This window comes from Pyxicephalus adspersus, chromosome 9 (assembly GCF_032062135.1).
Source record: "Pyxicephalus adspersus chromosome 9, UCB_Pads_2.0, whole genome shotgun sequence".
NCBI lineage: Eukaryota > Metazoa > Chordata > Amphibia > Anura > Pyxicephalidae > Pyxicephalus > Pyxicephalus adspersus.
In genome coordinates, this window is record NC_092866.1 from 11,455,117 (window position 1) to 11,584,490 (window position 129,374).

The 129,374-nt window shown below is 39.7% G+C and overlaps 5 protein-coding genes across 5 annotated transcripts; 3 read left to right on the forward strand and 2 right to left on the reverse strand.

Moving 5' to 3' along the window:
- Positions 1-12,432: 12,432 nt before the first annotated feature.
- CYB5B (cytochrome b5 type B) lies at positions 12,433-36,015 on the reverse strand. The gene is made up of 5 exons (XM_072422576.1): positions 35,812-36,015; positions 18,623-18,751; positions 17,704-17,730; positions 14,630-14,664; positions 12,433-14,163 (listed from the first exon to the last, which is right to left on the reverse strand). The coding sequence occupies exons 1-5, from the start codon at positions 35,947-35,949 to the stop codon at positions 14,073-14,075; spliced, it is 420 nt and encodes a 139-aa protein (XP_072278677.1). The 5' UTR covers positions 35,950-36,015; the 3' UTR covers positions 12,433-14,072.
- Positions 36,016-40,899: 4,884 nt separating this feature from the next.
- TERF2 (telomeric repeat binding factor 2) lies at positions 40,900-55,439 on the forward strand. The gene is made up of 10 exons (XM_072422577.1): positions 40,900-41,137; positions 43,081-43,176; positions 46,628-46,758; positions 47,716-47,802; positions 49,116-49,262; positions 49,890-50,164; positions 51,418-51,816; positions 52,574-52,650; positions 53,180-53,235; positions 54,480-55,439. Exons 1-10 carry the CDS (start codon positions 40,915-40,917, stop codon positions 54,636-54,638), a joined length of 1,650 nt encoding a protein of 549 aa, XP_072278678.1. The 5' UTR covers positions 40,900-40,914; the 3' UTR covers positions 54,639-55,439.
- A 1,652-nt stretch (positions 55,440-57,091) lies between these two features.
- TMED6 (transmembrane p24 trafficking protein 6) lies at positions 57,092-63,127 on the forward strand. Its single transcript, XM_072422404.1, has 4 exons — positions 57,092-57,767; positions 60,139-60,265; positions 61,321-61,472; positions 62,619-63,127. Exons 1-4 carry the CDS (start codon positions 57,486-57,488, stop codon positions 62,850-62,852), a joined length of 795 nt encoding a protein of 264 aa, XP_072278505.1. The 5' UTR covers positions 57,092-57,485; the 3' UTR covers positions 62,853-63,127.
- Positions 63,128-65,235: 2,108 nt separating this feature from the next.
- Positions 65,236-69,434, reverse strand: NIP7 (nucleolar pre-rRNA processing protein NIP7). The gene is made up of 5 exons (XM_072421895.1): positions 69,328-69,434; positions 68,261-68,347; positions 67,236-67,374; positions 66,393-66,533; positions 65,236-65,578 (listed from the first exon to the last, which is right to left on the reverse strand). Exons 1-5 carry the CDS (start codon positions 69,381-69,383, stop codon positions 65,459-65,461), a joined length of 543 nt encoding a protein of 180 aa, XP_072277996.1. The 5' UTR covers positions 69,384-69,434; the 3' UTR covers positions 65,236-65,458.
- An 11,108-nt stretch (positions 69,435-80,542) lies between these two features.
- On the forward strand, positions 80,543-114,421 carry LOC140338376 (EP-cadherin-like). The gene is made up of 16 exons (XM_072422579.1): positions 80,543-80,704; positions 81,398-81,512; positions 103,512-103,720; positions 103,921-104,064; positions 104,416-104,565; positions 104,657-104,801; positions 105,274-105,446; positions 105,650-105,778; positions 107,233-107,415; positions 108,244-108,488; positions 109,672-109,814; positions 110,504-110,728; positions 111,113-111,328; positions 111,559-111,689; positions 111,805-111,948; positions 112,897-114,421. The coding sequence occupies exons 1-16, from the start codon at positions 80,639-80,641 to the stop codon at positions 113,098-113,100; spliced, it is 2,622 nt and encodes an 873-aa protein (XP_072278680.1). The 5' UTR covers positions 80,543-80,638; the 3' UTR covers positions 113,101-114,421.
- Positions 114,422-129,374: the final 14,953 nt, after the last annotated feature.

Below are 129,374 nucleotides of genomic sequence, written 5' to 3' on the forward strand. Positions count from 1 at the left end.
AGTACCCGTTAAATTTCTCAAACATTTACCTTCCCATGCTGCCTAATTTACCCAGTAAATCAATGCTCTTAGATTGTAAGCTCTTCAGGGCAGAGTCCTCCTGTGTCACTGTCTGTATCTGTCATTTGCAACCCCTATTTAATGTACAGCGCTGCATAATATGTTGGCGCTATATAAATCCTGTTTATTATTAATAATAATAATAATAATAATAATGTGACAGCGATCAGTCCTGATAGCCGCTCAGATAGCACAATATCATATGAATATTTGATGTTTTGGAAATGTACGGATGTGTTCAGAATAATAGCAAAAAAAGCTCAAAATCCTTATTATAGCTTTTATTACAGCAAATGCATAGGGAGCATTCCACATTCTTTTACATTAAAACATAAAGAAACATTTAGCAATTTAGTGTTTTCCCTTACAGAAAATGAAGAGAAGGAGGTAATAGGCATCTGCATTTTTCTTTTAAGCTGCGTACACACTTCCAATTTTTATCGTTCAAAATGAACGACGAACGAACGACGAACGATCGATTGGGCAAAAATCGTTCGTAAAAAAAGTAACCAACGACGCCGACGAACGAGGAAAGTCGTTGGAAATGAACGACCGGACCGGCGGATCGGATTGGACGACGATCGTTGACCATCGTTCGTGTGTACGATCGTTCATTGATCGTCCATGGTCTGAGCATGTTCGTTCACTTCCTGTCGTGCGCGTCACTTCCTGTATCGCTCAAACGATCGCATCTATTGTGTGTACAATATCTACGAACGATCGTGTCGTTATCTGTATGTACAGGATCGGTGCTATACGATCGTTCGCAGATATCGTGCAGGATCGTTCGTCGTTCGTTTACCAACGATAATAATTGGAAGTGTGTACGTAGCTTTAGACTTAAACACTGTATAAAGTTTCAAAATGTTTCAAGAATTTGCTTTCCTTTGAATCACCGAACTAATATTTAGTTGTATAACCACTGTTTCTGAGAACTGCTACACATCTGTCTTGCATGGAGTTCAATACCTTCTGGCACCTGTGAACAGGTATTCCAGCCCAGGATGATTGGAGTACATTCCATAATTCTTCTACATTTCTTTGTTTTGCCTCAAAACAGCATTTTTATGTCACCCCACAAGTTTTCTATTGGATTAATGTTCAAGGATTCGGCTGGCCACACCAAGTGTTGGTCGGGAACCAAGACCTTGCTCATTTACTGGTGTGTTTGGGGTCGTTGTCTTGTTGAAACATCAATTTCAAGGGAATTTTCTCGTCGGCATCATGACCTCCTCATGTATTTTGATGTATTCAAATCGACAGTTTTGGGATAAGCATACTGGGCAGTTACCCCACATTCTATAGGGGCCCAAGAGGTTCTCCCATTTTCCCGGGCCAGAACATAAGTAAATTCTGGCTCTGACACTTTGGAAATATTTTATAGGGTGCTGGGTTTAATTGTAAAATGGCATTTGCAATGCTATGCCAACAATACAATATCTTATTCTCCAACGTAACCGGCTTTTTCATTTACTTTGCTCCTTTACATCTCTCAGAGAACCCTTGCAAAAAGTCCATTTGGGTCCTGATGGGCATAAATCAAAATAGAGGAGAACATTAGAGAGTTCTGGGGGGCTTCAGTTTAATACTTGGTTAGACCCCAATTTATTCAAAGCTAGCGCTGTGAATGTATGTTGGACAGATATTTGTGCTGATTTTGCCCATTTCCATGTGTTCACCACATTCTTCAAGGCTTTCGAGGGGCATTGCAACAGACTCATAATCAACAGGTTAAAAAAAACATCAATTTTTAACGTTTTTGGATAATGTTGGGAAGGGTTAGGCTAGGTTTAAATGGGCAGAAGGAACAGGTGTTCCTAGGTGGCTTCACCTTTCCAGGCTGTCCTAACTCCTACACTAGTTTTTGATTAACACAAGTTTCAAGATTTAACAGTAGACAGCACCGGGCAGCATTGAACCACTCACAGTCTTCGCCTTTTAATTTTATTACACACTATTTATATAGCGCCATCATATTACACAGCGCTGTACAAAAATAGTCATGACACTTACTGTCTCTCAAAAGGGCTCACAATCTAATGTCCCTACTATCTTCACATGTCTTTATTACAGTTTAAGGTCAAAATTTTGGAGGAAGCTAATTAACCTAACTGCTGTTTTTGGAATGTGGGGGAAACCCACAAAATCAATTGTCAAAATCCATGCAGATAGTGTCCTGGATGGGATTCGAACCTGGAACCTATAGCTGCAAAGGCTGGAGTGCTAACCTCTGAGCCACCATACTCCCCTTCATTCTAGAACAGTGGTTGAGGGTGGGACAACCATGCAACATGTGGTGTGGTTCAACTGTAGAATGCAAAAAAAAAAAGCTGTAACCGCACTGCAACCTCACCATCCATCTGAACCAGTCCTTAGATCCTGTGTCAAGTTTTCACTGCTGTTTGTAGATTTAATTAAACTGTATAGTATATGCTCTGGAGGTTCAGATGTAAACTGTATCCTCCACTCAATAAAACTAATTGTCACCCCACCACTCTAGTGCTCACTGGAGTCTTTGCGAAATACCATGCCCTCCCTGGTATGAGGAACATGTGACCACCTACCCTAACTATTGGATTTCTGTGATTGGGCCCGAGAAGTCAATCACAAGGTCTAAACATTGTCACACAAGGGAGGAGAACAGGTCAGTCAAGCATGCAAATAACTTGTCACAGGACCAGTGGGATGGGCAAGAATATTTTCAGCTAGAACTGTACTTGAGAACATTTATGAGGGTGGAGGTAGGCTGGTGCTCAACTTTTTTGCATATCAGATTGCATGAGAACGGGAGCTTCAGAAGGCACTCCGGGTGCCGTTTAAAGAGACATGATTGAATTGCATGATTACAAAACCTATTAACAACACAAGTTTATATATAATTATTATATATAATAATATATAATAGTTAACTAAATAAAGTCCTATTGGTCCCATCACCGCATCCCCCATGAAAAGCCAGATTGGGCTTATTTGCTTAACTTCATCAAATGTTGTGCTTTGTTCAGTAACATTTCCTGAATGGGATCATATCACTGACTCCCACCACATTCCTGCAGCATTCCAACTCTCACTCAGGGTAGAAACATGAACAAGGGGTGCAGTGACCAACTCAGTGGGCTGTTAGTTCGTGCTTTGGCCATATCCAAGAAAATAATAGGACCTCATTCATAAAGCAAAACACACACACCACTGAGATCACACTTTTATGCCAGCTGATATGGATTATTTTGTTTGGAGAAGAGTTTGGGTTTATGATGCAAATATTAGAGTTGCTGCTCAGTTGGTAAAAATAGTTTGCAAATGGTAACATAACCATTCAGTTCAAATATATTCATACATATCAGCCAATCGGAGGATTTTATATCCATTATTAAAATCAAGGCATTTAGAAGAGTGCTTTGGCTACAGCTCCATATAATTTGTATTTGTATGGGACTTCTACCCTCTAGATGGTTTATTCCCAATAAGGGTTCTGTAGAACCTCTTGGCACCTCTTGAGCTTGCTAGGGATTCCTGACTGATATCATATTTGTTGATGCCTACAAAGTTCTGGGGCCAAAGCCATGAGAAAAGGGCCAGCTGCATGGCACTAATGATCTTTTATGTTGTTTTTAAGGTTGGCATTCTAGCCACTGCACAAGACTGGCAACAAACGTATGAAGCTTTTCCAATGATCTCCAATAGACTGGTTTTAGTAGGGGTTTACCAAGACCTGAACATAATGTCAATGAGAAAGACTGCTTGCCATCATGTTCCACCAATTTTTTTTGCCCATTCTAGTAGGAATTGCTTTTATTTCTTTGTGACATCAGTAGGCATGTATTTTTTATTAGTTGATGAGAGGAGGGATTAGTGAAGTTCCTTACCGGTAGGTGAATTCTTACTAACATAGGTGCACCCTCATAACCTCATCAGTCAAGATCAATTTCCATATTCAATGCAAAGTTGTAGGGCTTGTAAAGTAGTAGGGTTCAGTAGGTTCCCCTAAGTTAGTTCCCTACTGCCGAAAGCACTCACCGAGACATCTTGAAAGAGCCCTTTCCTTGCACACACAACATTGGCTTACTGGAAAGGAAATCAATGTAGTTATGCAGAAAAGGGAAGAAGAGGAGATAGATGGAAACATGTAGTCCAGCAGAGAACTCTAGATCTTTCTGCCATGCTTAGTAACACATGTCACCATGCATTTAGTTTTTCTTACTCTTTAATCGTTGTATGTATGTAAACCATCTCATGGAAAGCCTTGCTAGAGCTCAGGCCAATGCAGAGGCCCCAGCCTAGCTGGGGCCAAGGGTTGAACATTTAACATTGTGCCCTGAAGGCACACCACTGTGGCCCCCGTTGTCACCATCTGGTTTTGAAGAGGACAGTCCAGATTTTATAGGTTCTTTAATTTCTATGCAGAAGCTAAGATATAATTAACAAATATTTTCTAAAGCAGAAAGAAGTGGAAGGGCCAGTGTTCATATAGTATATATTTCATCAAGATAAGCAAAGATATCGTATAAATCATTACATTTGTATACCCATCACCTATTAAAAAACATGGGATAAGGACTGCCGAGCTATACAAAAAATAACCACTCTGATAAATAACTGTAAACATCTTAGTTATGTAAACTGAAAAAAATGGTTTGATGGTTTGTTTTGTAGTAATGAGTAGATATGCAGCAGTAGATTCAAAGGTTACCAGTATTTACAGAGAATATATTCATCCACAGAGATAATATAAATTATTGGAAGGAGTTCCAGGTAATAGTTATGAAGCCAGGTCATATATTGTAGGGTGTTTAAAATTTGGCCTAGAGAGATGGGATAGGGATATGGGCAGCGCTTTGCCACTACAACAGCCCAAATTAAAGTAATTTAATTAACAAATATCTAACAATATGCCCTGCAACAGTACCACTGTAAACTCATTACATCGGTTCAATAGGTATTAACATAATAAATGCCTTCTCTCTATACTCTACTAAGGGTGTGGAATAAGGTCACTATAGAGAGCAATGACTTAGGGAGTCTGTAGAAGTACAACAGTCTATCTTTGTGATTATATTAAGCCACTGGTGTTTTAAGGATCCTAAGAGGTCCATACCCCTGGTCAGAGAATAGGAAGTGTTCATGTTACTCAGGTAGTCATGTGGATCCCTTTCCTCTGCAGGGAAAAAAAAAGACAACATGGGCCCCAGTCCATCATCCCATCACATATTAGTGTTTTTGCCTTTTAGAATTTTATTTTTACTGCCATTAGCTGGGGAGGAATGTCCACAGTTCAGGTTCTGGTTAAAAACTAGTGCTTGTCAGATATTGTAAAAAGCTTCTTTACAGTGCTCAATAGCTCTAGCTAAAAACTACAATACAACCAAATTGGATCAGCAAGTCATCACTCTAACTCCTCATTTCTTTTAGTTTATATAGTAGTATATAACTTTTTAAAAAAAGTCAGGATGCTATAATATGTCATTTTTACTCCACAATAACCACGTATTATTATTTTTTAAGCTGCACTGGAAAACTAAAGTGGAAAAGTTCCCTTAGACTAGACTTCCATATGAAGTTTGTGTAGCTTCCGTAAATGCAACACATAAACCAATACATGCCAAACATGATAAATTAAATAAGCAAAATTCTCCCTCTCCTAATTAAACACATCAAAATGCACCACAAAACGGAAAAGAAGCTTCTCCAAGGTAAACAGGCTTACTGGTGCGGTTGGAAGACTTGTGACATCAGAAAGGCCACGATTCTACCTTGCGAGACTAGGAAATGTTAAGTCAGAGTCTCCAAAGCCTCCACTAACCACACAACTAGAAATACTGACTCTGAAGCCAGTCTGTCCAGCCTCCGGGTCTTTCAGCCTGTTTACATTAAACAGCAGCTTATAAATACCTAGAATATTCAGGTACGGCACTGCATGGTCATAAGTTACATGTGACAAAAAAAATAGATAACAGACCTCAATTGCTAAAACAGAGCCTATAACATATCAAGTGGACCTATCATTCACAGAAGCACTTCCAATTGGGGATTCTATCTGCATGGAGTTTGTAGGTTCTCCCTGTGTTTGTGTGGGTTTCTTCCAGGTACTCTGGTTCCTCCCACATACCAAGAAGATCCAGTTAGGTTAATCGACTTTCCCTCAAAAATTGTCCTTAGACTTTGTTACTGACATATGGCTATGGTAGGGGCATTAGATAATGAGCCCATTTGAGGGACAGTTAGTGATACAACAATGGACTTTGTACAGCGCTGCATAATATGTCAGCACTATATAAATACTAGTTAATAATAATATTGGCATGTCAGCATCACTAATGAATAAGTATTTTGGACAAAAAAACCTGCATTGTTTAGAGCCTCAGAAGCTTACTCCCAACTGCCCCATTTCCTGGGCCAGAACATAGGTATAATTCTCGCTCTGGAAATTGGGCAATATTTTCTAGTGCAAGGTTTATTTGCAAGATGGCATTTCGTTTTTTTTTTAAAAGACTTTTTACATTTGCCTGCTTCTAATTTCCCACAAAAAACCTAAAGCCTAATAAAACATGGCTACATTGTACACAATACAGTCGTCATTAGGAGACTGTCTATTTCCAAATAAAATGGATTGAAGCCTTTTCGGCCAAAGAATCTTGTGTCAATGGGTTCGTTGAGGTATGGGAATCTTATATTACTATACTACCATTAGACACTAGAAAGAGAATTGTAACCACAGAACAGACTCCATGCTATGTATATTTTTTACTGGATAATGACCCCCTGCTCTAATGCCAATAATAAATGTGTTACAAATTTTTTCCTGCATATGCTATAATTAATATTGTATTAATCCTACTAAGGCTACGCACACACGTAGGACTTTTATTGTTGGAAAGGATCTTTGACGATCCTTTCCAACGACAAAAAAACTGAAAGATGCATGAACGAGTGATGTATGTACAGCGCCAATCCACTCTATGGAGAGAGGAGGGGGGAGAACGAGCAAGTGGCGCCCCGCTGTGCTCTCCCCCCTTCACTTGCATTGCGGTTGTTCTTTGCTCGTGGATCCTCCAGGATGGATTGATGAACAGCGTTGGACAAGCGCTGTATACACATCAGATTCTCGTCCAATACTAGCCCTGAATCGATAATCGGACGAGAATCATCTGACGTGTGCACGCAGCCCTGGTGTCATTGTATTACCAACACACATCAGCTTCCTAATGTGAATGCCCAACATGGCTGCATATTGAACCTCTTTACATCACATATCAGCACTATAGTAGAAACTAAGTGACAAGGTCCAATAATAAATAACTACTTTCAGTGATGTTTTTTTTTTCTATGTTTCTATTCCCTTTTTTTGTATTATGTAATATGTTCCTTTTCCTTCAAAAATAAATAAAAAACATTCATAAAAAAGAGATTGTCTATGATTTTTAGTAAGAAAGCCCTGGTTATCTTTCAATAATATGAGGATCAGCGAAGCAAATTACCATGAGGTTTTGTCTAAACTGAGCAGTGAGGAAAGGAGGAAAAATAAAATTGATTGCTAAGGCAGCAGGTTCAGTTGATTGTTGCTGAAAAAACAGGACAGGCCACATTAAGAATTTACTATTTTTAGCTAGTCCAGGGTTGCATTGCAAGGAAAGTCCCACTACGATTGCATAATTGCTGTCACTCTCAAGAAAGCATGGGTGCTGAGCTTGCAACATTAAACACAGCTTAATAATTATAATAATTATATTTGCACAAGTCACATTTTTATTTTATTGATTTTGAAGAATTAAAGATACCCCTGAACAAAATATAGGCCATTGCTTGGCTATTGTGCTTCATATACATCCTCGCTAAGCCATAGCAAGTATTCAGATAAGGAGATCTTATTTTCTGACTGCTTGTTAGAAAATAAATCACAAGTAAATTGGTCAAGTGCAAGGATAAGTATGACAGTCTACAAGATCAGAAATGGCATCCTACATGTTTCTTTGGTATCAGATCTCCTTTAAGATTTCTGTATTAAAGAGAACCCTAATTCCCTGCAGATTTCATCCTCATCAAGGATTTAATCCTTTCCTGAGTAGCCGGACACACTCTCTGCATCCTGCCTTCTGTCATTAACTTACCTTATAGTGAAGCTTGTTTTTTCTCCTATTAATGTTTACTGAAAACAGTGTTGAAACCTTAACACAATTCTTTTTTCTGTGTCAGAGCCCAGCTACCCCTACATCCAGCCTGGCACATTACGGGGAATTGGTATTTTATTTAAAGCCACAAGCTGCACATGGTAATGCAGTAATTACTGAATCTGGAGGGTTGGTATGAACAACGATCTTAGCAATGGCTGCTGCAGTGTCTTTGTGTGCTCCAAATCCGAGGTTCCGACACAACAAACAGTGTTGGTTGCTGTTGTGAATATCCAGGTTCTGAAGGTCGGATATGGTACTGCTAGCAGCTGTTGATAGGATTAACTTTTGCTTGAATGCCTTGACCCGGCACGTGTCATGTGACATGTCCTACTTCCTCAGAACACCAAGCTAAAATGAAATTGTGCTTAATGTTTGGGCATAGGCACTAGAAGGGACTAGGTGCCTTGCTCAATGACTGACCTCCTGGAAGCCGCAGCTATACCCATCAGTTCCAGAACGGCCTGCATCTCTTTCCCCCTCTTATTAAACCCTTGGAGAAAACACAGAAACCACAGGAAGAGTTTCTTCTTACACTCATTCTCTAGAGGAGGGGTGTCAAACTCAAATACACAGAGAGTAGAAATTAAAAACTTAGACCAAGTCGGGGAAAATTTATTGAAACAATTGAGGAAGTTTACTACTTCATCCATAACTAACAAAAACAAACCCCTCTAGACACACTTTAGGGTTGAAAAGACTAATTTCTATCTATCTATGCAGGCTGTATGTTGTTCATCCTCTCACATCACAAGTTTGTCTGACACTAAATATTACACTATGCAGTCTCTAATGGATTGAAACAAACAATGCCTCTGGTAGTCAGGCACAATGAGATCATTGCCTATGCATTGTATCCCATGATGGGTGTACAGTAATAATGTCTATGTATTCCATGTATTGAAAATGATTATGTGAGATGGTAACGGGCGCGGGACAGTTGTAGTTCATTTTCGAAATTCTTTGGGGGGGGGGGCAAAAAAAGGACCTTGGGGGCCAGTAATTGACAACCCTGCTCTTAGAGGGTGCTGCCATGAGAAACATCTGCCTCAGGGCAGGAACAGCCCTGGGTGAAATCTAATAATTTATACAAGTTCAGGAGAAAGTATGCAGCACATTCCCTGGCCATTGTCACTTTGATGGCATAGGGACAATTGTATTGACAAATGACTTGCTTGACAGAGGCCCATTGTTTGCATGGCGCAGCAAGCAAACAAACATCTACTGTGTGAGATGCCACAACACACAAGAAAGCTCTATGTCACAAGAAAGTGTAAGGAGAAGAGAAAAAAAGTGCACAAAAATGGTAAACAAACATTTCAGATGGGTTAGTGGGGGAGAGATGGATCAAATGTTAGATTTGTGAAGTCTTACTATGTATTCACAGGATATATCAACTTCTTAATGTGAATGCCCAACACGGTCGCAAATTTACATCATATATCAACACTATAGTAGAAACTAAGTGATGGGGTCCATTATTAAAGAGTTGACAAAGAAGAAAGGTTTGATTCAACAGAATTAGAATAGCACAAATGAACATGGACAAAAATAATGGGACCTTTACCCTAATAATTACACGACCTTTGGAGGCAATGCTGGCAAACAAGCAATTTCTGTATCTTTCATAGGGACTTCTGCATGTTCTGCACATGTTTGTCCCACTCTTAGTGAACAAACATCTTTAGCTATGTGTGGTCTAAATCAGCAGTTGCCAATCTTTCGGACCTCACAGGGCACTGAGTTCATAATTTTAAATGTGGGACCATATGAATTTATATAAAAGATAAATACATTTGTAAAATAATGATCTTCCTAATGGTGCTGACAAGGACTGTGGATGCTCTGATTCAATGATCAGCTCACGGGTAAGTGAAGTATTATTATTGTTACTATTATCATTAGTTGCATTATCTTTGGTATTACTAAAGAAATGCAAAATATTTTTTTTAGTCTTTATAGGTTTATTTTATTCCAATCTAAGACAAAACAAGAAATTATAGTAATCAAAGTCAAACTATTTGATGACATTAACTATAACATAAGCACACAGGTAAGGTCATACTTACCAAAAAGATCACCTGAGAAATAAACAAATAAAATAAAACAATCGGATGAGAATCAGTATTGGTGGAGCGGGGTGACTGTTGTAATGGTGGAAACAATACTGAAGTGTACGGCTCGGCAATGGTCGCCTCATACAACTTAACACTACACTGACGTCACGCTGCGCCTCCCTTGTTTTTCCGTCTCTAGTACAGTTCGTGAATTTAGTGCAATATAAAGGCGAAAATTGTCAGAGTAAGAATTTATTAGAATATTATTTTTTATTATTATTATTATTATTAAAACATAAAAATCTCAAATAATGTCCACATTTTTCCTGTGGACCACTGGTTGGTAACCAGTCGGGTTAGTGGAATACCAGACAGGAGGAGGTTACAGTAGTCCAGACGAGAGATAAGAGCATGTACAAGGAGTTTGGTGGTCTCTGGTGACAGTTCTGGGGTTTGGAGATGTTGCGCAGGTGAAACAGGACCTGGAAATATTCTGAATATGAGGAGTAAATGAGAGGGCTACAAGTCTAAACATCTAATAATATTTGCAACTGTTGTCTTTGAACATTGAGCTGCTTGTAGATGCAGTAAGATTTTTATATGCTTGTCTATAACTGTCTTTCTGACATCCCTAGAGAACTATCTTCTTTTATTTCCCAGCTTCATGTTAAGTGTGGAACTCATGATGATACCAAACAGCAGGTTGACTATTTCTCTCCAATTAAATAGGATGAATGAGTGATTGCACAACTGGAGAAGTGTGAAACTAATTAAAGAAAACAGCTAGTTTAAAAAAAATCACTCTAACCCAATTAAGAATATTCTTTACAGATACCAACAAATGTGTCAAGGCAGTTTTAGAATCGGTCATCTCTTTTCACACTTGTTTTGCTCAATGACAAATTAAAGGTTGCTTTTTTATTAAATCATTGTGAGGGTTTTAACAAATGTGTCCATGGGTATTTGTGTGTACCTTTACTTCTGTTCATATAATTTTCAGCACAGTCAGGTTCATTTTAAAGATAGACAGCTGGTAAAAATAGCAGCTGCTATAATCCAACCTGGTGATGTGGCCACCTGGAACAAGTGGGGTGATCGCTGTAGATCAGAAAGAAGAGTTCTCTATAGGCTTGCACACCCCTTTTAAGAAAAGTTATTTATTCATGTATTGTAGAAAACATTGCCATATCAAATGCAGCCACCAAAATCAAGGGGCACATTGACTGCAGTGTTCTCTCTAGCCCTTTAGCGGATTGCAGCACCCGGCACCTTACGGTAACCACCCGGCTGTTTTTGAATGGGTTGGGTCACAATACAGGGGCTGCCACCCACCTACAATTTCTTCCCACCCAGCTCAAAAAAAATTCTGGGTTGAAAACTGATTGTTTGGCCGGTAATGCTCATTATATAGCACCAAACAATTGTGTATATCATTGGGATATTGTAATAGATTCTGATAATCCAACGCGTTTCACAAAATTATTCTGCTTCATCAGGGGTTATACAAGACCTCAATAGATAGAGTGCACAAGGGTGTAAAAACCATAGTATAAAGTATCGAGTGTGACTAAGCCTGGGATGTGATGCAGTCATGGGGAACAGGAGGACACAGAAAAACAAAATGTATGTTTAAAGTATCCATTGGTTCGGATCTGAGCGTCTCTCTCTCTCTCTTGCTGCTGGAGGGAGTCCTCCTGTTCCCCATAACTGCATCCCATGCCAGGCTTAGTCACACTTGATACTATATACTATAGTTTTACACCCTTGTGCATTCTATCTATTGAGGTCTTGTATATTCCCTGATGAAGCAGATTAATTCTGCGAAACGCATTGGATTATCAGAATCTTTTACATCTCAATGATATACACAATTGTTTGGTGCTATGTACTGAGCATTTTTATGGAATTTCCATCCACTGTTTTTATGGCTTGTTATTATTAAAATATTGTTTTTTTATATTTGAGCCCATTTTGCGACATGTACTGAACTGCCTTTAAAGTCCCACAAATATACCTAACTTTCTATGTACTCAAGAATTTTGGGATGTTAGCAGTATAGATCTTTTGGTTTAAGTTCAGACAACCCATTAGCTATATTCAATATAGAAAACAATATGAACATTGACACAACAAACAAATAAATCATTAACTAAGACATAAGAAGAGGTTTATTAAAACTGATGATTTCTGAATTTTCTTGGTTATGGCTTTAAGTGTATACATGACATTGATGACAATCCTTGTCGTTAATTAAAAAGCACATAATCACTCACAACCATGTACGTTAAAGGAATTCTCCTCCAGCCACAGGCTTTGCGTTCCATGTCAGTAAGACTATGTGCAAGTTATTCAATGATCATTGGTCCCATGTCATACCTGGCTATTCACAGTCAGGGTAAATGTATGAAACTCACTGGAGTAAAATTTTTCACATTACCAATGTGATTTATAACACTTCTCTATCACACCAGGAGCTGATGCAGTGGTGGGGTGCAGATAAAGTGCTATAAACCAGCTGTCAGACTACACTTCATATATATCTACATGCTGGACCTTGCCTGGTGCAGTAAAAGTTTAGGTTATTAAGACCTGACACTTCCATACATTTACCTATTAAATATTGCGTAAACTAAACCATGGAAACCGTAATTAATAGAACAACTTTTACACATAATAGGGGCAGCTGGACTCAAGACATTTTTGTTTTTTTTTGTGGGGTAAGATTTAATAGCTCACGTTGAAACCCAGGTAGGAGATCTACCCTAAATCTTTTTTTAAATCCCAGCTGAAAGTTGAGCTAACGTTGTGAAAAATGCACGGAATGTTTCCTCAATTCAGTAAAAGGAATATGCACAGAACTGGCATACTGTATATTCAAATTCTTGCTTAAAGCCGAGCTAAACTTAACATTTCTACTTTACATAAAAGGGTAGACAACCATTATTTTTTTTTTTTTAGACAACCATTTTTTTTTTTTTAAGTGCAACTCCTGCACATGCCCAATCCCGGGGCTTTTTTTTCCCACTAAGGGGAAAGAGATGCCTCAAGCATGTGCAGTCTTTTTTCCTCCTTGCAGCAGGCTACTTCACCTGATCTCGTACCTGCTCAGTGTGAGAATGGGTGACATAAGATGACCGAAAAGGGAAGAGAGAACATGGTGGCGCCCAGCGCATCTTTCGCGCAGGCACAGAGAGGAATTCCAGGATGACATGGGACCCGATCAAGGGAAGATCCAGAGCACCATCAAGGGATCTAAGGGACTAAAGGTTTTTTTTTAAGTTTTTTATTCAGTTTAGTTCCGCTTTAAGACAGAAATGGTCTTAAAGACCAGAAATGCCTAGCTCCCCTTAGGACACAACCAAGATGGAACCAACAAAAAGCTGTAGCTGGATGGAGAAGGTCAATGGACAACACACACTCACAGCTTCACCACACAAAAGAAGGCGTTACTGTAACACAGTAATAATACAGGCAGACGGTGGATGACTCAGAAAATGGGAAGGCTCCTTACACGGAGATAGTAAGAGTACTATAGGCATGCTCTGTGACACAATCCAACAGCGAAATTCTGTTACCAAGTCCCATAAAAACATCCAGGGTTTAGACAGGGATAAAAGGACAACGCAGGCTCACAGCATGGAATAGAGGTCTTGTCAGCAAGTTACAATGAGGAGGCTCCGAAAAACGTCAATTGGACCTGTGGCAGAGGTATGGCCGATGGATAGCACTTGTGTTTTGGATCCTGCCCATTTACTTGTGCGCAAGGACGCCGGCCTTGAGTAGCTGTCACTCAGGAAGAACGGCCGTCGGCAGTGTAAAAACGGTACATTAGGCCCAGAATCAGGACGGCTACTGCTGGGATCAGCCAGTTGGACCAAGAACTACAGAGAGAAGGAAAAAGAAGAAAGATTACTTCTGGTTTAGTAAAGGATTTACAGTGGCCAAGCCTTTTTAATAGGACTGGGTAATTTTAAGCAAACCTTTTACCCCTAAGCTTCATAGGACGGTACAGTTTATACTGCCAACATTTTTCCCAAATATGTAAACAAGAATGTTCACAGAAACCCAAAAACTGTTACCAACAGGGTGCAAATGATTGTAATATTTGCCCAGGCCTGTATATCACATGCTGCTTTGAAACTATCATGGACAGAGGCAGCTAGCTTATTTACAACAAAATGTTCAGAAGATCAATCTATATGTTTCTATAGCAGATACAAACTGCATGTAAAAAGGCTATAAGGAGTATATTTCATAGTGTCAAATTTTCCAACTGCTGATCATTTGTCATTTTTTCTGACAAGGCTTTTAAGCAGTACATTCATCTATGTGTGCATCGCCCATTACCTGGAAGAACTGTTAGACGTTGTAATCAAAACATCCTAAAAAAGGAACAAAAAAAAAAAAAAAAGTTAAACTTAAGTACATTTCTGACAGGTTAAAGATTTCAAGTGAACCTTGAAAAACTAAGATGCAGTACCCTCTCTTTATTCATCTATGTTAATTTTAATGTATAAAACAAAAGTTTAGCAACAATTTAGTATAATAAAATATATACAATTACACAAAACCCAAGTGAATTTGAAAACATGTAACCTTCTGGAAAGATACCCAGTCATAAACTAGTACATAGCAAACCAATGGCTGGAAATCAGTATTAGAAGCAACTACAGAAATGCCGCCTGGTGCATCAATGAAAATATGAAAAACAACACCTACTGACCTCTGCATCAGTGTTTTAAAAATCATAATAAAATCATTCGCGTGGCATGAAAGGTGCTGAATAATATTATTGAAGGGAAAAAAAAGACAGTACACTTATGATAGAGCATCTTTATTGCCGATTTTTTGCATTCTCCACCATATAACGCAGTGACATGGTCAGGGAAGACATCACTATAACCCACCCTTTAAGCCTGTACAGACGTCAAATTGGACGATTATTGCCAGAATAAACAGATAAATGAACTAGCGCTGTATACACGGCTTTGTTCTGTTCTATGGAGAGGGGAAGGGGAGGATAAGCAAGATACAACCTGTTCTGCTCTTTTCTATTGAAATAATGGTAGTTCCTGGCCTTGTTAATCCGCTGCGGCACATGTCAGATTTTCGCCCAAGATGAGCACGACCATTCGTGGGCAACACAGTGTTTCAGAGGTTAGCGTTCTGGCCTTTGCAGTGCTGGGTCCCAGGTTTAAATTTCAGCCAGGACACTATCTGCATGGAGTTTGTATTTGGGTTTCTGCCGGGTACACCGGTTTCCTCCCACATTCCCAAACATGCAGTTAGATAAATTGACCTTAGACTGTATTACTGACATATGACTGTGGCAGAGACATTAGATTGTGAGCCCCTTTGAGAGACAACTAGTGATATGACTATGGACTTTGTACAGTGCTGCGTAATATGTTTGCGCTATATAAATACTGTTTAATAATGGCTGGCGAGAATCCTCTAATGTGTGTATATGTTTTACAGATTTGGCCTGGGGATTGACAACTCAGGTTTAGTAATGGTCACATGGGGAAGGTCAAGCTCCTCTCCAATAATACAAAAGTAGAAAGGTGTGTGGATCGGTTAACATACCTTGTTGGGTTGGTGGTCTCAGTTTTATTTAACTTTCTCAGCCCTCAAATACAAATAGTGCACATTTGCATTAGAATAAAGTGGCAGATACTCGCCAGAATTTATGAACCCCGATACAGCCCAAGGCGTATACCGAGTTAGGGTGGAAATAACCAGCCCAGGGCAGATACGTGATATAGGAGAAAAAGGAAAGGGCACAAGATACCATTAAAAAAGAAAACAAACAGTAATTACAAGGAGCTCTCATTAGAAGAGTCGGAAATCATATTTAATCTGGGCAGGGCAGGCTGCCAATGACATGACCTGTATGGTAGCCAAGTTGCTTCACCTATTTACAATAATTATTGGCAGCTGGAGACAGTTCATGGATATCCTAACCCCGGGAGTCTATTAAAGGGGAATTTCGTGTGACACCACGCTAATGTCAAATAGGGAAAAGTCACACTCTTGTATGCCGAAGCTTAAAAAAGGAACTTTCTATGCAGATTTCTTTGCATACATATCAATAAAATGTTTAATGCTGCAAGCACTTTCTGTTGGTACATTTTCACTTATTATTCTTACGGTAATGAGACCTCTTGTTTCCAGTCTGTCAATGCCATAATATTTATTTATATCAAGGACAGTAAAGGATTTAAATCCTTATCCCTGGACAGGACCCCCAACCAGCTCCAGTAAAAGAATTCTTTTCCTAATTTTATTACATACTAAACTTTCCAGAAATGCTTAGGCTAGTCACATGACAGAATGGGTCCTCTTCTGTCCAATTCTCCCCAGCGGTAGCTGGTCTTTATTAACCTCCCTAGCATTCTAAATGTCCAAATTTCAATGCAAAAAGCGTAACATTTTTTTTTGCATGGAAATTTATTTTACATTTTTGTAGGCTATAAAATTCTAAGACATAACTTAATGAAAAATGTCCAATATTTAGTACATTTATTCAATGTAATAATAAACGTAAAAAAAATAGGTAAACATGTAATGTGAGTGTACACCCACACCAACGTTACCGGGAAACCCCGGAGATCGTCTCTGCATTGGGCAGCTGAAGATCGAAGAAGACGGACATGTCCCTAGGACCTGCAGGGACCAGCAGGACGACGGGGGACGACAAAGGAGCAAGGTAAGTAGGTTTTTTTTTTTTAGGTTAAAGCTAGCCTGAGTGCGACTTGGGATTACCACTATTTGCAGGTAAAATCCACCGCTAGGGGTGTTAATGCACAGGATGGCACCGATTTTATGATGTCACTGCCTCTCTGCATCATTACATTGTAATATGGTACACAGCAAAACACTGTGGTGATACCCAACCCTCAGTATCTCCTGAATCTTTCAAGCTGAGTGATGTCCAGCTAAATTAAACCTGAAAGACTGAGGGCACCAAGTGGTAGAAAAGAGGAACTGTATGTGACAGCACCAGATAAGAGGTGAGAAGTACATACAGAGCTGCCTTTTTGTTTTTAATTCTTACCAAGAAATCCATACAGAAGCAGAGCTCACCCAAAGCTTATCTCTTATATCCATTTATTGATATGGTACACAAGCTACCCCATACCTTTTTGTTTATTTAAGAACACCTGGCTGCAATGGCAAAGAATATATCCCAAGCATTCCCAGCGCAGATCTTTGAGGTCTCTAAGATACATAATAATATCTGTGGTAACAAAATTCTTGCCACCAATCAGAATCTTCCCTATCTTGGAAAGCTGTTCTGGTGAAAGATATTCTGCACTCAATGGTCTATTGATCCCACTAACAAAAAAACAGCCTGAACCCATAGAATAGACAGATAACAGTATAAGCAGAAAGTATGGATTTAGAATATATGTGCTTACCTTTTTACCGCTGTTTTTGCAGTCATCCTTTAAGAAAAGAAAAAAAAAACAATTAATAACTGCTTACATTAAAAAAAGTCTCAATATGAAGCCTAAACACAAACACAGCAATACATAAACACTTACACATTGTGGACGTTTGGAGTCCACTCACACTACAAGCACTGGAATGTCTTCTTTCTGTGGCACAGCATTGCTCATTAATGTGCACAGTACAGAATTGGACTGTGTTTTAGAGCAGAAATTGTGCAGGCTGCATTTTTCATGGTGTAGCAGTTTGTGCAATGCTACAGCTTCATGTAAAAACACAACAGTGGTGCAATGTGGTATAACAATGCTGTGCAGCACTTGTACAACTTTTTTTTAGAACAATAATGTAAATGCAATGCTCCTGGTTTGAATATGCAACCAAATAAGTGTTAACTTTAATGAAAGATACATTTCATTAAAGAGGTTAAACAATCACCAATATCAGGAATTTAAAGATTCCTCTTCCAGCGCCATATGCTGGGGGACATTTATTAAGGAAATCCGACACAAAGGCCAAATATGCCCATTTCAATGCCTACAGCAATTTTAGGCATATTTGTGACCCCTGTGCATTGAAACAGCAAACAGAGATTTGTACTGGCCTGTGACCAAGGTAAAATTAGGTGGTAAGAGACAGTCAGGGGTTATTTTGCCCCAGTGATAGAGAGAAATCTGTCAATGCAGCTGAACTCTGATCTGTCTTGCTGGTCCTGTTTAGCACTTCTTTGGTGGTACACAAACATACTAAAAGCCTTGAGGTATGTCTGAAAAAACAAATTTTTTTTATGGCCTTAAAGTCTTTGAAGTGTAGTTACTCCATCCAAAATTATTTGTTAAACTACTTACCCACTGCCACATATTGGCTAGACCATATTTCCCTTCATCTTACCGGGTGTAGGTCTCCGATGTAATATTGATTCAGCATTTCTCTGGCATCAACAGAGTGGCCAACATCCTCAAAGCTCTCTGTGGCATCTGCTCCAGCTTGCTCAAACAGGACCTCTTCTCCACCTGGGTGCTGCAAAAACAATGAAAGATTACATTATTCTCTAAAAAAGAAGCCGTGTATAAAAACATAAACAGGACACACATAATAAAGATGGAGCCCAGTTAAATTACAAATTACAGTTTCTTTCTGAATATATGTTGGCGGTGTGGAGAAGAGAGGGTGGAGTATGCTTCACATTTTCTGGTCGTGCTCCAAGTTATGTCCCTTCTGGAATGAAGTGCAGTGTTCTCCTTGGTCCCTTTTAGTCGGGCACACCGCCCGGCTTTTTTCAACAACCACCTGGCTTTTTTTGGGTGGTCACAGATGAGTTAAGTCACAACACAGGGGCTTCCACCTGCCTACCTGAGCTGAGCACTGAAGTGATTACCCTTGTTCAAAAAGTGACTACGCATCACATACCCACAGAACCAAAGTTCTTTCTGCTGCTCCATATTACCATTTCAGAAAAGGCTTACAGGGGCTCAGTCATTAGGCATCCTATTGTGGCGACAAACTCTAGTTTCCCCCTTTGCTGGAAATCCATATCACCACCGACCAGAAGTCTTTGGATGCGTAAAATAAATTATATGTTGATTGAGGACCTTACGGCTAGTGCCAGGGGTAATACAGAAAAGTTTAATGCTATTTGGGGGAGAATGCGCAATTGAAGTAGGGAGAGAGAGAGAGAGAGGGGAGTTTTTGGCAATTTTACATATATTTTTTGATAAAGCGTGTATAATAGTATAATCTCTAGACAGAGCTCAACTGGATGTATACAATACAGAGTATGGTTCAATTTAAAAATGCAAATAATGAAACAAGGTTGTCTCTTTTTCGACGCGTTTCATTATAAGGCTTCCAAAGGGACTTTAGGTTTGCTGAATAATGAGGTTGAATGGATAGATTAGTGATTCCTCAAAGGGGAGTGAATGTTAATGGTTTATAAGAGTTCCCAGATGAGGCTAAGGTCCAAGGAGCTCAGTTTGGTTAGTTCTGTCTGAAGATTAGGAAAGTCTTAACAGTGACAAACAGAGTGGCAGCAGTTCAAGCTGTGTTGACAGCTCCCTGGACCTTACCCTTATCTGGTGAAAAGTGCCGGGTGGTGCACCCAGCTAAAAGGGGCTAGGGAGATCACTGTAGCTCACATGGCCATCTGACATTCACTATCATAAACAGTTATGTACAGATCACACAGGCCAGTGGTCTTTCAAGGTATTTGCAAGATCCATATGTGAGCAGCTGCAAAGCATTGCCTTTCGCTGTTTTCTATGTATTGTTGTTTGTAGAGACGCTTAAATTACTGGGCTGCCTAAACCCTTTTGCATGGGTGGCGTTTTCAAAAACAGATCTGTAGTTAAAGTGGGAACCCAACCTAAGTTGGGTTTCTGTTGGGGCTAGTTTACACAGAAGGTGGGATTTTTAGTTCCTGGTCAGAGACTGTTAATCCAGGGAACATTCGATTGCCTCATGGAATCAGAAAGTTTTTTTTTCCTTGTTGGAGCAAATTGTACCAGGGTTTTTATTACCTTCCTCTGGATCAACAATGTCCATAGGGTTTTATATTTGTGATATGTTTATTTCCCTAGTGGTTGAACTTGATGGACTTATGTCTTTTTTCAACCTGACTTACTATGTAACTATGCATGTCAGCTAGCAGCTTCCCCAAGCTCCCAGCATTTCCAATTAAATATTTTTTGAACATTTGGGAGCAACATTCCCTCCTAGCCTTATTTGGGTTTATTTACTTATTTCTATTAATTTCTTTGGTGAACACAAATTCATGAACTACAAATCTGATCATTGCTAATTGCAGATTTCAATGACCGAACGGTCATGGAGCATTCTGAACCAGAAGCGCACACACCTGCACTTTTCTACTTGACAGCTGCAACATAGATTAACACTCTCATGGCAAAGGGGGGAATGTAGATAATATTTATCTACAGACTGCAGATTCTAAAGGTAGCCTGGTATCGATCACGTATTGTATGACCTTCCTAGGGGGTAATAACAAAAATATTTTATTATCTCAATGCATGTGGTGAAGACAAGATACTTTTGTCTGGTCAATGATCATGGTTAGTTCCACCATTCCAGCAACTTGCTGTAGGGCAGGTTGATCCCATTAATATTGCCGTTGATAATTGGCCAATGGTTGCAGTGTTTAACCCAGGCATTTTTTTAAGCCGGGTGGGAAAAATTGTAGGTGGGTGGCAGCCCCTTTTTTTTGACCCAACTCTTCTGTAACCACCCAAAAACAGCCAAATGGTTACTGAATAGTTCTGGGTGGTGCGCCCAGCTAAAAGGGTCTGGGGAGAACACGGTGTTGGATGTTCCTAATGATACAGAAGATCATTTTTTGCATTCAGGATTCAGGATTCACATATAAAAAGAAGAGCCTATGATCCACTGGTAGGAGTTTCGATGCCTGAAGGTAAAAGAAGATGTTGTAAGAGAAGATACTGTGAGAGTTGGACGGCATATAGTAATCCTAGGCGTGACATCACTCCTCCTGCGGCACGTCTACCCAATACTACCACACAGGCACCATGCCACACGTTGTGCAGTCCTTCCTGTTTTAAGTTATACACTGGCTTTTAGAAGGAAATAATTACATATAATGGATTTATTGTTAGTGGGTTTGTGTGCCCTTACTCTACCTTTAAAGAAAATTAAGGATGGATTGTCTGATCCTTTGTGATGATAAAAAAAAAAACACAAAGGGAAAATAACAAAAAAACCAAAACAATCAGCTGCTGTGTTGTAGTACTATAGCATGGTATCCGGTATACATCATGCTGAATGTTTGTGTATTGGATAAGCTTACAATGAAAACACAACGGTCCCGATTTATTAAAGCTCTCCAAGAGGAGCTTGGAGAGGATACACTTTTATCAAGGAAGATTGGTGATCCAGCAAACTTGGAAAGGATCTGCTCCAGGATCCAAAACATTTTCTAGCAAATGACTTTAAGGAAATCCATTCCAGGTTTGCTGGATCACCCAGCTTCACTGATAAAAGTGTATCCTCTCCAGCCTTGGAGAGCTTTAATAAATCAGGCCCATTATCTAGGCTACAAAGCAACAATAAACTTGTGCTTCTTGCTTTTTTTGCCCTATACTTTGACTGCTATCACCCTAGGTGTAATGTAAACACTGCTCCAAAAATATCTGACAGGTCTGCAATTGCAGACAAGGACTGAGAACAAAGAAAACCCCTTTCCCCTATATGTCCGATTCCATGCCAGAGGCCATCAAATATTTTTTTCCTGTAGTACATTTATGTAGCAAGTCTTCTGCAAAAGTAACTAAAGTCACACATATCTCCAGGAAGGTATTGGGGATCCCTTTGGATGGAAATATGCTTTTCACAACTGGCTTTCTGGGATCACATGTAATGAGTGGGGATATATTGATAGAAACTGCAGCATTTCACCACCTGGCTTTTTTGATTAGTTCCCAAGCACCAGCTGTGGCCATTCTAAGGGGTTCCCATAATCTTTACTTTATAATATTATATAGAATGTAAAAGGAGAAGCAGGAACACACCAGATTGGTTATTACGAAAAGTCTTGGATTTGGTCATGTGACCTCTACTAAAGGGGAATACTAATCCTCCCCTTAAACTGAAATCATGAGACCAAATGCCAAGGCGAAGACTAATATTCTTTATTCCGCTAGCAGGACCTGCAGCATCATCTGGATACCACATTCCAGTATGTTCTTTTTATTTAAAGCTTACCTAAACACAACAATTTTACTTTACATAGAAGGGTAGATAAGCCTTCTATGTAAGGTAAAAATGTTTCTTGTAAGTGCATGCACAGTGAGATCGGCTCTCTTCTCTCCCCCCCTCCCCCTTTTACAGCGTCTACATCAGCTGATCTCGCCCCTGCGCAGTGCGAGATTAGATGACCAAGAAAGTAGACCGAGGAAGAAGACGGAAGTGAAGACTGAAGATGGCAGCGCCCAGCACTTCCTCTGCGCCCGGACAAAGAGAAATTCTAGGATGACGCGGGACCGGATCGTGGGAAGAACCAGCGCCATCGGGAGACCTGCAAGATAATTTTTTTGTTTTGAGTTTAGTTCCGCTTTAAACAGGCTGCCTAATTTAGACCTCTTTTGGATTTAAGGATACCCAGCATTAGTGCACAATGTCACAATACAATACTGCTAGGTGCAGTACTAAAGTCTTGCTTGCAATCAAATATTCAATTTGTATCTTTAGCCTTAGACATTCAGATCAGGGGTGAATGGTCCATATTGACCAAGAAGGTAGTATCATAGAGACACCAATATCCATTTATTGCCAGGTGCTTGTGATCTATAATTCTGTAATTCTTCTCATTTGGGATCAATTTCCTGCTCCTCACCCCCGACCAGATGTACCAGAACTGCCCCTACCCCACATTAGTAGCATCTGTTTGGACCGAAATAAGCTCTAAATCAGTAGCAACCAAAATAAGTTGGTGGTGGAGCTGCGGATATCCCCCTCAACTTCCCAACTCCACTTTACCATCACTGAGCCTTTTCCCTTCATGAAGGTATGAGGAAGACCCTGCAGTTACCACAACTGGCTAAAAGACATTTGAAAAAAAAATATTATTAAAGTGATTTTATCAGGACAGAAAAATTCCCAATTCTAAAAAGAATAGTCTTCTTCATCCATTTTCAAGTAACTGACCTGAGACAAGAAAAAAAGTCTGGACAGAATAAACTACTTTCATACTTTAAGTTTTCATACATTTCAGGTAGCATGCAGGCTCTATGTGAGAAGACGGAAGTCAGACCACAGAGAGATAACCACAAGCTCAGATAAGATGGCCTTCTGCTCTAGGAAACTGACCGCATCATTGATATGTTGCACACAAAAATAAATAAATAAATAAAAAGCTTTTCTAATTATACACCATAGCTTCCTTGGCCATTAGTAGGTCTTGCAAACATAAAAAAACATCCGTGCCTTTAATTGACGTAGTCACTGTATGACTACTGTTGTATCATTAATATGATTTGTGCACAGCAATACACAAAAGGCCACACCTATTAATAAACTGGGAATCTGAGAGGTCAAAACAAGAAGAGATTACAGTACACACAGATGGGGTTTGGTCCAACAGTGTCATTTCTATAATTGATGCCGTGCACTTTGCGTACGCTTTACAGCTAAGTGAACGTTACACTTGGGGCATGGCATGACAAACTTTTGACCCTGGTAGAAGTAGTAAGCCTCCCTCCCCTTGGGCAGGTAGTTTTCTCATGGGAATAAGATCAACCACTGCAAAAAAAGTAAATATCTGATGTGTGTTTAGACAGCGCCCTCTTGTGGAAGTTTTACTTTGTTGCATGTATTCATTACAGTGGCGCCAATACATTTTTGGGTGCTAAAAGCGAATGAAAAAAATATATATACTTTGTATAGGCAGATCTGTAGGTTTAATTTATTAAAGTGGATCTATATATATGAATCAATAAAATACTGGTCCTCATAAGGCAAAGTACTTCTTTCTTACAATGGACAATAAACCATGCAGAAGGAATAAAAAGGCTGTGGGAACAAAGTGACGGTGTCCTGCTTAAGCTTCAAGTCATGATCTGGAACCAAAACAGGGATGAGGACATTTGCCAAGATCGCTCTCCATTCATCAAGGGCCAATGCCCTTGCATGGGAGGATGGGGAGAATCTCAAATGCTTTTCATGGCTGGAAGTACCAGTAATTTTTTTTAAACCAATTGGCCTATTGGACGGAAGGTATGTGCTGCTACGGTGTCTCCATTAAAGTGAACCTTTTAATCTAGCAAAGCACAGGTACAATGTAAAGAACATCGGGTATAGGAAAACATAGGGCTGTCACTAATGAGCACCAAAATGTTACCTGCCTTGCTGGGTCTCTCCTCAGTAGCTCAAGATATAGAATTAATGAATATATATATATATATATATATATATATATATATATATATATATATATATATATATATATATATATATACACACACATTCAGTCTAAAGCTGCGTACACACGTGCAATTTTTGTCGTTGGAAAGGATCTTTCATGATCCTTTCCAACGACAAGGAACTGCACGATGGGACTGCACGATGCATGAACGGTGCTGTACATACAGCACCGTTCATGCTCTATGGAGAGGGGAGGGGGAGAGCGACGGAGCGACACCCTGCTGCGCGCTCTCCCCCTTCCCTTTCATTAGGATCGGTTGTCGTCCATCGTCCGTGGATCCGGCAGGACGGTCGTTCGGACGATGGACGACACCGACTGTACACACGGCAGATTTTCGCCCGATATCTGGCCGATGATCAGGCGATAAAAATCTGACGTGTGTACGTAGCTTAAGTAATGCATTGTGTAAAGCTCTTAGTGATTCCGACCACTGATTCTGGCACATGGAGTAACTTACCATATCACCAACATAAGATGTTTGCTTTAATATGACTTCCATGTGACATAAAATAGACAAACAGAACACATCATTCACATCACATTCTGTACACAGACAACAGCAAAGATATACCCTGGGAGGATGCCTGGTGAATATTTCCCCTGCAATTGTGTAATACTTCCCCAACCTCCTAGATTGTAAGCTCTTCTGGGCAGGGTCCTCTCCTCCTCCTGTGTCACTGTCTGCATCTGTCTGTCGTTTGCAACCCCTAATTATTCTACAGCGCTACATAATATGTTGCCGCTATATAAATCCTGTCTACTAATAATACAAATAATAATACAATGATTAGCTGATTATTTACATTTCTTGCTTAACTTATTAAGCTGTATTGTTTTAACCTTTTTTTTGTATTATAACTGTTTCATCATTATCCTGTCTAATGGAAGGGTAAAATGATTTTATGCTGTTACATTACTGTTCTTTAAAATTCTACCACTGTGGTGCCTCCTAGTGGTCAAACTCTACAAGATCAGGGGGGGAGGGATTAACTTTTAAGTATTCAGATAAAATGGTTACTGTAGTGAGACTTGAGAAGAGAATTATTACCAAGTTGTCAGCAAAGCCATACAAGGAAGTAACCAGGGGTGTCAGAAGCAATTATTGTGTACCTGGTAACATAGGGGTCTCGTGTACAAGGCAGGGTATTAAGCAGGGTTTCCTACTACAGCTGTGTGATTTATATTTGAAAGTGCATTGCCGTTTGCATTGGCATGCAGTATTTCCTCAAGAATTTTTTTTAAGCTGGGTGGTGGTCCCAGTAAGTGTGTTACTGAGAAGTGCTGGGCGGTGCGCCCGGCTAATAAGTGCTGGGGGGAACACTGGGCATGTGCTGATTTGGAGTAGCCAAAAATCTTTGAATTATTTTTTAAGAAATATTGGGGTATACTAGCTTTGTCTCGCCTTTAAAACTCCTATACCTTACCATTGACCCATCATTTTGACAAGCTCAATAGGCAAAGACGCGGCACAGAAGAAGAAAGGTTAAGCCTTCAGCTAAAACATAGCCTTTATGTGCTAGAAGAATATGAAACTATCATGCCTGAGCCAATCTGTGTCTGTGTTCTACAATTACTGATAGTTTCCAAAACCTAAAACTGACCACCTAGGGTGCTCTGTATGGCAACCAGCAGCCTTGGAGTTCAAACTTTGTTGAAAATCCCCCTTCCTGTGCCTTTCTTACCAATATTATGGAGGTTTCCTAAACTAACTTTTTACCTCGAAAGTCAACAATGGCATGTACTACAACCTAAGTATGGGGATTCTTGGATGTTCTGATAGACAATTCTAGGTGTCCGCTTTTAGATATTCCTTCCATGTGACAGGTATACGTTAAAAGCATACAGAGCCTGAATGTATGCAGCAATTAAAGCAACACAAGGGGTTGGAGTCCCATGTTCAGACCCCTCCATGGACACAGTCCGCATACAATTGGTCTGCATTGGTTTCTTTTAGATCAGTGTTTCGTGAACTTTTTAACATGAGGAACCCCTTGAAATAACCTTCAGGGAACCCCATCATCAGTAGGAAGAATGTCTCAGCTTGGTGGCTCAGGGGTTAGCACTCCGGCCTATGCAGCGCTAGGTCCTAGGTTCGAATCCCAGCCAGGCCACTATCTGCATGGGGTTTGCAGTTTCTCCCTGTGTCTGTGTGGGTTTCCTCCCAAAAAACATGCAGTTAGGTCAATTGGCTTCCCCCTAAATTGACCTTAGACAACATTATTGACATATGACTATAGTTTGGACATTAGATTGTGAGCTCCTTTGAGGGACAGTTAGTGACATGACTATGGACTTTGTACAGCGCTGCGTAATATGATGGCGCTATATAAATACTGTGTAATAATAATAAAAAATTTTCTTACAATACTGCCCATTGGGAAGAATGTCAACCCACAGACGCTCAATGCTTAAGGAACCCCTAGAAATCTATGAAGGAACCCCCGTGGAGAAACACTGGGCCTGATTTAATAAAGCTCTTTAAGGCTGGAGAGGATACACTTTCCTCAGTGAAGCTGGGTGATCCAGCAAACCTGAAATAGATTTCTTTAAAGGTAATTTGCTTTGAATCCTAGACCAGATCCATTCCAGGTTTGCTGGATCACCCAGCAACACTCAAAGTATCTTCTCCAGCCTTGGAGATTTTTAATAGATCAGAATGGATTTCTTCAAAGCCCATTTGCTAGAAAATGTTTTGAATCCTGGACCAGATCAGTTTCAGGTTTGCTGGATCACCCAGCTTCACTGATGAAAGTGTATCCTCTCCAGCCTTGGAGAGCTTTATTAAATCAAGCCTAATGTTCTAGATTATGGGATCTTATCTAGGGGTATCTAAGCATTATATACCTGTAAACTTATAGTTGCCTATGATTTTTTATATTGTTTTAAGTTCAGTGCTCTGTAAACAAGAGAATTGGATAAATACAGTGAAAAACCTTAATGTACAAGTCCCAAGGAATGTTATTTAATTATAACAAATCGTAAGCAGCTTCAGAGCTACGGCCACATTCCAGAAGGATTGGACGATGAAAGACCTGATTATCAGACGTTTTAGTCAATTTGTCCTTCCATAACTACAAGGCCAGAGAAGATCATTTTTTAGTGATTAGAAAAATATGTGGATCATTCATTCTTAAATGACAGCTACCAAAATGTTGTTTGTTTTTTTAACCCAGGGGCTCATAATACTTTATTGCAAAATAAAGTAGTCTGTGGATGTAGAGAACAACGCTGGAGCGAAGCACACTCTGCTAATATACATATACTCAGAACAGATTCACTTCAAGGTTCTGTGCCATTCATTTTAACTTGGAGTTGTGGTGCGCCATGTTGGAATAAAATGTTTGTGCCTATTTGTCATGTGATGAGGTCAGTATTCTCCCCGGCTCCTTTTAACTGGGTGCACTACTCGGCGCTTTTCAGTAACCACCCGGCTGTTTTTTGGGTGGTTGCTTATGAGTTGGGTCACAATAAAGGGGCTGCCACCCGCCTCCAATTTCTTCCCACCCAGCAAAAAAACAATTATGGTTTGAACACTGAAGGTGTCAAACCCGTGCTTAGCCTTAGAGGCTACCACTTGTTTTGGGCTGCATTATCAAATAATACGACTTTGGGAAGGCCAAGTCCGCCATGTTGGGGGCTGCTATCGCCCTAAAACCATTCACAGACACCTCTTAATAGTTTCACACCCTCCTGGACTTTTATCTAAGTTCTTTTCAACTTTCCCTTACGGTGCTCATCTGCTATCAGATTCCCATGTTTAGCCTTAGATGAAGTTTACCAACCTACCAGGGAGGCCGGGTCCTGCCACCCCAGGGTGCGTTGCAGAAAATTGACAGCCCACAAATTTGAAATGTTTGTTAGTTTTACCGTAGGCACAAATCAGGTCATGGCTGTAAATACTGCAGGGATCATGAGAATGTTTTGGGAGTCATTCTAAGTACCCCCGGATCAGATAAATCATACAGCTATAGGGCTGTAGATACACAAGATGTTTGTAGCCGCTTGTTTGCGTTATGTCAGCTTACAAATCCCCCACATTGACCTGAATCCAAAGAAGCAATCATCTGTAAACCTGCTATCCAAAGTCCTTTTGGCAACTTTTGAAGGATCTGGACCAAACAAGAGGCTCCTATTGGCTGCCGAGGTGAGTGCTGATTTATCATAGGCAACAACGAAAAAAAAAAAAAAGCAAAGGTCAAGTAATAGATGAGTTGCATTAACTAATAACAGCAGCAAAGCAAAAAAAAAAAATACAGCCCACAAAAGTATGTAAACCCATGTTCAAATAAAGATAGATGGACCCTGGTCCAACCTAACGCTACAAAATATTTATTTATTAGATAAAAACTCCACTAAGACAAGAGGAATGTTAAGGTATATTTGGGTTTTGGAAGGCTGTTCTTTACATACTGAGGTGTAATTATAGCAGGTCCAAGCTGAAAAAAGTTTACAGGTTTGTTATACTTCCCTACAATGGCTGAGCACTTCTTTGCCATTCTACAGATCCAATAATAGACAGAGGGTCTCACTAACCTTTATTGTGGAAGGGAAGGGTCCAAACAAGACTTGAACCAAAGGTGCTGCTTGCATATTTATGCTTTAACAGAGTCCTATAAACCATTTGTCCATAGCTATAAGCACATTTAGGTTAATGCTTTAGCAGTCTACCTGCACTTTAAAGACTTAAGGTATGCACAGGTGCACTTTAAAGAAGGTTATTATTATTATTATTATTAAACAGGATTTTTATAGCGCCAACATATTACGCAGCGCTGTACATTAAATAGGGATTGCAAATGACAACTAATACAGACAGTGATACAGGAGGAGAGAACCCTGCCCCGAAGAGCTTACAATCTAGTAGGTGGGAGAATTTCACACACAATAGGATGGGAGATATGTAGTGGTGGGAAGTAGTGATGGTTTCAAATGACAGAAGAAGACGGGTAGGCAAGTTTGAAAAAATGGGTTTTGAGCGCTCTTTCGAATGAGCAGAAAGCAGGAGCAAGCCTAATAGGACGAGGAAGACCATTCCAGAGAGTTGGGGCACCCCCAGAGAAGTCTTGTATCCGTGCGTGTGATGAGGTTATGAGTGAGGAAGTCATTAGTAGGTCATTGGAGGAGCGGAGAGAGCGGCAGGGGGAGTATTTTTTAACCATGTCAGAAATGTAAGTGGGACAATAACTGTGTAGGGATTTGAAGGCAAAGCACAGGAGCTTAAATTTGATTCTAAGGTGAAATGGAAGCCGATAGAGAGAACTACAAAGAGATGCAGCGGAAGAGGAGCGGAGGGAAGGATGGATGAGTCTGGCTGCAGCATTCATAATAGATTGTAGAGGAGAGAGTCGGGTTAGTGGAATACCAGAGACGAGGATGTTACAGTAGTCCAGACGGGAGATGATAGGAGCATGTACAAGGAGTTTGGTGGTCTCAGGGGACAGGTAGGGGCGGATTTTGGCGATGTTGCATAGGTGAAAGTGACAGGACCTGGAAATGCTCTGAATATGGGGGGTAAATGAGAGGGCCGAGTCAAAGGTGACACAAAGACAACGTGCCTAAGGGGAGGGCCGAATAAGTGTTGTTAACAGTTAGATATATGTCAGGGAAGATTTGGAATTTGAGGGGGGGATGATGATGAGTTCTGTTTTATCCAGGTTGAGTTTCAGGAATCGGTCAGACATCCATGATGAGATGGCTGACAGGCAGCGTGAGACCTTATCTAGGACTGAGGGAGACAGGTCAGGGGTGGACAGATAGATTTGAGTGTCATCAGCATACAGATGGTACTGTATGCCAAAGGAGGATATGAGACTACCATGGTTGCCATGTTCCTCTCAAGTCAATAAAGCCAAGGCTGAACATTGGGCACAGAACAGAATGTTAGTCTATGTTGTGCCAGCCAGGTGATGCTGTGAAAATCTACATAGATCTGTATTTCAGCGCAAAATATTTCAAAAATGTAATGAGAGAAAAAAAGGGTGCGCTTTAAACACTTTTCTGTATAGCTTTCAAAAAGAAAATCATTTCTTGCAATCTTCTAATCAAGAGAAGTAAATTGCCAGGAGGAGTTTCTGTTGGATGGCAGCACTCCATGAATAATGGCGGTCCTCTAAAGCTGGCAGAAGCAGGACATTGGCACAGACAGGCTATACCTTTTGTGCATGATTTTATAACACTGAAAACAAAACTAAAAAGCAAAAGTGAGTAAATAGCTGCTACTTCAACACATTTCTTACGGGAATTTGTATATGGGCAGCATATGGCTCAGTGGTTAGCACTCTGGTCTTTGCAGAGTTAGGTCCCAGGTTCAAATCTCAGCCAGGGCCTGGCATGCATGGAGTTTGCAGGTTTCCTCCCAGTACTCTGATTTCCTCTCACATTCAAAGTCATGCAATTAGGTCAATTAATGTTTTAGTAATGTGTAAATAGTGTAATGACATATAACTATGGTAGGGACATTAGATTGTGAGCCCATTTGACAGACAGCTAGTGACATGACTATAGACTTTGTAATGCGCTACGTACAGTGGCTCCCAAGGAATTGGTCAAAAAAGGGCACACATATGGTATTTGTATGGATGATTTGCAAACACTTTCTTTCTAAGCTGTCCATATGAAAGTGAGGGCCCTATGCTGAATGCAGAAGAAAACCCTGGGTCCAGGTTTTATAGACAACCGTATTATTTTTATTATTATTATTAATACAGCTTAATAGGTTAAGCAAGAAATGTAAATAATCAGCTAATCATTGTAATAATATTTTTAATATTAATAAACAGGATTTATATAGCGCTAACAAATGACGCAGCGCTGTATATTAAAAAGGGGTTGCAAATGACAGACAGGTACAGACAGTGACACAGGAGGAGGAGACCCTGCCCCGAAGAGCTTACAATCTAGGAGTCTGTAAAGTTCCTTCAGTGTGTGCTCGTCTCCCTTCCTTGTTTGCATGCATGGGCCATTTGAGGATGGGGCGACGCACATTGCATTACTCACTGGCGATTTACCCTGACTTCTTTTTCAGTTGACATCAGAACAAGAAACAAGTGGCAGGATCGGTCACCAAAATTGAGCGCAAGAAAAATCTTCTAATCCTTCAATAAATGAGTTGTCGCGGTCGTCACTGTCAGACAAATCCACAATTACTCTTACCGGTAATCTTGTTTCCACAACTCCTCTAGGATAGCCAATAGAGAGAATGTTCCTGCTACCTGACTGGGACAGGAAACACACAGAAAAGAATAAAAGCCCCACCTGCACCCCTATTTTAGTAAAACATTTCTATGAAATTGTATGGTATATTGGCTGTCATGGAGGAGTCATAAAAAGAAGATTACTAGTAGGAGTAATCCTTGATTTCCCAAACCTCCATTCAATGGCTCTGATTTATAATAGAGCTCTCCAAAGCTGGAGAGGATACACATTCATCAGTGAAGCTGGGTGATTCATAAACATGGAATGGATCTAGTCTAGGATTCAAAACAAATGCTAACAAATAGCAAATGACGGAAGAAATTCTTTCCAGGTTTGCTGAATCACCCACCCAGCTTTACTGATGAAAGTGTATCCTCTCCAGCCTTGGAGAGCTTTAATAAATCAGGCCTATCATTCGAGAAAAGGTATTTTAAAGTCTAATTTAAACTAAACGACTTAGGATATACCTTTATAAAACCTCAAAACCTCTCCTGCCTTTTATTTTCCAATAAGTTCTTATAACTGCTGACCACCAACTTCCTGTGGCTGCCCTCTCATGCAAGGGAATGGTTTGTACTGTAATGCAGGCATGCTGGGAAATGTAGCCTGCCATGTTTTGTTCTTTATACCTTGAATGATCACACATGATTCACCCTTCATGAATTCAGAGAACAGCAGAAATGGCATGTAGTGAACATAATCCACAGGATTGCAATTCTTTCCACCACTTTGCTATTATACATTACTTTTTTCACAACAACTTGATTTGTATTAGAATTTGCCTTGTTAATTTTTGGGTTTTAGGAAAATATCAGAATTTACATTTTGTTTTGACCTTTAAAACCTCAAAACATGGAATTATAATTGAAGCTGTAAAGATTACTAAATCAAAACAAAAAGTAGAAACATTTGGTTTGGGTTGTGTGAATAAATGACACCCTGATAGTCTATTATAGAAATTGTGAAGGGCATGGCAGCTGTACTGGGAGTTCTGGACTACAGCCACGTCACGTATAGAAAATCCATCTCCAAAAGTCACAGGACCAGGAAATCTGCCTCTCACCTATGAATGTCACGGGATGAAAAAAAAAAAAAGGGTGGATTTAAAGCGTACCCAAACTCAGAATTTTCACTTGACATAAAAGGGTAGACAACTCTTTTATGTACGGTAAAAAATCTGTTTGTTTGTGGTTTTTTATTTTAAAAGAGTGCAGCACCGCCTGCTTAATTGTTGATCGCCTAGGAGAACGATTAGGTGCCTAGCACGCTGGCCCGAAGACGGATGACATGGGACCGATCAACTCCTCGGCGGGATTGAAGTTTTGCGTTTTGGGGTTTACTTCCTCTTTAAGTAAAAATGATCCATGGATATTAAGGAAAAAAAAAAAAGAACATGTTGAATAGAGTTAGAGGTTGGTAAGTAGGAGGAAGTTTTAGCAAAAGATAACTTTTAAAATGGACATTCTTAACAAAATATAAAAAGATGGATAACCACTTTATATATAGAATGACAAAGACCGCATGGGAACAAGTCGTAGGTATCCCAGGTTGCTCTGGTTTGCCTTTTCAGTTTTCAGACTGCTCCTTTTGCGCATGCCTAATATGAGGTGAAAGTGAGAGAGGGTGACATAAGAAGAACCTGAAGATGCCGGCACCTGCTGGTTCCTTAATGACAGAAAGAAGGAGGAATCAGGGACAGCACGGGACTGAATTGAATCTGATTACAGAAGGAATGAGGGCTCTGCGAAAGTAAAGTGTCTTTTTTTATAAAATGAAGGTTCCACAAACTCCAGCAAAAAAAAAAAAAATAAAAAAAAATAACAACATTAATTAGGCCTCCTGTCCTGCCAGACAAATCTGTGCAATGTGTAAATCTCATAACTGGAAAAGAACAAATCTTTGGTGTGGTCGGACAGCATCCATTCATTACACCTGTGCAGTTAACCATTTGCCTGGAGTTATTATTATTATTATAATACAGGATTTGAATAGCGCCAACATATTACACAACGCTGTACATGACATAGGAGTTGCATATGACAGACGAATACAGACAGTGACACGGGGGGGACCCTGCCCCTAGGAGCATACATTCTAGGAGGCGGGGAAAGTATCACACAATTGGAGTTTATCATTAAGCCACACATATCTCTGGATATCCTTGCGCTGTAATTTTTTATACATTTGGAGTATTTTATCTGACTCTTATAAGACCTGACATACACCAAAAATATTTCAAATTTCCTTTTTTGCAGTCAGCACATCTCTAGTACTCCAGGGTTCCATTTATCTGATTTACTGATTGAAGACAAATACACACAGCTAAAGTTAATGAGTTATGTGAATGAGTCAGAAGGGCAATGGGTTCTTCTCTGAACATTTCTGGCAGTGACCTCAACATCACACAGGTCACACAGTGCTAATATCAGTGAAGCAACCTGCAGGAGTAATCTATACAGCAGGCACTGGGGAAAGGTGATAAAAAGAGAATTTATCCTTGACAACCCCTTCACATCTAGCTGATAGGTTAGATTAGCTTATCTCAAACTTTTTTTTTACATGGGGGACCCTTGAAATATCTTTCAGGTCTCAGGGAACCCCCCCTGCTATAATTACTACAGGTAGTCCCCGGGTTACATACAAGATAGGGACTGTAGGTTTGTTCTTAAGTGGAATTTGTATTTAAGTCGGAACAGTTACATTATATTAATAAATGCATTTTATATTATTGTAAGCCTGGTTCGTATCTAGGAGGCGTCCTTATGTCGGTTTTCCTTAATCGGGGGACTACCTGTATATCCGCAGCTTATAGTATATTAGTGTGGTGGTCAGTAGGAAAAATGTCCCTTGCATTGCTGGCCAGCTTTACAGATTGGTGTCACCTAAATGGACCTGAGAGGCACAAATTGCTCAAGGAACCTTTTTGGTGACAGTGATGGTCCCTGGCCAAAAGAAAATTACAACCTAAGTCTATGGATAAGGAGGCAGGAGGTGATAGAGAAGTTGGCATACTCACCACTACAGGATCCCTGTCTCCTGTCTTTATTCCAGTCTTGCCCTCCTCCTGTGCCCGGCATTTCCAACCCTTCATTTAATGTATAGCACTGCGCAATATGTTGGCACTATATAAATACTGATTATTATTATTAATATTATAGTTATTTTAATATTAATGGAGCATCTGTAAACCCCTTTGGCGTTTGACACTTCCTTAAGCATCATAACTTTGTATCCCCCCACATATTGTGCTCAATGGTTCCTTCCTCCACTTTCCCTAATGGGGAACTGAGGTTGGAAGAAATCAAAGTGCATAGTAGGAAGCACGGGAATTCAATTTACCAGTCACATGACACCAAATGGGCATTTCTTATTATTCTTCCAGTGACTGCTTTCTAAAGTTTTGTTTTTGTAGTGCAGCATTAAGGAAATCCCACCATTCACCTGCGATTATCACCAAGCTTTGTACCAGAAGCCTCGTTACACAAGCAGACATTTACCTATGTGGCTATAATCTAAGTTTGGTAATGGAAGATTCACCTGGCAAGGGGCATTTATGTCTTTGATGGTGTCACTGGGGGCAGCACGCACATGCTTTCAACCAGCTTTATTAAAAATCGTAAGCGAACGATTCAACAGAACCTACCAACAAATGGCAAAACCATGACGGTAGGTTGCCTTGATTCACTCTTTTGGGTGAAAGTGATATATTTCTGTTTGTAAAGACAATAGGCCTATTATTATTATTAATATTATAATGCAGTATTTATATAGCGCTATCATATTATGCAGAGCTGTACAAAGTCCATAGTCATGTCACTTATTCTCTCTCATAACTCCCCTCCAGTTACATCTTACAGCCCCCAAGTCCAGTCCCGTCTGCCTTGTATTGCTGCAATAGGATGACAGCCCCATAGCTGCCATGTGTCCCCAGTCTTACCTCCTCCACAAAGCTGGTGATATCATAGACCCGGCCATGGATGACCAGCCATAGTTCCTTTGCAGAATTCCGCTTCTGCACTTCTTCCAGAGTGTAATAAGTCACCTCAGGATCCTGGCCGCCTTCCTCGTTCGCCATTGCCGGTGTCTCAGTGAACTCGTTACGTAACCTGACTCAATATGACTACTCCCGGCTTCCGTACGGGGACGCCTTACACTCGGCTCATAGACACAGGTGAAATCTCCAAGGTGACAGCCAATCCTGTCCACGAAGAAGGAGCGCGTCAGAGAATATTAGCCAATAAGAGGCGCCCGTGCATTCAGACCATGGACGGATTACAATGGACGTAAGACATCTTGCAAAAAAAAAGCGGCCATGTTGGATGTGGGCAACTGTGGGCTTGACTTTGCAAGAATAATGTCAAAGTTGAATATTAATCTGGCATTATCAGATTCTTTAGTAATAAAATACAAGTTTATTATCTAAAATGTATTTTTTTAAAATGTGGGTTTTTACTCCCTTAAAAATAAAAAAACTATCAAATATGAATGGTGTGTGTTATTTGCCACTCAAGTCTAATATGAAATATGTGCAATGTTGTTGCATGACTATGTTTTGTATATGTCCAAATATGTCCAAACAAGGATAGACATCCTGAGCATAATAAAGTTTGAAACACAAAATCATGTCAAAATAATAAATTAAATTTAATATTAAACTTTAAATAAAAAACACAAAAATCTGTTAAAACAAGGGTGCCTAAATAAATCAAAAATACTGAAACTTGTAAATATATATATATATTTATATATATATATATATATATATATATATATATTGCCAGCGCAATCAAGAGGGGAACGATTGGAGAGAGAAGACGTGGCCAGAGGATGGGATGAGAGAGGCAGGACACAAGAGGATGCCGGCGGGACCAGGGAAATCTTTATTCATTATTTTTTTAGCTACCCTGAGTGTGGCTTACCGCTATCAGCTGTTTAAAGAATTAAAGAATGCCTGACCTTAAAGTGGATCTTTTAGAAAAAAAAAAAAAAAAAACAACAAAAGAAAAGCAGATTCCAGTAGATCACACACTTTCCTGGCTTTCTTCTTCTTTCATTAAATGAGACAGCAGGCACAGCCATCTTCTATCTTCTTTTTCTGGCTTCTGCTCACATCACACGATCTTGCACTGCGCAGGCATGAAATCAGATAATGTTTCTTCCTAAAAATGTTAGGAAAAAAATTTGTGTAATCCCGTCTTTTGCCATGATGTGGTCTCTTTATTTTTTTTTCTATGGTGCCAACATAGTATGCAGCGCTGTACAAAGTCCATAGTCATGTCACTAGCTGTCCCTCAAAGGAGCTCACAATCTAATGTCCCTACCATAGTCATATGTCATTAACACAGCATCAGTGCAGTTTTAAGGGGAAGCCAATTAACCTTACTTTATGTTTTTGGGATGTGAGAGGAAACCAGAGCATGGCGACAACCTGCAAACTCAATGCAGATATGTCCTGGCTGGGACCCAGCGCCGCAAAGACAGGGGTGCTACCCACTGAACCAACTGTGCTGCTCCCAATTTAATTATTGTTTACACAAAATCTACTGTATAATTCTTGGGTAACAGTTGTGTAAATGCTATAAGAATGATATAAATAGGCCCCAAAATAACATTTGCTAACTAATGGCAGATCATAACAACTTACATACAAAGTCCAGATAGATCAGCCTTCCTGAATCTTATGCATTGCACACGTTCCAATCCAAACTATCAGCAACCATGGCCACTAAAATGGTGCAAGTTCTAGCCAAAAGGGTGATAAGTGGAGAACTAAGCTGGGGGGAAGGTGTACATTGTCCCTTTTTGGGCTCTAACAAGATATGTTGGGTTGGTGGACCCAAGTGGGAATTGTTCACTATTCTGAGATTGATTGGTCTGTAAGCCATGATTGCCAAATTGTAGTAACTTTCCCATCAATGATCATGGTGTCTTGGGTAGGGAAGTTTTCCTACACCACCCTCCTGCGATGTGGCTGGATGCAGAGAGTTGCAAAAAGAGCTGATTCTGAAAGATGTTTCATATTTAACTACATCCTTCAAGAACACTAACCTGTCCTTACCATGAAACACCTTGTTGGATGTTTTTGCCCCATGGGCCTTCCCTGCCGGTGATGCATTTCACCAAATAAATCAGTACGATATACTACTGCAGTGTGCCTCCACCTTACTAACTTGCGAGAACCCTAAAAAACTTTCCACCCCTGCTATAATTACTTTATCCACAGTAAATTAGTATAGTGATCAGTAGAAAGAATGTCTCTTACAATGTTGGTCAATGGGAAGAATGTTACCCTTTCAGATAGCCAAAAAGATCAATGGTGTCACTTTACCTGTCCTGAGAGGCATAAATTGCTTATTGCTCCAGGAACCTCTGGAGGAACCCTGGTTAAGAAACACTGTAATACTGTGAAAGTTCAGAGCTCTAATCCAACTATGATAAAAAATAAGTCTCGTGTGACTTAAATCGTGACATTTATTGAACATTCAATTACTGCCAATCTAGGTCACTCAGGAAAATTTATTCTAAATGATGCCCATCTATTATAGGTTCAACGTGATGAAGGTAGCGATATTCAGTAATCACAACCAAGATTTTATCTTATGGCTCCTTGTGTATTGCACCTTGCTCTCAGTGCCTTCATTGGCTCTCACTCCCAAAAGAATATAATACAAAATCATCCCTGATCAAACAATTTTATTGTAGTGATCCTTGTTATGGTAATGCCTGTTGGTGCACTGCGGTGCTATTTATCATGGATGTACTTCTACATTGCAGTGCCTGTGAGGTTCTGCTAAAAACGTGCATGCAGCGAGTTAGGGATCTCATTCAAATGAATAGGTTGCTTTACCACAACTTAATTGGCAGCACAATACATCCAACTTACCAGATAGGTAGATGGAAGCAACTGTACAATAGACTAGTAAAGGGGTCAGCAACCTTTACTATCAAAAGAGCCATTTTGCCTCCTCTTCCACTAAAGAAAAATAGTCTGGAGCCGCAAAACATAACACAGTTTATATCACTGGTAGATTTTTTTCATTAGAACACCGGATAGGGAATCCCCCTCCTCGGCAGTGTCTTGGGAGGAAGGGGATCCCCCATCAGAGATCTCCCAGCGGTAGCCGAAGGGAGCCACAACAAGGAGGCTGAAGAGCCGCAGGTTGCAGACCCCTGGACTAGTAAGTATTAGTAAAGTTTTTTGCAGGATTCATGTATTTATGTATGTTGAATTTCAACTACAACATTACAACAATTAAGGCAAAAAAATTCTCTCTCTTGGATATATTTATGTATGTGACTTTGTTCTTTAGCATCAAGGAAGCCATAAAGTGTTATGTATCTGTATTGGCTTCTCCTTTATCCAGGTTTTCAAGAAACCTGGATAAAGGCTATCCAAGAATGAGCACCGCCTGCTATCTCCTCCTTAGTATGCCATTAAAAATCTAACCCAAGCTGAAAATAATCAATACTTTCTTTCTTGTTTTCAGGACTTCTCTCTGGAATTTCCATACTTGTTTCCTATGATAGTCCCTAACACTCAAAATAAAAACGTCTTCAGAACCCACTTTTTCTGTCCCACAGCACCTGTCTGTTACTCACTCTCCTTTACATTAGGTGGCTATGCCTGTTTAAAATAGAACCATGGTAAGGCTATAAACATTGACACGTTTTAATATACCTAATATACCTCATAACCTTATCACACGCACGGCTCCAAGACTTTTCTAGAGCTGCTCTGACTCTCTGGAATAGTCTTTCTCGTCCCACTCAAAACCTACTTTTTCAAACTTGCCTACCCATCTTCTTCTGTCTTTTGAAATCCTCACTAATTCCCACCTATTGTGTAATACTTCCCTCACCTTCTAGATAGTAAGCTCTTTGGGGCAGGGTCCTCTCCTCCCCCTGTGTCACTGTCTGTATCTGTTTGTCATTTGCAACACCTTTTTAATGTACAGCGCAATAACTTTAATGTACAGAGTAATATGTTGGCACTATATAAATCCTGTTTATTAATAATATTAATAAAAATCATAATCATAATTAGGATAGGGATTCTGTTCCAACGCAAATTACAGGGTCAATGGTCTTTTCTCCCTGCACTACCAAACCCCCCTTCTGTTTAAAGAAATCATCTGTGCAGAAACTTACACTTCTAGGAGTGTCAATCTTCTGTGCCCCCCTGTACAACACAATAGACTCTCCCACTGCTAGACACTATACTGTTGAGTACAGGGGTGGTGGGAGAAACCACAGGTTCAGCAGGGGACACCCTTTATCTTCCAGAAAGGTTAGTTTCATAGAAGACGAGTGGAAAATTTGATTTCGAAGACAAGAAAGACGTTTACTGTAGTCTTTCACAGGAACATCTTTTTGGTCAGTTTAAATTATTATTAATTGGGCAGCACATTGGCAATGGTTGGCACCAAAGCCTTTGCAGTGCTGGGTCCAAGGTTTGAATCTTGGCCAGGACATTATCTGCATGGAGTTTTCAGGTTTTCCCAATGTTTGGGTGGGTTTCCTCCCACATTCCAAAAACAAGCAGTTAGGTTAATTGTCTTCCCCCCAAAATTGACCTTAGACTGTATTAAAGACATATGATAATGGTGGGGACATTATATTATGAACGACTTTGAGGGACAGCTAGTGACATGACTTTGTACAGTGCTTTGTAATATGTTGGTGCTATATAAATACTGATCACTACTGATAAATATTATTCACCTAGGGCAATATGGGTTTTACTTACGGGACCACAGGCACACTTTCAAATTACACTAATATATATATATATATATATATATATATATATATATATATATACACAGTTTATATATTTTAATTGCACATAATTGCAATGGGAAACTGTAAAAATCAGTACAGAAATAGGATAGAAAACATGGACACCAGGCTACTATGGCTAATAAACATAACTTTATTCATTAAATTTTGCAAAAAGAAACCTATTATCTATAATCAAAGCCATTCCATAACACAATCTATCAATATCACAGCCTTGATATCTCCATCCGCCCTTCCAATCATGGCGCCACTGTGGCGACGTCATGTGACCGGAAGTGTAGCAGGCAACACTCCAGCTTACTATACACAGCGGAGTAGAATGGCGGCATTTGAGGAGAGCGATGTGTGGGCTTTGGAGCCCGTGGTGAACCAGTGGGTCCTGGACTATTTTTTCCACCTCTCTGTGCTAGCCTTTAGAAGCGGTCGCCATGACGACTTCGCGGAGCTCCGGGATATCGTATCAGGTGACTGCAGGAGGGTAACAGAGGAACTTCAGTGGAGGGGGCGGGGCCTTACTTTGCAGGATTCCCTCTCAGGAACTGCTGGGTGTGCTGGTACTTGTAGTGCCTCGGAAGGCTTTTTCCTGCAGGAAATGAATTTATAACAACCTGCTAAATAGTTCTCTGAACTTTAAATAGCACCTGTCAAACAACTTCAATATAAGGATATAAATGAAGTGAATGGTACTGTCACCACTCTAATTCATCATAAGCCTTGTGCCATGGCAGCCTTGTGTCTGGTAAAAGGCTGTAAATGCCCAGTTCTGCATTGTAATCACATGCTCATGTGCCATGGGTCACTACATGGGAAATGCACATGTGCAGCAGCACACAGTATTACATTACCATTAAAGTGATGCATTTATTTATCAAATTGGTACCAAGGCAGGAGTCGAATATTTTCAGTCTATTGCAGGGCCCTTTATGTTCTTATGTCACACATTATGATGTATTTCCCTAAAGCAGCCTCCATTGCCTACTAATGTATCTGCCTGTCAGGGTGCAATACAGGGAACATGTCTGTCCTACTGCTCTCACTGGTTCCTTCTGACCTCCACACCACTACAGATAGTTACATACGAGATAGGGGCTGTAGGTTTGTTCTTAAGTTGAATTTGTATGTAAGTCGGAACAGGTACATTGTTTTAATAAATACAATTAGGACCGATGTTTGTCTCAACATATTATTAGGCAGCGTGGTGTCAGTTATTATATAAAATCCTCACTGTGAGCTAATCACAAACAAAGCAAAAAAAAAAAACTTCATGGAGCCTAGACGTTCATTAACTTCTGGAGCAAGCTGTGATTTGATATGCACAAAGAAACAACTGCAGAGTTTGTCTTGGTCATTAAAGAGTTATAAGATGTAGCAGAGAGCTCGGTCCCCTAAGATCACCCACAATCTCAGCTGTGTTTAGCAAAATATTTCTTCTGTAAGTCATGCAAACAACCCTCCTCCCCCCATCAAGCCTCCATCCTGCACACAGCGAGCAGGGAAGTCCGTTCGTATCTAGGAGTCATCTGTATGTCAGATGTCTTTAACTTGGTACCTTACCTGTCCTTGTATTCTTTGGAAGTTGGCAGAAGGAATCAATGAGCTTTGTGGGGGAGACAGGCTGAGCCACTGACCTTTTCAGAGGACACAAGATTGACATGCTTGTGTCAGTTTCCTGGAAGAGTTCATAGGGCATGCTTTAAAGGAATGCTGGCAGAATAACACCTGTGCGGTGTGAGATTGGGTGACGTGCCAAGAAGATCGAGGAAGAAGAAGGAAGTGAAGAATGGAAATGGCAGCGCCCGATGCTTCTGTAGTGGTGTAAGGAAGAGGAGTTCAAGGATGACTCGGAACCGGATCGCGGGAGGAACCAGCGCCATCGAGGGATCAGCAGGAATAAAGGTAAGTGTAATTTTTTTGTTTTCAGTTTAGTTCCCTTTTAAATTGACCTGAGAGTTGCTTATTGATCAAGGAACCTCTGGGGGATTCCTGGTTAAGCAACTCTGACAGCTTACGTTTACAGTGACCCTGGGCTTTGCACATGCAAACAATATCTCTTACCTTTCTCACTGATTTATTTGGAAGCAAAGTAAGAAAATCATCCCAGCTGCTTTTTCATAGGTTACACATCATTTATAGGAACAGGGTGGGAGATGTGTAACCTTTGAAAAATCTCCCACCCCTATGGTATAGCACAGTCATGTGAGTGGAAGGGGGAATGAGTTACATTCTTTTTTTTTTTTTTTCTCCCAGTATTTGTCTTCGCTATTGGGGCTGGATTGCGTGAGGAAGATCAAAGGAATAATTACATTGATTTCTTTGTTCTGCATTTTTTTCTTAGTATTGTGTTTTATGAAAAATATTATATTACCTTACTTTTAAAACATTTCATATTTTTATGCTTTATTCAAAGTTTTGATCCAACGTCCCTTCAAGTTAATGGAAAAGAACACACAGGTCCTGCGCATTTTGCAGTGTCTTTCCCGCATTGAAGAAGGGGATGATCCAGGTAAGTAATAGGGCAGATTCTCATCTGTAAGCATTCTATTTGCCTGTTGCAGCCAGGTATTTCCTCTTCTGCATCTGCTGCAGCAAAATACCAGGTATAGCCTTGTGACCGAGTTTTCAAGGAGGGATAACTTTACTACAGGTGCAGCCTACTTGCATAAAATTTGACCTGTCACTTTACATATATAGGAGCAGTTAGGTACTAGGTGCCTTTGTTCTAATGTAGACAGCAGTTGGTGCCTACTCCTTATTTATACAGTGTAAAAACATGGGAGCCAGAATACAAAGAAGAAGAGATCAGTTTTTTTAGGCTAATCACTATGTATATTATAATAATTCACAGAAAATGAAAAATATTTGTATTGTATCACCCTAGACCCTAAGCTCTTATTACTTCCCACCACTACATATCTCCCATCCTATTGTGTGTAAATTCCCCCACCTACTAGAGTATAAGCTCTTCGGAGCAGGGTCCTCTCCTCCTGTACCACTGTCTGTATTGGTCTATCATTTGCAACCCCTATTAAATGTACAGCGCTGCGTAATATGTTGGCACTATAAAAAACCTTTTTAATAATATTAATAATATTGGGGCTTGAAAAGTCATATTTCTAAATAAAGTTTTCCTATCCATACTAAATACAGATATCCATCATTATGTAAAATCATGGTTTGCAGAATATGGAAATGCATTTTGCAGACAGGACAGTAATCTCAAAGCCCGACACTTTTTACTCTTAGGCTCCCTTAGGGGTGGAGACCGTGACAAGATTGTTAGCCATGTTGGATGGTCAAAAGGAAGAGTGAAAGTTTGTTTAATGCGGTGACTATGCAGGGAATCTATATGGTATTTGAGAATTACCTGATTGGTATAATCAAAAGTTTTCTAATACAATAAATAGGGGGGGAAGGTTATGATAATGAAATCCTTGATAGTATTGGAGTATACAGATGGCTTATTCCACTGACCCTGTCACTTTGCTTATTCAGGTCACAGATAGAGTTCCTCCTATTCCTGTACCACCTAATTCTCTTCCAAAAATTCCTCCCCTAACATCCCCTTCCTAATTCGCAGGCCACACAAAATACTTGAAGGTATGGGGAAGGATTAAAACTCCTTCTTTATCATACCTAGTGGCCGATCGCTAAGCCCTGGCACTGTTACTGGTTGGAGGAGAGGAGTGATGTCACAACTTAATTTAAACTATGAGAGAATATATTAATATATAACTTAATGTATAACTGAATAACTCAATATAACTGTCATTCTTTTATTATGGCTGTTCCCCAGAGTGTGGGATGTTTATTCAAACCTTCACCTATGTTGTGGTTCCATCTTTTGACTCCTTGTATCACTATTGGATGCAGCATTGATGTAGCTGTTGGGGGATGAAACCATATTCTGTGGTGGGGTACATAGACATCAGGCATTCCTGAAAGTAACAAATGCTGATGGAGGCTGGGACAAGGCAAAAAAAATTAGGTTAGTGGAGAGGTGAGAAGCTTCTCTTTTGCTGGGAGCAGCCATTTTTCATTATTTTAAAGCAACAGATGGGTTCCATTTAAAGTGACCCAGTCACTTTGGCCTCAGTGGGAAAGTCCACTGGGTCTCTTTAAATCTGGGTGTAAATGAAATGTGTGGTCTGTATAGACAGGTTTAGACCAGCCTTGGGCTTAGGCAACCCCCCTTGGGCTCAGGCAACCCCCCTTGGGCTCAGGCAACCCCCCTTGGGCTCCTGGCCACTAGTGCTTTGGCAGCTGTTTAGACACTTAAGCTATAGTACTGGTTGTGAAAAAAACAGTGTCTGCACATTTGACAGCTAGAGATAGTTAGTGTTACTGTACCACTTACTGCCACCCCCATTTATACTCTATGCAGCTGCCATGGGGTGAAGCTAGAGTAGCTTCTCCCCCAAGGCAGCAGTTGACTGGCGTGGGGAAGCAGTAACCGCACATGCAACCACAGCATAGCCTATGACTTCGGTGTTTAACAAAGAATTTTTTTTTAACCGAGTGGGAAGAAATTGTAGGTGGGTGGCACCCCCTGTATAGTAACCCAACTCTTTAGTAACCACCCAAAAATAGCCGGAGGGTTACTAAAAGGTGCCGGGTGGTGCGCCCAGGTAAACGGGACTGGGTAGAACACCTGAGTATATAAGTATTGAAGAGAGAGCAAGGACAGGCTTTGATAGGCAGGGTTGTGTGATAACATATAAAAGGATTTAAAAGAACCAAGCTAGACTAATTGCCAACATAGACATTCTGGATTCTAAACAATATTACCACATACAGATTTATATCCACGCAGTGAACGCTACATATTCGTGTTCACAAATACACACGAGTGCTCATGAAAACAAAGGCTTGTCTCAAATCCTGACGCGTTTTGCCCAAAGGCTTCCTCAGGGGCTTATAGAGAGACACAATACTGAGTAAAGTATAGTAGTGGTTCACCAGTAGAAAGAGCATAGGAGTAGATTGGAGTGGTGTATTGGGTATTCAGATGTCGGGTGGTAAAAGGTTCTTAGGGGTTGGCTTCAGGATCCCTCCAAGTGTAATAAAGAATTTGTATTAATATTTCAGTAGGTATTCCATGGGGTCACTTATGGAGGTGAAAAAGATGTAATTATCCTTCAGGTGAAGTTCCCCAATTCAGTTGTTTAGGGTCATAGAAAAGAGATTTTCTGGGAGGTTGGTGTATAGTGGGAATGGTGGGACGCCAGCAGCCAGCCTCAAGAGGCCTCTTAATTACAACGTTTTTCATCTTATAAATGACCCCATGGAATACCTACTGAAATATTGATACAAATATGCTCTTTCTGCTACTATACTTTACTCAAGAGAATCTCTTCTCCATGACCTTCAGTAACTGAATTACCACCCAACATTTGAATACCCAATACACCACTCCAATCTAATCCTATGCTCTTTCTACTGGTGAACCACTACTATACTTTACTCAATATTGTGTCTCCCTGTAATCCCCTGAGGAAGCCTTCAGGCGAAACGCATCGGGAAATTAGACAAGCCTTTGTTTTGATGAGCACGTGCACGTGTTTGATGAACACGTATATGTAGCGTTCACTGAGTAGATATAAATCTGTTTGTGGTATTATTGTTTAGAATCCAGAAGGTCTATGTTGGCAATAGGTCTACCTTGGTTCTAATAAAACCTTTTATATGTTATCACATAACCCTGCCTATCAAAGCCTGTCCTTGCTCTCTCCTTATTACTTATAATATAGGCTAGGCAATACTATTCCCCATTGGAAAACAGCAAACTTTCTCTTGCAAATCCTCATCCCTAACTTGTACTTTAAGTATACAAAATCTTTTTTCTTTTTTTTTTTCTCTTTTAGCTGTTTATCGAATACCAGTGAGTTTTGTGTTAGGATTGTAAAGTTCCCTCACACTTAGAAAAGCTTTTGTGATTTTTTTTCTTATTCCTCAAGATTGCACCTTTGATCAGGAGAGCAGTGAGACTCCTCTTGAATCAGCTGTTGAGGTTCTGAAAATAGTGAACAGCGAGATGACAGTGGATGAAGATGTCATGAAAACCAATATGCAAATGTTAAAAGAGGCGGTGAGTTTTGTATAATTGCACTTTTTTTTTTTTTTTCACAACATACGTGCCATAAGGAGGTGGGGTTGCAAATGACACTAGCAAGGTTTACAAAATGTATTTCATAAAGTACAAGAAAATTTAAGCTGCACTCCAGGCAGATGTAAGGACAAAGAACAAATTTATGCAGCTCTCTATTCATTTATAGAACATTAGATTTATTTTTATATGAAAGACATGTAAGTATTCCAATTTAACCCAGAAGAAAGTGTCTATGACTGAGACAGTCAGACAGCTAGCATTTCCAGAAAGTCAGAAAAGGCAGCCTCTATTGTTAATTTTAAGCTTTAGGCACCAAGGCTATTATCCTCATCCTAACTCTACTGCCTAATGCATTACTGACCCATGCATTATTATTATTTATTTTAATATTATTATTATTAATAATAATATTGACACTGGAGGAGGAGAGGACCCAAAGAGAAGAGAGCAGCTAGAGGGGTATTTTTCTATCAGGTCAAAAAGGTAAGTGGGACAAGAACTGTGGAGGGATTTGAAGGCAAAGCACAGAAGCTTGAATTTGGTTCTCGGAAGAGAACTTCGAGAAGAGAGGCGGCAGAAGAGGAGTGGTGGGAGGAGTGGATAAGTCTGGCTGCAGCATTCATAATAGATTGTAGAGGAGAGAGTCGGGATGATGGAATACCTGAGAGGAGGATGTTACAGTGGCACGGTACAGACGAGATGAATGATGCGAAATAAAGAGTAAACCCAAAAACATCATTATCCATATCCATAGAGAAGCATTGTTGTTATCCAATGACTTGCCCACTGACAGAGAGCATAGGCAGTTGAATGGCTATAACAGCTCCTTCAGTGGTAACAGACCAAATAGGAGAAGTTTTATGTTGTGGTTTACATGTGTTTTAAAGTGGGTCTAAATGCAACCGTTTTTGAGGTGAATATTTCTGTTGTCCGCAGGCTGTGGTAGCGTGTATAAAAAAGAAACAGTTTGGTAAAGCCAGTAATATTATGAAGAAATATATTTCAAGTAGCAATGAAACCAAGGTAAGTAGTTTGACTCTAACTCTTTCTAAAAGGATTGTCACACTAGCAGCCTTGTAGAAGTGATTTGTACAAGCTACAAATATTTTTTCTTTTCTCTGTTGATTTGTATTGATATAGGGAGTTGCTTCTGAATTGGTTTCAGTTCTCATCCATGCAGTGACTAATCTTCAATATAAAATGATTATCAACAGCCGCAGTGGATATCCAGTGATTTTACAGCTAGATTCACATTATGCAAAAAGTCACCAATTCTTGACCTTTCCGTGACACAGACGCCCAGTGATTGCTGCAAAAAGTGATTCTGGAGCTGCCACACTTTCCTTGTGGTACACGCTTCTAAGGAAGTAGTTCAAGTTCCAATATACATTTCCAGTTTTCCGAACTTTCAGTGCCTTTAATTTTTTTTTTTTTTGCCATTTCTGGTTGAAAACAAATACCGAACTTACAGTTCCAATATCTAGAGCTCAGACGAGTTGATAAACATACAGAAACCTCATCCAGACCTGTCTATAAATACAGAACCCCCTATCCAAAATCTGACTGGTCCACATACATACAAAGCCTACATTCAAACCCCCAGACCAATACATTTACATAGAAAATCCATTCTAGATCTCATATAGGACCATGTACTTACCGATCCCCTCTCCATACCTCAAAGCAGTGTTGACAAGTCTTGCAACAGTTACATACTTTGAGGCAGTTTGGATTGAAGGGTTCCTCACCATCTGCCGAACACAAAAGTTGTTTTAAGTATAATTGTGGCAGTAAATACTGGCTAGATGATAACCCTCCGTGCTAAGTAATAAATATGTATCCATATACAAAATACAGTAAAGTTCCTCTAATGCCATTGTGCACTTGCACTACAGATGACCATATGTCTAAATCACAAATCTGGAAAATGTATGCATGAATTAAAAGTCCAAACTTTAGCAAGCAACAGCATCACAGCCATGAAATAGTGACAATTATTTGTAGCCTTCATATTGCTCATGACAGGTTTCCTCTAACAATAAAATGTTTCTTCTGCCAGCATAGGTAAACAGTGCCAGTGTTCTGCCTTATTACAAGGTTGCAGCAGAGTAGCTGGTAGTGGAATTTAAGAAATCTTGTAATCATACACCAATTAATGACATTTTGTTTTAGTCCTATACCCCATTAAATGGTTTCTATACACCCAAGGGATATGAATATCCCTAATTATGAAATTTTGCACTGGGCATACTTTGATTCTATTAGTAGAAGGGTTTTTTTTTCTTTTAATCTTTGCTCTAAATATGCTTTAGGATATAAATTACTAATTTTTACAGAAACTTCGGGGAGAGCTCCAATATATAATCTCAAAGAAGAACTGCAACCATCCCTTGATCGCAAACTTTTCTTTGACAAGTATTAAGGAGAAGATGTACCAAATGTTTGAGGAGCCGATTAAGCAGATTCCATGCTTCCTGATGACTGTAAGTACATGCTGAAATAAAGAGAAACTGTCAGTATAATATTATTTTTAGTTACTTAAAACCGGCTCTCTGATGTGTACGTTGTAAAAGAACTGTACAGTGTACAGAAGACCGGCGTCTCTGCTTCAGTCTTTAGAGCTTCATCCTTGTCTTGTGTAGCAATCCTTTTGCTCCTTCCTCGATCTATGTCTTGCAAGCTGTTAGTCATCCTTTCACTGACACGCACTGCACACTCACAGTGCTGCAGATTGGCTCTTTACAATGCTCCTCACTTAATAACCAGGTCATTGGAACGGAACCTGGTCATTAAGAGAGGATTATCTGTATATATATTTTTTTATTTTTTTTTTATTTTAGGGAAACTATCTTACCTAGAAGCTATTTTTCCATTTAGAGCCTCCATTTTATACAATACCTTAAACACAAACAGTTAAAAAGACATCACATCTAGAATATGTATTTTTGCAAAAGAACAGGTTGGATTGCTTATAATCAGTGTAGCTAGTTGTGCTGTCTGGCATGGAAACCTGTATAACAAACTTGTTACTGAAAAGGTTAGCTTTTACTAGCAGTTCTTACTAATTCTGTTCATAAAAAGTTTAATACATATTTATGTGTGTTTTTAAGCTTGCTCAGAAAAACAACCCAGAGATGCAGAAAAGCAACCCAGAAATTCAGAAAAACAACCCAGAGATCCAGAAAAGCAACCAAGAGTTTCCGAAAAACAACCCAGAGATCCAGAAAAGCAACCCAGAGTTAAACAAAATTCCCAGTGAAGCCCATGTTTCAGACACAGAAGCTCAGCAGAGGGTGGAAGAACCCCCCACTAAGGATACCCCACGTGCATCAAAGTATTTCAAAAATTCCCAGCAAAAGAAAGCCAAGACACCGACTAAAGTAAGGTGGGTATGATATGCAATCTAGTGCTTAAAGTTATTCTATTACAACCCTTGACATGATTTTTATTTTATTTTTTTAAACATAGCATTTAATCCACAATAATTATTTTCCTACTGCCTGTTCCAGTCCTCATTCTGCTGCAGTTTCAGCACTGCCTGAATATTCTTCTACATCTGACTCAAATACATTTTTGTGTGTAGCAATAGGATAAAGATCGGTGGCACATGTAAGGGAAAGAATAGGTGTTGATTGTCTTTTACAGGCTCAACTTTATTTATTTTCTCATTAACATAGTAAATGTAGGATGAAAACATTCTAATTAAATATCGATTTTAGAAATAAATATAATAATTTAAATATTACCACAGTTTGTCATTATTCTAACCCCAGTTTAGACTGGGGTTTGCTTCCTTAGCTAGCCACTTGTTCATAGTTTTGAAAAGAATGACCTATGACATATCCAAAAACTGTGAAAAAAAAACTATTTTTATTATATTTGTATTAAAATGAACTAATAGTGTGTGAGAAAGCCTTGTTATATTAAAATTGAAGTAAAGTTCTAAATTGTGATCAGGCAGGGCTTTATTGCAGAAAGGTACCTTCTGCCATACTTCTTCTTACCTACCTGAACTAAATGAACCAGTTGCCAGAACTAAATTAATTCCTGCACTAGAGTTGCTTCAGCCTGTCAAATCAAGAAGGCCAAAGATCACAACAAGGAAAAGAAGAAAGAAGATGCCCCGCAATGGAATGAAGACAGGTAAGTATAAGAGGGTTTACACTTTAAAGCAGAATTTTTTCCCCACTTTATTTTGGAGCTGCATGTGCACAAATCAGGACTCTGAACCCAGAAAAAAGCAATAGAATACCAAGTTCTATAAAAAAAAAAAAACTGGAATAATACCTTGCCATGAGACCTGGCAATGTATCCACTCTTTGGTATACATTAGCCCTTATTTATTTTACTATCAATATGTCCACCATTTTTGGGGCTGTGGGTCTTTGTAACAAAAAGGTTCAACTGGCTTATTTCCAGTTCCAATGCAGCTAGTTTTTTCTGATCATTCACAGAGATCCATGGCAAGCAAATAAAAGGTAAAATGTGGGACTTGGCCACACCACCAGAAGAAGTATTTTGGTGATTCAGGTGGGGAATTGGAACAGGCCAGCCTAAAGTACCTTCTTAGGTCTGCTAAAAGAAGGCACTGGTTTCTTCTAGGTACTAACCCTGTGTAAACAATAATTCATTTCTCAGGTCAGAAACAGACCATGGGACAGCATATAGCCTTTCTGCCATTAAATCCCAATGGGCATCACTTTGTGAAGATCAGGACATAGAGGCAAAATTTAAGGAACTTTGCGAGTCATCATTCTGTGAACAACCTACCTCTTCTCAAACTCACTCTGTGGAAACATTGAAGACTATGGGGCCTCCTGATTGCACCCCTAGAAAGGATTTGCCATCTTCCAAGGAGCCTGCACAGTCCAGTCCTTCAATATCTCTTCACCAACTGGTCATGGAGCCTGACAGTCAGCTGGACAACGAGATTGAAGAGGAGAGACCAAGCAAAGCTCCTACCCTACAAGAGCAGAGCACAAACACAACTGTGCGAAGATTGTTCAATTCACCTACTGTAAACTTGAAGCGAAAACAGTAAGTCCCTTCATAATCTTTGTAGAAAATAACATGATGCCATTTTTTTGCCTAATGATAAGTTCAGTGGCTGACACTTTTGTGCCCACTTGGGAACTATGGCACTTTTCGGTATCTACTTTAGCCAGTTGGAATAAAAAACTTGAAACTAAACTCAATGGAAGCGGTGACTTACACAAATATATTATGAGCTCTTTACCTTCTAAAATGATTTACCTTTTTGTCCATATAGCCTTTCTCTGCTGCAGTTTCCATGCCTTCTCCCCACTCTGATAATGGACAGTGAATGGGGAAGAGAATGAGATGAGAATAGGGAAAGGTGATCAGTTTTCTAGTTAGTTTCTATCTTCCCAAACAGGAAGTTAGAACTGCAATGGATTATTGGCGGGTCAACATCTATTCTAAGTGACATAAAACAAAAGAAATCACTTGTTTTGTAGTATTTATTTAAAGATTGTTTTATAACTCTTTGTAAACCATTTTCACTTGTGTGAATTGCCCTTAAATTCATCATTGTGGAGATTAAAGAGTAAGTTTGGACATTTTAAATACATTTCTCACATCAAATCTTTTAGAAATGATTAATGAAAGAACAGTCCCGAATTGCACATTTTTAAAGTATACTGAAGTGTGCTATGTAATTGTGCAGCAGCCATACTGTTGCAGACCCCCTACGACTTCTCATTTTACTGTATTTGTTTTCTGGTTATGCCTTGTTCTTGGTAACTGCTAACTGTATAACCTGATGTCTTTGCAGTGATTCTCCTAGCAAATCCAGCACAGTGGAAGAACAGGACACCTGGAGCGAGGAGGATGAACTATTTAAATCAAAAAGTAAGTTAGGCATCATTTACAAAAAAAAATTAAAATACAGGAATAAAACCTAATATATTTTTAGGATTTCTTGAATTAACAAACAGCAGTAGGATACAGTTTTAGGTTATTCTCACTTAGAAAGAGCTATTAAGTAATAAATAGAGAGAAATGGGTCATCTGTTTTATGGAGAAATGCTTCAGTTTCTCTCTAGAGCTGGACGTGATCAAAACCATATTTGAATACATGAATTGTGTTTAGGAGGAGCCAACAGTTCTTTGATAGAAAGAGAATATAAGTGAATAACAGCACATATATCTATTTCTTACAGATGAAGATGCATCAGCATTGGTGGTTAAAGTCTTATAAATTGCTATTCTTACCTGGTTTTCTTTAAAAGTGTATATATATAGTTTTGGTATTTGGGGTATAGTTTTTACTATACGAAAAGGGGTATGGGGCAGAAATTGGACACATTTTTGTCCAGCATAGTGTCTTTTGTCAGGATGACACAACTGTACTTAATGGAAATGTTCTCATTTTTCATAGATCAGAGAGGTTCAAGAGTCGGCAACAACACAACCACGAATGGAAATAAAAAACAGGTAAGCCGAACTGTAAGCATTTGCTGTGCTACAGACACTTATAGAAAGAATGCAGTCTGCAAACACTTCTCACACCTTCTCTAATCCCTCTTTATTGGCATGACCAGGAATGTTACCATTTTGCTGACCGGTGCCAGTCTGTGGGCATACTAAGGGACCTGTTTGTAGCTGGGAGTGTATATCGTATTCTGTTGTAAACAGCAGTAAGTCTTGTATCTTGAGTTCTGACCGTGTAGTTATCTCTGCATCAGCTGAGGACCGTTACATGTTCCTCCCACTAATGTGTGTTCTTCAACACATCACTGACTGCACCACTGGCCAGTAATGACTTTGGGACATAGAAAAGGTTTAATTTCCTGATTATCATTGTGGTATTTGGGATAACATTAATTCCTGATCTCCCATTAAATGTAAAGGGCTTTGTTTGAAAATATAACAGATCAGGGTCATAAATTTCCCCTTTTCAGATATTTGTTGATCTGAAAGCCAGCATCCTTCCTGACCCTCTAGTTTACAACACCCATTGTCAAAGTTGGAGTTTTGTGTCCACAGATGTCATACAACTCAGATAATGCTAGTAGAGTGGCCCCAGATTGAACTCTGAACTGTATTCTGCAACCCATTTAATATTAATCTTTATATTTCCAAAATATCATTGTCTAATGTGTTGGGCAAGGAGTAACAGAGTGGTTAACCTTGCCCCGTGACGGCCGTTCTTAGCCTGCTGGTGCGTGGACTGTTGCTGAGCGTGCTGGAAAGTCGCAGGGTGTGGGCCGGGAGGGCAATCGCCACAGTCATGACCAATTCACGCGTCTTGCATAGATGAATGAAGGTTACAATAGGGCAGTCTTTGACCGAACCTTCAATGTGCCTTTAATTTAATAAAAAACACACTTGTATGGGTTTTAGCTAGTTACATCTGTGTTGTGGTGCTCTAAAATGAACCTGTGATTTTTATTTAAAACACGTGTCCGTGCACCTTATCAAAACATATCAACCATTGTTGGGCTGTTACTGAAATTCACAGGTCATGTGCACTCATACTATAATGTGTCAGAATTCCTTATCTGCATTCTTGTTCTGGATTGTATTAAAGCCATAATAGAGCAATGGGCATTTTCAAAAGGAGATTCCAGCAATGGAAAATTCCCAATAAAGAAGGTGCAATTATACCTAATACATTGTGTTGTTTGCATAGATACTAAAGTATTATAACCTTGACATCTACTTTTGTTGTCTTCCAGAAATGGACTGTAGAGGAAACAGAGTGGATTAAACTCGGAGTAAAGGAACTGGGTGAAGGCAACTGGGCAAAAATTCTCAAGAGATTCCCTTTCCATAACCGGACTAGTGTAATGATAAAGGACAGATGGCGGACAATGAAAAAACTCTCTCTTGTGTAATACATATCAGCCAATTCCTACTTTAACTTTATGGTGTCATTTTGTAAAGGAGAAAGACATATCAGAGGTATTACATGCTGAAGCCAACGAGATCTTCACTTGCCTTTTCCCATTGTTATTGGATTTTAGGAACAACAGCTTCAGTTTGAACATTATATATTTCAGTTGTGTTGGGACTTGATGTCCTTTAACACTAGGCGCCTGTGTGCTGGATACACATCCTGGTGCGTCATACTTCAGTCCATTCTTTGTCTGCGGGTCATAGCTGATGTGCATATCGGGACAACATTTGCAATCCATCAGAAATACATTTCGGACTCCTGTATTTTGTCTTTCAGGGCATGATGACAGCATACCATGCAGTAAAACTAACCCTACAAAAAAAGAACATTTTTTGTCCCTAAACTCCACATTTTGTGCCAAAATTGGACCCAGTGAAGCCATATTGTTAGGAATATGGAAGCTGCTGTTGCAAACTTCCTTTTCATGTTGCTTGTTCCTGGACTTTCATCATTATACCTACTGTTTGAGTTACTGACTTGAAAAAAGAATTTATATATTGAATATACCAAACCCTGATATGGATGTGTTTGTTCAGGTCAGCTGTCCCCCCCCCCCCCCCCAATAGTGCAGGATACATTAAGATGATGGCTCCATGCACTGTCCATAATAAGTCAACACGGTCACCCGTATTTTTATCCTGACTACCTTGATACACTGCCCACTATGTAATTTTGTAAAGAAAACATTTTTATTAACATTATTTTTCTGTTTTTTTAAAAACTAAATGTCCATTTATTACTGTCTTGTCCTTTTTTAATGCATCAGTTGTTTGATATTCAGTAAACTGTAGGAGTTTATTGTACAGATATAGATTGGCTTGCATGGTTTCTATGGCTGTTTACATGGTTTGCTCTACACCTCTGAGTATTTTGTGGTTTTGAATTAGGTCTAGCAGAAGTGTGTTTTTCCTATTACAGATCCATGACTTCCAGATGTATCAGGTGTTTCCTAGAGCTACCGAGTGGGACTAAAGCCTGAAACATTTTATGATTTCATACTATACAAATGGCCTCTCTCTTGTATTTTAAACACATAGCAACCTTGTTTGGCATTTTCTCAAGTCCAGTGGGTTGTTAGTTGAAAATTTCTCTCCAAATGGAGGATGCTAGTACTAAGAATGGTTGAGGGAGACAAGTGGGGGATGTCAGTTCCTGAAATTATAGTGAGGGGGCCACAGGTGTGGTATATAAGTACAATAAAGAACCCTGGTTAAGCTCAATAGAGCAAGATGTAGCAGACAACAGCCCAGCTCCAGGAGATATTAAGAAAGAATACTCTATAATTTAGACCAGCAATCCCCAGTCTTGTTTGCACCAAAGACCAAGAGGTAAGGCATCTGTCCTCATCTGCAGCCTTCACTGTGTCAGGAAGGATCTCTTATGCCTGTCGTTTTGTTCAATCGTGCAAGCTAGCTTATGTGATTGGCTGAATGAAATGACAAGAGAGGGGACACAAATCCTTCCTATCATAGTGAAGACTGCAGCCCTGTTTGGCACAGCCAGGTATTGGTCCATAGCCTGGAGATTGGTAAGCCTCAATTATTATACATTATTTTTGTAGCACAAACCTATTACAAAGCACTTTACAAAGTCCATAGTCATGTCACTAGCTGTCCCTCAAAGGGGCTCACAATCTAATGTCCCTACCATAGACATGTCATTAACACATTCTAAGGTCAGTTTGGTGTGAAGTCAATTACACTAAGTGCATGTTTTTGGAATGTGGAAGGAAACCACAGTACCCAGAAAAAAAACCCACTGGGGGAACCTGCAAACTCCATGCAGATAGTGTCCTGGCCAAGATTTGAATCTGCTACCCAGTGCTGCAAAGACCAGAATTCTAACCTCTGAGTCACCGTACTTCATATATGAATTGGATAATATTTGCTTATTTCAGAGGTCAGCTTTAAACTTTCACAAGTAAAAAATAAAATCCAATTGTTTAAAAAAAAAAATTACAGTAATAAAGGTTTGTATCTTGCTGTTCCCTTAGAACCCCACCCCACCTTTAACTAATCAGCAAGATATCACTGCCTGAAGTGGGCTTTCAACTGCACTCATAATTCATTTCTAAGGAGAGTTTGTACTCTGCCTGATTATGAAGCATTCATTCTTCAAAAGAATTAATGTAGAATGCAGAAAAAATGGGGTGCCACTCCAGGGGCTATGCCATGCCATGATATCCTGAGCTTATAGAAAGGAAGCTAAATAAAATGACTTATAAGTGAATACGTCATTTAGCAAAGCAGGGACAAGGTAGGTACTAGAGATGGATGTTTTTTTTTCTCATATCTGCTTGTTTATTTAATTTTTCAGTTCTGCTATAAAAAATAGTTGGAAAGTACTACCTGGCATCTGTACCTGTCGTTGAAATTCATGGGATGCTCCAAGACCACTTGCAAGCTGCCCAGAAGCTGCATTAAAAATACATGTGTGTCTGGGCCATTTCTGGGATTTTAGTATATAGCTTTGAACTTTTTTTGGCAGCGGTTTGGCCCCTTAGTTAGCTAAGCCTGGTGTATCATAATCTTGTGCCATTTTTGCATGCCATTTCTCAGGGTTGGGTTCGTGCCTGTGCCGTGTCCTGAAATGGCCTGCTTTATCCTTCATCAACAAAGATCTTTCATGGCACCAGATATTTTAATGAACGAAAATTAAAACATTTTGAAGATGGCCATTACCATAACAAAGCTTCCATGAGTTTGTAGTAAATGCATTTGCATATACTTTATAATGCCCATGTCCTGCAGCTACATATACAGCCTTTATTCTGAATGTTGGCTCTATGAGGGGTTTGGCCAGGTTAATCATTGCTGAGGTGGCTTTGGGATCCAGCAGTCAGTCTCTCCCAGTACCTGCACACATCATGCTCCTTGCAGCATTCCTCCTGCTGTCCCTTTTTGTCCAAGGCTCGCCACAGAAAACCGAGCCTTTGAGCAGTGCCAACTCCCAGCCCTTATTCCGGGGAGCTGACCGCTATGACTTTGCCATCTTGGTAGGACCCGCTGGTACAGAATGCTTCTATCACTTTGCACACCAAGATGGCTATTTCTACTTTGGATATGAGGTAGGTTAATGTCTCTAGTACTTTATATTTAACACTATCCTGAAACATCTAATTTTTCTTCTAAAATAGGTAAGTAGACTATCACTGAATACCAATTTTTATTGCTGCAAGAAATACAGTGCAACATCTGCTACTGTCCATATTTTTTTTTATAGTACTATTATTATTAAAGAGGATTTATATAGCTCCAACATATTACGCAGCACTGTGCAATAAATTGGGATTGCAAATGACAGACTTACAGACAGTGACACAGGAGGAGAGGACCCTGCCCCAAAGAGCTTACAATTTAGGATACCATTTACTATAGTTTTTTTTATCATTCCACCCTATGAACTTATGATGGTGTGACCTACAAACAGGTGTGCTTACCCATGTGCTCCAGTCCATGCTCCCAGGTACTTTGTCCAGTTCGAGGCACTGCCAATTTACCACTAGAGTTACACTTTTTGGCAAGGCACTTGCACCCGGTCGTTGCCTAAGCGGGAATGTGTTTCAAGCAAGATCATGAACATAGAGCCCCGGGGGCACCGGACCAACATACACATGGTTTCCTTGGGGTGGCCCATAGACTCTCCCTGTTGTTTAAAGGAGCTAGCTCAGAATTGACCTCTTGTTCATATACCCAATTGGAGGGATTAATATTAATAAACAGGATTTATATAGCGCCAACAAATTACGCAGCGCTGTACATTAAATAGAGGTTACAAATGACAGACAGATACAGACAGTGACACAGGAGGAGGAGAGGACCCTGCCCTGAAGAGCTTACAATCCAGGAGGGGATGGAAAATACAGCTCTGTAAAGCTATGTATGTTTATACCTTTTTAATTTTGTAGGACATCTCCAGTGAACCCCTATTTTATACTTTAGGATTACCATACAAAAGATTAAGTGCAGAGACCTGCATTTGACATATATTTGTCACATTGCATCAATTTTATTTTCTTGCAGCATTTATAGATCTGGTTAAAAAACCTTGGATCTCTATTAATAATCTCCCCCCTCCCTTCCAATAGTGAAGGAGCAATGAGAAATAAGACGCTTCCCTGTGTCTTGTCATTTCTTAACCACCATGTTGCCCCATTCATGTGAATGCTCTCAGCTTTGTCACAATGCGGCTTTGTAAAAAGTACAGCAATCCAAATCAACAAAGTGGATCTACTTTTTCAGAGTATGCCATAATATGCTGGTTGCTATCAATTATTTTACCCTACATTGTTTGCATGTTTGATTGTAATATTCCAAGCTTGTAGCATTTATCAGTGTCTAAATTAATGGTCTTGTCCTCTATCGCAAGGCAAAACCCTTTTCATTGTGCTGACGATGAAATAACTGGAAACACAACATCTGCTGCCAACCCAAAGTTTTCTCAACAGCTCTTTATCACCTGCACCAAGGTGACCTCCTCCTCCTGCATCCAAAGAGAGCCGTGTCCTGCAACAAAGAACTAATACAGGCTTGTTAGAAATACAGGCATGGGACTCAGCTTTCATTAAAGAGGTTTCTTTATCACCAGGGCTAAAAAAAATGTTTACAACTATTTCAAATGTTATCTCTTTTCTTATGAAGCAGATGAGCCTCCTGACTACATATTGGATGTAAAAGAAAAGCAAACTGAGTGCACTGGACTGTGAAGATAAATTCATTTTAATGAGGAAAAATGCTAGTTAAAAATATGTTTAAAGTACTGACTTGATTAGAGCAGACAAACAACAGAAGCTTTCAGATACCTTGTAAGGGAGATGTCTGGGCTTTTCTACCTTTAGGGAGTACTTCATCCCAGCTGAGCTTGTTTTTAGATTGTGATTAGATTATTACTAGGTACAGAGGGCCTGATTAAAGCTCTTCAAGGCTGGAGAGGATGTACTTTCATTGGTAAACCTGGGCGATCCAGCAAACCTGGAACGGATGTGGTCCAGAACTGAATATATATATATATCATGCAATGTCAAACAATCCTTTAACCAACTGCTTCACAAAAAATGTATGTGTTCCTCAAATTCTTTGTAAAACAATTGGTAAAGGATTGTTTGACATTGGATGATTCATATATATGTATGTATATGTGTGTATACGGTATATATAATACAGTGTGTTTTTTATCTTGTCTAGTGTGTTTGTCCTAATAAAGTGATTGATTTTACTTTAATATTGTACCTTAAATCTCCCACTGATATATATAGTGTTATAATAGAGGGATGTGGTACTGTACATAGATCCAGTATCTCTGTGGTTGCACTGTTAATCAAATATACAAGGATATAAAATAGGATGGTGCTACTTTCATATAGGATGATGATCATGAAGCATACTTGTGTATGATGCTAGTTAGAATCATTTTCCTCATTGTGTTCTTGTTTTCTGCAGGTACAATGGTCATCTGGAATCATGCAGGATAGGAAGGTGTCTGCTTCGGTCCATAACCCACAGGGATTTATGATTGAGACATCTAAGGATGAACGTGGACAAATCAACTTTCAGACCAAGGACACTGGTAAAAAAACTTTCCTTTTACATAGACATGAAATTAATCTGAACATGCATAACTTGTGCCTGATGAAACTCAAAGCAACTTTATTATTGTGTGTGTGGTATACAGCTGCAGAATGGGTTTGCTTTTTTTTTTTTTATCATATCTATGCACCTTGTAGATGCAGACAAAACAACAAGACAACAAAGCGTTCAGGGCCATGCAGGACTCTTTTATATATATATATATATATATATATATATATATATATATATATATACACATACACACAAATATTATACGTACCTTGTACGTATAGTATACGTTACCTGGTAATAAATATGAGCATATAATAATGCTAGCTGTAGACCTTAAGCTGTACTGCACCCAAAACAAATTTTTTGTGTATACATTAGATAAAACAGCTTAACACATATCAAATCCCCCCCCCCCCTCCATCCTGTTCTGTGACAACAGGATAAGTCATTGGGGTAATAGAAGATACCAGGACAAAAAGTCACTGGCAGATTTGGGGTTTAATGTATAATTGTGGGATTGCACAGGAAAAAAAAATCATCCATGGTTTATTCCGGGGTTCTGGAGTCTTTTCCTCTGCAGTAATGACAACCGATTGCCTTTTTTTTATTTATCACAGACATTAATATTACAAAACTCCTGCTGTGATCTGGGGCTGTCTACTCTGTGCTTCATCATGTATGTTTGGGTGATCCACAAACACTCTCAGCCTTTAGTGAAGTTAGTCCAGTGTCTGATATTTACTATGTATGACTTATACTACTTACACTGGATAATTGTCATCCGAGACAAAAGATTACATTCATGCAAACTCTGGTGTGTGTATAGTGGTCCTCAGTTGTTGGCAGATATTGCCATCTGGGGATGACCGTCTCTTTCTATGGTGGAGGATGCAGCACAGTGCCTTTTTCTTGTCCCCTCTCTCTCCATGTTCATTCAACTGTCATGGGAAACGAGCACAGAAATCTAGTGTACATACCTTTATAAACCTAATATATTACCCCGGACACACTTTCTCTCTAGTAAATTGTCTATTTTCTTAGGATTCTATCAGCTGTGTGTTAATAACTGGCAGAACCACTTTGGCTCAGTCCAGGTGTACCTAAACTTTGGGGTATTTTATGACGGTCAAGGATCAGAGCATGGACATGAAAATGAAAATCGGAAGCTAAATGACACAGTAGCTGCCATTGAGGTGAGTGATTCCTATCCTGGTCTACAGGAGTGTTTAAGGCTATTCATTCTTACCATAAGATATGTGCATAGAATACATTTTGTGCAAGACACATTATTATTAATAATATTAATAATAATAAACAATATTTATATAGTGCCAACATGTTATGCAGTGCTGTACAATAAAAGTCTTCCTTGTGTAATCTTCCATCTTGGATGTGATGCCAATGCACTCAGAACTGTCACTTTCTGAAGGTTGGGGAATTGACTCTTCTGGAGTAGTCTGATTTTTTACATTGTATATAGATAAAACTGCCAACTTTTTTTTATTGGTCACAGACTCTTTAAAGGAAATCTAGTCATTTGTGGTGTTTGGCATTTTTTAATACTGGCTACCATTATGCTGACCTTGATTTAGTATTAGCTAACCCAAGACAAGTAAGTGGATAAGGACTTTTCATTTAATGCTGGAGGCTCATTTACAGTGTAATGCTGTGTGCAGCAATGCACAATATTGTGGTAATTAAGCTGTAGAGTGTTGGAGCTAAATAAAAAAACAAGCAGTTGCACCCATTATTATAAGGTAGCTGAATGCCTGAAAACAATCAACCGCCTCATATATATATGGTTATAATTAATGAGAGGGGCCAATCTCAGCATATTTTGAAAGCATACATGAGGCCGGTGATCCAGCTTTCTTATAACCATGGGCCTAATGGTTTAAGTGATTTATCACTTGGCCGGCTTATTCAATATGAATGGGCTACAAAGTATGAAAATAAAGTGTGGCCCACAATGTGTAGCTTGTAGTGGTACTTTTAACAAGCGTAATAGTTATTACTGTAATGGCTTTGTGTGTTCAGGCCCTTACTTTCCTGATACTCAGATTTGTTCTGGGTAAGTACTAAAGTATATATATAATTAAATGTAACTAGCATTTTCAGGAGGTCAGCATGAATTTATTTCTCGATCTCAGATTTACTTGAAATGGAAGGTTTAGATTTTATTTAACTTATTGAAATGAGAAAAGTTTATAAATACCTTTTATTCCTTTATACCTGGTGGATATTAAATACTGCATTTAAATATTTCAGTTTATAATCTGAAAGCATGGTCAAAACAAAGATGGATTCTAAGGCACATGATGTACAATTTTCTTTTCCAGGCAAGCTCTCATGTTGTGTTAGGCCGCGTCCTGCACATGTGGCGGTATTATAACTTTGCACGCATGAGAAGAGGCTCCGACTACTACAGATTGATGTCCAACTACCACTATGTCAACTGGTGGTCGGCCGGTACCAGCATCCTTATTGTGGTCTCGGGTGTCCTGCAGCTTTACTTCCTGAAGCGTCTGTTCAATGTCAAGACCACCACAGAGACACAGAAGCCACGGTGCTGACCGGATACAATGATGCACTGATTTACTACCAAACTTGGTAACACAGATCTTACCCAAAGAAACTTTCAGAGCCAAATGTATATTGAAGGTTATTTTTTACCTTTCTGTCATTTAAAATGTCTTTTCTCATTTAGATTCTATTTGCTGCACAATATTTTGCAACCCCTCATCCCTCTACACAGTCTAATTGTCATCAGCCATGTTCACGTTCACTGGACCTGTATATCTGTCTCATCAATCACAATAAAAAAAGTGATGCCATAATTAACCTTTAATCTGCTGTTAACGTTTACTTTTTCTATGAAACCTGGCAAACATGAAAATACCTATTAACATTCAAGGAATGTCAATTTTTTAGAAGCTCAAGCATTCCACTGGGGAACGCATTTTGTTGTGGAGTTAGATCACTTACACTAGTTTTTTTACTAATTTTTGGGTGGTTTGCTATCACATCCAGTTTTTACGATACAGGGTACCCTTCATTTTTGTCAAAAAACACAAATTTTACATACAATGAAAAATTAATGAGATAATAAATTGAATGTATTGTTTTTTTAAATTTCTTGTTACTCTATGACTGTAATTTTCAAATGTTTTACTGTAAAAAAAAAAAAAAAAATCAGGTAAGTGGTTAAAGTAAAAATTTACCCTTATTGCTTTTCTCACGAACGCTGTTGTCCCACATGCACAGATAACAGGGATACTTGGTGTACCTGCGTTGCTGACCAAGAAGGAAGCATAACATTTTAAGGTCAACACAAATGACCCAATTGTGTTGGTGATATTGCAACAACTCAATAACTCTCTTTCTGTCTGTATATCCTTCACAAAGGGAAACTGAATGGCCAATTGGGACTGACCCAAAAATAATGCCATTGTGAAGGAGGACACACTTTAAGGTCCGCTTTAAGCTATCGTTGAATAGTCTCCATTCGGTTGAGTTATAGATTGGAATTCCCAATTCCACCATTAAACCAGGTATGTTATGGCAATACACAAAGCCACTATCAGTTCTAAAGTACTGCAGAAATGCAATTTCTCTGGTTCAAAAGGACGATACCTTTGTTCCTTTTTCAAGTAAGTTTTTCTCACGCAGTCTTGATGCTAGGAGTTCTGAAGCCTTCTTCGATAATCCTAAATCACTCTACTCATGCTGATCAAACCCCTTACAGAGTCCTCTTCAATTTCAAACTCTTCATCATTGTTGTCACCTAGTTCATCACCATACTCATGTTCTTCAAGAGAGGGTAGTGTAACGAAAACTGGCACTGGGATTTCATCTGAATGAGCCACTGGGCGTATAGCTGATGGTAGACTAGGATACTCTGTTACATTTATTTTTCTTGTTATATCCTGAAGTTTTCATTATACAAAAGTAACCGTCACTGAAATGATCTCCTGGCTCTCACCAAACCATAGGTATACCAAATGGCATCTTATCACGTGTTCCCTTTGTTCACATCCCTAAATCCACGACACCCTGCACACCTTATGAGGGGCCCAAGACTTATCTTGATCACCAAGTTTACTTTGAAATATGCCAAATAGGCTTGCTCTACAAATGTGCTGATGTTTGCCCTTAGACTGGGAATGGTGAAACTGCCACAGATATAACAAAATGAATCAGGGTTGTTTAGGCACTTACGACTAGAAACAGCAGAGCCAGACATGATCTGAAAAAAAGGAAATATGTGTGCAAGTAGAAAAATAAATTTTGCTTATTCACTACGTAGAGCAGCACACAACCTCTGACTACACTTGTATGTCTTGTATGTAAATGAATAGCCTGGACAAATCTGCGCTACAGTAATTACATTAATATAAGCGGTAGAGAAAAAAACCTGACGTGATAGAAGAAAGCTAACTGCACTTTCAGAATCAGCATACCTATTTTGGTATAAATAAACTTAAAAATTGAAGTCAACAAAAAAATTGTTCCCCAGTGTTATTGATGCCTTTGCTGGTAATGAGGCGTCTCAGTCTTCATAGCAGGATTTCAGTACCCCTCGAGGCATCTGTGTGTTTCCTATAAAATACATTTATTTGGGGCTCTATTTATAAAACAGGGAATCTGACAGACTTCCAGGTCCATGTGCTTTAATGGCAGTAATTTATTTCCATGAAGGAATGTCAGATTCTGTTTTTTAAATAGAGCCCTTGATATTCAGAGGATTTCTTGCACAGCCACGCTGACAGAGGGACCAGACAATGCAGCAAAGCACAGAACACTTGTTCCCGTATTTTGCTGCTGCTCTATGAAAACTCAAGCACAGCCACAAGTAGGACATCTGGAGAGGTAGGAAGAATTGACCAGTAACCAGTAAAGGCAACATAAAAGAATACAAAGAAAATAAACTTCCAGGCACAAATATACATAGAAACATTTTTTTCTCCGGTCTGTTTTAATGCAACAGAACTGTTAGAAAATGTGTACAAAATAGAATTACTTATAGTCCATAAAGAACATTGAAGATTCATCCTCAGTATAAGCTCTCTCTACATCCTTGTCTGTGTTGTCACCACATCTGTCCCTGCAGTGTGATCACAGAAGGGTCGCTGACTAGGTTATCTGATCTAGAAAGTCTTTGGCAATCCAAAACAGCAATTTATGTAAGTGTGTCTTCATGTCTGATGTACTCGCCAACATCCGCCTGGTGGAAGACCACAATGGTCATTGGGTCAAGTCTGCGGCACTCCTGAGTGGACTTTGCTGCTACTCCAAAGCCCTGAGGGAAGCAAAAAGTAGAGTAAGTATAACCTGTAAAAATAAAACAATATCCAAACCAAAAGTTTGTTTCAGGTTTAAACTGCGATAGTTAAGGGGCTGCTGAGCGCTAACAAATCTGATCATTTAAAGACACTTTTAGTAAAGGAAATATGGGGCTCCCACTTCTTTTTTTCTAAAAATGCTGCTTATCTAGACTAGACTGGTGGTCTCCATTACTTTGAATTACAGAGTAATGATGCATTTGAATTTAAATTAGGACCTGGTAAATAGAATTTCAAACAGGGATCAGTAATGGTTGCCTACATTTTTTACTACTATAAACTGCTTTGGTGGTAATTTGCAAGTGTAAATGCACAAAGTAAACTTTTTGGCCCTTTGTTATAGTTGATTGCTGATAACTTCCTGGGTTCTCTGTCTCAGTTTAGAAAAATATAGCTGATAAGTGAGAAGCAGAACTCACTGCAGACTACAGAACACCACCTCTCTATTATGATCAATAGCAGAAGAAAAAGAGCCCTTAAGTGGCATTCTGCTTATTGCTGTAATACAAAACCATGAGTGGGTTTTCTCATTCTAATGCTGAAAGTGTTTTACTTTCAATATGCTTGAAAATTTAAATAAAACTAATGCAGACACATCTACATACCTACAATTATATTACATTTGTTTCAGCAGCATCCATCTCTGTTGGAAGTAGTGGGGGGAATAGAGATCTGCTATACTAGAGTGATGATCAGAGTTCATCACACATGAGCCTTCCCATAAGCAGGACCCATAAAACAACTTGAGGTTAAAATACAATAAAGACTCACCAGAGGCACATCAGCCATGGAATACACAATCACTCCCTGGTACTGTGCTGTGTTCTCAGTTATCCTTCCCAGACCGGACTTCAGAACGTGGTTTCCATACAAGAAAGACTGCTCAGCGCCTGGCTTCACCCAGACCTTGTACTGTCAAAGAAAGAGATGGATGAGACATTGATCAGCATATACATCATGGCTACCTGGGTGCTGTTCAGCTCTATAGATGATTATCAATATTATTCAAAATATTCAGTTTCTGAAATGTAATGTACGTTAACTTAAGCCAAACTTTTCATGAATAGAGGGAAATATTGAAATCATTTGGCTGAATTTATTTGCTGTGTGAACAGTGGGGAAATTTCTCATCATTTCCTGGTGATAGGAAAAATCCCCAACACAGAAGAAGCAACAAAGGAACAAATAGTTAAAGACCTAGAAAGTATTTTATTGCTTTCAAAACCTTATTGTCCTGGTTACCCCCATTCAATCTTACTGGTACTGGTGACCTAAATATGCCTTAATTCTGGTACAGGGATACCGAGGGATAAAAAGAGAAATAATCAACCCAACAGACTGACAAAAAGTAATACAAACCTGACAAAAGTTCTAACCCTTCTACACCAAATAGTTATTTTATTTGGGCTTTAAAATAATTGCTGCTCAGGTTAATGCTGTCTAATGATGATGAAGAACAACTAAGAAATAAATTGATTTTGTTATTTCTCTGGCCCCTGGCAGCTTTACGATGGTCAGTATTTAACATATACAAAAAAATCTGTTGATAAATAAAATCCCAGGCAATACACAACTGCACAATGTTCACCCGCTTCGTAATCCACAAGTCCTTACCTTTGCATATGGAGCAAGGTAATCTAAAGCTGTGATGTGAAGTCGGAATTTCTGCGTCTTGGTAAACTTCCCAAAACACGTCCCCAAAGACACCAACTTCTCCCGTGCGATGTTTGTTGCCAACTTTAAAATCTTTTCACTGCAAGATAAGACGTTTAGGCAAGTTCAAATTAAAGTAACAGTGCAGCAAATGTGTACACAAGATGTATTAGATATAATCTAATTATAAAATTGAAAAAAAAAAAAAAACAAGTCTTAGGCCATGTACAAATGTCTGATTCCTGTCGGTGAAAATAATCTTTTATGATCGTTTCTAGTGACAGATGGACAAATGAGCGCTGTACACACAGCACTGTTCTATGGAGAGGGGAGGACAAATGAACAGCACCATGCTGTACAGGTAGTCCCCGAGTTAAGGACATCCGACATACAGGGGGGGGGGGGGGGGGGGGGGGGTTGCATTACTTGCAGAAGAAATCTTCTGCTAAACACAGCTAGGGTTGTGGGTGATCTTCAGACTGGAGCTGATCTGTAACATCTTGTAACTCTTTAATGACCAAGATAAACTCTGCAGTTGTTTCTTTTTTGCATATCAAAGCACAGCTTGCTCCAAAAGTAATGAATGTCTAGGCTCCATAAAGTTTTTTTTTGCTTTGTTTGTGATTAACTCCTAGTGAGGATTTTATATAGTAACTGACACCTCACTGCCTAATAATATGTTGAGACAAGCATCTGTCCTAAATGCATTTATTAAAATAATGTACCTGTTCTGACTTACATACAAAATTAACAACCCTACAGTCCCTATCTCGTATGTAACCTGGGAACTACCTGTACTTTGTTCCATTGACATACATAGCAGCCGTTCAGGTAAGACCACTGTACACTTAAGAATTACAGCTTTACCTGACCGTTTCTCTCAGACAACGAATATCTGGCATGTGTATGCAGCTGTAGATAACAGAAAGTTTTTATTTCTGATCAAACACAAGCAATAAAAGATATTCAATTGTAGTTTTTCCTACCTGACATAATACACACGATCATTGTGTAACCGGAAACAGTAGGTACCATCAGGCCGATCCACAAGCAGTTTTATATTCTCCCCAATGCTGACAAAAAGAAAGGAAAAAGTTTATAAATCAAGGTCACAGGATGGAAAAGCATGCAGCCAGTGATAATGAACAGAGAACAGGCATTCTGGCTTAAATTTTCAATGATTTGAATGGCACAGGTGACAAATACCACAGTGACACTTCTAGGGGCCCCATACAGTCATCCCTACAGACGTCTGGGAATGATACTCATCCTTATAGAGCCCAGTGTTCCACCAATGGAGAGGCAACACACAGCCATCCCAATGAACCCCAATGTGACAACCCCAGGGACCCTGCATAGCAACTAGTATGAACCTTATGGTAATAGTTTAAGATCCCTTGATTTCCCTATAGGGGCACCATAATGACAACTCTGGAGACCCTGCAGCGTCACCTTGTGGATGCTACAGTGACACCTCCGGGGACCCCATATACTGCCATCCCAATGAACTGCAGGGTGACTATTCCAATGACCCCAAATCAGCATCTTTATCGAGCACACAGGGACATCTCCAGAGATCCTCCATGCAGACATCTCCATAGACAAAATTACACCTCCTGAGACCCCACACAGTCACTTTTAAGGACCCCACAGTGACACCTCCAGGGACCCCACCATGACAACTATGGAAATCTTGCACTGTCCACCTAAGGACCCTAAAACACCTGCAGAGACTTAACATGCAGTCAATAAAGCACACAGTGACATTTCTAGGCACCCCACACACAGTCATGCCTAAGTGACACCTCTAGGACCCCACAGTGATCCCAATGTACCCCACAGTGACCCCTCTAGTGACCCCAATGTACCTCAGTGTCACCCCTAGTGACACCTCTACTGACCCTATAGTGATCCCTATGTAGCCCTCACACTCTTCTCCATAGCCCCCATACTCACACATCTTGTCCCTGCAGTTCTCTGCGGTCCCCCATACATTTCCGGTGTCCCCTCTTCCCCTGGTGATAATACCTATCAATCTTTAAGTCCCACTTACTATTTAGAGAGTTTCTCGAACATAGTCCTCGTCTCTTCATCTGTGAGAGGCCTCATTTCTGCTCCACGTGAAACACACACGGCTAGGACCTTGTCTGATGACGTCAACAGTATGAGACCGTGCTAGTTTAAGGGAGGAGCCATTCATGCTCTATAGCTGTACGGATTACAGCCGGTCATACCTCGAAGTGTCCAGCAGAGGGCAGCAAAGTAATGTCACTCACATTCACATAAATTCCTCCAACTTTCCTTCAACTTCAGAGATTTGTGTCACACAATTCACATGCTAGCATTAACAAACCTTTGTATTATAAATATTATTTTATTGTTGTATAGAACACCAGCCCTAAAATATATATATATATATATATATATATATATATATATATATATATATATATATATATATATATATATATATATATATTAAAAATATAATTTTATATGCAGTATAATTTATGATTTCTAAATACCTTTATTATTAATAATAATATTAAAAATAATAATAAACAGTATTTATATAGCGCCAACATATTACGCAGCGCTGTAAATTCAATAGGGGATGCAAATGACAGACAGATACGGCGACACAAGAGGAGAGAGGGCCCTGGCCCGAGGAGCTTACAATCTAGGAGGTGGGGGAAGTATCACACAATAGGATGGGAGATATGTAGTGGTGAGAAGTAGTGAGGGTTTCAAAAGACAGAAGAAGACGGGTAGGCAAGTTTAAAAAAATGGAATTTGAGTGATCTTTTAGATGAGCAGAAAGTTGGAGCAAGCCAATTAGGATGAGGAGACCATTCCAGAGAGTTGGGGCAGCTGTAGCCGTGCGTGTGATGAGGTTCCAGAATGCTGGGGTATAATGACAGAATAAAATGTCTGTAGTATTGTATACTATATGAATTAATAATTGTAGGAAAAAATATACAGCTACATTTTATCTGCGCCGCTAATTCTAGAACGTGGCCTTTAAACCCAAGGTTCTGGTTGGGCACTTCTCAAAACCAATTGGTGATGGTTAAAGTAGCAACAGGTCACTTTCCAAGTCCAGAACCATTGGCATTGCCTTTGACCTTGCCCTTTCTCTGAAGATTTTCTTTAGAGAAGACTGGTGGGACCAATGCGCCAGGAGATCCCCATTTTAGACCCGTTTTCTGTGTGTTTTATCAATGAAGGAGTTCTGCTGTGGGACTGAGCACAAATATCATCTGCTAAGTGGAGTGTTGCATGCTTGCTCAATCCTTCAGCCACACATTGTTGATGAGGCACTCTTCTTTCTCTCAAGTTCTTCATCAGAGCCATCTGGACCTTCAATACCTGGGTTGTTTCTGTTGACCACCTTAAGGAATCTGGTTGCCTTTGGCCACCTGACCAATCTGTTTTCAGAGTTCTCCATGGAATCCTGCATGATGGCTGGATCCTTGTGTTACGGGTCACCCCCTGGCAGGTAACACGGGATTACCGGAAGTGTACAGCGCTGCATAATATGTTGGCGCTATATAAATACTGTTTATTAATAATAATAATAATAATAATAATAATAATAATAATAAGTAACCCCTGGTCTTCACAAGAAGTGATGTGCTGGTGACCCTAGTGAACATCAGACTATTTTGCTAGAAGGTCGCAGCCCCCAGCTTTGGATCTATGAGTATCTCAAGCTTTGTCTTGTACCCTGAGCCAGATGTCTATCCAGTTTGTGGTTGGGTTATATCTGCTGTAGCAAGTTCCTCCAGCACACTCCGCTAACACCTCCATGACTGCCTATAGCATTCCATTTTCTGGCGCTGACATGGTCATCTCATACTCATGTTGTCCTCTTCTCCTGACGCTCCTTCAATCCCTGGAGTTTGACGTGCCATCAAAGGGTTTTACTCATTTACAGTGAGAACTTCATGGTCCATATCATCATATTAATCGAGGAAATTATAAGGGGTGGGAAATGTGCTTTGGTGCCTTCTCCTGCAAATTCACAAGTTGCCTGAAGCCTTGCAGCTTCTGAGCCAGCAGCCATAGATGCCAAGGATGGCACCATAGGATCGGCATTCCCCAATCTGTGTCTCCTCTCCTCTGAGGCTCATTTTCTGCCTCCTCTGCAGAATCAAGCTGGAGGGCATTCTGGTAATTCAGATTATTAATATTATTAAACAGGATTTATATAGCGCCAACATATTACACAGCGCTGTACATTAAATAGGGGTTGCAAGTGACAGATGAATACACAGGAGAAGAGGACCCTGCCCCGAAGAGCTTACAATCTAGTATGTAGGGTGGGAAGGACACCCGTTCTGAACTGCAGCAGAGATCTCAGGTTTTCTGCTCTACCAGAGCTGTGCTGTGTGGAAAAGCTGAACTAATCTCAAAACTGAATGGACCAAACTACAAATGCTGTGGTAGGTAAACAGTTGCCTCATACATATTTCATTTGGGTATTTACCAGTTTGTCTGGAGTTTAGCTTGTTTGTTTTTAGTGCAGGGGGTCATGAAATAATGACCATCACACAGCTAAAAGAAAAGCCGTCATTAATGTAACTCCATCCAACCACTTCATGTGTGGGAGTGGGGGAAGAAGAGAAAAGTAAAAAGATTTAAACTGTCTGGACCCTTGGGGATTTATTACAGAAATAAAAGAAATCCACTGGTTGCATTTAGTTTAAATTGTAAGCTCTTCGGGGCAGGGTCCTCTCCTCCTCCTGTGTCACTGTCTGTATCTGTCTGTCATCTGCAACCCCTATTTAATGTACAGTGCTGCGTAATATGTTGGCGCTATATAAATTCTGTTTAATAATAATAATAATATTAATATTAATAGGGGAATTAACACACATTAGGAGGGGAGATATGGAATGGTGGGGAGTAGTGATGGTTTCAAAATACAAAAGAAGTTGGGCAAGCAAGTTTGAAAAAAATGGGTTTTGATTACTCTTTTAAACGAGCAGAAAGTAGGAACAAGCCGAATAAGACTCTGTAGGCTCTATTGGATTTGGGAACATTTCAATGACTGAATTTTCTGCTTCATGGTCACTGACTTTACCGGCTTGGCTTTTGAAGCCCAGGATTTAAGGAGAAGGGGTCGCCTGAGTCAGTGATCCCTTTTATTTAGAAAGACTCTTTATGGATGGTCTGGTATTGACCTGGAAGACATAATTAACTTGGTGTGAATCACAGACCTAGAAAATCCTCTATGGGGCAGCCCCTGGCTACATAAAGCAGTTAGCTCAGTGGCTCCCACCTTTGTAGCACAAGGTCACAGGATTGAATCTGGGCCAGGACACATCTGCAAGGAATTTGCATGATCTCCGTGGGTTTCCTCTCACATCCCAAAAACATGCAGTTAGGTTATTTGGCTTTACCTCAAAATTGTCTTTAGATTGTGATAATGACATATGACTATGATAGGGACTTTAGATTGTGAGCTCCTTCGAGCGACAGCTAGTGACATGACTATGGACTTTGTACAGCGCTGTGTAATATGTCAGCGCTATATAAATGCAAGAAAATATAAGTACAAGAATTAGAAATAGTTTGAACCAGGACCTGAATACTATCAAAGGTCCAGGGTCAGCTTTGTCTTTTCTCTTTTGGACACCCTTGGCCTCCATTCCCTTGTCATCTACCTTACACCATGGTACACTGTAGGCCAAGTAAAGTGCTCCTTTATACACTTCTATTGTGAACATAAAACTTTATAAAGTCCTATGTGTAAATGTAAATATTGGATATTTTATGGCAGGCACATTGCTCCATTAAACAATTGGGCCCAGAAGCTCCCTGATACCAAGGGAATTTTTGTAGAGGGTTTTTATTTAATTTTGCCAGTCCACCAGCAGTAACCCCAAATCCAGTAGCTATTGGGTACACATTTCTAGCACCCTTTGTATAGCTGAGCAGGAAACTAAAACAGATACAGATACAAATCTGCACATAATATACGGACAGACAACAATATCCAGACCAACAATATAATCAAAATAATTTAGTAATAAAACAAGTTGTAGTAGAAATGATATTCTTAAAGTCAGCTATTCACTTTGATAATGTATCCACAACTGCTGATTCCTATGTTACCCTATTCTCTATGTGACATACACAATACTTCCGGGTATAAGGGACATGTGACTCTTTCCCATTGCTTCCCATGATGTAGCACTGGGGGACTCGGTGACCGGTCAATAGGTCCAAATAATGTCACATGGGTGCTAAGTAAGGGTCGTCAGCCCTGTATAAGCAACAGCCCAAAATTTAAACAGAGGAATGGAAAGTATTAGTTAGTATTAGAGAACAGGCTTCACCGATTACTTGAGCACCAACTCTCTCCTTGACCCTCTCCAGTCTGGTTTTAGAGCTGCCCACTCCACTGAAACAGCCCTTACTAAAGTGGCCAATGACCTCATCAGAGCTAAGTCTCAAGGCAACGTTTTCCTGCTCTTTCTCCTTGATCTTTCCTCTGCTTTTGACACTGTTGATCACCCCCTTCTAATACAAATCATGCGCTCCATTGGTATCAGTGACACTGCTCTCTCTTGGTTTGCTTCCTATCTGTCTGACCGCTCCTTTCAAGTTTCTTTCAATGGTAACTCCTCCTCACCCACTCTCCTCCCTGTTGGTGTTCCCCAAGGGTCAGTCCTTGGACCGGTTCTCTTTTCTCTGTACACCGCCTCTCTCGTTAGTCTCATATCCTCCTTTGGCTTACAGTACCATCTGTATGCTGATGACACTCAAATCTATCTGTCCACCCCTGACCTGTCGCCCTCAGTCCTGGATAAGGTCTCATGCTGCCTGTCAGCCATCCCATCATGGATGTCTGACCGATTCCTGAAACTCAACCTGGATAAAACAGAACTCATCATCATTCCCCCCTCAAATTCTAAATCTCCCCCTGACATATTCCTAACTGTTAACAACACTGTTACTCGGCCCTCCCCTTAGGCACGTTGTCTTGGTGTCACCTTTGACTCTACCCTCTCATTTACCCCCCATATTCAGAACATTTCCAGGTCCTGTCACTTTCATCTATGCAACATCTCCAAAATCTGCCCCTACCTGTCCCCTGACACCACCAAACTCCTTGTACACGCTCTTATCATCTCTCGCCTGGACTACTGTAACATCCTCCTCTCTGGTATTCCACTAACCCGACTCTCCCCTCTACAATCTATTATGAATGCTGCAGCCAGACTCATCCATCCTTCGCTCCGCTCCTCTTCCGCTACATCTCTTTGTAGTTCTCTTCATTGGCTTCCATTTCACCTGAGAATCAAATTCATCTCCTGCGCTTTGCCTTCAAATCCCTCCACAGTTATTGTCCCACTTACATTTCTGACCTGGAAAAAAAAATCCTCCCCCAGCCGCTCTCTCAGCTCCTCCAATGACCTACTAATGACTTCCTCACTCATAACCTCATCACACACACAGATACAAGACTTCTCTAGAGCTGCCCCAACTCTCTGGAATGGTCTTCCTCATCCTATTCAGCTTGCTCCTACTTTCTGCTCATTTAAAAGAGCACTCAAAACCCATTTTTTCAAACTTGCCTACCTGTCATTTGAAACCATCACTACTTCCCACCACTACATATCTCCCCTCCTATTGTGTGTGAAATTCCCCCACCTACTAGATTGTAAGCTCTTCGGGACAGGGTCCTCTCCTCCTGTATCACTGTCTGTATTAGTCTGTCATTTGCAACCACTATTTAATGTACAGCGCTGTGTAATATGTTGGCGCTATATAAATCCTGTTTATTATTAATAATAATAATAATAATAATAATAATTACACTTTTTACTCTGTTCCTTATAGGCAAAGTACACTTTTCCTTTAATAATGATATCAACATTCCTTACCTGAAATCATTCAACATAAGTCTGATAGTTTATAGAAGTGATATTTTACACATTCCAAGGAAATATAGTAAAACACACAACTACTAGCATAGAAACTACTTTCCTTTTTCTCTAATTGTTTTCAAATATAAGTCCAGTATGACTGTCCTAGGCAGGCATCTTAAAATGGGAATTAAGCAAATGTCCAGGGAAGCCGGGTCTCATCTTAGCTTGTGAATACAAATACATGAATACCAATTTTAGGATTCAATGTCTGCAGGCGTAGGATAGGCATGTATGAAATGAATAGAACAGGCATGACTTAAGCGTGTCCAAAAACTGCATAGACGAGTCTGAAAAGAATGAGCAGGCATGACATATACATGTCCAACAACGTCAGAGCAAGCATGGTCCAGGCATGTCTTAAATGTTGGCTGAGAAAGCAGGAATCACAACTGGAAATGTCACAATGTAGGACAACATGGAACAGTGCAAAGCATAGGGTGACAATGCTATCTATTTAATCTAGTCCAGGGTTTATTAACCAGGGTTACATGGAATTCCAGGGTTGCTGGGGGTTCCAATTCGGAGGTTGCTGGGGGTTCCTTGGGCAAAGAGAAATTTGTGATTCTCTATTCATACCAGTGATCAATTCGACTATCTGTAAGGGGGACATTCGTCCTAATGGTCAGCAGTGTAAGAGGAATTCTTCCTACTGACCATCACACTAATATACTGTGTACTGTGGATATAGTAATGTTACCAGGGGTTCTCCAAGAAACCTGAAAATTATTTCAAGGGTTACTGAGCCTCTACTATCCGAGAAGCTTTGCTGATCACTATTTTCTGTAGCTCTGCACATATCTATGACGTGAATGAGTAACTCCCATGTACATGAATTTGGCCATCCAGGCCTGGCCATCTAAAAGGTTAAAGATTTCAAATCCAGAAGAAGATGAAAGGTGGAGATGATAGAGGAGAACGCTGACATTATAATACTTGAGGGATTTTATTTAGCAAAGGTATGTTTCCTAAAGTGAAAAATGCACTAAGGCTAGATTGGGACAAAAAAAGAGAAACATTGTTTTAAATTTTTTAACATTAAATTAAAAACACCCCCAAATTGCTAATAATCTCTGTAAATTCCAGTTCTTGAGCTCAGGTGCACTTTAATCTAGTGGATAGGTGAGTAGAATGATTCTGGGTGTTACACCTCCATCTAGTGGCATGAAGTTAGTATTGCAGGAAGTATCTCTGGATTGCTAGTTAATGTGCATTTTATTATGATGTTCAATTGTATTTTGTTATTCTTTGTCTGAAATTATGATTTCAATATATTTATCGCAGTGAATTATGTAGAAAAAGCTGCAGTCACCAGCATGAATTCTTCTTTATTATAGGAAACCAAGTTTTTTTTTAACTTTTTTAAATGTATACTGAAGCTGCCTTCTAAAAGACCCCCATGTTGCCAGCTCAACCACATTTGTTGGGTGCCTGTTACTTTTCTACTGATTGCAAATGAAAAGCATGTCCTGCTGCACAGTAAAACCCCAATGCAACTGTGCATAGTTTTTGACAGTGGTACTGCACATGTGTGGAATCCGATTTCCACACATGCGCAGTGGAACCTGATATTGACAATCCTACTGCGCCTATGTGAAATCCTATTTCCGCACAGGACCCGCTTTTTCGACAGTCCTACTGCTCCACTTACCTGATTGCTCTTGCAGCCCTTTACTAGTTGTATGTCTTTTTGGATGGAGTTTCTCTATCCAAGAACACGGGAGTCCTGTGTTCATGGATAGAGAAACTCTATCCAGGAACACATACTACAGGGCGGCGAATGGAGCAGCTCCGCTCCTCTGATTGCTGTTGCAGTCCTGTACTATGTGTTTCTGGATAGAGTTTCTCACACAGTGTGAGTCTCGCTGGCTGCTCATGAATGAATGCAGCGTGGGAAAAATCATCTAATTTTTCCCATGGCCGCGTTCATTCATAAACGGAAGCCGCAAGACTCGGGACTCTGAAAGGAGAAGTATCACGGCTGCATTTATGAATGGAGCCGTGAAAATCCTCCTCTCAGTGAGAGATCCCCGGGCACTACAGGTTAGAATGAGGGCTTGCCCGGGGATCGCCCACTGACAGGAGGATTCCCACAGCTGTATTTATGAATGCAGCCATGATAATCCTTCTATAGTGATTTACAATAGTTTCGCAAAATTTCGCGAACTCATCGGAACTTTGAGGATATTTTTGCGAGAATGCCAGATGCATTCTCGCTCATCCCTAGTGTTCACTGGATGGCAATTTGACCAAGGATGGCAGATCTGTTACTGCTGCTCATTCTTGGTAAAACTTCTGCTTATCTATAGCCTCCCTAAGACTTATTATAGGCTGGCGTTTAGCAAACAATTTGCCCGTCTTTAATACAATTGCACACCTGCTGAAGTTTGGTAAATTCCATGCCACCTAGAAATCATCAAAGTAAACCATTCCCCATCCACAGTTGAGATTTCTCAGCTTTGCAGCAAGACGAATCTTTCATTTATTCCCGGAGCTTTGTACCCATGCGGTTTCTAATGACTTCTTGTTTTGGATCCCTGTATCTGTTTTGGTGATTGAATACAGCATTCAAGTCGAAGAGCCAATTGACTGAATTTTCCTAAATAAGCAAAGAACAATGCAAGAGGTACAGCCTAAAGGCATAAATTAGGCCCCACTTAGGCTAGGTGCACACGCTAGATGATTGACGACAGAGACAATCACTAGAAAATCTATAACGTGGAACTAATTTTACCTCTCCTCACATCTCTATCTGGTCTCATGTGGAATTGGATCTTCAGCCATCATTCATTCCCGACACTTGGATATTCTAGGATCATACACTGAGCTGCACATGCTCTGTGTACATTCAACATTTGTTTTAATGCAGAAGATAAATAGCATTCGTTCTGCTGAAAAAAACTTACCTGCTCATAATTCTTGTTTGTTTTTAAAGTTTATTTCTGCTATATACTGTATAGATTGCCTTTAGCTAGACTTGTGTTACTCAACAATAACATATCACCGTCCCTTGGGGATCAGGTACAATGGCTGCATTTTTTATTATTACATAGTATTAATATACGGTAGCACCATCATATTATGCAGCGCTGTACAAAAACCATAGTCATGTCACTAACTGTCACTCACCATCTAATGTCCCTACCATAGTCATATGTCATCAATGTAGTTTAAGGTCAATTTTTTGGGGAAGCCAATAACCTCACTGCATGCTTTTGGGATGTGGGAGGAAGCCCACGCAGACACAGGGAGAACCTGCAAACTCCATGCAGATAGTGTCCTGGCCGACATTCAAACCTGGGACCCAGCGGTGCAAAGGCCAGAGTGCTACCCCCTGCGCCACCATGCTGCCCGTGTATTTAGAGACGTATTTTTCATTGTTTCTCCCCTCTGTGGCAGGCCCAGCCAGACAGGAAAAATAGAGAGACGTCTCCAACCCCGGCACTGCTACAATACAAGCTTTGCTGCTGGGGTACAGGGCTGTGTCCTGAATTCAGTACTTGCTGAAGCTTGTAATATTACCAGTGGATGTAAGTGAAGCTGAAGTTAGAGAATTCTGTTTATTTTGTCAGGTAACTTTTTTTCTGTAAATTCTGCATTCTGCAGAGATGTCTGCTGTGCTCCAGTATGTACAGGCAGATCTAACAGCAACCATTCAGTCTTTTAGTTACAATAAATCAACACTGAGGAACTAAATGCTGCATCTAGCGGCCCTAGACCCTGGCTTGTGTGGCCCTCATTGTTATCTGGTTCTGGCTCTGCATTGAGCAGCGCTCCCAACACAAGAACAAGACAATTTGCCTATTGTCCTATGGCTTTAATTTAGGCGGTAATGGGAAGAATTAGAAAAAAAAGGTTCTGTGATATTTTTGGGGAGGAAATTTGAATGGACAGCATTAGGAATAATCATTAACACATTGCATTGATCTATATGGACCCTTCATGCAGATGGATGTTCTCTTCTCTACCAGCGACCGCCATTTCAAGGCTTTATATGTGTATGTGTATAAATATTTATAACAATTTAAATGCTCAAAAAATATTATAGGGTGGTTGTTGTTGAAATATAAGGTACTGTGACAGGGTCTCTTTACTTGTATCACTGTAAACATTCACTTTATCTGATAGCAGGTTTTGTGGCCATTTCTGAAAGTCTGAAAGATTTCTGGCTCCTCTATATGAAAGTGTTGTCATCACCTTTGATTCTTCTCTTTCAGTTTTAACATTGAAGTTTAGTAATCTAATAGATTGTAAACTTTTTGGGGCAGGGTCCATATTCGTCTGTCATTTGCAACCCCAATTTATTGTACAGCACTGCATAATATGTTGGCGCTTTATAAATCCGATTTAGTATTATTATTATTAATAATAATAATAATAATAGTAATAATAATAATAATAAAAATAGTAGTAATAATAATATGATTATTAATAATATTAATAGTAATACTAATAATAGTAATATTATTATTATTAATAATAATAATATTAATATAATAGTAATAATAATAATATTATTAATAAAAATAATATTCATAGTAGTAATAATAATGCATGCACGAGTCAGTAATTCATTAGGCAGCGATGAGTAATAATAATAATAAAATTTTATGACTGGAACACAAACTATTATCATGCCAACAAATGACAAGCTTAATTATCAAAGCACCAGCACAAAAAGTAAGAGGTCAGTAGCCCTACAGTAGTCTTTACACTGGAGTTTAATAATCTCCTAGATTGTAAATTCTTTGGGGCAGGGTCCGTATTCGTCTGTCATTTGCAACCGCTATTTATTGTACAGCGCTGCGTATAATGTTGGCGCTATATAAATACTGTTTATTATTAGTAATAATAATAATGATATAATTAGGAATATTAATAATAATTATAGTAGTAGTAATAATAATAATAATATTAAAAGTAATAATACCAATAATAGTATTAATAATTATATTAATAATAGTAATAATAATGCATGCACGAGTCAGTAATTCATTAGGCAGCGATGAATAATAATAATAAAAATGACAGCAATTTTATGAATGGAACACAAACTATTATCATGCCAACAAATAACAAACTTTATTATCAAGGCACCCAGCAAAGATAAGTGGTCAGCAGCCCTATATTAGTTTTTAATAATAAATAATAGAAATCTATGTCTGCAGCCCCATGACCCTCTGCACACTAGGGAGGCTTTCATGACCATGTGAGTCACATGACCTTCCCACCCAGGCTAGGGGGAGGGAGAAAGGATTGACTGGCACACGGCGGAGCCAATCAGCGTGCGCACCTGCCTACGTCATTCCTCGCCGGGCTCACCTGGGCTCCGTTCAGAGTTAAAGAGAGCGTGGAGCTAGGCGGTCGTGTAATATCCTGAGTGGGATTCTGTGGAGGCGGCGGGGAGCGGCTCCCATACACATTATCATGGGGGGAGAGCTGAACTTCTTCCCTAAGGCTCTGTGCCTTGCTGGGCTGCTCGCTCTGTTGCAGGTAAGTGGGTTTTTGGGGGTTCCGGTTCTTTTTGCAGACGTGGTTTGCACTCCGGGGTCTCCCAGCTTCATACAAAGTGCTTGGTTCAACTTTCCGCCCGGGCCGGGTGTCACTCCTCCCTTTTTCGGGTGTTAAAGTACCCTTATGGCACCTTTTCCAGGCTAGTTCGGGTACCTTATGGATAAACAGCCTATATTAAGTTGTATAAAGCTGCTTTTAAGGCATTAATAGTTTTCAATTGCATGCATAATAAAGGAAAAGTCCGTATTTGTTGCATTTCATGCAGCACTGCTCAATGCATGCATTTTAATGCAACATGGCTGCATGTGTTTGATATACAGGCTATAGGTGCACCGTCCATAGAAACAAAGCTGAGAAATATTTTTGTTTTATATATATATATATATATTTGTTTTATCTCTACAAACTCCCCGTTGCTTGTGGGTTGCCTACGGATCCCCATACACAACAACTTGGCACCATTGCCCCCCCTTATAACCAACTTTTGCTAGCAAATCTAAACCAAAGCTAAAATTATCTGCTAAGCACAGCATTTATAGTCACAAAATGAATAAAGCTTTTGGATTTTGCATTAAAAAAAGTTTCCGCATGTGTGATTTAGTATAAAAAGTTGATGCTGATAGCGGGCTTGCAGTTACATAGCTCATTAATGTGTTGTGTTTATTTTTAAAGGTTTTGCCTTCATTATGTGAAACCCCCACCGAATGTCGCCCCGGATTCTCTTCCAATGAATACATCTTTGCTACGGAACGCAAAGAGCTGAAAAAGGACAGAAAGTTGGGCACAGGTAGGCATACTCCACCCACGTATGCCTGGCACCGATCTGTTAACGGATGTTTATGTAATGTACAGCGCTGTGTAATATGTTGGTGCTATATAAATCCTGTTTAATAATAATGCATGGCATGGGTTAATTGTAGGCAACACCCTGGCAACCTTGCAGTTAATTAGGAGGGTTGGATACAATGGTGCAAGTTAACCCCTTCGATACCAAAGATGTTTCCCTTGTTTTGTGTGGCTTGCTTTGTGTTAATGTTGTTTAATAATTTAGTTGTTGACCTTGAAGTTTTTCATTACGCTAAGGCAAGGGTGGAGATAATGGATTTTTTACCATTATCAGACACAGTTGTATACACAATGGGGGCAAATAATATCTGCATGGAGTTTGTATGTTCTCCTTGTGTTTGTGTGGGTTTCCTCCGACATTCCAAAAAACATGCAGTTAGATTAATTGGTTCCCCCCCAAAACTGACCTTAGATTGTAATAATGACCTATTACTATGGAAGGGACATTAGATTGAGCCCCTTTGATGGACAGCTTGTGGCATGACTATGTACTTTGTACAGCGCTGTGTAATATGTCAGCACTATATAATACGTGTATAATATATGTAGTAGGGGCTGCAAATGCACCAATTCTCCCTGGTCATCGGAGGACCCTTAGCAATTTCCCATCTTGCCCTCCTATCACCAGTCCTGAGCTACCTAGTGAATGTTCTTTGCTATGCAGCTTTAGTATAAGGAATGTAACAACCATTTAATCACTTGTCCTCCTTACAGACGCCATAAACTTGCACACGCATCTGTCAGGCCCTTGGAAACCATTTCCCTTCACGTTCTGTAGTCTGACGTGACGGTGTAAATGTAGTAATCTAGGGACCGTCTGTATAAATTAGCACAGAGTAAATACAGATATGGTATACAGCGGACTTATAGTAAGACCTGTAAATACAGAATACACACTGCTATTATTTTAACTTTGCTATAATGAAGCATGTGGGTGGGTTTTTTTTTCGTTGCATTTGGTAATTGCTACTCATTTGGCTTTCATTGTAGTGGGGTACACTTGTCGTAACTATTGGTAATCACGCATTTCTCCAAATTAATAAATATTTATATAGCACCAACATACTATGCAGCGCTGTACAATAAATAGGAGTTGCAAATGACAGTGACACCGGAGGAGGAGAGGATCCTGCTCTCAAAAGCTTACAATCTAAGAGGTGGAAGTATCCCACAATAGAGGGGGGGGGGGGAGAAATGTGATTGTTGCTACTTGTGGTGTAGAATCAATCACAAGTGCTATTGATTATTCTTGAGTTGGTGCTTCTGGCCCAGATCCTAGGATGTGATCCCAACAATATGGAGATGGGACATATGGGCTTATTATTGAGACCACAAATTTAGCAAGTGTGCTTAAAGTGGCGTCTGTGTATTTCTTTCATTGTACATTTAAGGGCTTGTGATCTTTGATAGTAGTTTGTATGTGTGCATGTTAAAATATTATACATGTAACCAGTAGACAATGTGTTTTTTTTTTTTTTTTTTTTATCCTAAATGAATTAGTACTTTGGTGTACATGGGGTTTTTTTCTGTATCCCTGCCTTCTCTTCTGCATAATGCATTGCTCAGGTTTGCCGTTGCTTGTAGAAGATATGCTTCTCCCGACCTGTTACAGCTTTTTGGTTATGGTTGGCGTGCTGCATGGAATTTAAAATTTTGAAATGTTGCATTGTGGGTTTGTTCTTGAGCTCAGTTCACAGGATAACAACCTGCGCGTTCACACCCCACCCCCGTCCGTTGTTCTCGCATTCCACAGCTCAGGTTACCTGTATGAGGGGACTATGGATTGTCTTTCTCTAAGCATTTGTTTTGTCACCTAGTTTCTGTTGTGTCCAATTCCCATAAGTGATATTTTATCCTGCAGCCTCTGAGTTCCTTCCGGGTTGTGGCATGAGCTCCTGGGTTCATGGGGTGTTTTGGGATAAATAGAGCTCCTGTAGAGACTACTTATGGGGGAGTCATAGCTGCATTCTTCAATGTGTCTGGATGAGGGGGGAGGAAGGTCTGGCCTTGTGAAGGCTGAGTGTTTTCTGAAGCTTTATCTTATCATTGAGAATGTTGTTCAGTTTATTTAAACTTGAGGATCTGTTTTACATTCTACTGTTCTCCAAGTAGAATTCCAATGACTTCTAACTATTTAGAAGTTGCTCATTACATATAGTTATTTTAATGAAGCATGGTTACAAATCTAAGACTAGGTAGACACGTGCAATAATTATCATTTGAAAACGAACTATCCACGATTATTCCCAATTATTTTGAGCAATCATATGCTGTAACGATACGATCGGTCAAATATAATATACACACGCTAGATACGATCATTCAAACGATGCAGGAAGTGACATGTACAGGAGAAAGTGTATTACAGAACAATCCATGATCACTGAACGGCCGTACACACAATAGATTACGAACGATCGTCGCCCAATCAGATCCACCAGAGCGGTTGTTTCACTGAGATTCTGCGTTCGTCGGCGTCGTTGACCAGTCATTGTGCACTTTTTTGTTAACGACAGTTATTGCAGTCTAATTCAAGAGGGTAAATTAGTAATTGAGAAGTTTTACAGGGCCATTAACAATTAAAATTCTGCAAGATTTAATGTTATGGGCTCATGAGTCCCTATCACTTCCTGTTGACCTTGGTTCCAATTATGCCTTCTGTTTACCTTGGCCCAAGTGAAACTCCTAATTATTCACAATGCCTATTCTTTGAAGTGTTGATAAGGAAAGTTGGATAGTTCCAGGCAATCAATGTTTACTCTTCCAATAAATGTATCCTGGGGTCGGTCCCCCTTCCCCCACGCACCCTGGGTACAGCATACATCCCAGGGTTGTGAATAGGCCATGCTAGCTGTCCTTTTGTCTGTGTGTTTATACAGTTCTCTTGTGCTTCCGACTGTAACTGAAACTAATGGTGAAACTCGCATTTTCTTTGCTCCCCTGTCTTTTGGCATTTGACTCCTCTTCTGTGCATTTGAACAATGGGGTCATTGTCCATTTTGGCTCCAGGTGTATGCTGGCTTCGGTGTAACATACCTCTTGCCCTGCAGGTTGATGCTGAAGTATTCATCTATTTATGTACTTTGTCATAGCTTTCATGTTGCTGGAGTCTTGTACTGTGGTGCGGGTGGAGGCCGTCACAAGATACAGCAGGAACAAAGTTAGATGGGTAGTTGGTGGCAGCCTCAGAACCAGCGTTTGTCTGCCAACCTGGTGCAGCATTTGCAGTGTGTTCTTTATTCTGTGTACAATGAAAAGCAGAACTCTGAAGTGGATGCCAGTAGTAACTTGTAGGGTTATATTCTGGCAAATTTTATTGAAAAGTTTGCAGCAGTTTAGGAGCTGTCTACTCAGGTGTGGCTGTGCATGCCGCTTTATGACTTAGGGCTAGGTACATGTTGTATAATTGTCAATTTCAAATCTTCTCTTGTGTGTACAACAGTCCCCCGACATAGCTTAGTGATCTGTTGTGGTGAACCAACTGGGCTTGACCATTGTAACTACCTGTGGGGAGGAAACAGCAGGGAGCCTCTTGCTTTTTGTCCCCCCCTCTATTCCCTATAGAACGGAACATAGCTGTGTGCACAGCATTCATTCTAGTGTCCCTGGAAACTATCGCAAAAGATTGATTTCACTACAAAATTTGAAGAATGTCTAGGCCCCAAGCCTGGGTTTGCATATAAAAGGTCCATGTAGTGTTTAGAACACCACAATGCACATCCATTACTCTAGTGTGCTGTAACTCGTGTCCATTGGCATGTTTGGGTACTATAATAGCCACACAGTGCACCAGCTCACCATATTGCTGTAATGCAGCACAGCAGTTTAAACCGTATAAGCCCTCAAGTTAATCATAAAGTTCCTCAATTGTAGTTCCTCCTAATTTTCAGAAAGATTTTGTAAAATGGGAAATCTAAAAATAACTGGTATAAAATAAAACCTAAGATTCTAACTCCTTGGCGTCCAAAACCAAAACCTTCTGTCTGGAGTTTGATTCTTCCTTGCCACTTTGGTTTCAGTTCTGGATTTTGTGTGTGGTCGAAGAATGTTGTCTGCAGCTAGTGGCACCAGATTCAGCTTACAATGGTGGACAGTCTGTAGGAGACTGGTCTATTGGTAAAACCGGGAGAAAAAAGTTACTCTTGCTGTTAATGGCTCACCTTGTCTTCAGGTTTTTTAAAAAAAAATGTGGTCGCCTTTATTATATGAATTTCATGCAGTTAAAACTATAATTGGTCAAACTTTACAAATCCTTGTGCCTGAAGAAACCTGTTCCATATTGTGTATATTCAGGATGTTTGTGAGGTGTTATTTGATGCACCTTTCAGTGGGACCCTCTACACATTACCTCTTATTAGTAGCAAAATTAGTATTAGGTTTGCTTAGCCCTCTTCTTCCACAGTGCTTAAGCAAGAATAACATTAACTTCCTTTCAGCAAATGTCTTGGTGAGCACAGGACAGGGCAAATGTCTGGATTTTCCTGCCGGTGACCTAATGGTCTTGCAAGATTTGGTCTGGTCTACATTCCTTTAAGTTCTCTGGAAATACAATTCACATCACTCCCATCAATTCCCAAGACGGTGCACAAATCCCCCTAGTTTATGGATAAAGTAAACTTCAGCCAAATCCACTCTTAATGAAAGTTTCCTTTCTCCTGGCAACTTAATAGTGATATAAAGGAAGGGTGGGTATGTTCTGCCATGGAAGTCGATATAGAAACAAGTCTGCTGATATAGCCCTTCATGGACAAAGCATATTTTCTTTCATCGTCCTACATAACCGCATTAGGTTCATTTAGATGAGAAGCCAATAATCATCCCATTATGGGGTCAAAGTAGAAGTTCCTGGAGGGAACTTAAGAAAATGCAAATGCTGTGCAGCTTTGTATGTTTGCTGGAAAATGAAGCAAAGTGCTGCCAGGCTGGTAACCACTTAGCCACGGGATGTTAAAGGTTCAGGGATTATATTTATGAAAGTTAGTGGAACATTGTGGTTATGTGCTGCAGCCTTGGTGTGCATTTATCTGGCGTCTAAGTGCTTTGTTTGAGCCTTTAGTAGGTGTGATGTCTGAGCACACATTTACTAATCTAGCACAAACATGATCTATGAGGATTAGTCACTGGGAATAATGGCCGCCTTTATCTGCACTGATAACTGGTATCGTATGCTTATATGAAACTTACATATTTTATGTTGGCATGGTCTTGGCTTTTAGTTTTGTGGGTTGGTTTAAATCCTAAACTATGCGATTGGCAAAGGAGAGCATTTGCAAAAAAATCTCTGCCATACAGTACAATCTCCCCCAGGTTTTGTCTTCTCCTAAATCGCTAATACTGAAAACATGGTGCAGGACTGTTCATTTAACTTCTGCAGACAACTTGGGCACTGTAGATGTTGGTCAGCCATACATTGAACCTTTTTCTTTATTTTCCCCCAGTGGGTTAGAATTACCCATAAATCAAAGTATCTGATGGGTTTTTGAGCTCATTATTTTCTGTTAAATAGAACTTTGAAACACAAATGCTTATCCTGATGTGAATAGAGGGCTACAAGAGTGCAAATAGTCGGTTTTATAAAGCTGTAGTACGGTTTCCAGGTTTTGCACCATATTATACCTCGTATTATCTTGCTGTATTGTATTTGTTGGCTCCATCACCACAACCCTTGTGTTCTCACCTGTTCAAACACCCTCCCTGCTAGGAAGCTCCGCAATAATAGATAATTGGTAAAAATGATTGTTTTGTTTTTTTGGGGCTTTCAGCTGTCCTATAGTTTGTTTAGATGTGACAAGTTCAATTATCAGCTGGCACGGGACTGTCAGATGCAGATGTCATTTTTCTTTTGCTCTCATTAACATCTCATCATCTTTCAATATACTATGATCTTTCAGAGAGGTTTGAAAGATATATTGAGTTGCTTTTACAAGTGTATTTTTGCTACACTTTTTTTTCAGTATCTGCTGGTAAAAGGCTCATCCTATACTACAAAACTGTTTGCTTCAGTCAAAATGGAAAGTGGCATGTTTCAGATGATTGTCACCAAGGGTGAACAGTTGGGAAAACTTGACATGTTCAGTGGTCTCACTCTATCATTCTACATAGAAGCACAGTGGTTCAGGGGATAGTACTTCCGGCCATTGCAGTGCTAGATCACAGTTTCCAATCCCGGCCAGGGATCTCCCTGTTTGAAGGTTCTCCTCGTGTCTGTGGGTTTCCTTCAGTTACTCTTGTTTCCTCCCACATTCCAAAAAAAACAGTTAGATTTATCGGCTTCTCCCCAAAATTGACCTTATACTACATTAATGACAAATGACTATGGTAGGGACATTAGATTGCGAGCCCCTTTGTTGGACAGTTAGTGTCACGACTATGGCCTTTGTACAGCGCTGTGTAATATGATGGTGCTATATAAATACTGTGTAATAATGACTGCTGTTTATTAATAAATAGGTCATGGTAGGGTGATGCTCATTTGTCCCCCCCTCTCTGTACAACAGAGCAATGCTGTGTGTACAGTGCTGGGTTAGTCTCCAGTCACTGGAAACGATAACAAAATATAATTTCCAGCAAAATATATCTGATGTATGTATAGGGCCTAACACTATAGCCTAACTGTTCACCAGTCCACCCTGTAGTTGTGTGTTCTATGATTTGTAACCTTTTAAGGGGAAACCATTACCCCCAAACCTCTATTACAATAAAGTGGTAGATAGAAGTGAACAACAAGAACCATGCTTCATTAAATATCGAGATGGGTTGTCTGGGTCTTACACTTTTTTTTTTTTTTTTTTTTTTTTTTTTTTTTTTTTAAACTGCTTTGAATGTAAAAATACAAGGAGGCCACTCCCGGATGAAGAACCAAGGGTGCTTTAGATTTCCTCAGGATAATACAAACAGCTCTAGGTTCACCCTTCTTGTTTGCTGAGCTTGGAACACACACAGCCTGCTATAAAAAAAAATCAGGTGTGACAAACGTTTCAAAATACAGAGCAAATTTACCAAAAAATGGCTTGCTTTGGGTACTAATTGCCTAATTTATTAGTGTCCGTTTACAGCCTAAACCATGGCATTTTGGTACACATTGCAGAGCATGACAATTAAAGTTCTTGACAGCTGAAATTGTTGAATGCAAAAGTCAAGCAGACACCCACCACCGTCATGTAGGCCTGGCTCTCATCACTCACACTGACTAATGTTACCCAAGTCAGCTAAATGTGTTTTGACAGTTGTGATCCATAAACAACTATTGTCCGGCTCTTGTTAACATCTGGTAACCCCACCTGCAGAAATCTTCAGCATTTGACAGGCGATAGAAAACACAGAGCACATGTTATATTTCACCTAATGTGATGCCAATTACATCTGTCAATGAAACATAAGCATCCTGGTTGTGAACATTTTGTTAATCTCTAAGCCGCTGTTCTCCTAGTGCATGCAGACTGAGGAAAGACCAGTCCCTTGTGTTTTTCATTGAAATGCTTCCTATTCCAGTGTGTATGTTCTGTATGTTGGACAGCATCCTAAAGCTTCAGGCCGATATAAAGGCACACAAATTTTGTATTTCAAATGCTGTGATCTCCCCGGCCCCTTTTAGCTGGGTGCATCAGCAACCACCCATGGCACAAATTCTGCAACTGGCCTACACCAGTTTGGAAAAGCTTAACTGCTGTGGTAAAGTTTTGTCCTGCAAGAGGGTCTGCTTATGTAAATGTCAATCTGTATATTGCACTCAAGGAAATTCTGCAGTATTGTGTTGAGACCAGCATTTTCTAAGTCGTAATTTGGGTCCAAAAAGATGTTCCATGTTGATTTGCATTGTAGGGGTGAGAACTTCTCTCCATTCATCCTTTGTAGAAATTGCTTGGTCCACCTGCAGGAAACACAACAGAAGGTTGAGTAGCTCTTGTATTTCCTCATTTACACACACAACTCCTGCTTTTTCTTTTCCTTTGGGTTGGCTGCACACTTTGGTGTCCTGCCTTGGAAGATTAAAAGTTGTGTTTCACTGGTACACTTCACTTTTTCTTTTGCCAACCTGTGCAATATCTTCTGGCCCCCTCTATCCCTGGGGCTGGGATTTGGCAGTCGGTGGTAGCTTTGTGGGTTTTATTTTTCCCTTGTTTTTTCAGTTACTTGAAATTTTAATCTGTTTATATAGGGTGTCTCTGATCCATAATTGTACAACTTGATTTGTATTGATGAATTTCATGAAGTTTTTAAAGGTTATTTCATTGAAACCACAACAGTTTGAAGTGTGAAATTTTGTGACCTGCACCTTATTCCAGATGGCTTACATCAAGACCAGTCTGTTATCTGTATCCTGTAGCCTTCCTTGACCTCTGTGCCATGGCTGTAAACTAGATTTTCACCCTCTGTTTATACAAAATTTCCAGGATTTGGGGAATATGCGACCAGAAGTGAAACATGTGTTAACAATGGAGAAGGCTGGTCACCTTCTTTCCAGTGTATAATGTGCAGCAGGTCAATTAAGCAAGGTAGTCTAAAGGGCTTAAAGCTTTGAGCAGGACATCCTGATCACCAAAAGAATCTCTCCAACTGGCAATAGATTTGTACAGCCCTGAGTTCATGTAGGTGAAATTTGCTTGTGTCACTACATATGTGAAGAGTGCAAACTGTAAATCTGCCTATTCAACATAAAGCACTTTTTATGCCCTTTTTTATTTGCATATTAATATACTTTACTTAATTTGGTTAGTGTTTTAAGCTTGTTGCACAAATTGGCTTTAAATAAACATGTGACAGAAGTTTTGTTGATTGGCTCAAATATTAATTTGGTGTATTGCTCTGCTGTGCTAATTAAATCCCTAATGTTTACCAGTACTCTTGTGACATTGCAGGCTGTAAGTTCTTGCAGAGATCTTGCATGGTGGGATCATAGGATAAGCTGCAGAGCCATCCACTTTCATGCTTTAATGGGTTATACAGATTGCATAACACTAATTTCTGCTCCACGTTTTAGGTTTATAGAAGTTCAGTAAACTTACAAGAGTTGGGTGAATATTGATCAAGCACCACATATGCCTCATTTTGATAATTGTGTTTGAGTTGGTCATATTCTGTACAGCTCACATGGTACCCAAGACCCAAGGATTTAATAAGCTTGTTATCTAGTATCCTTGTGTTCTGTTTAGCAGAACATAATCAGTCAGAATGCCAGGAGGGTTTTAATTTTGTTTGACACTGTTATCTTAAAAATGCAGTCTGTAAATTTCCTGGGAGCATCACATGTAAGAATGAGTCTTTGTAATGGCTCATGATTTATTTAGTGCAGACAAACGCTGCATAGTCTGCGGGTGTGCATCAGTCTTTCACTCCTGTCGGTTTTGTATTTATATTCCTTTCATCTTGATTTGCCTGCTGATTTTGTTTTGGCAGGTTTGTACATGGGTCCAGGTATTCCTGTTTTTACAAATTACACTTGGGTATTGCTGAAATCTGATCTTCAGGGGTGCATTTTGAAAACCCATTTGGGCAATGAGATCAAGCTTTAGGCAGATGGTGTAGCCTGGTTAGATTAGGGTGCTTCATATTGCTAAAGTTTTATTATTAAACAGGATTTATATAGTGCCAATATATTACGCAGCGCTGTACATTAAATAGGGGTTGGAAGTGACACATTCAGACAGTAACACGAGGCGGAGAGGACCCTACCCAGAAGAGCTTACAATCTAGTAGACTTGTTACAATTGTAAAAAGCTTTGTAGTGCCTTTATGCAGAACATACACATTTCCCCATGTTTGTTTTACCTTTAATGACCTCACTAGTACAAAACTCCTAATTGCCAGAAATACTTCTGCCTGTCATGAGCTGGGTTTGATGCACGGCTTTCTTGTGGATAGTGTCAGTCCTGCCAGTTCCTTTTGCTAAACTCCAACTCAAACATGCTTTTTGGATCTCTAAGTTTTAAATGCTAATCACTAGTTCAAGGTGAGAATATTGGCACTTGTTCGTGCTATAGGAACTGATAGTTCCTATTTGATAGTTGCACTAATTACAGGAAGTTTGTAGCTGTACTTAACGCGTTGGTGTGTACTTTACATGACCCATACCTTTCCCCACTGCTGCTCCCTTCCTTGCATTGCATTTTCCTGGTTCTCAGAATGACACTTGGGAGTCAGTTTAAATACAGAATCCATAGAAGTTCTTTGCTGGTCAGACAAACAGTTATATTTTCATTATCCCTGTGCAGAACATATTTTTGGGCTTGGTCCTGCATACTTATAATTTTAAGATGTTTTCTATTGGAATATGCCATATGAGCAGCATGGTGGCTCACATGTTGGCACCCTGGCCTTTGCGGATTAAGGGCTCAGGTTTCAATCTTGCCCAGGACACTATCTGCATGGCGTTTGCTGGTTCTTCCCGTGTTTGTGTGGGCTCCCTCCGGGTACTTGGGTTTCCGCTCATATCCCATAAACGTCCAGTTGGCTTGATTGGCTTCTCCCCAAAACTGTCCTTAGGCTGTTTTAGACATATGACTATTGTAGGGACATTAGATTGTGAGACCCTTTGGTGGGCAGCTAGTGACATGACCATGGACTTTGTACAGCGATATGTAATGTCGTCGCTATATAAATGCTGTGTATTAATAAATTGTAATGTTTTCAAAATACTGAAAATATCTGTGGCAAGAGTACAGACATTAGAAGGCAGCAGGATGTTTGGACTGTTCTTTGAAGCATTTCTTAAACTGTATCTACTGCCTGCTTCATAATAAAGCCTAGGTGTGATGTTCACATGGAGGTGCTTATTATTGGAAAGATCCAGAGGCTTTAGCTCTGCCTTTGTGAAAGGTATGTTGTATAAATCTGTCACCCGCCCCCACTTTAAATAAGTTTCTTTTTATTCGGTTCTTTAGTATTGTGCATCAGAACAAGCCCTTCAGCATCTGCACTGCTTGAGTTGGCCAAGACTTGTTGAGAAATATTCTAGTTTTCTGTTTAACCTGGGGAGTTGTTTGCTGTCTAGTAATGAGCACAGTCTATTAACCTTGATGTGCCTAATAGGGGTTAGAGGAAATGCTATCTGATGGCTATGTAATCTAATTTCACCAGCAGAAAGCTTCTGTTATGATATTTATCCTTTTATTTAAATGAGAGAAAGCATCTGGATTTTATAAGATATCTTGGGCAGGATATAGTGCTGGTCATTGATGAGTTGGATCACGCAGTATGTGATCTTAACCCTTAGGATGGTTAAAAGATCTAGACTTTGGTAATGTTTGGGTACTGTAATGATCTCCTTAGTTGTATTGGGACCTTTCTCTGCCAATGGTTTTGCAAGGAGATGTTGTCTTGAAAGCCTGTGACACATTTGTCACCCCTACGTTATGTAATGGTTGGATGGTAATTAAGCCGCATACACACTTGCAATTATAGTCGTTGGAAACGATCTTTCATGATCCTTTCCGACGACCAAGCACTCCATGATGCTGTACATACAGCACTGTTCTGCTCTATGGAGAGGGCAGGTGGAAAGCGACGAAGTGGCACCCTGCTGCGCGATCTTCCCCTTCACATGCATTACAATCGTTCATCGTCCGTGGATCCTCAGGGTCATTTGGATAATGACCGACACGCTGTATTCCAGATTCTCGCCTGATATCGGCACTGAGCCGATTAACAAGTGACAACCATTGGAAGTGTCTACGTAGCTTTAGTTGTAATTCAAGGCCACTTTATTGGCCAATGTCCCCAACAGAATAGCCCCTCTTGGCAAAACACCACAGCCATTGCAAAGCTGAATTATGAAGTCACGGGTTGCCAGTGAATACTTCATAGTGTAAGCTGTTTATTTTGAAATACAGCTTTCTTTGCGGACAAGGGTAGACACTACTATGAGATTTTTTATCCAAAGACCATCACCAGCCAAAGCTTTTCCCAGGTGGCTGAACAGCATTATCTATCCTTTTAACAGATCAGACCCTTCCCTTTGTACATTGCTTTTAGGTCTGTTTTACTTAAGCTGCGTACACACTTCCAATTTTTATCGTTGGAAATGAACGACGAACGATCGATTGGGCAAAAATCGTTCGTAAAAAAAGTAACCAACGCCGACGAGCGAGAATAGTCGCTGGAAATGAACGACCGGACCGGCGGATCGGATTGGACGACGATCGTTTACCATCTATCGTGTGTACGGTCGTTCATTGATCGTCCATGGTCTGAGCATGCGCGGTGAACGAACGTTCGCTTACTTCCTTTGGTGCACGTCACTTCCTGTATCGTTCAAACGATCGCATCTATCGTGTGTACAATATCTGCGAACGATCGTGCCATCTGTATGTACAGGATCGGTGCTATACGATCGTTCGCAGATATCGTGCAGGATTGTTCGTCGTTCGTTTACCAACGATAATAATTGGAAGTGTGTACGTAGCTTTAGTCTTGTATATTTGTTCAGTCTGATTTGGTTATCTGCGCATATTACATAAAACCAGTCCCCATTGTATTCATGCAGTGGTTAATTGCTGCTCTGTAAAATGCTTTGCATAATCCAAATATGCATTCCATTCTCCTCCAGCTGAGCTTGATTTGTTTGCTTCTGTGCTTTCTGCCAGGCTTGAGTGTTTTAGCTTTGCCATTCATAGACCAGGTCTTGACAAAGTACATGATATGACCTTTTACTGGGGAAAAAAATCCTTAGTGTTACAACTTGCAAATCAATTGATCTTCTTGCATTATTCTGATTTGATGCCACCCATTGTTCATGACTCCATCAACCTTTGTTCTTGACTAGTACTAGAAACTAGCACCATTGTTACTCTTGTATCTCTCCCCCCCCCCCCCCCCCCCCCCCACATTGCTTTTGGGAAGTCTGGATCTTAGCATTTATCTGCTAATTTCAATTACAAGGGCTTCCTGTAGTATTGTCCTAAGTACTTGTATGTAAATGTTCCCGTTGAATTGAAATGTCTTTAGAGATCTGTTGGTGGTCAAGGGGAGCCAGTATAAGTATGACAAATCTATAACCACAGTCACTAACCTGGGACAACAATGTGCATTTAGATGTCTAGATATCCATCTGTTGGCTAATTCAAATTAAATAAAGTTGGAGAACCTGAAACGTCCACTTTCAAAATCTGGTTAGCAATGGTGGCTTCCATATTTCAATTTCAATCACCCATTGCCTATGCTTGCTTGAATCCAGTATTGCATAGTTGGTCTCCATTTAGTGCTCCTGCCACTTTTGTGGCTGAATTAGATCAGTACGGGTAAAATGCTTTAATATTAAAGCTGCCAAACAAAATTAAAGGACTATAAAACTGTTAAACTAGTTTTTGCATAGCTACGGTTATATTATCTACCAAACATTCATTTTAGCTTGACCAATTTGGCTGTTGAGACTTTGGTGATTAGATCTAACTCTAAACTTTAGAGCTATGATGATTAGTTGTTAACGATAGAGCAATTCTATTGCCATTATAAAGGATTCCAGTCTTATTTGCCTAAGACTTTCTATATTCAAGGAATGCAGCAGCAATTTGCAGATAAGTTTATAGTTTCATGCTTGTTTAACGCTGATAGAGGGTATAGACACCATCGAAACTTGCTGGCTGTCTCAGTTTACCAGTTTCTGAATAAACACTTTGTGCTCGGTTGTAGAGACCTCTGTATCATCTTTAATTTGGGTGACTTCACCTTTTAGTTAAATGCAGTGCTTGCTTTCAGTGCAGAATTGCACAACCATGTACACAGGTAAACATAGTATACCTGGATCACTTACAGATCAAGTTGCTCAGCAGTGCTATTTTTAATGGGGAAGCACACAATTGCTCTCTGTATTGCATAAATTTGCACACCTCATATCTTATGACTACACAATGAGAAAATCATTACTTGATATGGGCGTTTTCTCCACTTTTTAATCTAGCCATTTAAAAAAAAAAATCTCTGTTCATTGAAGAACTAGATGATCGTATTTTGGCTTCTAAACAAAGTATGTTCATTGTATTTTTATGTAGTGTAGAAACTAAATAATGGATATATGGGACAAGATCTTTAAACTAAAAAGGTAGACTGGATTCTCTGCCTTTTTGAGCCTCAATTTAAAGTGGACATACTATTTCACATGACATTTGAATTACAGTAATTGCCCTTCCATTCCAATTTTTGCACTTCATATTTAATATCCATATTTCAGCTTTTCTGTTCCTAGTTTTATGTAAAGCAAAATGTTCTGTTTTTGAAACCTTGTTCCTAATAGAACTGGTAGTGAGGTGTCTGGTAATGGGGTGTAGGGACATGTAGGGCAAGCCATTGGTAAACAAGGGAGATCTGTGTTCCTAAGAAACCCTGTATTAGTATATTTGCTAAATGCTAACCTTGCACATCCAGCAGAACATATTTCATATCATTACACAAGGTCTTGGAGTGCAGCTTATAGATTGTGGACTGACTGGGGAATAGATCAGTTTCCTGTTATTTACGTCATAGACTTTTGACATCTCTAAATCCAGTGGCTGTCAGGGAAACTAATGGAAAAGTTAAAAAGGTTTATGTACATGCAGGTTTATGAATATTTAACTCGGGATTGTTGTTCACCTATAACATCTGTGGGGTTTTTCCATATGCTACAAGGTTGTATTCATCTCCAAGGGGAGGGAGAAGCTTTACCTGCTTGGTATGTGTAATGTAGCTCCCCAAAATATTCTCCAGATTCTTGAGGTTTATGCAAAATCCATGTCTGGTTTGTTTACTTCTCAGCCATCCATTCTTGTTTTAGACAGACATGCATCTGTAAAGCCATTATTAGTCATTTAATATTTGTTGCTTCCAACTATTGGTGGTGGTAGTTTTAGGTGACCACAAAAATTGTATGTAAACCATGCCTGCATTGCATGTTAAAATGTCTATTTATGATCTCCACTGGAGGTCTGGGTGATAGGTGATGTAGAGACACCACTTGGAGAAAAAAGAATTGTCACTCCAAAATAGAAAATACCTGTGTAAGGTAAACTTTTTCCATCTGCCCCAAATTGAATTTTTTTTTTTTTTTTTAGCAGGCGTTCCCCAAAACCTGCCAATAGTTTCAATAGTAGGAACAAGCATTTTGTAAACAAGTGTTAGAATTCCTTATCTGAATACTTTGTTCAAGGTCAGCTTTAAAATGCCCTAAAGCATGGGTGTCAAACTCAGGGGACCAAAATTAAAAACTTAGACAAAGTCAGGGGCCAAACTTAAAGTTGAAAATTGAGGATGTTTTTCTTATTAGATATAAAACCTTTTCATATGGAAACAGGTTTTGCGTAATATTCCTTCTGGAACAAGCCTATAATGGAGAAATAGGACCGCTGCTACAATTCTCTGCGTCAATAAAACAGTCCAATACGGGGCCACACATAGGCAGAGAGGCCGCTGGTCTATAGATGCAATTGATGCTGGGAATTGTAGTAGCCCTGCTACTTCAATGCAGCGGCAGGCCAGCTGCAATTCATATTTAGAATTCCTTTGGGGGACCAAAAAAAAAATCCTTTCAGGGAACAAATTTGGCCCTCGGGCCAGAGTTTGACACCCCTGTCCTAAAGCATCAGCTTGACAGGCAGGAAAATTTCCCAGCAATGGCGGCCTCCATACCTTCATTTTGTGCTGTGAATTTCATAAATGCGAATAACCCAATACACAATCATTCGGTACGCATGAATGAGATCAGATGCTGAGTCAACTTCTTTTTGCGGAAAGTCCCCTCATGATGCCATACCCAATCTCCTGTATGCAGAAAATAAGATTAGGCCCCAGCACTGCCTCAAGTGTTGAATCCCATTGCTTCCAGGGATGTATGGCTTGTATCCCAGGAGGCTGCAGGATTAACTTTTCAATCATCCTAGGCGATGAAGGGGCAGGAATTATGTATTGAAAAATAGGATTTTTTTTTTGTTGTGGTACAGGCAGCTTTACAGTAGGCATGCTTTAAGAACTGCTTTAAGGATGTACAACATCTTTGGAATTTTAGCTTTAGGTTTCCCTGTAAAATGCAATAAAGTTATTTATGGAAGTTTCCCAGGTGATGTGGAAGGAAGTCAGGAGTTTGTGGCCCTCATGTAGGTATATAGTGGGTAATGTCAGATGCTTGTATTTGAATTGTTTGTTTAACCTGATGCCACCCTGTTTTAGCACAATGGAAGCAGGAAGCATTCTCTCCAGTTATCAATAATGTGTGAGGTAAAGGGCTGTGTCAGCTCTTCTTCTGCTGGACAGTGGAGGGTGCTGAGAAATGGGCTTTAGGTGTAATTTGTTTTACTGCACACAGGCCATTTCCCTTCCTGGGAGCTATGGGGGAGGATGGCGTTGACACTGAATTACTTTGATGCTCTGGTGACTGGATTAGCAAACACTTGTATTGTGGTTGTAACTCCTTTCCTGTAAATGGTTGTTTTTGTGAAACTATACAAACTCCATCTCTATCCAAGCATGTGGGGATGGATTTAATGAATGGCTGATTAATGAGTAACTTGACTTGGAAGCTTAGTTTCCAAAGTAATGCTAGGCGTCCATGATGCATTTGTTAGTATTTTTGATTAATGCACTAATTGACTATTGCAATATTTTATTAAAGTGCTAAGTCTGTTGTGACCTAAAAAAGTTTAAATTTTGAAGGTGAACCAATCCACATTAAAAAATCATTGCTCCATTTGCAATCCTCATTCTTTTCCAAAAGTATTTTGTGAGCACTATTCATTTGTTTGAACTAAAAGAATCTTAAAAATTTCTGCTTGGCATGTCGCTAGCTTTAGGCTGGAAATGGACAAGCTGGCTGGTACGCACTTTTTACTTTGAGCTTTTCGGCACCATAACCAAATACCTGTGACTTTTATTGCAGAAACTCCCCTTATATAAATGACAAGGATTCCTTTGTCTTCAGAACTTCCTAAACTTTGTGCTGAAGTTATAGAACTTACAGTAAGAAGGTCCTATAACTTTGCTTTTGAGTAAGGAATCTTCCTATATCTTATACATGGTGCAGAATCACATATTACTTGTACATGGATATTAGGATCACATATTACTTGTACATGGTTATTAGGATCACATATTACTTGTACATGGCTTGGCAGTCTTGACAATGGACCCCAGCCTCTTTTAGCCATAGAACTGTAACTTTGAAATCTCACTGGACCCTGTAAAAATAACTTGCTTAGGTATGCTAGCTTAAAAAAATAATGCTGAACAAAGTGACAGGTTGGTAAGTAGAAGATGCTTGGGGAGCAAAGGCCAGGTCCACTGTGACAGTTGAAGCTAATCAGAGGTAACTTGTCCAACCTAAAAAAATAACTAGTTAAGGTTCGTCACCTTTAGTTTTCCTATGCAGGTCCATGTATATCTAGCAATAGTTTACGTGTCCATTGCATTTGTAATATTGAAGGCGTTTGGAAGGTTGGAAGGCTGTAAAGCATCTTCAACAAAAGTGCAGATTTATTTTCTTTTTCTGCTATTAAAACTTTCTTGGGACACGCAGTGTTCTCTTCCTTTTTTTTGATGACATAATCCAGTGCTCAGTGTTATTAGTGAGCATCCCACTCCCAGGGCATCACAAGATGAATGTTTCATTGTGCATTGTACATGGCTAGTGTCACATGTCTGCCTTCTGGGAAGTGGTCAGCAGATTTTGCCTGGAAATCTGGCTACAGATCAGACATAAAGTGGTTTTGTTGTTTGGTATGTAGAATCTGCTAGCTTCACTTATACACCGGGGTTTGTTTACTTAGTTAATACTCAAACTGCTGAGTGAAGGAACTTCACTTAAGTTATCCATTCTGGTGAGTGCATAATTGGGGTGAACATTCATTTGGTAGATTCAGTCTTTACTGTTTTACCAGTTCAGTCTGTTACAAAACAGTCAACAGAATATTTGTATATATCAATGAAATCTACCAGGTATGGCTTACCAGAGGTGTAGATGGGGAACCTGCCCTTTACAACCTTGGATTTGTGTGGTCCTGGCATGCTTTGAAGAATGAGAAGTCTGCTTTAAGGGTTATGTCTGCTGTGGTATTCCAGGACAACTCAAAAGTGGCCACCATTGGAAAAGCATAAAAATTGCTGTTTTCCCTTAAGCAGAATTTTGAATGGCTGCCAGCCTTTTAATGTATGCACGCAGCAGGAGTTCTAGGTTGTTGGTTGGTTGATTTAGGTCCAATTTTTATCTGTGCAGTGCTCAAAAATGCCTATTTCATTAGGCAGCCCATCAGGCATATAACTAGGTAATATCCAGACTGGAGGAGTCTTCTATCAGGGCTGGTCCTCTCTATAAACATTCTTGATTGCCACGAATTGTGATATGGTATCTGTATACAGTGGTCCAATTACTTTAATCAATCATGGCGGATCAATGAACAACCAAGTGGGGGAAGCTACTATACTCTTCTATTGAGGCGAGCACAGCGGGGTGCCATTTGCTTATCCGCCCCCATCCCCTCTATGGAACAGAATGGCACTGTGCCTGTTCATTCTTCCTTCCCTGCAAATGATCACAGAAGATAATTTCCAGCTACAGAAATTGAACATATGTACAAGGCTTAGACCCACCCTAATGCTTGGTAGCTTTCTTTTTCAATGGATGTATATAACTTCTGTCTTTAGTGAGTCAGAGAAAAGATAACTGAAATCCCATTGACCTAAGAGCTGGGTGGACAGCATGCGTGTTATCACACAAAGAGCTTAATGTTTATCTCCAATAAAGAATCATACACTCCACAAACAGACTATATTTACACACATCAAAGCCATGGGGTGAAATGGCTGCCCCTCTTTCATCTTGGGGTTTTTTTGCCTTGGGGAAAAGAACTTAAGCAATTTTGATGCAGTCTTAGAACACTCACTTTCACGATGCCATACGATAAAATGTTTAAAAATAACTGGAATGCACCCCTCTGCCCCTTAAACTTGTCTTTTATCCATATATTTTTGCAAATACAAATGCAGTATTTTGCTGGTCACGTGTTGTAGTTAATCAGGTTGTACATCATAAGGCGTAGTCAACAATCTATTTTATTCTTTCTAGCCTACATTAAAATGAAATGTTAGGAAATTGGTGCTTAAAGATAATTTTAAAAGGTTGGTTGGGGTTTTGCTATAAAGCATGCCAAGACATAATGACATGGAGGTGGGGGAGGATCCTTTGAAGCTCTGTTTGCACAGTATGACCTTTGTTTGCCATGAATAGAGGTTTCATTATTTACCTATCTGCCTCCACCTCCCATCCAGGCAGGATTTCTTCTACAGACATGCTGAGGTGCTGTCCTACCCATGAGCCATCCAGTGTTTTCGGCAGCTCCTTGTTATGGGCACGGGCCCATAGTTGGTCATTCAGTACTGTCCAGTAACTTAGTTTACCGCCATGATACTGAATAGTTTTCATTTTTTTGGTTTTAGGACATTTTCCTGTAATCTGTAAGATAAAGGCTGTAATGTTCTACAATGAAACACATGTTTCTCATGTATATACTACTCAGGTGTTGTAGCTTCCTCATCCAATCTGAAGTTGGCCATAGGTTTTCATAAAGGCAATCAATGCACTTTTGTACCATTACACATTTTGTAGCCTAAATATGGGTCATGCAAGCAAGTCTATTTATTGGTACTACTTTGCCTTGTTTCTCATGATTTGCACTTAAAATGTAGGTGTAATTGTCATTGCCAGAGGGTCATTGCTTGTCACAAACCGATATATCCTGGTTTTCAATGGCAGTAGCGCATATGTTCAATAATTTGAAGAACCTGTAGTAATCGGAGTCTGTCTTTACAGCTTGCCATGTGCCTTTAGACTGCTAAGGTTTTTGGTTTTACCCATCCTACAGTCTGCTTTTGAGAGAGATTCTACACCCCAGCTGGCACCACATCTATTCTACTACAACAATATACAGTTATAATAAGCACTGAAATTGTTAGAATCTCCCTGGGGTAAACTGCTTTATAATTTTATGCAGCTTGGCCCTCCAGGCATTTCATGCCTACACTAGCCTCTCGTGTTTGTTGCAGGAGCAATGAACATAGAGGATTCCTGAGCCCCTCCACCTCTTTTAGAACTTGTTGATCCGTGTCATAAACACCATTATGCCGACGTTAAGCTTTTGAACGCTTAACTACTGTGGGAAGGATTTTCCTTTTTGGTATTACGTTGCTCCTTAATATCTGAGGGTATATTCTGATCTTTTGCAAAAGTAGTCTGGTTTTTCTGTTTGCATCTGCAGTTACCTTTCACATGGCAACTAATCATTAAATTTCCCATTTTGGTTGCAAAAACTCCTCCCTAGTTGTGTAATATCCTGAAAACTAATGGCTTAAAAGTTGGTACAGTAACCAGTGTTAACTAGGCCTTTTGTGATCCTTGTGTTTTAATGAAGGCTCTACCAGTTGGCAAAGATGGCACTAGAGTGGGACCTGCTGTTGTAACTTCATTTTGAGTGATAACTGAAAATTCCTTACTTTCGGGGTGGTAATTTGATGTGACACAGATCCGTTCCCAGAGGTGATGCAATTTGACGTACTCTCACTTGGATACTGTTCTTCATTTTTATGGTGTGCTTCACACTTTGCAATTCTCATACATGTGTGACTTTCACTGAACACTCATTTCCTGTTGCCAGCTCAATAGACAGATATGTTGGCCAAACTGGTTTAAAATGTAACATCCAAACTATAAAAGCAGTAATGAAAAGCCTGTATTTGGTTAGGTATACCTAAAAAAGATAAACTGTGCTGTGGTTGGGTCTGCCATGCACCGTATTCAAAATGGCTACATGGTGTCAATTGGTTCCTCAGATATTGCTACAAGTTGTGCAGAATTTCTGAAAATGTTAAGTGATGATGGCATTCTGTGTTTTATAAACGTTGGACTGTATCAGTCATGATTAAGCCCTTACCGGATCTGACCAGCAAAAAGTGAAGTTTCTTTTTGGATATCAAACAAGCCTTCAGGAATGGAGTTCATTTGTCTTTTCCATCACCAAGTAAAGTTTTCAGGATAACTAAAAATACACTGGGTGTAGAGATATAATAGGCTTTCTGGAGGGATAATAGGAAAGCATGGATCTTTCTAGATGGCCTGTTAGTTTTTCCCTAAAATGCAGTAAACCAGAGCTCAGGTGTAAATATTAAGGCTACTCTATGGTTTCCTATCTCTTGGTAATTATTGATGAGACCTCTGCTAAATTACATGGTCTGCTGCACACCTGTTATGACCATTATAAGGGGCTTTTACTCTGCTTAATTATAAAGATTAGAGGAGGGTTAGCATACCCAGGGGTACAGGAACAATTGGGAGTATAGTTGGGAGATTCTGCGATGAAGATTCTAATTCTAGACATACAATGCAACTTTCTTTTGGTGTCTTTGTCCAAAAGGACTTGTTAACATAATTGAATCTGTTTCTTGTGATCCACATATTGGAGAATGCTGACTAGATGGTGTATGGATTTGTTGTATCAGGGAAGGAAGGGGGCTGAGCAGAAGTTTTATAGAACTGTATAATGTGCAGATATATTAAGCAATGGCGTTCAATGACAGATTGATTCCCTTTCCAAGAAGGGAATGTAAATGTGACATTTTGGCATGTGTGGAGTTGAAACGGCCAACTTGATCAATTTCTAGAATCTACCTGAACATTCATTCAAAATAATTGCTATAAAAATGTCTGCTTTTGATATTAGTGTGGTGTGTGTGGGTTTTTTTTTTTTTTAAATTTTGCATGCCTTGGTTGGCCATGCAGGGTTTTGAATCTATCTATGTGGAGTTTAACTAAATACTGACCACATCTATACTTTACAATTCGGTTTGGTATCATTTGAACCTATTCCGTTGTTGCTTTCGGATTGCTGGTAATGCAGCATTAAACCTTTTTATTCATGTTGAGCCAAGATCTGCTTGTTGACTTAATTTTTCACCACTTAGGCTGACTTTCTTTTTTTTTCTCTTCCTGCAGTGAATTTTGTTGACTGCACGCCACGAAAACACAGCAGATATGATGTAGGAGACCCTCGTTTCTTGGTCACAGAGAATGGAAACCTAATACCCAAACGTCATATCAAGCTTCATGGACATACAATTAAGTTCACAGTCACAACATGGGATACACAGGGCAAAAAGTACTACACTACTGTCATTATCAAGAGACTACACAAACCTAAAGAGGTACTGGAATTATTATTCAGCTTCTAAAAGTTTTATGTTTTTAGGTATTAGTTTTTTGTTATCCAGGGTGGTCGTAATGCTATGGTGCTTCCTCTGGCAACATGACTGCTCAAACTGGTTCCCTGCAGGTATATGGGCAATGCTACAGAGTGTTAGGTTTATATTCTTGCAGAATTTCACACTTGCATTTTTGTGTGCAGAAAAACCACCGCAAAGGCAAACATCCGCTGCTGGTCTTCCCAGAAAAGCAGGCAGGCCTCAAGAGAAGGAAACGAGACTGGGTTGTTCCACCCATCCAGGTGTCTGAAAATGCCAGAGGGACATTTCCAAAGCGATTGGTGCAGGTAAGTCTTGCTGATAAAAATTGACATTTCTGCTTTGTGAAGTCTGTTAACAGTCAGTACACTGATGTTTTAACATGCCTGTTTGTTTTTCTGTTAATCAACATACATTAACAATTGCCCTCTCAAAATAGGAAAATTGAATTAAATAGTTTTAAAGGGTTTCTAAAGGTGCTTTAATTTTTAATAAAGTTGGGGGTTGGAACACGTCTGACTTCTCCCTCAGTGAGACACAGATGGCAATCTAAATCATAGGTCAGCTTTAAGAATGTAATTTAATAAAGTGTACACCTAAGTCTCGTAATTTCTATAGTGCTGTATGGGTAAAAAATTTCATTTATTTCTTCAACCCAGATTAAATCTAACAAGAACGTGAAGATTTTCTACAGTATCACTGGACAGGGTGCAGACACTCCACCAGTTGGCGTCTTCACTATAGAAAAGGAGACTGGTTGGCTTCTGGTCACTGGCCCATTGGACCGTGAGCAATATGCATCATACAAAGTGAGTATCTTCTGCTCTTGTATATAAAAGTCTGAAATGGCTCTGTATATTGATCGCTACAAATGAGTAAATATTTATTTTCTGAATGCAGCTGCAATCTCATGCAGTCTCCGAGAATGGTCATCAGGTTGAAGAACCTATGGATATCATAATCGATGTCATCGATCAGAATGACAACAGACCCCAATTCACACAGGAAGTATTCCGGGGGTTTGTTAGGGAAGGTGTACAGCCAGGTAAGATAGCATGCTTGGACTTCTACTAATGTTGCAGATCAAAGTTGTGTGTGTGTTTTTTTCTTCTTTGACTTGTTCCCCACCCTAGCCATTTTCCTGGTTTTTAAGGCCTCTTATTACTTCTATGTTTTGCCTCATTAGCGATGTGTTGTATGTCAGTCTTAAAATATGTCTTGGATAGTTTTATTTTGCAGTGTTAATTGCTGTTTAATGGTCTGGTCCGTGTGCACCTTCTATCCCAATTTTGTTTAATCTGTGTGGATAACTGATCAGATTCTGTTCTCTTGTGTCTTTGAAAGGCTATTTATTTTGCATTCATTTTATCCTTAAAATTGGTGACTGGTGTTTATGCCCCAGTTTTTGGTGCACTTTCATTTAAGGAAGGCTTCCTCTTAGAGGCACCCTATTTTTTAGTGGCGAATTCACTACTTTTTCTCAGCAGTGTTTTTAACATACTGTTGTCTTGTTCCAGGTACACCTGTGATGAATGTAACTGCAACTGATGCAGATGACCCTTCAACAGCTAATGCTATACTTGGTTATTCCATTCTAAAACAAACCCCTGAGGACCCAATAGCTGGGCTTTTTACCATCAACAGTGCCTCTGGACTTATAAGTGTCATTGCAGCTGGACTGGATAGAGAGGTGAGCTTCCCATTTTTTTCCAAGAAGGAATTGTGTTGGTGTATGTCCCAGTTGTAGGCAACAATGAGCTTTCTCTACTTTCTCTACTACTGTAGCTGATGGAGAGGACTTTATGCTTGCTTGTCCTCTGTTCCTGTGTTTTTGTTGTTTTTATGGGTTTTTTTTGGCTCTCAGATGTTGAAACCTTCTTTTTTCTTTTGCAGAAAGTACCACAGTACACCCTGATAGTTCAGGCTGCAGATATGGAAGGCACGGGTCTGGCCAACACCGCAACAGCTATAATCCAAATCACTGACTCAAATGATAATGCACCAGTGTTCGACCCTGTCAAGGTATGAAATCGTTGCTGTTAAAGCAATGTCAATATTTCAGTCATTTTAATGTTTGACCTGCTGTTCTTGCCATAAGATCTTATGTTATTGCCCTACCTGTTACAGGATGACGCTCTCCAAATTATTCCCTAGCTTTGTCATCCGGTCACCTTTTTGCTTCTGATAGAAAAGTGGTCACTGTAATAAACCTGCTCTTACCATTTGGAAGCCCACACTGGGGAAAACGCCATGCCACCATTACTGGGGTGCATGTAGATGGTAGTGGCTGCAAAAATGTCTAAAGTGTTGTCCCCACTTTAATGTCTCCTGGTATGCTGATTATGTGCAGTTATAATGGAGTTGGCTAGAAATGTTAACACTTATCTTCATGGTTTCCCACAGGAAGGATTACATGCTGCTGAGTTTGCCTGTTAAAATCTGGCAGTAGTGTTGTATAAACTGTAAACTAATACAATTAAAGCAATACTCTGAGCTAAGCTCTTATGGGAGATATTAGATGTTTGAGTATGAAACGACCTAATGCTTGATGCATGTGGAGAGTTCTGAGATTTTACATGTCTGCCACATTGGTACTATTCCTTTTAGATTCAGGGTTGATCTTCATGCAGCGCTGCATAATATGTTGGCGCTATATAAATCCTGTTTAATAGACAGTATAACACTAACAATCGGTGAAAAACCTGCTTGGGATTTAGGTGCAGCTTGTGTAGTGTCAGCCAACATGTGAAGTTACTATCCAACATAAACGTGAACAACCTGTCTTGATTCTGATGTTTAACTTTTTTTGTCTGAATGCATGCATCAATATTAAATGTTTATTGTAATCTGCATGGTTGGTCTTTATAGCAGGAGTAATGCAAGTGGAATTTTTTCCTGGGGCAGATAGGCAAGATCTCATTTCTTGTTAACTGTGTATTCCCATCATCAATATTCCATGTGGTTATGACTAAAGCATCCAAGTATTAACATGCAAATTCCTAGATTGTACATAATCAGGTTGAAAGATAGTCTATAGAGTTCAACCTCTGGGGAAAATGCATATACTAGAAAAAATTGTTTATTCTAGATGGAGATCTATATTTACAGGAGATCCCAAGGAAGCATTGTTCAGTTGACTCCAACACAGGCAAAAACCTGATCTCATAAGTTAACTGGATATTTCCCCAAGTTTATAACTGTACAACATTAAACATCATTTGGCTGCCTAGTTACAGTATATTCAGGTCTGCTTGTGCATAATAGGTTTTGTAAGAAATTTATTCTGTTCGATATTAAAAACAAATTTGCAGATGACACCAAACTAAAAAAATCAGCCTAATAACTGTATAACCCTTAAAATCTATTTCCAAATGTACGTTTGTAATATCCACACGATACAAAGCACAGAAAACTAGTTTGGAATTCTTTGGATTGAAGCCATACCATTGTTCTGATGAAGCATTTTCTTGTCACAGTACACTGCCCAGGTGCCTGAAAATGAAGTGGGTTTTGAAGTTCAAAGACTGTCTGTAACAGATGACGATGAAATGAACTCTCCTGCTTGGCGAGCAGCTTACAAGATTAAGGGAGCAGATGCCAGCTTTTTCTCAATTACCACTGACCCAGCTACCAACGATGGCATCCTTACTACAGCCAAGGTAAATAGAAATTTTGGTTACCAATGTTATTTAAAGCAGTGTTTAAAGACTTTGGTACGGTAACTGGGATAATTTCAGGAAGAACCAGTATGTAATGGCAAAATGGTGTGGTCTTTGTTTTTTTTTTTTTTTTTTTTTTTTGTTTTGTTTTGTTTTGGGCAAACCAGAATCCAGTGGGCTTTGTATTAGTGTATATGTGGGAAGGGACATATACAGACCTGAGTTTTATGCTTGACTAAAGGTTAGGCTTGCAGAGAAGGATTATAGTGCGGGCTTCAGGGCATGTTGCAGAAGTAGCTTTTTGCAGGAAAGGGTAAGGGTCTTGGAGCAAGACTTTTTTTTGCCCTGAAAACTTTAGTAAAGTTTTTAAAACTTTACCACCTCATTTTTAAAATCGCCTTGTTTAGTTTTCCCTTCTGGATTCTGCATCCAGTGTATTTGCTGTACAGAAATCTCCATTGTGCAGTCTTGTCTTCTGACTCCCACGTGACTTTCTCATGCTTTTGTCCTGGCTATGCCCTTCCTGCATGTAGTGTAGAAGAATAGCTGTCATACAGTGCAAATTCTGTGCACAATGGCCTAAATTATGGCTTATGAAAAGTTAGATACTAAAACAGTATGTAGTTCTCCAGTCTAAATTAACCTTGTTTCCTTCTTGTAGGTTTGCTGTAGTTTGGTTTAGTAATGTGTGATCAATTTAGGTTGAATGGAACTTGGAAACTAGACTGCAAAAGTCCCTATGGCCACCCTTATGGTCTTGGTGGAGAGGTTACCAGACAACTAGCTGACACCTATAGCAACAGTAATAAAGCCTTTTTTCTTTACCAGGGTCTGGATTTTGAAAGCAGGAGGCAGTTTGTGCTGCAGATCACAGTGGAAAATGAAGAGCCTTTTGCTGTCCCTTTGATAACATCAACAGCCACTGTGACAATCAATGTGGAGGATGTGAATGAGGCCCCATTCTTTGTTCCTGCCATCAGCCGTGAGTCTGTACTTGAAAACCTCCCTCTTGGTCAGAAGATCATTGCACTGGTTGCTCAGGACCCTGATAAGCAGCAAAACCAAAAACTCAGGTAAACTATGATCACAAAGTTTTTAATAAATGCAAAGTCCACACAACACCTATTTTGTTACTTGGTGTAGTCTGAATATATAGCTATATTTATAACTCCTTTGCCACCATAACTAGTTAACGTTTCCAATATTTTTTGGAAATCGGCACTGCTTTTCTGTCCAGATAATCCTGAGATTTACATAACTTGCACAAAGGACATCGCCATTCTTTGTGGCAGTTATATAATCTGTTTTGTTGGGTAGAAGACCTGAATTTTCTAGTGAAGTAATACTTTCAATGCTTGGCCCAACCCCAGCCTGTGCACAGAGAGTAAAGAGTAGCAGCAAACTGATAAATACTCATTACGGTCCTCTTTCCACCTATTTGGTGTCTTCCTTGTTAGGACATGAGCATGGCAGTATAATTAATTGGATCTTCATGCTGCTTTTTCCCTTCTGTCTTCCATTGCCAGAAGCTGATTGCTTGCACAAATTACACTTATTGAAAAAATCTCACTGATGTATTAAGGAAAACAAAGTTGCAGTAAATTGTTATGCCTGTCTGCAGTTTTGCTTTTCCATATTGAATCATGTTCGTGAAATAGATATATTTGCAGATTACCCTGATCTTCTTTACTGCACTTCTAGAACACTATCTGAAACCCTTTGTTGGGGTTTTGCATGCTTGCTCAGTCATTCAGCCTACATTATACATGCTCTTGATGACTTATAAGAATTAGGATTTGCATAGGTCATGCAGTACAGTTTCTGCCTGCAGACCTTGTTCATTTGATGCTCCCTTTTAAAATGTTCTAAAAGCCTGTCCTCCCCTTTCTCATTGTCCTTCAGTTGTTGGAGACCTTTGCTCTGTTACATCTTGCTAGGTTGAGTAAATGAGGCTAAGATGTCTGAATCCCCAGGGTAAAATACTTCTTGTGCCTATGCTGGTCACATGACTAAAGCTTTACTATATCAGCCATACTATACCCTGACCTTCATCTAAATTTACAATACTAAATTGACCTATGGCACAGGAGACAAGTTTTCCTGTCCTATTTATGCAGCGATCTTCACCACAAAGAGTATAGAATTTAGTGGTGTCCCATCTTTATGCCATACAATCTAATACCCTCTTTTCACTTTATTTTGTAATTGACATGCCACAACCCAGCCATTTTGTCTAATTTTTCCATTTCCCCTCAGGTACAAAATTGGAAATGACCCAGCAAGATGGATCTCTGTGAATGAAGACACTGGCATTGTTACTAGCAATGGCAACCTGGATAGAGAGTCAGAATATGTCAAGAATAACACTTACACAGTCATTATGATGGTGATTGATGATGGTAAGACCAATGATCATTATTATTGACTTGATCTAAAGCAGAGCAGGTCAGAGTTTTAAAAGAAAAAACAATTCGCCTTTAAATTTGTCAAACATTATAATGCATTCTAAGCTCCTTATGCATAATGGTATCCCAGTCTGTTGCTGCCAAGTGATCAGAGAATGGGTTTGTGTTCCCAACCAGTTTTTTGATTTGTATACTGTTTTGAGGTTATTTTCTGAAATCTATTAATAGGGTGTTCAGAAAGTTTGTATATGGTTCTCCCCCCCCCCGCCCGGGTAATGTCTAGTCTTCCCTTCTGTAAGCCTCCAATTAAATGTATCTGATGGCGTGGAACACGTCCTGGCTCATGGAAGTGGGTGGGCTTTGTTTCTGAACATAACCCGCCCACTCTCCCATCACAGGCTCAGATCTGCGATGGGAGAGTGGGCGCGCTTATGCCATCCTGATGTCACGTTCAGTGGCGTCATGATGGCATAACTCAGGCCACTCTCCCATCGGCCCGGCCCCTCTTTCAAATTTTTATGTGGCCCCTGACTGAAAGTTTGCCCACCCCTGGCCTAGAGCTTTGCAAGCGTTTTTCCCCCGTTTGCATTCTGTACAGAGAATAAGTGATTGCATCTGCTTTTGCACTTTACTGCACTGCCTTGGATGTGTCCCCTATAATCTGGTTTCTGCTATTGCTACAGGTATTCCATTTGCCACTGGCACTGGTACACTTATCCTGCAGGTTCTTGATGTGAATGACAATGGTCCTGTCCCCAATCCTCGAGTCTTCACCATGTGCAACAGGAACCCAGAACCTATGGAACTGGCAGTCAGTGACGCTGACCTTCCTCCAAACACCTATCCTTACAAAGTAGAACTGAGCCATGGATCTGAAAAAACCTGGAGAGCTGAAATGAAAGGAACAGGTACTTTTGATTGTGTAATGAACTCTGTAAAGGCTAATTATAAATGTTTAACTTCAGACAGAACTTTTTCTTGTAGTGTGGGGAAGGGTTGTAATCTGGGGAGACCAGTTTGGGTAGGAGGTAGAAACCTAAATTTATGCAGAGGGTGTAAAATAGAATATTGCTGGGTGTCTGGTAGGCTGTGTTCTGTTTACAATGGTATTTTTTGTTGTAACCAAAAAGGTAGATGCTGCACATTGAACTGTTAACTTTGTGCCACCTGGGCATCCATCTAAACTCTACTGCTCACAATCTACATGCTGTGACAAATTACTTGGGTCACTAGATAAATGCTTGTGTGTAACATGTGAAAGTGTTGACATTAACGTTAATCTTGTTCATCAGCTACCATGACACTTTTACCTAATGAAGAGCTACAAGTTGGTGACTACAGTTTGTACGTTCGTTTATACGACGCTCAGGACCGAGCCCAGCTGACAGTGGTCAACGCAACAATCTGCAACTGTGAAGGCAAGGCAGTCAGCTGTAATGACAAGATTATTGCTGGGGTCGATCTGCCAATTATCTTGGTCATTCTTGGATCCATTCTAGGTCTTCTAAGTAAGTACTGGGTAATTCATGAAACATAAACAGGGATGGGCATGGAGTTAAAATTCTTGCCGCGTACCATGATCACACAGAGTTACTCTTTAATATCTTGATGGCTATAAACACTAATAATATTTAGATGCATTTCAGTTATAAGATGTTTGACTGTAGTTGGTCCTGTTGGCACACTTTACTTTTGCTTACCTGGGCAGTTAGTAAATAATAATCTGCTTCTGTTGCAGTTCTTATCCTACTCTTGCTGCTCTTCTTAAAGAGGAAGAAGGTGGTGAAGGAACCTTTGCTGCTCCCAGAAGATGATACAAGGGATAATATATTTTACTATGGAGAAGAGGGAGGTGGTGAGGAGGATCAGGTGAGTTTTTCTTTGAATGACTGATTTTGTAATATTTTAGAAAATGGAGGATGCTGTTGTGGAAGCTTTTTGCATTAGTACAAGGTTTTTTATTACAAACTTTTTTTGTTGTCAGGACTATGACCTGAGTCAACTCCACCGAGGCTTAGATGCCCGGCCTGATGTCATGAGGAATGATGTGGTCCCTACGTTGATGCCAGCACCCCAGTACAGACCAAGGCCTTCAAACCCAGACGAGATTGGGAACTTCATTGACGAGGTGAGTTGATAATTGGCCAGGGATTATTCTAGATCATCAATCATTGTATTGTCACTGCTTTCTAGAGAGCAGAGATGACTGGTTGTGTCCTGATACTGCTGTGGCCAAAGGACAATCTGAATATCTGATATGGGCTGAAACTCAAGGATGCCATGTTTTTTGATATTGATTATAGTGGGACGTGTCTAGAATGGCACATCCTGTGTATCAGACAGCGGTTTCTGCCTCTTAAACACATTAAAAAATTTAATTCAGTCTTTTTCCCAGTGCTTATTTGATTTCTGGTTTTGATAGCTAAATATCAAACATACACATGCAGAAATTTAGGAGCGTTATAGGGTGAAACAAAGGTGTGCATGTCAAGCATTGACCTCATGTTTAGTTGTACACTTGTATCTTGAAAGAACCAGTGTGAGTTGGGTTGTAAAACTCTTTACCATTGATTATTATTGGCTGTTCGGTGTGCTGGGCGATTGGGTTTTTGCTCTATGCATGTTCAGTTATGTTTCACACAACTTAATTGCCTAGTGTTGTGTAGAATAGACCATGGAGCTCTCATAAGACACAGCTTAAAGCTTTTAAATCCCTACCCCACCTTCCCTACCAATAAATAGTCCACTTTTGACCCACTGTATTAGTAGACTTTTAAATACACACATGAACCAGTTAGTCAAGGGTTACATTCCATTTCCTGTGAGTGGACATTACAGGGAACTGTCCAGGACTGCTTATGACGGGAAGCTGCTTAATGGATTCTCTGCCTCATTAACAGCAAAAATTACCTCTAAAGAAGCTGACGGAACATTCTGAGCTTAATGTTCTCCTGTCTCCTGGAAAGCCTCTGTTCTATTTCTGCTGCCCATTAGATATTTGCTGCTTTTGACATACAAATTATCATTAATGTCAAAACCAGTTTTCATTCTAATTTTTTTTTTTTTTCCCCCTCAGAACCTGTTTGCCGCGGATAACGACCCCACCGCTCCACCATACGACTCTCTTCTTGTCTTTGATTATGAAGGAAGCGGCTCAGAGGCTGCCTCCCTCAGTTCCCTGAACTCCTCCAATTCAGACATCGAGGACTATGACTGCTTGAATGATTGGGGTCCCCGCTTCCGGAAGCTGGCAGAAATGTATGGCGGAGATGAAGACTAAAGTCTCTTGCAGGACAGTTGCGATCTGTCCAAGCAGAACTAGTAAACCAATCGCCTTAAACACACACTGGTCAATTTTGTTTTCGTGCTTAGCAAGTGCTGAAGAAAGTATGCCTTATTTTGTATATATGGCCGTTGGCATGTAAGTGCTTTAGAGTTCTTGACACAGTTCTTAGCCAAATAAATGGCTTAATGCCATAAGAGACTACAGACCATAACAAGCTCAGTGCCTGCAGCAAATTGTAATCTTGGGACTGCATCAGCCTTGTTAAACTTTCAAGAAGAGAAGTTCAAGACGTGTGCCTTCCATCCTGCAAAGACTTGACCTTTTAATCTTGCCTTCTGAGGTCAGATTCACAAACTTTTAAAACTGATATTAGCCCACTATTTAAGCTACATAAGTTTGAAATTTTTCAATTCCTAAAATATTTTTCAATTGATAATTTTTTTGGTTTTAAATTCCCCCCCCCCCCCCCACCTCATTTTAGCATTTGAGCTGCTCTTGGATGTTTTCCATTGTGTACAAACCTTTTGGGTTTAGATTTCCAACCAAATTGTGTAAAATGTTCCATGCCTGTTTGCCTTAAGATGTCTGGGGATAATTTTTAATTTTCGGTGCTTTGCGTTGTTGGAAAATGTCACACTAAAATTGTTGCACACTGTGTTACAGGCAGAAAGTAAAACTTTCAAATTTTGCTGTTAAACTAAAGATGAACCTAAATTCAGGCAAAAACTCTTTAGTTCAGGATGGTTGGACTCTTCAAGGTTGGTCCACATTGGGAGAGAGATCTCTGTTCCCTTCTGGCACTGGAACAGGAAATGATAGAACATTGCCCAGTGGGTACAGAGCAGTCAAATGTAATGGATACTCTTCATTCCCTTTTCCATTAAGTTTTTATTGCTGTTTGAGCTTATTTCTTCCCAACCTTTACTTTCTGTCCTGTTGGCAACGTCATAGACTGAAAATGTGAGGGATCTTTTACATGGAAGCAAGTGGCAGTAAAAACTTGACCCATCCTAACCCATCTTCACCTTACTAAAAACAAAATTCAAAACATTCAATTTAGAGTTCTACTTTAAGAGATTGGTGTCCGGGATAAGTTTAATTTTTGGGTTTCTATTCAAAAATAAAAATCTTGGGCTTTCCTCCCTACAGCTCACAATTTGGTTTCTTACAGCAGGTTTTATATATTTTGGTTATTTTTGTTAATGTGTTATTTATAAGAATAAATTTGTTTTTGTACCTCATGTTAAAGGCTAAGAAAAGAGATGATGTAAAATTCCAGATTCATTTTATTAAAGGTTTGTGTTTTTGTTCAGTTTCCAATGTTTGTTTTCTGCGACACCTTCAGAGGATTTGAACAGATTAGTGAATTGTCATTGATCTGAGATTTTTAAGAAAACAAGTGTTCAAGCTAAATCTGTGAAATGTGAAGCCGATCATGGAGAGCTCTAGTCATGGCCATTCTGTACATTTAGAAGCTGCTGTAGGAAAGGTACAAATATCTTTCACATTAATTCCACTTGCATTAGACATCAGTTAAGATGCTTCTGGGATTCATTTTGGTGCATTTGACCTCCTTGAAGCAACTTTTGTATTGCCAATAAGTTGAGTGGTGAGAAGCTGTTCTGACACTAGCAAAAGCTCATTCACTAGGCATGTGCATTGGTAACTATTTAGCTTTATAAGAGATGGTAAAATTGTTTGTGATATAAGCCAAGCAATAAGTTGCATTTTTAAAAACAAATATTTTGTGACCCAGGAATTCACTACTGTACCTTGTGTTCCTTTTAGTCTAAACACTGTCAGCAGTTGGTAAATCTTCATCTTCTGCATGATCCAGCCCCCTGCCACCATTTAAATCCACACTGTAGGCAGTGCCAGTGCTAAAAAAAAGTGTTTTTGTGACATTGCTGTTGCCCATCCTTGGAAATGTACACATGAGGGTTGTAAAGCAGGTGAAAGCTAAGGGAGAAATATCTAATACAGGGATTTAGAATTTTATGCTACCTTAATACAAACATACATAGGTACATTTATTTAACCCCACTACTAGCGTTAAGGTATGCAAACTGCCCTTCAATTTTAGACCCTACATTTGTCAGGGTTCTCCCCAGGCCCTTTTAGCTGGGCGTACCACCTGACACTTTTCAGCACCCCCGGCTGTTTTTGGGTGGTTACGAAAGAGTTTGGTCACAATAAAGGGGCTGCCACCCACCTACAATTTCTTCTCACCCGGCTTAAAAAAAATTTCTGGGTTGAGTACTGTGATTATAGTTGGAATGAACACGATTCTCCATGATTTACATTTCCTATTTTCGGTCTTAATTTGGTTCCGATTATTACAGGGTAGACAAATTAGGTTCAAACCCTTCTTTGGGGGCTGCAGTGCGATAACTCATAGGCCATATGCAGTGCTGCCATTGTAAACAAATATATCATTACAACCTTCCTTGACAAGTGGGGTTAGAATGCTGGCTTTGTGTGCTTGTCCCTGGTAAGTGGTTTAACGTATTGAAACTTATTGGGTCATTGTGACGGCTAGGGCGACGGACCCCAGCATCTACGATGCCAGCAGTATGTCTGCCTATCCAGCCCTGAGATTTACACAGCCAGCTTTGTTCTTCTGCATTTAAGTGCGTCTGGTGACATCACTGACCCTCCCTTCATCCTATGGGTGGACAGTGAAGGAGCAGCAACTGTCCTATGAGTTGACCCTCTACTCCTGGATGCCCTGCCTTCATAATAGCATTCTCAGCTTTTCTGATTGATGGTGGGGTTGTTGCCTAATAAAGGACATTTTCTTTCTAAGTAGAGTTCTTTGGGCAACAGCCCTATGGTTGAGGAGTATTGCAGCTGTATTTTTTACTCATTTACTTTATTTTGGCACATTTATATGTAAGTTTATCAAAGTTTAACTTAATGAGAATCAAATGCTACCTTTTTATTTTGTCAGCACATACTATTTTATTACTGTACTGGTATGCTACTGTTGAAAATGACAGTGTTTGGCATTAAAAGTACCATTTGTTTAGCGATAAACTGTAATGGAATAAGGTCCATACAGGATGACTATAATCTACAAGCAGACCTGGATTTACGGCTTGATTGGGCACCCAAGTGGCAAATGACATTTAATATAGATAAATGTAAAGTTATGCACTTGGGGGCTTACAACATGCATGCTTCATACTGTCCAGGGGAAATACATTTGGGGGAATCAGAAATGAAAGGATCTGGGGGTTCTGGTAGCTGCAATTACCAAAACTAATAAAGTACTTTCTTGTATTAAAAGAGGATTAGACTGCAAAGATTGAAACACAATCCTGCCCCTGTACAAAGCATTGGTCAGACCACATCTGGAATATGCAGGCCAATTTTGGCACCAGTTCACAAAAAGGACATTGTAGTATTGGAGAGAGTACAGAGAAGGAAAACTAAACTAATAAAAGGAATGGAGGAGCTCAGCTATGAGGAGAGATTAGCTGAACTGAATCTATTCTCCTTTGAGAAGAGACGTATAAGGGGGATATGATCATCCTGTATTACTATATAAATGGTCCATACAGAAAACCCCATTATTCACTTTGAGATTATTACAAATAACAAGAGGGCACTCTTTGTGTCTGGAGGAAAAGAAGTTTAAGCTCCGGATAAGGAAGGGATTCTTCACTGTAAGGTCTGTGCAAATGTGGAATCGGCTCCCTCAGGAAGTAGTTTCAGCAACCACTATAGATTGCGTTAAGAAAAAGCTGGATGATTTCTAGAAGCAGAATATAACTGGGGGGATTAAGGCTTCAAAAATTAAACATAACAGAGACTGTTGATCCAGGGAACATCCGATTGCCTCATGGAATCAGGAAGGATTTTTTTTTTCCCCCTGTTGAAGCAAGTTGTACCGGGGTTTTTTCCCCTTCCTCTGGACCAATTATGTCTATAGGGTTTTCTATCTGGGATATGTTTTTTTTCCCTGGTGGTTAAACTTCATGGATTTATGCTACCTAACTTACCATTTAACTATGTTATTGCTGTACTGGCTTAATATATTGAAGCGTTCAAGTGTCCTCTATTGGTGTCTCACTTGCTCCTGGTCCAGTTGATGCAGATCACAGTGGAAGGGTTGCAGTAGTAGTTGGCAGGGCTAGAGCCCGCTGCTGTGGTTGGCTACTCATAGTCTGGCCCTAATTGTTCAGCTTTGCCATTGTAACCTGCAGTGGCTGGTATTGGAAGTCTGTGAGAGCTACCCTTTTTAAGAAATTTAGCCATGAGAATACAATGATCATGTCCCCTGTAACATCAAATCATCAAAGCCTTAAAATGTTTGACAACACTGATAATTCAGGAACAGAGCAACAGTGTCACCCCAATCATAGAAGCATAAGCTACGTACACATGTCCAATGGTTCTTGCTTAGGGCCGATATCGGACGAGAATCTGGCGTGTGTACAGCACCCGTCGTCCATTGTCCGAGCGACCATCCTGGCGAGTCCACAGACGATGGACGACGAATGACCCTAATGCAAGGGAAAAGCGCTCAGTGGGTTGCTGCTCCGACATTCTCCCGCTCCCTAGAGCCGAACAGAGCCGTATGTACAGCAATCTATTCATGCATCGTGCAGTGTTAGTCGTTGGAAAGGATTATGAAAGATGGAGTGTTGCAGGATAGCTAAACGCAAAAAGCCAAGGAATTGGTACATTTTCCCATTTTGTTCTCTATAGGAGAATCATCTGATGTTTGTACATGGCCTTGTATACTGGCCTGCACTACTGTAGCCATTGCAACCAAGACAAAAAAAAAGGATGCATTAGTGTGTGTATATGTTTTCAACATAATTCTGCAATAGCTGTCTGTACACTATGTGACATGATGCTATACTGTACTTTATTAAAAAACAGAATTCATATAGCACTAACATTACACAGCATGGTACAATATAGCACCAACATTACACAGCACTGTACATTAAATAGGGTTTGCAAATGACACAGGAGGAGGAGAGGACCCTGCTCCGAGGAGCTTACAATCTAAGACGAGGGGGAATATAGAATATAAATATATAAAATAAATATAAATAAACCCACATTTGTAAGAGACACACATCCTTGCACTTTGTTATTTAGTGGTTCATTTTTACATTTTTGTATGTATCTGGTTTACAGTCCTTTATTATTTTATATATTAAAGGTTCTACTAAATGTTTATTTTTTGTATTTTTTTTTTAATTGTCCCTAATTTTTAGTTATTGTATGTAAACACTTTATATTTTAGGAAGGCATTGGGTGCACAAAGGGTGATACCCAACACTAAGCCAGGGAACTGTAGATGGAATCATTATTTACACACAACAGTCCCCGGATGTGTGGAAGCTTCAGGCTCGTGTTGTGTAAACAGGGAAGAAACGCTGATCATGTAACACAAAGGGACAAGGCTGTGATTGTGTGTGCAAGGTGAAGAAGAAAAAACACAATTAGCCATATGGCAGACAAATATATAAATGTTGGCAGTTCAGATTTTCAAAATGTTAGCTTTTAATGATTTAATGCTGATCACTTATATTAAAGTTGATCATTTTTCTCTTAAAAGAACCACCATTGTAAAACTATTCTGATAACCATCATCAAATTTTATGAATTCTTTATGTGTTTCACATGCTTTTATTTCTATTTTAGCAACAGATCAAGTCATTCAGCATAATGATGCTAGCGTGACGAGGGGTAACGTAACACTTCTGAGAGTTTGTTTTTTTTATTTTCAGCAAAACAGATATGAAGAGCTTAGAAAACGTGAACAGAGCCTACAGCGCTACCTATAGGCTGCATATGAAACTACAAAATATGAATAAGCAATGTTTTTATGTTTATAAGCATACTAAATAATAGAAATAAATGTAAAACCAATATAGGATCCCTTAAATGTAATGGGGCCAAATGGAAAGCAAATATTGACATTTATCTGATTGAAGGGAAGCACAGAGAGCATGCATTTATAAATATAAAGCCACACACATAGAGACAGCATAAAATGTATTACTTTTTTGTAGCAGGAAAGTGAGGGAGTTTTTCTAAATATGCCATAGGTTTATAATTTACAAATAATAGTTAGCAGAGGACCTTTATTATGGTATGCAATCGGTTAGGCCCATGTTTCCCTCTACTGGTAAAACAATTCTCATTGTCTGTGAACATTTACTAGTCTTCTATAGCGTTACTCGCTTTCCATGTCCCTATGTATCAAAGTATAGGTAAACTGATCACCAATCTCATATATACCTGGTCTTTGTAATAGAATGGCTGAAGTCACTTTAAATTTGCAATGAAAAAGTATCTGGTGGTCCTGCCTTGAAGCTCCTTGGTTGGGCACTTATGTTTAAGGGTTGTCAACTATCTGCCTATGGCTCTTAGTTGTGCTCTTGCATGGTCACCTCATCAGATAGGATTCTGGTGGCCATTTCAAATACAAGTTGCTCAGGGTAGTCAGCTTTTACCATCAACAAGAAGTTTGTCTTTTAGAAATTTCATGCAGACATTGCTGAAGTGCATGTGTGCAGGAAATAAACATTACACATGTCGGCACCGGGCAGATCCTCAGCACTCAAAAATATGGTCCTCTGGGTGGCCATTAATATTTTATCCATACAAAGCTTCAATTAATGTTGCCATTTACCAATCACTTATTCAATTGATTTCAGCTAAATGAAAATGTCATTGGGCTGGTTTAAAAATGTCCAATGGTTTTTGAGGAAACTGGTTGTAGCTTGACATGAGATATGAACTGAATGTCTGATGAACAATGGATGGTATGGTGTTGATCATTAGACGGCTTTACATGCCTGCAGGGATCAATTACAATAATACTTTATTTCACCAGAAATTTCAGTTCTTGGACTTGATAAAGGTTTGTAAAAGCAGTGGTGAAGGAGAGACTGAGGTTCCAAGAGGTTCCTTTCTCCATAGGGCCTAGTTGACAATATCCAAATGTCCATTTCATCCCCGTCACCTTCCTTTAGGTATTACTGTACTGCTTCCTCTCGAGAAGGGGAGACATGCTGTACATGGGTTATAGGAGTTGGCCCATCAAGTAGGTCGGAATGTAATGAGAAAACAATGAACCCCTGCAAACGCTCAATGCCCCCAGTGCTGTGGCAAAATTGGAGGCCATAGCTAGGTTGATGTGGGGCATTATTAAGTCGAAGTGTGAGAGTGCAGTAAGGTTTTACCCTGAGTAGGTTAGCTTGTAGTTAAGGTTAGGCATTAGATAGAAAAGACTAAAAATGATATTGAAATCATCTACAGTACTCTTCTACAGTACAATAGCCCTCCACATGGTTTTAATCCATACTGGTCAACCAATGACTTCTACATTCAAGCATCTTCTTCACCAATTGGGGACCTCTGTGTAACTGTAAAAAAGGTAAAGAGAAGCAGTCGCTTTCTTATTTCTATAAAACAAAAACAGCCCCCAATCCCTAAAAATTCCTAATCCAGTTTGAGGCCCAATCATGGCTTTTATTGTCTGGATTCTTTTATTATCTTACAAGCCGTGCAACAACTAATGTTTGTGAATAGCGAGCTGGACAGCACAAAGTGTTCTATACTTATATATGGAAGGAACACCAACCACATGTCTAGTAGTCCTTTTGTCCTATGGGACAGCAATTACTCTTCCCCCAATTGTGACAGTGCCAGCCTATGCACAGAAAACACAGTGATCCAATGTACCCAGGCCCCCATATGACTGCAGGGGCACAATGATGGCAGTTGAACTTCTGGGTTGGAAAAATTTGGGTTTCTGAAGGTTGGGGGTTTAAACCATAGGAGTTTTAGAACAGGAAAGAATAAATGCAATTGGAATTATAGAGATATTGGGATGGTAACCCTGGAACAGTGGTTATAGGACTAAAGTACTGGCGCGCATTTTGCATTGGAGTCCAGAGTTATCAAGCTACCCCATTGTGTGGTACGATTAATTGATTGCTTTCCAGTCCTACAAGTAGATTTAGCCTCCCCTCTTCCTAAATGACTGTGCCAGGGATTGGCCATGGCCACATGGGAGCACAGAGAGTCCTCATCATTGATATTGCTGCAAGTGAATCTTACACAGCTTACTCCCCTAGGAAGGAATGCATGTATGAGCAGCTGGTGGGGCTGCCATTGAACACATTGCCCTCCATCACCAAGCACAGGCCTAAAAATACAGTTCATGATGGCTCAGAGCATGGATTCAAGGGAAAAGCAGCATTTTTGTGGTATAATAAAATTACAAAATCAAAAAAAGTGTTCAAAGGATCCCTGTGAGGTGTACTAGATGACACTTTTCTAATGTCTCACCAGAGGTCTTTACATATGTAAAAAATTCCCTATAATGACGCCAAAGGTAGATTGATTAATATTGTCCAGAACTAGCATTAGGGGTAAAGAAAGCCTCTGCCAAGCGACAAAAATACTAGAGATGCAGATGACTTCAGTTTTTGTTATATGTTCTATGAAAAGTTTATTTCATTGTAAATTATTCTGTTAATATAGTTCTCCGTATTTTACTAACCAGTATAGGACTCTAGGATGTCTCCTGAAGGAGCCTAAATGGCAAAAAGCATGAGGAATTTGGCGTACCTATTGATTAGATGTGAATATTGATCATATGTAACCTTTGTAATATAATCGCTTATACAGGTTGACATTCGAAAACTCCAGATTTTTGAAGGTTATATATGCTGTATATATTAGCCTCCCTAGCGGTCTGATTCTGGACGCATTTCCATGCAAAAAGCGGTACATTTTTTTGCATGGGAAATTATTTTACATTGTAGACCTATAATTCTTAGGCATAACTCACCAACAAATGTCTAATAGGTAAAAAATTTATCAAAATTAAAAAAAAAAAAAAAAAACACATAATGTATAATGTAATATAACTGTACGGCAGCATATATAATATAATTATATATATATATATATATATATATATATTATATGAATATTTCTTTGTATTAGACTCGATACAGCTGTTTTGTATTGAATCCAATACAAAATGATTTGAATTTCCCACTGCATGCATGCAAGCATGCACCGACGTCACCGGGAAACTCCGTAGGACGTCTCTGCACTTCGCGGTTAGACATTGGAGGAGGCAGACGTGTCCCCACGAACCAGCAGGACCACGGGGGACAGCGACAGAACAAGGTAAGTGGGTTTTTTTTCTGCTTTTAGGTACCCCGAGTCTGACTCGGGAATACCTCTTTTTGCAAGTAAAATCCACCCCGAGTCAGACTCGGGAATACCGCTAGGGGAGTTAAAATGAAATAACACTTGTATGACAATCGGATTACAACTGAAAGAATATACTCACCCGGTCCCCGCAGCTCCTCCAGACACGTCTTCTCTCTTCCTTCTTCTCCCGGCGAGTGCAGTGATGATCTTCGGGTTTTCCCAGGGACGTCGCTGCATGCGTCGGTGTGGGAGGCGGGGCGGGAAATTCAAATACCTTTGTATTGAACTCAATACAAAAAAGCTGTATTGAGTCCAATACAAAGAAATCTTTATATATATAATTGTATTATATATATATATTATATAAGCTACTGTACAATTACATTACATTATACACAATTTTTTTTTAAAGATTTTTTTTAGAGATTTTTTTTTTAATGTTTTATAAAAAAAAAAATATTATTAAATTTATAAAATTTTGGACATATTTCGTGAGTTATGCGGTAATTCGGTGAATTATAAGTAATTATTGAGTAATTCGGTGAATTATAGCCTACAATCTAAAATAAAGTTCCATGCAAAAAATGTACCACTTTTTGCATGGAAGTACGGAAGTTCGGAAAGAATTAGAACACCCGGCGTACGCGTCCCTCGGTGATTCCCGATGATGTCCGTGTGTGTGCGCCCGTCGATGGGGGTCGTAGCGGGAAATTCAAATATTTTGTATTGGATTCAATACAAGGTCCTGTATCTAATCCAATACAAAATAATACAAAATATATTTATGTGGTTTTGTCTATAGGTATGTGATGTTGGACTGTTGGACACTAGGGAGGTGTTTTAGAAAAATATATTACTATACAGTATACCGAATTATTGCATTTTCAGTATTTTTCATTTATTTATGTATTCTTGTTTAAGCTGATTTTTGTGTTTTTTATTTGATTTTATTAAAAGTAATTTTTTTTTTTTTACATGATTGTGTGTTTCAAACATTTTTTATATTCATGATATCTACTAGAACCCCGTTCGGACATATTTCTAAGTTACAGGTCTACAATTTAAAAAAAAAAAAAAATTCATGAAAAACAATGTACCGGTTTTGGTACAGAAATCTAGACATCAGTGTAACGCCCAGGTGGTTAAAACAGTTTTTACAGAATTTGAGTTCAACTAAACAAAATAGTGCCTCAGATTTTTAATCATTACTGTACCCTTGAAAAGAAGCTAAATAGCCGATAGGCTGTCAGGAGGATCATCTTCATGACTGACAGTAACAGCATCCTCAGCAGCAGGAACCGCTTCAATTTGTGGAGGAAAAGCAAGACCTAACAGTTGATTCTGGAGTACAGCACCATCAAAACATAAACAGCGTCTCCAGAAAACTGTTTAAATTTGAAAATGCGCTCCATGCCAGAAAACTGAAGAATACAGATTTTAGAAGGCCAAATTTATGAATGTCAACCTGTACTATTTTTTGCTTTTTTATCACTGGTAGTTGAGTTCTATTTAGCTTCGAAACCTTCAATTTGAATACATTTGTTGCCATGAGGAGCCTTTCTTTCTGCTTCCCCTTCTATATATTTATCACTATATAAGTATATTGCTTTTACCCAATGATTATGTGGGGCTTCTGGCCACCAGACAGTCAAGGGATCCCCATTCTGCACTACCTACACCCCTATACCAGTGGGACATTTAGAAAAGGCAAATTATATTGTACCATGATCACACTACCAATATTAGTCATGGGTAATCTCTAGCAGTATTTCATATCTTTGTCATAAAAAACCATGAGCAGCAATCGAGTGCTACTTATTAGCAACCAATCAGAGGCTATCAAATATTTCCGGTGTGTGATCAGCCCACTGTAGGACTGCTGATATCAACTCTTGCTGACCTTTGGATTGATATAGTGCTATGTATCACCAGAAACTGCCATGCTTGTTAAATAAACTAATTGTTTTCACCTTTGCTCATTTTTTCTGTGCTGCTGATCTCATACAATCTCTTCGCAGTACCTCCCTGTCTACATGACTTTAGCTATGGCTGCATGTTTTTTTTTAGTGGCAGGTTTCCTGATGGTGACAACATTGGACCATATCAGTGTATGGTCTCTATCAGAAGTCCAGGTGACAGAGTGACATTGTGGTAGCAAAACTCGGAAACTGGGACTGTGTTGTCTCCCTGTAAAAAATGATAAAAATAAATGTTAAACATTAATAAGTGATTTATATGATGTCATTTGCATGTAGGTAACAAGGTAAGGGAAGAACATGTGCTGCTGATTTGAGTTGAATGGCACACACATCCCTATAGACGGCCTTATAGCTGACAATGTATGTCAGAGCAAGAACCAAGCCATGAAGTCAAAGGAAGGCCCTGCAGAGCTCAGATACAGAATTGTTACAAAGCATAGATCATGATTTGGAATGGCATGCACATCTCAAAAGATGACATCATATCTGACAACGTATATCAGAGCAGGAACCAAGCCATGAATTTAAAGACACGGCCTGCAATGCTGAAAAAAAAAATCTGCTCACTGAAGGGTCCCAAGAGCACAGTGGCCTCCATAATTCTCATAAGGAAGAAGTTTAGCACAACCAAGACTCTGCCAATAGCTGATTGCATAATCAAACTGAACAATCAAGGGGGAAGGGTCTTACTAAAAGAGGTGACCAAGAACCCAATGGTCACTGTGTCTGAGCTTCAGAGATCCTGTGTGGAGATGGGAATAAGTTTCAGAAGAACAACCAGAACTTCAGCTCTCCACCAATCTGGGTTTTATGGCAGAGTGGTTAGACAGAAGCCTAGGCACAGAACACATGAAAGCCAGCTTAGATTTTGGAAAACAGCACCTGAAGGACTCTCATTTAATTATTTGTCCCAAAGTCGGTTATCCAAGAGATGCCTACAGAAGTCATGAAGTGCCAAGCCATCATTCATGATCTCGTTGCATCCAGACAGCTCCGGTGCTGTCTTTTTTATCTCCAAAATATACCACTATCGTAACGTATTAGTCTGTTGAGACCAGTGGTGGTCAGATTGTTACAATAAATATATGGGCCTCAGGGGCATCACCAAAGGCTATGTATATAGTGCTACGGGATGCAGACATACTATAGGAGATGGTTATATATTACAGACTAACAAAAGTCAAGACTGGAAATTGAAGACATACTGTAGAAGACAACCAAAGAAAACACTGCATACTGAGGCCCTAGGGCCATACAATTCGTACCTAGAGGACATGGATAGGTCCCCAGGTGTTCACACAATGCTTTTGTAGCCCACTGCAACATACTATCTGGTCTTCCACTAAGGTATATTATACACAGGCAGATCCACTGCCAATTTGCCAAAAGATATTGCTTGGTCATTGGTCCCAAAATACAACACACGTGAGATATTCTGCTCATCCTTAATCATTGCAGGTTGGAATGGGAGAACCATATAACCTCTTCAGAAAATCCAATGGTTAGGGGAGCTCAATTAAATTGACTTCATCATTCTCGCACACATCATTACAGTACTCACACATCATCGATATTCACCAACAAGTCCTACCTGCCCATGTTCAAAAAGGACCCAAAAATTTGTTTCCCGGGCAATATACCCAGAAATAAAAATCTGCTTATATGCAGCAGGTCTTACAAGATTCTCACCTCTATCATTTTTCATGAACACTGCAAGAACTATTTGTCTATATTACACATTTGTTATCAATCTCAGCCAATCCATAGCTGGCTACCAGGCCTAAAAATAAAATTAGTAAACATGCTTTATCTTCATAACATCTATGTCTCAGACCTCAGGCCACCCACCATCCAGTCTTCTGACTCTACAATTTGTGTACAACTCCCCAAAAATCATATATACTTTCCTGTCCTTCCTGGTCTTGATTCTGACATTTCTTGCTATAGTTTATATACACGGTGCGCTTATAAAAGGAAAAAAAAAGAGAATCAAAATGTGATTGGTTACTTTGGGTGACCACTTTTATAGATGAGGTCTAAGACAGGGTCATGCCTAACATAAGGCACGGTATCAGACGTCTAAACCTGAGACTCGGATCTTATGTAGCTCCTCCATTGGCCTCACTCCATCTTCTTTTATTCACCCATCCCGGATATCTGTACACACTATAAGGTTGGAATTATGTTCCTCACCAGCCCCCTTCTCTTATCTCTCTCCAATAAATCCTCAGCCCGTTTCAGCTCCTGGTACATCAATTCCATAAAACTGACTCAATTCCATTATTCACAATAATATTGAGTTTAAAACAAGGGAAGGGAAGATAATGTAACAACATATATATAAATTCACCCTGTACTTACCGGTACCTATTTCAAGTAGTTTTCTGGCTGCTCTTATGATGTCTCAGGGTCATCTTTTAGTTTGAACAATGGGAGGTCGTCAATACTACAGAGGGCATTGGCACAATATAGCATCGGCTCCACTCTCTTCAGTATTGTACAATAAGCCCAGGCCTACATGGTGACCCCGTAGAGTCTAAATAGCTGTGGGCCCACTGGAAATGGGTTGGATGATGCTGTCCATCACTGGACTGGTGGCTGAACCATAAATGTGTCAAGGAAATCTCCGGAGACAACTCTTTGGACCTGATTTATTAAAGCTCTCCATGGCTGGAGAAGATACACTTTCAGCAGTGAAGCTGGGTAATGTGGCAAACCTAGAATGGATTTTTTCTATTTTCTAGCAAATGTTTTGAATCCTGGACCTGATTCATTCCAGGTTTGCAGGATCACCCAGCTTCACTAATTAAAGTTCATCTTCTCCAGCCTTAGAGAGCTTTAATAAATCAGGCCCTATGTTTTTGCTTCCTCTCGATATATGTCTGTTATCCTCCCGCACCGCCTTTACTTCATTGTTACCTACTATCCCTCCACTGTTTTTTATTTCCCCTCTTCCATCTTTCTCCTCTCCATCTCTCCATCCTTCACTCTCTTTATTAACTGTTTTCCATCCCTCATCTTTCTTTCCTTCAGTGACTACTGTGACATTTTGTATTGCCTTCACTTTGGGTCTCAGTGACAACAGTTTCCTAGGCATATAGAGCTGATGGCATTATATAAGGGATCCAAAGAAATTTAAAGAGTGTGATCGTTTAAATAAAATATCAAACGTTATGAAGTCACCATGACAAAGATATATTACTATATATACATGCATGGGCCTGTAAGTAAAGTCGATTCCCTGTAATATAGAAGACACGAAAATTAGCAAATTAGCAGCTTGTTCGTTGTGATTTTTTTGAGTGGGTTGTTGTCTCTGTTTTCATCTATCTACACTGCTCTCAAAACAAATATAGGGACATAGCAATCACATGAGATCTTGATGACCAAAATATTCAAGTAAAAATCTTTATTGATGTACATTGTGTAATTCAGTGAGAACACATGATGCAAGAACAGTCAGTGAAAACCAATACCCACTGACAGTTGGATTCAAAATCACACTGAAAATCAAGGAAAAACTAAAATTACAAAATAATTAAACTTGCATGAATTTCATCACAACACATAGGGTTTGTTTTATAAAACAGGCAATCATGCATTCCCTCAAACATTCCCTTGTGATAATCTTCCAGGTCCATGTGTTTCAATGGCAGTAATTGATTCCCACGAGGGAATGTCCTCAGTGGTGTGTATGGCCCCCACATGCCTGTATGCACTCCCAACAACCTATGGACATGCTTCTGATGAGACCATGGATGGTGCCCTGGGGAAACTCATCCCAGATCTGGATTAGGGCACCAATGAGCTCCTGGACAGACTGTGGCACTACTTGGCAAAGATGGATGCATCAATGTATTAACCTAAGTTCCCTGAGGGTCTTTTGGATTGAGGTCTGGGGAATATAGGGACTAGTCAATGGTAATAATGCCCTAGTTATTTAGGAACTTACTACACTAATAAAATATTCAAATAAGGTCAGGCATTGTCCTGTACCTGGAAGTGTAAAGACCAAGCTCCTGGTATGTCCTCCACTTTGCTGAGATTGTGCAAGTAGACACAGTAAACATTTTTGATACAGCAAATATAGATGTGCCAACGTGGACTATCTGAACCACCTTTGCAACCTAGGGTGGTAGTGATAAGGGCACTAGCAAAATGCAAGACTGTTGACACATTGGAAAAAAGTATGGAAATGATCCGAGGTAAAACCTGTACTTATTTGGGAATTGGCCTGCTGTTGCCCCTCCTGTCCATCTTTTAATGCTTTCATTTAAAAGAAAGCAGGTGAAAATAATTCTTAATCCCTTACACCTCCTAATCAGACAGGCTGATATGTCAGCTGTGTATTTGACTTCTTTACAACATTTGATTTGTTCAGTTTTATCATCACCCAGCTCAGCTTTTTTGCAACAAGCAAAGTCCAGTACCAGTAAAAAGTGTGTCAGTGAATATTTAGCTTTTCCAGAGTTCAAATATAACAAAGTATCACAGGTAATCAAAATATCAGCATGTTTTTATGCTGCTTTTGCTGACCAAACTGGCAGTATGTCTTAAGTCTCCAAAGAACCCTGACTCCTAGTTCCTAGTCTCCAAACCAACCGGCAGCACATCCTCAGCCTCAAACCAAATTTAACTTATGTCTCTAGTCTCCAACCAAACCTGCTTCATATCTCTAGTATCTAACCAAACCTTCAACACCTCTTTAGTCTCCTACCAAACCTACTTTATGTCTCTAGTCTCCATCCAAATTTACATTATGTATCTAGTCTAAAACCAATCTTGCAGCATGACTCCAATCTCCAAATAAACATGCAGCACACCTCTAGTTTCCAAACAAGCCTGCCTTATGTCCGGTCTCCAACCAGACCTGCCACATGTCATTAGTCTAAAGCCAAACCTGCATCACGTCTCTAGAATAAGTCTCTAGTCTCCAACCAAACCTTTTTTATGTCTCTAATCTCCAACCAAACCTTCCTTATGTATCTAGTCCCCAACCAAACCTTCCTTATGTCTCTAGTCTCCAACCAAACCTTCCTTATGTCTCTAGTCTCCAACCAAACCTTCCTTATGTCTCTAGTCTCCAAC

Coding starts and splice junctions, on each gene's coding strand:
- NIP7 (XM_072421895.1), bottom strand. CDS start 69,383: ATGAGGCCTCTCACAGATGAAGAGACGAGGACTATGTTCGAGAAACTC. Junction 68,348..69,327: donor TTCGAGAAACTCTCTAAATA/GTAAGTGGGACT, acceptor TCTTTTTGTCAG/CATTGGGGAGAATATAAAAC. Junction 66,534..67,235: donor ACCTTGCTCCATATGCAAAG/GTAAGGACTTGT, acceptor TTTCTTTGACAG/TACAAGGTCTGGGTGAAGCC.
- TERF2 (XM_072422577.1), top strand. CDS start 40,915: ATGGCGCCACTGTGGCGACGTCATGTGACCGGAAGTGTAGCAGGCAAC. Junction 41,138..43,080: donor GCTCCGGGATATCGTATCAG/GTGACTGCAGGA, acceptor CTTTATTCAAAG/TTTTGATCCAACGTCCCTTC. Junction 50,165..51,417: donor AAGACACCGACTAAAGTAAG/GTGGGTATGATA, acceptor TTCATTTCTCAG/GTCAGAAACAGACCATGGGA.
- LOC140338376 (XM_072422579.1), top strand. CDS start 80,639: ATGGGGGGAGAGCTGAACTTCTTCCCTAAGGCTCTGTGCCTTGCTGGG. Junction 104,566..104,656: donor AGCAATATGCATCATACAAA/GTGAGTATCTTC, acceptor TTCTGAATGCAG/CTGCAATCTCATGCAGTCTC. Junction 110,729..111,112: donor AGCTGAAATGAAAGGAACAG/GTACTTTTGATT, acceptor CTTGTTCATCAG/CTACCATGACACTTTTACCT.
- CYB5B (XM_072422576.1), bottom strand. CDS start 35,949: ATGGCGAACGAGGAAGGCGGCCAGGATCCTGAGGTGACTTATTACACT. Junction 17,731..18,622: donor ACATCGGAGACCTACACCCG/GTAAGATGAAGG, acceptor CTTTTCTTAAAG/GATGACTGCAAAAACAGCGG. Junction 14,665..17,703: donor GCAAAAACAGCGGTAAAAAG/GTAAGCACATAT, acceptor TTCCTTTTTTAG/GATGTTTTGATTACAACGTC.
- TMED6 (XM_072422404.1), top strand. CDS start 57,486: ATGAGGGGTTTGGCCAGGTTAATCATTGCTGAGGTGGCTTTGGGATCC. Junction 57,768..60,138: donor ATTTCTACTTTGGATATGAG/GTAGGTTAATGT, acceptor TGTTTTCTGCAG/GTACAATGGTCATCTGGAAT. Junction 61,473..62,618: donor ACACAGTAGCTGCCATTGAG/GTGAGTGATTCC, acceptor TTTCTTTTCCAG/GCAAGCTCTCATGTTGTGTT.